At 40.8% G+C, this 144,179-nt stretch overlaps 7 protein-coding genes and 1 long non-coding RNA gene across 9 annotated transcripts in view; 4 read left to right on the forward strand and 4 right to left on the reverse strand.

Moving 5' to 3' along the window:
• The window catches only part of LOC124291373 (putative thiamine transporter SLC35F3), a 65,821-nt gene extending 29,736 nt beyond the window's left edge, over window positions 1-36,085 (reverse strand). Inside the window, exon 1 of the mRNA XM_046728361.1 lies at window positions 35,208-36,085. Within this exon, the coding sequence (XP_046584317.1) occupies window positions 35,208-35,253 (46 nt within the window). The 5' untranslated portion in view covers window positions 35,254-36,085. The remainder of the gene's footprint in view (window positions 1-35,207) is intronic.
• Window positions 36,086-50,070: 13,985 nt separating this feature from the next.
• Window positions 50,071-81,996, forward strand: LOC124291382 (protein unc-45 homolog B-like). The gene is made up of 21 exons (XM_046728367.1): window positions 50,071-50,312; window positions 52,352-52,553; window positions 53,082-53,257; window positions 54,197-54,286; window positions 54,608-54,775; window positions 55,384-55,591; window positions 63,090-63,257; window positions 64,044-64,212; window positions 64,872-64,941; window positions 65,709-65,801; window positions 72,081-72,215; window positions 73,353-73,447; window positions 73,771-73,912; window positions 74,427-74,567; window positions 75,918-76,033; window positions 76,416-76,482; window positions 77,069-77,182; window positions 77,917-78,032; window positions 79,561-79,678; window positions 80,196-80,342; window positions 80,454-81,996. Exons 2-21 carry the CDS (start codon window positions 52,352-52,354, stop codon window positions 80,739-80,741), a joined length of 2,823 nt encoding a protein of 940 aa, XP_046584323.1. The 5' UTR covers window positions 50,071-50,312; the 3' UTR covers window positions 80,742-81,996.
• A 1,702-nt stretch (window positions 81,997-83,698) lies between these two features.
• LOC124291383 (quinone reductase-like) lies at window positions 83,699-89,597 on the reverse strand. Its single transcript, XM_046728368.1, has 3 exons — window positions 89,313-89,597; window positions 87,617-87,853; window positions 83,699-85,517 (listed from the first exon to the last, which is right to left on the reverse strand). The coding sequence occupies exons 1-3, from the start codon at window positions 89,476-89,478 to the stop codon at window positions 85,285-85,287; spliced, it is 636 nt and encodes a 211-aa protein (XP_046584324.1). The 5' UTR covers window positions 89,479-89,597; the 3' UTR covers window positions 83,699-85,284.
• A 4,736-nt stretch (window positions 89,598-94,333) lies between these two features.
• LOC124291385 (transcription termination factor 3, mitochondrial-like) lies at window positions 94,334-100,579 on the forward strand. The gene is given in 6 exon segments (XM_046728370.1): window positions 94,334-94,516; window positions 95,716-96,395; window positions 96,398-96,622; window positions 97,432-97,499; window positions 98,394-98,489; window positions 99,167-100,579. Coding segments are annotated over 5 exon segments (1,332 nt in total). The 5' UTR covers window positions 94,334-94,516; window positions 95,716-95,725; the 3' UTR covers window positions 99,440-100,579.
• A 1,480-nt stretch (window positions 100,580-102,059) lies between these two features.
• LOC124291384 (protein archease-like) lies at window positions 102,060-109,262 on the reverse strand. The gene is made up of 9 exons (XM_046728369.1): window positions 109,176-109,262; window positions 107,826-107,850; window positions 107,321-107,331; window positions 106,929-106,960; window positions 105,248-105,329; window positions 104,852-104,934; window positions 104,271-104,323; window positions 104,004-104,040; window positions 102,060-102,616 (listed from the first exon to the last, which is right to left on the reverse strand). Exons 1-9 carry the CDS (start codon window positions 109,246-109,248, stop codon window positions 102,527-102,529), a joined length of 486 nt encoding a protein of 161 aa, XP_046584325.1. The 5' UTR covers window positions 109,249-109,262; the 3' UTR covers window positions 102,060-102,526.
• A 209-nt stretch (window positions 109,263-109,471) lies between these two features.
• Window positions 109,472-112,828, forward strand: LOC124291329. 2 transcript variants are annotated; one of them, XM_046728307.1, is made up of 4 exons: window positions 109,472-109,584; window positions 110,824-111,463; window positions 112,283-112,407; window positions 112,714-112,828. In XM_046728307.1, exons 1-3 carry the CDS (start codon window positions 109,513-109,515, stop codon window positions 112,396-112,398), a joined length of 828 nt encoding a protein of 275 aa, XP_046584263.1. In that variant the 5' UTR covers window positions 109,472-109,512; the 3' UTR covers window positions 112,399-112,407; window positions 112,714-112,828. The 2 variants fall into 2 exon arrangements, with proteins under 2 accessions (XP_046584263.1, XP_046584262.1); XM_046728306.1 differs by having other exon boundaries at window positions 112,283-112,389.
• A 12,089-nt stretch (window positions 112,829-124,917) lies between these two features.
• Window positions 124,918-128,247, forward strand: LOC124291346 (E3 SUMO-protein ligase NSE2-like). Its single transcript, XM_046728327.1, has 5 exons — window positions 124,918-125,051; window positions 125,179-125,284; window positions 125,838-125,985; window positions 126,687-126,888; window positions 127,783-128,247. The coding sequence occupies exons 2-5, from the start codon at window positions 125,213-125,215 to the stop codon at window positions 127,904-127,906; spliced, it is 546 nt and encodes a 181-aa protein (XP_046584283.1). The 5' UTR covers window positions 124,918-125,051; window positions 125,179-125,212; the 3' UTR covers window positions 127,907-128,247.
• An 11,248-nt stretch (window positions 128,248-139,495) lies between these two features.
• On the reverse strand, window positions 139,496-141,207 carry LOC124291347. The gene is made up of 3 exons (XR_006902193.1): window positions 140,827-141,207; window positions 139,862-140,012; window positions 139,496-139,569 (listed from the first exon to the last, which is right to left on the reverse strand). It is a non-coding gene; the product is annotated as an uncharacterized LOC124291347 (long non-coding RNA).
• Between the last annotated feature and the right edge of the window lie 2,972 nt (window positions 141,208-144,179).

Here is a 144,179-nt window from a genome sequence, read left to right on the forward strand (position 1 = left end):
CCATGCTGTCCCAATACCGGGCTATAGCTTGGCCAATCTAATAATGTCATATTTTGGGTCCGAAACCAGGCCTGTGAATGCTTTGAACGATGTTTTGGGTCGTTGCCCTGCTGGAAAATCCAAAGAATTTCCATAGAACACGTGAGCAGATTGAAGAAAATGTCCCTCGAGAATATCTGTGTACCGCTCACTGTTCATATTCCCTTCAAATACACAGAGGGGCGTTGCCCCTGACACATATATGCCACCCCACAAGTTAAATTTTAAACTGTACTTTGGGCGCTGATACAAAGGTTTTTCAGTTTGTTTGGTCCAGAATTTCAGTGTATTAGGAAACAGCCACAAAGAACTTTCATCTGAGAAAATCACATTGTCCCAGTTAAAATTTCTATGCTGTAAGCACCAGTTCAACCTTCGCTCCTTTTGTTCAGGTTTCATGATGGGTGATGGAATTCCTCAACTTTTCTGCCAACCAATTTGCATGCAGCTCAGTTCTAATTGTCTCCTTACAGACAGCCACAGTTCCTCTATCAATCAGTTTTCTAAACCCCTTCGTTTGTTTTTAGAAACAAGAATACCAAGCCGCCTCCTGTCACCGACAGTCAATTTTCTGGGCCTACCTGCGCCTCCCAGGTGCTCAATGTCATATTCATTTGCAATATTTTTCAAAACACGATAAACAGTGGACAAAGGGATGCCTGTTCTACTTGAAATCACTTTAGCTGATCTGATGTACTTCTTATAATACTCTAAAATCAACTTCCTCTTCTCTAAATCATCCATACTGAGGATCACTGAAAATGTCGTCTGCTAGCAAGTAAACAAAGGGGGATAACTCTTCACAAACTAATGAAAAAGGATTAACGGAGTTGTCTCTCTTGAATGAAACCAAGCACTTGATAGCTGGCCAAGGTTGTTTATACTAGAAATCCAATTAAACATATTCCTAAAATTCTCAATAATTTCTAGTCATACTATATCTATTTAGTGACCGCCTCCGTGGTGTAGTGGTTAGAGCGTCCGTCGGGAGAGCGGAAGATCGCGGGTTCGATCCCCGACCGCGTCATACAAAAAGACGTTAAAATATGGTACTTGTTGGTACCTGCCTGGCGCTCGGCATTAATGGCTACAACAAGGACTGGTCGGCTCGGAGTCAGTATAATGTGTCTGTGGAGTATTCATGCTTCACTGCGGCATGGTATCTCAGTGGGCTAGCACTATAAAACCAGCTTCAATCTGGGCTAGTACAAGCAGCCACACATACGCATACACACGAATGCACGTCGTCATATGAGCGAAATATTCTCAAGCACCTCGTTAAACCCAATTTCACCTCACCTCACCATATCTATTTAGTACATTCTTGTTATGAACGTGAGATCGATGTGATCATTGGTTTTACAACCTGGCATAGAACGGCTGACCAGCAACAAGCTGAAAATCCATTTGTTTATTAATAATACATAATAGATAGGAATATTACAGGCCTCGGGTGGAAGCTGTGTTCACAAATGTCACACACATCACGGATGGTATCATTTACAAATATATAGATTTTAATATACTCAGCATAATGTACGCAATCGGATTTAACTACATATGTGAAAATCAAATGTCAAACAACGTCACATAGTTATTGTCGTGTATGGCTAAAGTCCACGAGACCATTGGTGTTTTGGTGGTATGGATTCACTAGCTGAACACAGCTTTTGGGAGAAAACACCATTCGGAGGCCAACTCCTGAAGTGGCAGGTTGTGTAGCGACTTAACATCGGAACAACGTCATAACCATAGAGTTACAAAATGATTAATGGTCTATTAATGGTTAAATCGTTCGATCCTCACATAGAGCAGCTAAAAACCATACTCACTTACAAATGTTATAATATCTGACCCAACAGACGAAATAACATCAAAACATGTCCAACATGTGAATTTCAAACTTCAGTGGTCTTGATATATATGAATATACATAGAAATTGTAAATGTTTCCAAGAGGACAAGAAGTCATACACTGAACTGAACAGTCTGTTCATGTGAACACACACGTGCATTGTAATACCGTTAAGATAACACACGCGTGTACGTATTCTATTGATGACGAGCTTCGTTTTCTCGGGAAATGTCCTTATTTTCAGTCAAGTGAGGAAATGTTTTGCCGTCTTATTATTACACTAATCCTTCCATTGATAAGTTACACTAGCTTTTGTCATCACCTCTGCAGTTATTGAATGTGTATATGTCAAACCTACCCAGATAAGCACCATATTGTTGAACTAGTATATGTTCAGACACAGACGCTATGTCCATTTTTGTATATGTCTAAAAAAAAAAATGCAAATAAACTTGTTGCTTGTCACATGAAAGACCGAGTCGTATTATCATATACGCCTGTAAATTTATGTATCCTTAATGATTTAAGATAACGTATGGCTATTCAGCTCCATCTATCATGTCGATGAGTCAGGTCATCGGGTTCCCACTCCAAGTACATACGTTTAAATGCACAATGTCCCCAGTGTTTGCCCTTAACCCTGAAAAGCCGCAGGCCCTTAGGATTCAGAACCATAAAAAGTTGTGGGTCCTGATCAGAATGTGTAGGCCCTGTATTATAGCTACAATATAAGCAATTCCCAGCAAGCAAAAAATATGACAACTAACAAACTGACTTAAAGAGTTTAACTTTAGTGACTGACTAGTCTTCATTTACAACAAAATCAACATCCATGTCAAGATCCAAGTCTCCTGAAGAGTCTGAATCAGAATGTTCAGACAGGGATATGTCAGTCAGTCAGAGTCATTGGGGATGAAAAGCTGTCGGCCATAAGGACCTGCAGAAAACAAAATCTGTGGGTCCGAGTGGTTTTCAGTCGGCTTCGGGCCTAAGGACCGACGTTAATTTCGAACGCTGAATGTCACACATTTTCGACAATATTTTGGCTTATATTATATATATTGGGGCATAAGCACTCACCTTAGCTTCCTATTGATGCAATAAAAGTCTTATTATCCCTTAGGACTTGCCTGAAATCGATAATCGAAACTTCGAGGCGAACAGCTTCCAAACAGGGAACACGTGCCATATATGGAATGGAAACAATTGCTCCGTACATTGAAAACTGACGCACGCGGTGTTGTCGGTGTTTGCCGAACTGGTTGCAATCAAAAGTTGTGCTTAGGATATTCATAAAGAGCGCTCCAAGGGACATAACTCTAAGGGTTCGCTTGAGATAATGTTCGGTCGGTAGAGGGCGCGAGAGTCGATTTAATGCTACGTTGCATTAATTCATTCGAACTTATTAATTTAATATTGTAATCTAAATATTTGTTTAAAAAAAATTTGGGATAAATTATTTGGTAGCTTCCCTGAGGGCTGGTAGATAGTATTATTGAGGGAAATTCATTATTTATTTTTATAGAAGGGTGGTGTGAAATAGTGCCTTTAATTGATACAAGTTTTAGCCAGCATCTCTGCTTTCGTTTCCGGCCCTGTTACGTCGCACAATGACATCTTTGTATACTTCAATGTTTGTGTGCCTTTAAGACTGAGCACAGGAAACAACCAAAATAGTCGTATTAATTATTTCCACGTTCTTTCAAACATGTCGACAGGTGTGTTTGCAGATGAATAAAACAGATGCGGTATTCTCAACGTGCAAGACCATTTTATTACATGTGCTGTAGATTAACGAGATTCGGATGTTGACCAATCAGAGGCAGGTAATCGCGGATCAAGAACGTTGATTTATGTCTACTCTAGCAGCAACAATTACTGCAATCTCAATTTACACAGGGCTTCGGCAACTTTTGTCAGAAACATGACATTATGTAATACTGACACTGGTGAAATGAGATTCTTTGGTGGAAATGTTTTGTTTTGTTTGAATCGTGTGGTTTTTGTTTGTTTGTGTTTTGACAGATTATGCCGTTTTTCCCCCAGATTAAACATCTAGAATGTGCCAACAGTTTTATAGGAATTAACGAGATGCACCCGTAACACGCTTATGGCCATAATGCAAAGTTTATGAGTTTGAACCGAAAGAATTAGAGCAGGACCATAGCCTAGAGCCAAGTGTGGCTATCTACAACAAGCCAACATCCATAGAGAATACTACACGAGGTCTCATTACATACGAATTATACGAAACGAGTGTCCTTCCTATGGTATCTGATAACATAGGAAGGTCACGAGTTTCGTATAATTCGTATGTGATGAGACCGAGTGTGGTATTTTATTTATTACCCACGTCTTACATGCATTAAATTGACAAAATAGCGTATTTTTGTTATTTTTTTTTTGGTTTCAAACCGAAACCGGTTTCATAAAGAGGTTGCGGAAAAGTTTTGTACTGTAGTACAATATTTGCATGACGTCTCGCTGTAATGACGTCACTGTCTTAGTAACCGACGTCACGATGCATGTCAGTTGTCATCGCCTCGTACAGCCTCCTACACTAAACTACTCCGTAGCACCCCGTTTCTTGGTTTGCAGTTGCTTCATTCGGCTAACATCACTGGTGGAAACATTGCGTTTATTATATCGACGGATATAATGTCTCGGTTCGACTCACAATTAAACAGGGACACGGCAACGTTCGCAATGTTTACATTCCCACAATGCATTTAAGTTGTAGAATGAATGAATTCACGTGTTTGTTATGAATGAAATAATAGTTACGTCAGAATGTGACCTAATTGAGAGGTCATCGGTTATCCAATCAAATCGTTAGAATCTCAGGTCAAGTCGTTACGACACAGGTCAACGCGATACGACACTCGTGTGACGTACGAGAGTAGTATGCAACTACCCATACGTTGACCACGTGGGTAATAAAAATGGATACCCCTTGTTCGTGGTGTGGAGGATTAATGCCTTGTTGTATGTCCTTGTGGGTGTTAACAAAACTGTCTTGTCAGATAGAGTTCACTGCCAACTGTCACCACGGATGGTCTACTGGGTCCCGATCCACAAAACCTTCATAGCGCTACGACATTCTTAAGTCTATGATAAACTATAGAGTTACGACAGGTCGTAAAGTTACGAACGCTTTGTGGATCGGGACCCTGGTCTACGGCTCTGTGACGATTTCAGTAGGCTAGTCGTGATCTTGGGTTCGAATTTCGAATTCGTCGTGGGTATGACATTTTGTCAGAGCCTGCATAAAACAAAGCAACTGACCGTCACGTGGCAAGACATATGCCTTTACGAAACACCTGGCAGTTGTATAACAGAGCGTGTACAATCACGAAACACATTCTTGTCATTAGGGAGCAAGTCACACTTAGAGTCATTATCTATTCGAAATATGGTGACGTGTATTTGCGTGTTGCCGCTCATGTAATCTCAGACAAAGACGTGTTATACATTAAAAGTGCTAACCATTACATTTAAGGTGAATGCATTTCGAAATACATTACATCACGCAGGCCCGTCTATACTCATACAAAGCTCACTTCTCGTGTGTTATACAGCCTTATCTTACCTCACACATAAATGTCGTTTTCTGATTGGCTGAGCCAAGCAATGTACCCCACTTACAAGCGAGTAACAAACGCCTGTGTGACACTCCAGCAAACAGGATTTTATCAAAGACGTTTCTGTGGGCAAATACACAAGCTGAATTGGAACTGGAGGACTTATGAGAAACTCAGGAAAACAATTCTTCATCATTTTATACCTGTAGCTAATACCTTTAAATAGTACTTTCATGGCGTCCGAATCGTGTTCCAAAGCTATGAAGACTTTTATTCAAGATTGGAAAAAAGACATAGCAAGAGATAACAGCTATAAACAGATAATAAACTGCGATTGTACAGGAAGTTTAAGTCAACTATATCTCCGGAAAGTTATGCTCTCAGTAATATGCCAAGGTCTAACCGTAGCGCCCTAGCGAGGTTTAGATGTGGTGTCGCCCCCCTCCATATAGAGACGGGAAGATACAACAACACGCCAGTCAACCAGAGAGTTTGTTTTAATTGCCCCTACACTGCCCGATATACAACGAAATCAGATCAACGCTTTTAGAAACATGTATAGCCAACTGTGATAGTTTTAACGATCTTAATGATTTACAGAAAATGTGTTTTATTCTCTCCAGCCCATCTGTGATGTATGTGTGTGCCTAAACCTGCAATATTCTATTACAAAAACGAAAGAGAGTTTTATATGGTTCTTAGCTTTAGTATGTTAGGAAATATCTTTGTATTATTCTCTTACTGCATTATATCATGTATTTTATCTTGTTTTAATAGTCTCTCGTAACCTTGTATGGGTGGCTCACGCCTTTTATGTGTCTTGTATTCTATGTATATAATAATGTGAGGTGAGACTTAAATAAAATATCTATCAGTAACATTTTCTGTTACCCGCTGGAAATGCCGAACTGTGGGTATTCGTTTGTTACTTCGTGTTAGTAGTGTTATTCTTGTACTCCTTATTATGATGCAAAACCCGGGCTCATGGAACATAAACAAACATAGAGGGTACGTCAACCCATGTACCCCTCGTGACCAGTGGACAACTTATATCGTAATGTCAAATCCAGAATTGAGAGAAGAAATACTATTAAATACTAAATATTGGTTAAAAGGAAAATATCTACTGCATTTAGAGAATTTAATACATTATAAGTTGTTCACTGGTCACGAGGGGGGACATGCCTTGATGTACCCTCTATGTTTGTTTATGTTTTATAGTATGTATTTATCTTACCGAACACCTCAATGCTAACGTTGAACTGTTTGAAGCACTGGTACTGGATCATAATAAGGAGTACCGGAGTTAGGCAAGAGCCCAAACACTACTAACACGAAGTACCAAACGAATTCCACAGTTCGGCATTTCCAGCGGGTATCATAGAAAATGTTACTCGCTTGTAAGTGGGGTACATTGATTGGCTCAGCCAATCAGAAAATGACATTTATGTGTGAAGTCAGATAATTTGTAATTTTTATTTTACTCTTGCAATCTTAACTTGTTGTGTACTTTCAGAGATAGAGAGAGGTGTATTCTTTTTTTACTGTAAGTCTTTGCGTTAAAATGTTTATTGAAATAGTGATTATGAAAGGCCATAGCATGTTAGTTGTCTCTATGCATAGCATGAAAACCGTAACGAGTATGTTGATGCCGAGCAGAGAAACGTGAGCCGAGTTTGTTTTCTAACACACGGCAGCTACACTAAAATACCTATTCACATGAATATATGGTTACCCTTTACAATAAACATGTTGATTAGATGACATACTAGAATATAACAAGTTCCATTCCACAGCGATGGAGCACAAACACTGAAAGAACGCTTTCCATAAGAGGCCAGTCTATAAGAAGGAGTTTTCAAAAAGAATCTGCTTTCAGATCGCAGATGTCTGGATGGTTTGTAGGGGGTTAGCAGTTCACTTAGATATTCTGGTGACATGCCTTTTAGACTCTTGAATGTAATACAGAGTACTTTAAACACTATCCTCGCCTCAACCGGAAGCCAGTATTATGACTTCAGTATCGGCGTAATGTGAGAGTACTTTGGGGCACGTGTAACGATTCTTGCCGCTACATTTTGGACTTTTGTAAGTCTCCTCAGAGATTCTTTACTGATGCCTAGAAGCAAACTTCTACACATAAACATATTGGAACAAACGCGTTAAGGTTCTAGACGCGTAAGTAGGTAGTTGCTTTGAGCCGATCAAAAAGTTTCGAAACAGCCAGTAGTGAATAGCTTTGTGTGTCAGATGATGGCACAAGGACAATGAAGTAAGTTGAATGGTCAGTGACGGTGTTGTTGTAGGCGATGTCGTCTCTCAGACAGGCAGATCATAAGAGCGCCGCTGATTTCCGCCTAGTTTTAACATTCATGGAAACACCACTCTAGCCATTGACATGAAGCCATTGGAACACTGAAGGTCATCTGCAGACATGAATGAAGGTCCGAGCCATAGAGGGTAACTCCATTAAGACAAAGCCATGACGTCTTGTCTTAGATTTGTAGCTGGATTGATGAAACCAGGGCAAATTAATCTATATCTGTGGCTTGTCGCAAGAAACCAGGGCTCCTTTGTCTTAGATTTGTGTCTGGTCTGATGAAACCAGGGATGCTTGTCTTAGCTTTGTGTCTGGTCTGATGAAACCAGGGATGCCTGTCTTAGCTTTGTGTCTGGTCTGATGAATGCAGGACTGCCACTCCAAGATATGTATTTTGTCGGATGAAACCAGAAAGGCTGCATGTCTTAGAAATCACTAAGAATCAGTCTTGAATCAGTTCGCTCGCCACTCACACATTTGGCATAAAAAGATAAACCTCTGTTGCCTGACTTCTCAGAACAGCCCGACTACGTCAGCCGGCAAACAAACCATACAATCAAGTGATCAGCCAGAAAACAGTACTCGAATGCTGGCTTCGTTTAATTCCAATGGTAACTGAAAATATTATATGTTTATTTTGTTTTACAAACTGAAAATTATTCCCAATACTTTCACTTATTTTTAACCACACTTGAAGGGGGCTTGATTTCGCGAACAAGTAGAATAATACTGTTTGTTAGTGATTTTATCCGTTTTATCCCACGATTGACTGGCCGTCGCACTTCTGAAGACGTCGTTAGTGTCAAGAGCGGCAGCGTTGGACAAATCGGTATTTGACAAACGTTAAATCAAGGTTTACTTTGGACTTCCTTAACACGCGCAATGATGCGAGATGGGATCGCTATGGCTGACAGAAGAACATGTTATTCACTGACGTGTCACTGGGCAGCACTACCGTCACAACGCCGACATTGGCGTCCTTTTGGGGTTTCAGGACGAAAACGCAAAAGCACACAGGGATCGTACAGGGGCGTAGCTACCATGATTGTTGCTAAAAGGGTTGGGCAAGTCCTAAATACTATCTACATGAAAAGCTTTGCAGCCTATCGGGCTTAAACGAAAAGAATTGGCTTGCTACGCGCCTGTCGTACTGTTACTTAGTACGTCCAACAGGAGAACATATCTGAGATTTCCTTGGACGGTGGGTACTTCACTCAACGACCATTGACCTCTCTCAACAAACTTGGCACTGTCCTACAGGAAGAATAGGATGGATGGTTTGATTAGGATATTATTGTCTTCAGAATAGAGGCGGATTCACGCGATGTTAATGAGTTTGACTTTTCATGTTAAATGAGGTGTGGAAGTGGGGCGCTTTGGCCAATGATCTCCTCAAAGTCTATAGTCATCTGACGATCAACAACTAAAGCATATCTCAGTTAGATGTCCCCGTTACACTGTTAAATTATTTATCTCATTTTTGACATATAATATCAATAGTTTCACCGTTTCATTGAAATATATCCTCCATTATTTTCACATCTAAACGTTTTGAGAAATCATCCCTTACAAGCCCTGTTATGCGCAATATCAGTGTATAAAATATCGCCCGTCCCACCGTCCTTGACGGTCTATTTGTGTGAAGAAGGGTCTATTAAATACGTAAGTCCGTCCTTTGGTGGGGGGAAATATTTGAAAAAATAAACTTAACTTGGTTTGAATGAAGACTTTTAGTTTTAGGGACTGGTTGTGTTTGTTCAGGAAAGGTCACTTTTTTGGACAGCCAATCCTTGGACAGGCCACAGTTCAAAACTGTTTTCTACACTAATAATATCAGTACCACAGTATTGCAGTATCACAGTATCACAGAAACACATCAAGATTACGTCGTGGTCGTATAAAGGCAGTTTCCTGTGTCTCCAGAAATGTTATTTTTCAAACTTCTCACATCAAATGGGAACAGGGTTTCCAAGAGCCTATTTGAACAGATTCCATATCCGTACTGAATATTGCAAAAGCCTAATCGATTGCTCAAAAGGGAAACTAGGCCAGAATTAATTGTCAGCTAATCCGAAACATATTGGAAGACCTGTCTGTCTGGTTGATTGTTTATGATGAATGTCAATTTATTATTACCATAATTACTTAGAGATGATACATGTCGACCAGTAGACAGTGATAACAGATCAGTAGACAGCTGACAGTGATAACAGACCAGTAGACAGCTGACAGTGATAACAGATCAGTAGACAGCTGACAGTGATAACAGACCAGTAGACAGCTGACAGTGATAACAGATCAGTAGACAGCTGACAGTGATAACAGACCAGTAGACAGCTGACAGTGATAACAGACCAGTAGACAGCTGACAGTGATAACAGATCAGTAGACAGCTGACAGTGATAACAGACCAGTAGACAGCTGACAGTGATAACAGACCAGTAGACAGCTGACAGTGATAACAGATCAGTAGACCGCTTACAGTGATAACAGACCAGTAGACAGCTGACAGTGATAACAGACCAGTAGACAGCTGACAGTGATAACAGACCAGTAGACAGCTGACAGTGATAACAGACCAGTAGACAGCTGACAGTGATAACAGATCAGTAGACAGCTGACAGTGATAACAGACCAGTAGACAGCTGACAGTGATAACAGACCAGTAGACCGCTTACAGTGATAACAGACCAGTAGACCGCTTACAGTGATAACAGACCAGTAGACCGCTTACAGTGATAACAGACCAGTAGACAGCTGACAGTGATAACAGACCAGTAGACAGCTGACAGTGATAACAGACCAGTAGACAGCTGACAGTGATAACAGACCAGTAGACAGCTGACAGTGATAACAGACCAGTAGACAGCTGACGGTGATAACAGACCAGTAGACAGCTGACAGTGATAACAGACCAGTAGACAGCTGACAGTGATAACAGACCAGTAGACAGCTGACAGTGATAACAGACCAGTAGACAGCTGACAGTGATAACAGACCAGTAGACAGCTGACAGTGATAACAGACCAGTAGACAGCTGACAGTGATAACAGACCAGTAGACAGCTGACAGTGATAACAGACCAGTAGACAGCTGACAGTGATAACAGACCAGTAGACAGCTGACAGTGATAACAGATCAGTAGACAGCTGACAGTGATAACAGACCAGTAGACAGCTGACAGTGATAACAGATCAGTAGACAGCTGACAGTGATAACAGACCAGTAGACAGCTGACAGTGATAACAGATCAGTAGACAGCTGACAGTGATAACAGACCAGTAGACAGCTGATAGTGATAACAGACCAGTAGACAGCTGATAGTGATAACAGACCAGTAGACAGCTGACAGTGATAACAGACCAGTAGACAGCTGATAGTGATAACAGACCAGTAGACAGCTGACAGTGATAACAGACCAGTAGACAGCTGACAGTGATAACAGACCAGTAGACAGCTGACAGTGATAACAGATCAGTAGACAGCTGACAGTGATAGACCAGTAGAGCTGATAGTGATAACAGACCAGTAGACAGCTGACAGTGATAATAGACCAGTAGACAGCTGACAGTGATAACAGACCAGTAGACCGCTTACAGTGATAACAGACCAGTAGACAGCTGACAGTGATAACAGAGTAGACAGCTGACAGTGATAACAAATCAGTAGACAGCTTACAGTGATAACAGACCAGTAGACAGCTGACAGTGATAACAGACCAGTAGACAGCTGACAGTGATAACAGATCAGTAGACAGCAGACCAGTAGACAGCTGACAGTGATAACAGATCAGTAGACAGCTGACAGTGATAACAGATCAGTAGACAGTAGACAGTGATAACAGACCAGTAGACAGCTGACAGTGATAACAGACCAGTAGACAGCTGACAGTGATAACAGACCAGTAGACAGCTGACAGTGATAACAGATCAGTAGACAGCTGACAGTGATAACAGATCAGTAGACAGCTGACAGTGATAACAGACCAGTAGACAGCTGACAGTGATAACAGATCAGTAGAGATGGTTGACAACGTGTATATTGTCATATTCCAGGCCATCCGTCAGAGTTGGAGGTATCGCAACCAATATATATTATTGGAGATCAATGTGACATGACATCGTGACATACAGTCTCAAATTAATTTCTATATTAGGACTAAGCTGTTCTTACGATAATCGATTACTCCTCGATTACTTGAACATCAGGATTTTTTGTTGCATGTTATATCCAAAACAATGATCACTGTATGTCATGCCTGTTATTTTTGTATCTTTTACTTCGCTGATGACAATATTAAGTAACATAGACATGAGAAGAAAACATTTATTGATTTGTGTCATGTTTCAGGATCGGTCGATGATTGTGACTGATGGGATATGTCATAATAAGTCTGCGGGAGAATAATACCAAGAGAAAGTGCATCATTAGTGAAAGTAGAAGTTTGCCAACACAGCTGTGAGGCCCTGTAAGGGTTGCAATATACTGTCACGCGGGCGGGTTCTTCGCTAGATCTGTGTACTCAAGCACGGACCATGTAACGCTTCCAGAAAGTCTGATGCCTCAAATTTGATCAAATTGCCTGCGAGATGGCTCTCGTAGCTTGCGGCAACACTTCAGCTGAAATGAAGGCATTAATAAAGAGACGATTACCATACTTCACAAGAAAATATTTTAATAACCAATGATGAAAGAGGATATCTCTACAACCCGAAGGCAAAGTCAAAGGTCAGCAATGATGGTATAACATTGTGATAGGCAAGGAAGCATGTCCGAAATGTAGTTATGACTGGCTGAGTTTTTCTGGCAACCGACAAGCGCAACCTAATTGGGTTCCCAGTCTTGCAGGACAACCCTGGTCGACGTATTTTTCTTCTCTGTCATGTTTTCCTCTGTTATATCGAATATATTCTTAAGTTGATTGGTGATCGGTGGAGTAGGATAGTGGGTAAAGTGTTCTCTCCTAAAGCCGAACCCTTCTGTTGAGTTTTACCCATGGGTACACCTAAGTCGGTTCTCAAAAGAATGGATACCATTTCAAAAAGGAAAAATAGTTACACCGGATCTACGCATGAAACGCCTCCCTGAGGAATCGGGTAAACGTTCACCGACGGTCACTGTCCTGTTCAATATGATGACAGGATCACACAAAAATAAACAGAGACATGGTTTTTGCGAGCGTAAGCGAACTTAACAGATAGTGTGCATTCCTAAAGGAAGAAATTTACCATCCCTTATAACGTCCACTTGACATCCTCTTCAATATATGACGTAATTCTTAAATACTTTTACAATTCTTAAATACTTTTACAAACGAAACTTTAACATTGCAAGTTTTTTGGGACTTTGCCCTTTGATAATGACATCACAATGCTAATGATCAGACACTAACAACAGCCTGTGTCTGCTTCTCAGACACAGATTTTCGGCATTAATGGGTCATCACTTAGGCGACCATACAACGAGATGAGTCAAGCGATTCCTGGCTACTGTCAGAGTCTGGAAATGTCAGACACGTTGACCTTACCGTTATATCCGTTGTCTTACCGAGAGACCAACCTACCCATCATATCACACAAACACACGCATACACACTCACACGCATACATACATGGTTAAAACAAAGGTTTGTACTACAGCTGGCATTACGATTCAAGAGCATACAACAGTTCATTCGTTCTATGCTTTAAATGCTTTTAAATATTTGCACATAAAGTTACCTATGGTTTATAAGTTGAGTCATACTAGTTCATGCCTTAATAATAATAATAATAATAATAATGCTAATTTTTGCGCCTAGACTGACTGACTGACTGAGTTTGGTTTTACGCCGATTTTGCAATATTCCAGCAACATCACGGCGGGGACACCAGAAATAGGCTTCACACAATGTACCCATGTGGGGATTCGAACCCGGATCTTCGGCGTGACGAGTCAACGCTTTAACCGCTAGGCTACCCCGCCGCCCGTTTTGCGCCTAGAATCCAACACGATGGCGTTACATTATTGCCCTGACGGAATTGTACTTTCAAAGCTGCTACTAAGCGCTTCGCGCGACCGTATAGGTCCGGACATCCGCTTCTCAGGTACCCATTTTGAACAGCTGGGTGGACTGAGTGCAATGTGGACGAAGTGCCTTGCCCAGGGACACAACACAGTATGAGACCCAGGTCACAAATTGTGTTGTCTCCACTGGGATTCGAACCCGGGCCTTTGGTGTGAGAGGCCAGTATGCTAACCACTACACCACCGTGCAAATGTGTTTGTTTGCTGGTTAAGGCAACACAGACATATTCCAGGAATGTACCGGTCGTCTGTAAATAATCGGGTCTGGATCAGACAAACCTCATGGTTCTAATTTCTGTAACAAATAAAATTTCATAGAAAACAAAAGTCACCAGCATAGCACCTGTCTTTGGTGGCAAAGTTTCAAGGAGATATATCCAACGGAGTTCAACTCCGGAAGCAAGACGTGACGGACTGATGGACACCATTTTCTTATACCAGAAAAAACTCATTGGAAATAATAAAACATACATTCCTGAACAACAAGGGCCAATGTAAATCTAAACTAGTGAAACACAGAATCGTGTACTGTTACTTACCAGGCCCAGAACAGCTGAATATCTACCGATGGGGGAAAGTTTTAGTCCACCACTCAAAAGTAGAGAATAATGGTGTGTGGATGAGTGAGTGAGTGGGGTTTTACGCCGTTTTTAGCAACATAAATCCTAGGCTAACCCAAAGTCAGGGAGTAAGAAAGGGAGCAGGCAGCACAAGGATATAAGGAACGTCAAGGAAAGAAAGGTGAATGAAAAGGAAAACGAAAGATAAATGAAAAACGACAACGAAATAGGACATGGGCCACAGTGACCAGAAAAGCGAATAGAAGGTCAGCGAACAGAAAAGAGAATAGAACAAACGAACAGTGAATAGAACAGAAGAACAACTAATACAGCAGGCAAATAGTGAATAGAACATTGAATAAAACAGAACATTGAACGGGATAAAAGCGAATAGTGAATATGATAAAATAAAATACGAGAACAGAAGATCAACGAACAGAGTATAAGAAAGGTGAATAGAACGGCAAAGCTGAAGTACAATGAACACGTGGACCGTGAGACTGCTCGAGGGAGAACAGTTGGTCATATGAAAACATTGCCTTGGCACCGTGCCATGCTATTGTACCCCTACAATCACGGCGGCGTGACAGGCGCCAAAATACAACGCATTGGATTAATGTCGCCATGTTTGGTGATTAAATATTTAAAGGCAGAATATGTATTCCGGGTAATATTTCACAGAGTGGCGTTTGGCATTATGAAAAGCATATGAATACCTTATAATTGATGAACTAGCATGTATTGTACGAACAAAGCTGTTTTGTCGGCTATGGGGGGCGACCGTTTGATTTTCTTGGCGGGGTGATGCGAAGGTCATTCGTGCGCGTGTGCGTGAGCGTGAGCGTGTGTGTGTGTATGTATGTGATGGCTAGGTGGCAATGTGACAATGACACAGTAGTGGGGAGATGGTGAAAAAACACGTTGGCAGTGGCGATGTTGTGATGACATGGTGACAATAACGACGTAGTGATGACACGGTGACAATAACGACGTAGTGATGACACGGTGACAATGGGGATGATGACACGGTGACAATAACGACGTAGTGATGACGGTGACGTAGACACGATGACAATGGCGATGTGATGACACGGTGACAATGTAGTGATGACACGGTGACAATAATGACGTAGTGATGACACGGTGGCAATGGTGATGACACGGTGACAATAACGACGTAGTGATGACACGGTGACAATAACGACGTAGTGATGACACGGTGGCAATGGCGATGTGGTGACGCGGTGGCAATAACGACGTAGTTATGTCACGGTGGCAGTCGTGATGACAAATTGTCATTAACGATGTAGTGATGCCACGGTGACAATAACGACGTAGTGATGACACGGTGACAAATGACACGACAATAACGACGTAGTGATGACACTTAGTGATGACACGTGGTGGCAATGGCGATGTGATGACACGGTGACAATAACGACGTAGTGATGACACGGTGACAATAACGACGTAGTGATGACACGGTGGCAATGTGATGACACGGTGACAATAATGATGTAGTGATGACACGGTGACAATAACGACGTAGTGATGACACGGTGACAATAACGACGTAGTGATGACACGGTGGCACACGGTGACAATAACGACGTAGTGATGACACGGTGACAATAACGACGTAGTGATGACACGGTGGCAATGGTGATGACACGGTGACAATAACGACGTAGTGATGACACGGTGACAATGGCGACAGTGATGACACGGTGGCAATGGCGATGACATGGTGACAATAACGACGTAGTGATGACACGGTGACGATAACGATAGTGTTGACACGGTGGCAATGGCGATGTGATGACACGGTGACAATAACGATGTAGTGATGACACGGTGGCAATAACGACGTAGTGAGCACGGTGGCAGTGGCGATGTGGTGACGCGGTGGCAAATAACGACGTAGTTATGTCACGGTGGCAGTCGTGATGACAAATTGTCATTAACGATGTAGTGATGCCACGGTGACAATAACGACGTAGTGATGACACGGTGACAATGGTGATGACACGGTGACAATAACGACGTAGTGATGACACGGTGGCAATGGCGATGTAGTGATGGCACGTTGGCAGTGGCGATGTAGTGATGGCACGGTGACAATAACGACGTAGTGATGACACGGTGGCAATAACGACGTAGTTATGACACGGTGGCAATAACGACGTAGTTATGACATTGAATTTTTAGTGGTAATACACCAGTGATATTCTGTTTGTTCATTTTGTGTCATGTGTCACGATATCTTAAAGGTGGATTTGGACACGACCCTATCCTCAACCCGCACCCCTTGTACACACATATCTCCCTCTTTATGAGATGTACAAAAACGTGAAGCACATCTGCTTTTTACACATGACACAGACTTCATGCATGTATATATAAGTATCACAAACACAGCCCCAGTTGTGAACTGTCAAATGACATCTATATTTAATTGCAGTAGGTTCGTACAATCAATAAAAGTCAAGGTCATGCAGCAACAATCATTACTCTTCTGGAAAGAAATACTGTTCAGTTACAACACATCTACGTCTATTCCTATAGCTTCCTACTACTACTATGTTGTGCTGTGAGAGTGTAACAAGATATGTCTGCTATTGTGATACAGAACACATATTGTCAATATTTAGGAATACAGTGATTTATGTTATAATAGGTAGGTTTCTCAGCACGGAAAATCGACGATTAGAAACTGTACCCCTTGTGGTCATTAAACAATTATATATGCAAGAACAATGACAGGCCCCATCTGGCTGTTGAGTCTGAAATGACCATAGGTGATAATTACTGGGATGTTTGAATTCATTAGCAGAACATATGTCTGAGATAATTGTCCGATAATAACAGCCAGGGTCTAACAGACTTTTAAAGTTAGGCAACATTGGAGGCACAAACTGCGGGGCAATTCAGCGAAATTGGTAGGCCTATCAGTTACAATGGCTGTGCTTGTAAACCTCTTCGGCTTGGCATATGTTCCAAATTTTACTTTCACTTAAATTCTCGTTTTATCGCGGTGTGGGACATGGGATGTTGTGAAAGTCTAGGGGACGTTGTGACAGTTTGCTGTCACCACAGAGACTCAAACGTGACCTCTCATGGGATAACTTAGCCTTCTTGCCATCACAGAAGTTACGCCAGTGTCATGAACTCAGGTTTCTATTGGAACCCGTGTACTGCATGTTGTCATTGTATGACTTTGTGACGTAATACATTTAATGCACAAATTCCAGGAAAATGTGTCCAGTCAATTGTGAAAGATGAGACATTATGTGATAAATTTACTACTTGCCTGTTTAGAACATGGGTGTGTTATATGTCATCTGCCAGTGTGGAGATAGATGGGTGTGTGGAGACATTACAGTGTGGAGACATAGGTCATTGCCCATAGGTCATCTGCCAGTGTGGAGACAAGGTCATCTGCCAAATGAGACATAGGTCATCTGCCAGTGTGGTAGGTTATCTGCCATTGTGGAGACATAGGTCATCTGCCAGTGTGGAGATATAGGTTATCTGCCAGTGTGGCTGTATAGGTTATCTAGGGTCAAGACATAGGTCATCTGTCAGTGTCATCTGCCAGTGTGGAGACATAGTCATATAGGTCATCTGTCATATAGGGGTGTGTGGAGATATAGGTCATATGGGTGTGTGGAGTCATATGGGTGTGTGGAGACATAGGTCATCTGCCAGTGTGGAGACATAGGTTATCTGCCAGTGTGGGTTATCTGCCAGTGTGGAGGTATAGGTCAGTGTGGAGATATAGGTCATATGGGTGTGTGGAGATATAGGTCATATGGGTGTGGAGAGTTTATAGGTCATATGGGTGTGTGGAGATATAGGACATGTGGGGTGTGTGGAGATAACCGTAAATTTAGATTTGTCTTAAGTTTTAGTCATATTTTGAGGTGGAAAATTAGATGATAAGGAAAACTGGCATATGGGTGTGTGGAGATATTTTAATGGGAGTAAACATATGGGTGTGTGGAAACCGTAAACAGCTACAAATATCTAGGGTTTGCGTTCACTTGTAATTTTAATCTTACACAAGCGGTCTTAGAACTTTCAGTTCGAGGTAAGAAGACTTTAATTGAATTAGCTATTAACTTAAGGACATTGGCACCAATACCCATGAAAGGATATTTTAAAAATATTTGACAGCCAAATTCAGCCAATATATACTTTGCTCGTGAGGTTTTGGATTTGACACGGTTTCTGTAGGCCTTGCAATAAAGGCTAAGTTGAAGACGAATATCAGTTCCTACTTTATTCCCAGTTTATAATAATAGAAAAAAACTACTTAAAGGAATATTTCTCTTACGAAACAAATGGTAACAAATAGTGTGCAGTAACCTGTTATTCTAACAATACTTTTAGAAATTTCTCTGTGTACATATTCCATACAATGAATGTGAGAAATGCATCAATGTCATGAATTTGTAACACACAGAGAGAGAGAGAGAGAGAGAGAGAGAGACACAGAGAGAGAGACACACAGAGACACACAGAGAGAGAGAGTGACAGAGAGAGAGAGCAACCTATGCTTGTTGTAAGAGGCTTGCTGACTTGGATGATACAAATCCCTGAGCTGGTGTGTCAGTCACTTGATTATCTGGTCCAGGCTTGATTATTTAAAAGTGGAATATAGCTTACAAACGTTCACACACACACACACACACACACACACACACACACACACACACACACACACACACACACACACACACACACACACACACACACACACATTCACCAGATCATGTACAACAAGCCTATGGCCTCATCAGTATTATGGGTAAAGAATGTTGCTGCTAATTAAGGTTGCTGCATATCAGTTATTGCTGTCGAAGATGATGTAAGATAACACCGTTCCTAATGACAGCACCTGCCGGTGTATTTGTCACAATATCTGACAACAGGACAATGGCTGAGCTTGGACACTGACTTACATCGGATCAATCATACAGTACTATGATCTACAAAGAAAATACGTTGCTAACCTGCCATTGCTATCTTCGATCTGGCGCTTGTGGATAATAATAGCTGGAATGACGTCATGATCATTAGTGTCTTAATTTAGGAACATCCCTTTATAAATGATCTATAAATTTCCATGGTAACAAGGTATCTATCATAAACATGCATTTTACCAGTTTCGGCTTCAGTTGCCATGGGGAGAAATCATAGAAATTGCATCACTGACAACATTTACATGGATACTATGATCGCGATGTCCGACCTCATTACAAACACTGCCATAAATACATCCTTCTGATTCCATTATACCTGAATGTGTTATGTCCGACTTCAGTACAACCTCCTGTAATATATCTGACTTTCATATGTCAAACTTCAATATAACATGGTTTCATTATATCGTACTCAAGATCATCTGACATCATTTAATCGTGTTTCAATATATCTGACTTCATGATAATCGACTTCAGTATAATCTGACATCATTATATCTGGTTTCAATATATCTGACTTCATGATAATCAACTTCAGTATAATCTGACATCATTATGTCTAATTTCAATATATCTGACTTCATGATAATCGACTTCAGTATAATCTGACATCATTATGTCTAATTTCAAATATATCTGACTTCATGATAATCGACTTCAGTATAATCTGACATCATTATGTCTGGTTTCAATATATCTGACTTCATGATAATCAACTTCAGTATAATCTGACATCAATATGTCTAATTTCAATATATCTGACTTCATGATAATCGACTTCAGTATAATCTGAAATCATTTTTCTGACTTTATAATCCGACTTGGGACTTCCCCTACAATATGGCGGCATCTGATATTCATATCTCCGACTTCAGTACATCGATATTATCTAATATTAATACAGTTTTATTATGTTACCTCCCTATGTCTCTCTTCAGTATATTTGGTTTCATTATAAGTCCATTTTCATTACGTGTGACACCATTATGTCACCTGTCTCGCTGTTGGAGCCTATGGACTGTGAGCTCAAGGACGCTACCACCAATACAGAGCTTGTACGTTCGTCTATAGTTAATTCGATACTCCTCCTACACACTCCGGTGCCAAATATTACGATAATCAATATGAGGTCACAGATAAAGCTACAATCATATATAATTTAGAAATTTGATAAAATGATAAAGCAAACGAAACACCTTAAAGAGATTCTGAGGTATTCCCAAGGAAAGTGCACTTTTTCATGAAACTTCATTAAACAGTAAGAACACCGCCGAACATTACCGGAAACTGCCGAGGATGTATTCAGTATTAACAAGCAATAGTAGTACAAGATTAGACGGAAATTGAGTTCGTTCCACCGGAATAAGAAGTCGTGGTATTATCTCAATTTCCATATGATAAGAGGTCCGACGCACTTCCGATCGGCCGTAATACGTGTAAATGATTTGTCTGCTACTGCTAAGGACATTAGTGGTTGAAGCCTTGCCCAAAGATATCTGAAATTAGAAACATCACTACCAAGTGGCCTGTGTCACTTTGAAACTAAGATGATTGCTATGTTTTATTTAAAGACTGTTATTATTCTGAAAATAAAATTACTTGGCTGATAACGGTGTCTGTATCGACGTCAGCCACTGTACCCTGACAAGTCATTCAATGCTTCAGTGAAAGCGACTCGTCTCGACCCTAAAGCTTCTTGACAGATGAAACAAGTGACTGCATCTCAATGGATTTAATCGTTATGTCAGTCAGGTCCGAGTGTTGCTGTATAACGGGGCGCTTACTACTATGTTAAAGGAGAGTGTTTGGCAGCGTTAAAACTCTTCAGTTACAAAGAATACAATACATGTCAACTCATTTTAACAAAACAGATTCCGGGAAATATATATAACCTAAACCAGTAATACATTTGCACAAAAGATACGGCCAATGGCAGCGTTTTTAATGAATTATTTATTTAACGTTGAGTAGATTTCCGCTAAGCCAGTGCAGAAGCGTTATATGCAGTAACGCAGTCAAGTTGCATTGTGTATGGAATCATCGTGTGTAACACATCCCTTACACTGTAATATCTCGTCTTGACGAGCTACATGTGTACGCTTCTACGGACCAGTGACCTACAAGCTTGATTCTCCCGCAGTTTGATCAATCTGATTGTTTGATCGGCATTCCAGAAGTTGTTTTCAAGCTAAAGGTGAATCGGTAAAAACGGTGAATCGCTCGTCACGCCGAAGACCCGGGTTCGATTCCCAACATGGGTACAATATGTGAAGCCCATTTCTGGTATCTCCGCCTTCATATTGCTGGAGTATTGCTAAAAGCGACGTAAAAGCAAACCCACTTACTCACTCACTCACTATTGCATCTCTGACTGTATTATCATAAACTAGTATTTTGACCTATTTCAAGGGATTCATCTGGGTACTTCTGACACAACCCTGATTCTATAGTTATTGTAGAACTAAAGTTCTTTTTTACACACGTATGATACAAGTGGAATCAACAGCATCTGGGTTCTTAAAAACTCAATGGATTTACTTGAATATTTGCAATTGTTATTACCTATCAGTGTAAATTAAGTACTGACAAAGGGAGACAACTGCAAAGAGAAACACTTGTCTTGCCTGTAATACTTGGGAATGAGATTGTAGATAATTGGGCCAAATCCGGATTACAATTTCCTAAATTTGATTTATTTAAATTTCAACCAAGCCCTAAAGATTTTGAAAATGTTTTATTGAAATCTGTTACAAGGAGTTGGCAACTGTTGTGGGATACAGGTACTACCGGCCGACATATGTACAAACTTAGACCATCTTTAAAATTTGGTCATAAAATTCGTCGTCGTAAAAGGCGTGATGAGGTCATTCTGTCACGTCTCAGACTTGAACACTGTGGGCTAAATGCTTACAGGAGTATTATAGACGGTCTCTTCTAATTGCGGCCATTGCAGTTTGGAGACGCCTGAAAATATTGAACATTTTAGTTATCTAAACGATTCCTTCTAACGATGCAATTACTTATGATGTTTTATTAACTCAAGTCGTCAATGTGTTGGGAGCAAATAGGCCTCTTATTGGCCCACGTCCCCCTAAAACTATAAAACCGACTTCCAACTTCTAGTCTTGCTTTTGCTTGTGTTGTTTCCATTGTACCAGATAGGTGCCATTATGCGCAAGGAACGCTCGCCTTTTGGCGAACACTTTTTTTATCGTCACTGTTTGATAGTTTTTCCAAAACAAATGCTCGTGGTATAGTCGGAATTATACAGTGTACTCTATCGTTAGTATAGATGGTATTTGTTTATGGAAAGGGTTGTTTCGAACCTTTGATAACACGAAGTATTTACGTAGGTATTTCAACTTCGACATAACCTTGAAGCAGTTTTAAAGAACACTGAGTGTGTTTGCCAAGTAGCATGACGCATTACAAACTATGTGCTTATGTCTTCTTATAACGCCCATGCACGGACTAGTCACCGGTCTGGATCAAGGCTGAACACGGACACCAGACTCTTGAGCGGAGGTCCCCTTTAAGACAGATATTTCCCCAAGTATCTCAAGTATATGGCTAATTGAACTCTCTGATCCAGTGCAGCACTAACAATGTGTCCAACTTGAACACTCCACTAACTTGACTAAGTGGAATCATTTACTGTGCCAGAGTTTCCTGGGGGCATTTTCATGAATTATTTTCCTGGCCCAGACATTTCATCAGGCGATCTAGGTCGGTCACACTTCGCCAGCCCAGACCTTAACGAAGATTATTCATTCCTGCTGCACTTACTGCGAATGGCTCGTCTAGAATCATCTCGCAACGTACAGTGAGTGTATACCTAAATCTGTTACAGACATAATGCAAGACGGATAATGCAAGACATCAAACTTTGATCAATGTAAAATGTCACACAGTCTCAATTACCGGTAGGAACAGAATCCATCGACCGTAACAGTCCAAATAGTGGAGACAGTGTTATGAATGGATTACGGAAAGTCAGTGGAGACACCGGGTGTACTGCTCTACCGTTAGAACCCGCCACAACTGCATACAAATACACGAGTAAAGCCTGTAGGCAATAGAATCTTTACAAGACAATACAGCTGTAGTAGACCAGATATTAAAGTGACGGTTTTGGCACACAAGGAATTCGTGTTTAAAATAGTTATTTACGTGGAGCATTAAAACCATGATATCATTGTGCATGTCAGTTGTTTCCTCTTGGTATTTGTTGACTAAATGTTGTACTTATCAGTAAATATGAAATCCATTAGCACTAATGCTTTCAGGCCGTTGCAATGTCTGAGTGGTTTTCGAAACATGGCTATGTATGTCTGCCTACAAAACAGTCACATGACCCTAAAGGCAGCCTACAGAACAGTGACCTTAAAGGCAGCCAACAGAACAGTGACCCTAAAGGCAGCCTACAGAACAGCCACATTACAGAACAGTCACACCACCCTAAAGGCAGTCTATAGAACAGCCACATGACCCTAAAGGCAGCCTACAGAACAGTCACGCCACCCTAAAGGCAGTCTACAGAACAGATGCACAAACCTAACGGCAGTCTACAGAACAGTCACATGACCCTAAAGGCAGCCTATAGAACAGTCACATGACCCTAACGGCAGCCTACAGAACAGTCACATGACCCTGAAAGCAGCCTACAGAACAGTCACATGACCCTAAAGGCAGCCTATAGAACAGTCACATGACCCTAAAGGCAGCCTACAGAACAGTCACATGACCCTGAAAGCAGCCTACAGAACAGTCACATGACCCTAAAGGCAGCCTACAGAACAGTCACATGACCCTAAAGGCAGCCTACAGAACAGTCACATGACCCTAAAGGCAGCCTACAGAACAGTCACATGACCCTAAAGGCAGCCAACAGAACAGTCACATGACCCTAAAGGCAGCCTACAGAACAGTCACATGACCCTAAAGGCAGCCTACAGAACAGTCACATGACCCTAAAGGCAGCCTACGGAACAGTCACATGACCCTAAAGGCAGCCTACAGAACAGTCACGCCACCCTAAAGGCAGTGTACAGAACAGCGACCCTGAAAGCTACCTACGGAACAGTTATACAGTTATACAGTTTCCTACCTATCGTGGTCAATAACGCTAAAACCAACACCAGACATTAAAATCCCATTTTACGCGAGAAGTGAAGTTGGGGGCTCCCCATTACCTACCCCCCAACCTGGCAAAGTGCTTGTCGGTTCATATACATCATCAAGCCAGCAGGAGCTGCAGTATTCGTTCGGGGATACAGTACAACTATAGATTATTATAGATTATTGAGAATTTAAGGATTGTAATAAAAGATTTCATTCATTACTCACGTATTAAATGTGAATATTAGCAGAACATAACTCCAGATTCAAAGAAAGGTGAACAGTTAGTATTTTGTCAAGTCACCATTGACAGCAATGCAGGTTTCAATGCAGCGGGGCATACTACCGATCAAAGAAGTTAGAAAGTCGTGGTCCATGCTGTCCCAATATCGGACCACCTCTTTTTTCATTTCAGCAATATTTGTCAGATTTTTCTTTTTGACACTTTCCTTCATAACATTTTCTATTGGATTTAGGTCAGGGCTATAGCTTGGCCAATGTAATAATGTCATATTTTGGGTCCGAAACCAGGCCTTTGAATGCTTTGAACGATGTTTTGGGTCGTTGTCCTGCTGGAAAATCCAAAGATTTCCATAGAACACGTGAACAGATGGAAGTAAATGTCCCTCGAGAATATCTGTGTACCGCTCACTGTTCATATTCCTTTCAAGTATACAGAGGGGCGTTGCCCCTAACACAGATATGCCACCCCACACGTTAAATTTCGGACTGTACTTTGGGCGCTGATACAAAGGTTTTTCAGTTTGTTTGGTCCAGAATTTCAGTGTATTAGGAAACAGCCACACAGAACTTTCATCTGAGAAAATCACATTGTCCCAGTTAAACTTTCTATGCTGTAAGCACCAGTTCAACTTTCGCTCGTTTTGTTCAGGTTTCATGATCGGTGATGGAATTCCTCAATTTTTCTGCCAACCCATTTCATGCAGCTCAGTTCTAATTGTCTCCTTACAGACAGCCACAGTTCCTCTATCAATCATATCCAGAATTAAGTTTACTAAACTCCTTCGTTTGTTTTTAGAAACAAGAATACCAAGCCGCCTCCTGTCACCGACAGTCAATTTTCTGGGCCTACCTGCCCCTCCCTGGTGCTCAATGCCATATCCATTTGCAATATTTTTCAAAACACGATAAACAGTGGACAAAGAGATGCCTGTTCTACTTGAAATCACTTTAGCTGATCTGATGTCCTTGTTATAATACTCTAAAATCAACTTCCTCTTCTCTAAAGCATCCATACTGAGGATCACTGAAATGTCGTCTGCTAGCAAGTAAACAAAGGGGGATAACTCTTCACAAACTAATGAAAAAGGATGAACGGAGTTGTCTCTCTTGAATGAAACCAAGCACTTGATAGCTGTTTAAGGTTGTTTATACTAGAAATCCAATTAAACATATTCCTAAGAACCTCAATAATTTCTGGTCATACTATATCCTCAGATAATTATTCCACCGCGTTGTCACGTAGTCGTGACAAAATGGATATCATTGTGTCGTGACAGCTGCTGTCTAATAGGTATTGGTCATCACAGATTACCCAGTATTGAACCAGAAGTCGGACAACACGATTCAGGCTATTTTCGATTTACTCCTGATGAGAGGCAAGTAGAAAACCACACAGACTACTCATAACAAAAATAAGAAGAAATTTTTAAATTCAGTTTGACATTTCGTTCAGTCAAGTACAGTTAACCATACCCAGATCATATTTCACAGAATGAATTAACACACAGTTATCAAATAGATCTAGGCATAACACTGTCGATTTTCTCACGAAAAAAGAAAGCCTAATAAGAAATACATAAGTGTATGTGTATCGTACACGGGCGAGCAAACAAGCATATCGGATTTAAACACCATCCCTTGTAGATGTGTTCTGAGAAACATGTCTGTAACATTGGACGTTCAAATCTCCACGGATGATGACATCGTCTTCTTCTCAACACCAGTCCCGCTCTACAACCAGGTACCACCTCCTCTAAAAGGTTGAACCTCTTAAATACGCCCTACAACCAACCGTGTCCCTTTCTGTCAATATACGAGCATGGTGGGTGGCGGAAACAGTTGATCCTGCTCTCGTCTCTGAAAAGTACCCGTCACCAATCACGCCACAGTTGGAGATCAAAGATTGATTTTGAGTGGTCAAGGCCATCCCGCAGTGCCATCTCTCGGTCAGTCTTTTGGAATCTTTTGCTTTGCACACGCTCTGTGCATTTGTATCTCATACTATTATCAAAACCTAGGTTCTTTTTTTTCTTTGTAAAATTCACAAAACAAATCTGAAAATCCACTGACCACAGACCATACACCTGTATAAACCCGGCACCGCCTTCAAACAGTCTAAACAGTTATACCTGTTTAACGGCGTTTTGGATACTTATCCCGTTCCATTTCCGCAATATGTGAGGGGTAAATGTGCTCCAAAAACAAACTGACACAATTATCACCTGGTGTTATATAGAAGTTGCCATACTGACTAATGCCATTTAACTATAGACAATGTCCAGTGCAACAAAAGTTCTCGGAATCATTCTTTTGGGGGAGATTTCCAGCTTGGGTACAGTCACTGTCTGTGTTCTTGTTTTGTAGGCCGCCTTTAGGAGGGTGTGACACTCTTAAAGGCTTCTAGTAGAGTTCTGTGACTGCTCTCTTTGAAACCTTTAGGGTTTCTTATATGTACAACTTTGTGTTGTGTGCCAGTTCTGCTGGCTTCCTTTACCGTTGTTGGACATTAATGTGGGCTGTTTTCGGCATTGTGTGACATTCATGACGGTAGCCTTTAGGGTTGTGTTCACAGATTCCAACATAATCATAAGTTGTTTTTTGATGTTGTTGGTTTGTTGTTAAACGCCGCACTCAGCAATATGCCTATATGGCGGCCGGCTGTAAATAATCTATCAAACAACATGAGCATCGATCTACGTAATTGGAATACGATGACATGTGTCAACCAAGTCAGCGAGCCTGACCACCCGATCCCGTTAGTTGCCGCTTACGACAAGCAATGGTTACTGAAGATCAAGTCTAACCCGGACTTTCACGGGTTAATCATAAGTACTGCCCTAAAGACCTAAATACAAGCCTATAAACGTGTCCAAACCATCATGTACTGCTTTCTTACGATCAGCGACATCCCAGAACTCCAGGCCTCTCGGATGGCCTTGAATATCAATGTCAAGAACGCATTGTCTCACATATGAGGTACTCAATAATTAATAGCTTGAAACGAAATATGTCTTGTGAGGTATTCATTCAAATAGCGTTGTCTGAGGCAATATGTGTATACAGTACAAGAACCTTTAGATCGTATAACATTAGAAAGGTCTTTGGAAATCTGTGGATTTGTTACGAGGTAGAAGGTGTACATGGGCAGGGTTTTACATGACGTATTTTCCTGCGTATTTGACGCTACAATTTTGTAAAAGACTCTCAAAATATTATCATACGAGTCAAGCTTGACGCAAGTTTTATGGGTGATCCTCTGAATTCAGTTTATGAAAATCAGTTTGATAAGCAAACAATGATAGTTTTCGATGACAGTTTGACTTTGACAGAGCTGTCAGATTGTTCCAAAGAACGCAGAGGAGACAGTAATCCTTGCTACTGGCTCGGGTGACACTGCTACAAAAAGACGTACATCAGACCGTATTACCCTCGAGAGAAGCATACAACTTATATTACTAACTAGTTATATAAATGACCATACAACATAAAACAATAAATGTTTTCCAAACTTTTGCTTTTTGATTTATAAACACAAAGAAATATTAAATTTTCATGACTCCCTAATATTGAAAATGACTCTCAAAAATAAATATTGTGAGTCACCATGACTCCCATTTTTCAAAGTCTGTGTAAAACTCCGCATTGGTAGCACATATTAACAGTGTATATAGTATATAGATGGAAATTGTGTAAATCAAGTACTGTATATATGTCAGGGTAGAGATTGCGATCTGGCAGAATTGGAGATTCTACCAGTAGAGATTGCGATTGGGGTCTCTACCAGTAGAGATTGCGATTGGAGTCTCTACTGATAGAATCTCCGATCCTACTAGTAGAGATTGCAACTGGAGTCTCTACGGGTACAATCGGAGATTCTACCAATACAGTTTCCAATTCAAATGGTAGAAACTCCGATTCATCTGTGGGCAAACAACACAGACACTTTATTTGCTGAACAATAATATGCATTTTATTCAGATGTAACACTAGACTGTTTCCAGTGAAACTGTGTTTATTTCAGTAAAGGGGCCAACGACCTATTATACAGATAAACAGAACATGATGTATAAGAGATGAGATAAAATAAGGTAAAATACCACATTGCATCAATTCAGTTGAGAAATTGTGAATTTTTTGTGAAATTAATTTCTTAAAAGCTAGAAATAATCATAAATGAAAACAAAGTAACAATGTTTTATTTTCATTTTGTTTGTAAACATTAAGTTGGACAAACAGTGTGCACTTTTCAATGGAAGATGTCATTTTAAAATATATGAAAGCAAGTTTTATTTTTAAATATTCACTTAGATTGCAATCTCTACTAGTAGGATCAGATTTGAGCTTCTACTCATTCTATATTATCAGAGTCTCTACTGGATTGCAGTAGGATCGGAGATTCTAACAGTAGAGACTCCGATCGCAATCTCTACTGGTAGAGACTCCGAACGCAGTCTCAACCCTGACATATACATAGTCATGTATTTGTATGAGAGGTATATGAGGGGAACTATAGCTAGCTATTGCAACACATCTCACATTTTATCTCAAGCCACGAGAAGACTAGCATTTTGAGTGATCACTCTATACCCTGAGATACTCTGCTTAGCTCTTTCTATGTTGGATCAGTGTTGTTGAGAGATGTGACCATCACTGTCTTTACTGCTGTAACCACTGCTCCTGTATTATATTACCTTAAATTGTACTGTAACACAATTTTGTACTACATGTAATGATTTGTGAACTTTGTGATTAATGTTAGAATACAATTGTAAATTACAGCACATGTCTTGTTTGTTGGTGTCATACCTGGTTCTTACTGAATCCAAGATAGCCAACAACACATAACAACAGGTTCCTATATAAAACATAAAACTGATTTTTGCAGAATGAACGCAGGCAGATTATAAGCTTGGTAGTTGGGCAATGTAAGCACAACATAAAACCCCTAATGGTTATATCAAGTTACACCCTTTGAGACATGGCAAGTAAATACGTGGAACTATGGATCAAAGCTGCTGGGCGTCATGCTGCCAGAAGACGACTATGGTCTCTGCGTATAACGCTCATTACTATGTTAACACACTTTTAAAACGCGAATAACGAGATTAGAATTAAAGTAACCTCATTCTGAGGGGAATAATCAAGCAAGGCTAAGTAGTGTCGGTTCACGCTCTGTGCTCAGCTGGAGGCTATAGACGCTGGTATGGAAGATGGACGTCTGAATTAAACCCTGTTCGAATTGACAGTTGAGATGCAGCCACTTTGATTGTGACACGACGTGCTCGTCCAAGTGCCACAGCCAGCCATCTGGATGCCCAAACTCAACTCGGCCGACTGACCACCGAACCAGCATTTGGATCATTCGAATATCTTTCCCCGACTTCATTCAATATTTAAAACTAAATTTCACTCCTAGTTTGTGTAGGAACTACCGGTTGAAATATGTTCCCAGTTCGCCATTATCATGACACTGTTACTAAAATCTAAAATCCCTAACAATTTCCCCACATTTATGAGTATTCCGTAATGTTTTGAAGAGTACATACTGATGTAACGTGACGCAATGGAGCTTTTGTCCGAGGTCGTGTTGTCTTCATTTGTATAACCGGAAGAATGCATCCTGTTTTACAACACACTGTGATGCGTTATAGATCGTTCAGACCATATTGTAAGGATCGTGATAATACAGATTAAAGTCGTCGACTTCGATAAGCTGATCGAATAATCTCCGTTTTTTTTCATATCAATATATACACTATAAATCATGTGCCGAAGATCTCTAATGCATAACTATCTTGTACCACACCAAATTAAAATGACAGCTAATTCATTCCTCCCAAACGTAAAGGCAGTGATGGCGCCCGGTGTTCGAGCCAAGACTCTGTGTGCCAATCGGAGTAGTATACAAGTTGGCTCATATCGGATTTAAAGAACGATGGACTGTTTACAGTTACTTTTGCTAATGAGAGTTATGATGAGTACGCTTGCTGTTTCCAGGTACAAATGTGCAGATGTATGGTGACAAATACGTTCACGTGTGTCTAGTGGTAAATGTATGAGCAGGTGTCTCTGAGTAAATGTATGTGCAGGTGTCTCTGAGTAAAGATATGTGCAGGTGTCTCTGAGTAAATGTATGTGCAGGTGTCTCTGAGTAAATGTATGTGCAGGTGTCTCTGAGTAAATGTATGAGCAGGTGTCTCTGAGTAAATGTATGAGCAGGTGTCTCTGAGTAAATGTATGAGCAGGTGTCTCTGAGTAAATGTATGTGCAAGTGTCACTGAGTAAATGTATGTGCAGGTGTCTCTGAGTAAATGTATGTGCAGGTGTCTCTGAGTAAATGTATGTGCAGGTGTCTCTGAGTAAATGTATGTGCAGGTGCCTCTGAGTAAATGTATGTGCAGGTGTCACTGAGTAAATGTATGTGCAGGTGTCTGAGTAAATGTATGTGCAGGTGCCTCTGAGTAAATGTATGTGCAGGTGTCTGAGTAAATGTATGTGCAGGTGTGTCTGAGTAAATGTATGTGCAAGTGTCACTGAGTAAATGTATGTGCAGGTGTCTCTGAGTAAATGTATGTGCAGGTGTCTCTGAGTAAATGTATGTGCAGGTGTCTCTGAGTAAATGTATGTGCAGGTGTCTCTGAGTAAATGTATGTGCAGGTGTCTCTGAGTAAATGTATGTGCAGGTGTCTCTGAGTAAATGTATGTGCAGGTGTCTCTGAGTTAATGTATGTGCAGGTGTCTCTGAGTAAATGTATGTGCAGGTGTGTCTGAGTAAATTTGTGTGTAGGTGTCTCTGATTAACTGTATGCAGGTGTCTCTGAGTAAATGTATGTGCAAGTGTCTCTGAGTAAATGTATGTGCAGGTGTCTCTGAGTAAATGTAATGTGCAGGTGTCTCTGAGTAAATGTATGTGCAGGTGTCACTGAGTAAATGTATGTGCAGGTGTCTCTGAGTAAATGTAATGTGCAGGTGTCTCTGAGTAAATGTATGTGCAGGTGTCTCTGAGTAAATGTATGTGCAGGTGTCTCTGAGTAAATGTATGTGCAGGTGTCTCTGAGTAAATGTATGTGCAAGTGTCTCTGAGTAAATGTATGTGCAGGTGTCACTGAGTAAATGTATGTGCAGGTGTCTCTGAGTAAATGTATGTGCAGGTGTCACTGAGTAAATGTATGTGCAGGTGTCACTGAGTAAATTTATGAGCAGGTGCCTCTGAGTAAATGTATGTGCAGGTGTCTCTGAGTAAATGTATGTGCAGGTGCCTCTGAGTAAATTTGTGTGTAGGTGTCTCTGATTAACTGTATGCAGGTGTCTCTGAGTAAATGTATGTGCAGGTGTCTCTGAGTAAATGTATGTGCAGGTGTCACTGAGTAAATGTATGTGCAAGTGTCACTGAGTAAATGTATGTGCAGGTGTCTCTGAGTAAATGTATGTGCAGGTGTCTCTGAGTAAATGTATGAGCAGGTGTCTCTGAGTAAATGTATGTGCAGGTGTCTCTGAGTAAATGTATGTGCAGGTGTCTCTGAGTAAATGTATGTGCAGGTGTCTCTGAGTAAATGTATGTGCAGGTGTCACTGAGTAAATGTAATGTACAGGTGCCTCTGAGTAAATTTGTGTGTAGGTGTCTCTGATTAACTGTATGCAGGTGTCACTGAGTAAATGTATGTGCAGGTGTCACTGAGTAAATGTATGTGCAGGTGTCACTGAGTAAATGCATGTGCAGGTGTCACTGAGTAAATGTATGTGCAGGTGTCTCTGAGTAAATGTATGTGCAGGTGTGTGTGAGTAAATGTAATGTGTATGTGTGTGTGAGTAAATGTAATGTGTAGGTGTGTGTGAGTAAATGTAATGTGTAGGTGTGTGTGAGTAAATGTAATGTGTAGGTGTGTGTGAGTAAATGTAATGTGCAGGTGTGTGTGAGTAAATGTAATGTGCAGGTGTCTGTGAGTAAATGTATGTGCAGGTGTCTCTGAGTAAATGTAATGTGTAGGTGTGTGTGAGTAAATGTAATGTGTAGGTGTGTGTGAGTAAATGTAATGTGTAGGTGTGTGTGAGTAAATGTAATGTGCAGGTGTGTGTGAGTAAATGTAATGTGTAGGTGTGTGTGAGTAAATGTAATGTGCAGGTGTGTGTGAGTAAATATAATGTGCAGGTGTGTGTGAGTAAATATAATGTGCAGGTGTGTGTGAGTAAATATAATGTGCAGGTGTGTGTGAGTAAATGTAATGTGTAGGTGCCCCGAAGTAAATGTAATGTGTAGGTGCCCCGGAGTAAATGTGTACACAAATGTACTGAGGAAGATGTATGTATAGGTGTCTTCTGGTAATTGACCATATGTTTGTCTTGTTGCCTGCATTCCATGAGGGTCCGGGGGGGGAGTGGCTATCATGTGTCATAGATATATAATAACGTTGAAATGGTGTAAGAGAATAATTCAATACAACGATGCGCTAATACCTAATGCCTATCACAACAGGTCATCCCGACAGCCAGGACTGACAAATGTACACCAGCAAAACTCCCAATGCTTTTATTGAATGAATGACAATTCGTCTTTTATCGTACCTGTTGGCTGAATGTTCTCAACAAAACACATACAAGTTTAAGCAATGCAACAAAACTAGGTATCTCTCATATACCAACAGTCTGGCTATACCACGAGAAGCGCAACATGGTGTTGATCTTGGGTGAGATATTGAGTCGGGTTCAATGCCTGTTTTAACAGAATTCCATTTACACTAGTGGAGGGAAGTCGATAGTGGCGCAGGTCTCAGATGTGTACCGTTTTGGTGAAACCCACTGAGTGAGTGAGTTTAGTTTTTCGCCGCACTTAGCAATATTCCAGCTATATGACGGCGGTCTGTAAATAATCGAGTCTGGACCAGACAAGCCAGTGATCAACAGCATGAGCATCGATCTGCGCAAATGGGAACCGATGATATGTGTCAACCAAGTCAGCGAGCCTGACCACCCGATCCCGTTAGTCGTCTCTTAAAAAATTACGACAATCATGGATTACTGAAGATCAGTTCTAACCCGGACCTTCACAGGTTGAAACCCACTAATAATGGTGGTTCGATGGTTTCTTGTTAACTCCACACTCAGCAATATTCCAGCTATATGGCTGGGATCTACGTGGTTGGGATACGATGACATCTGTCAACCAAGTCAGCGAGCCGTTAGTCGCCTCTTAGGACAAGCATGGGGTGCTGAAAACCAATTCTAACCAGGACCTTCTCGGGTCCGCCAGTAGGAGTATGATGCAGAAACGCAAACGCAGCTGCACAATTAGCACAAACCGGGATTCGAACCGATACACATAGTGAGTGAGTATGGTTTTACGCCGCTTTTAGCAATATTCCAACAATATCACGGCATGGGACACCAGAAGTGGCTTCACACACTGTACCCATATCAAACCCGGGTCTTCGGTGTGACGAGCGGACGCTTTAACCACTAGGCTACCCCACCGTCCCCCAATACACACAGGTTTCTGGATTGCCTAAAGGACGCAGCTCTGCACTGTGAATTGTCGCGTCTCTGGACAACCGCCTCAAATATTATAACACATAAAATGAATCTAGGGACACTTTGCTTCACGTTTACCATTTGAATTTTATAATACTAGTTCATGAAACTCTGCCTCTATTTACACACAGTTTCTGACATTAAATGTATCTATTTTGAAGGAGAGATTGTGAGGACTTCCCTGATAACTGAAGCAACACATTCCGTAACGTAACTGTGGTATTTGTGGGTATGTAAGTTCACATTGAACATGTCATTCTAGTTACAAACTGGAAAGCATCAAGTGGTTTTGTTAAATAACCAAACCGTGTACATTGTGACAAAGTGGCACTCCGTCGACAACAAGTAAGGTACAAAACTGTAACTCTACATCAGTGAGCTTTGGCGGGAGTACAGTTCGGAAAACAGTTTGGAAATATCCCAGTGGAATGGAGAATGGAAGATTACGTGTTCTACGTCAAGATGTATTGCATAAGCAACCTACTTTCATGACAATGTCACATCGATTGTCGGTGTCATGGTCATAAACTGGTCAAACACTGGTCTGTTCTGGTGAATTATATGTGTTTCCTGTCTCTAATACCATGCTGTTGTCATTAGTCTATTCGCCCTGTTTGAAAAATAAAAATTCTCCAGTAGGTTACACCAAAACCATACAATCCAAAGGACAGCTAACACGCCTGTATTTTGTTCGGTAAGGGGCGCCACTAACAGACTCATCAAATGAATGCAGTTGTCAATATGATGCATGTACACAAACTATAACATACTACAATCCGACACCATCTCCTTCTACAGTTTCCATTCCATAGAGCACATGCATACATAAATGATGTGGATCTGTAGCAGAGCACGTATATAAGTAAGAAGTTATCTTTTAACCCTGAACTTTAACTTGGTGCGATATGAACTTACCTTCCCACGCTGATGAGGGTTCGGAAGCACTGGCAGTAGATGTCATAGCTTGTCTATCCACAGACTGGTACCAAACAGAAAAATGAGGAACCGTGTTCTCTGCGCGGGTTGTACGTTAAACAGACGCAGGTCTGTTCAAACTCTCACGTACCATAAAATCTACGCAATTAATGGTAAAGGCCAACATTGCCATTTCCAAGTAGACATAAGGCTTGTATTACGTATGTCAATCCATAGTTCAAAACGTCCGTTTTCTAAACCAAAGTTCTAAGACAAACGCCGACAGTGCCTTTATATAATGAGTCATTGTGCATCCAGTCAGAACGACTCCAGGTGTGTTGTTGTCCGTCTGTCTGTGTGCACGAACATAACGCCTCTTCCCAAAGCAACAAATCCCAACTAAGTCTCTCCCCGTGAAGGTAAGGACGCCGAGAACGTCACGGGATCACAGAGAGCATCAGACGAGATGCCCCATCGATCCTTCGTTGCCAATAAGCCACCTTAACACGAGTGGAGGAAATAATTTCTGACAAGACGTAGAACATTAGCACACGTGATGACAACACTGGTAGTAGCTCCGCCACCGTGTTCAATGGGCTTCATCCATATCTTGCTCCCAACCTGGCGACATGTAGGGAGTCCATCTCACCAACAGTCCAACTTCTCCACACTGCTGTGTTAATGCTCCTGTTACAGCTCCGGGCGGCGCTCCATCAACACACCTGTTCATCTGAGAGCGTAGACGAGACTATTTTTGACGATCGAAGACAAATTAGCGGCAATTTACCCCTATGGACTGTCCGATTTCAACAGTTCATCCAATTTGTCGGTAGAGGTGGGGTATTTTGCAGAAAGAACTTGCTCGGCATTTTACATCTTGGAGTCTCAGGCTTTTACCTATATATAGAAAGATCCGCTCAGAAAGCGGACAAAAGCGCGTTGCGTGCGGAGCTGCTTCGTCCTGCCGCACACGTATACACGGGTTGAGACGTAAACGCCGTTGTGGACGGGACCGTTTAGAGCTGACAGATCTTTGATACTGCATGTGCTTCAATAAAACACTATCAGTTGATTTTAATGTGCTGAAGAAAATCGATTAATTGCTTGATTGGAAAAGGGAACGGTTCCGAAGCGGTAGTAAAAGGTGTAGGGTAAACCTGTAATATAGAGCCATCTATATGCCTTCGCAACGCGGTTATTGGGCATGACAAGATACGACCATTTTCCTTGGGGATTTGTTTTGCCGCATCAGATATGCGGACACATATAAACACTCACAATAAAATAGATATATGGCTTCAGGTGGAACATCGATAACAGGCCTGTGTTGACTATCGATCTTGGGCCTCGGAGGGGGTGGGCCTGACTTGGAACATTGATCAAGGTCTTGGTGGGACACGGATAAATCGTCCTTGGGCCTGGGGTATAGCATCTATCAAGGCCGTGAATCTAGGGCCTTGTTAGGACGTTGGTCTGGGACTTAGGGTAGAACATTTATCAAGGTCTTGGTGGGGCACACATACATCGTCCTAGCATCTATCAAGGCCATGAATCTAGGGCCGTGTTAGGACGTTGGTCTGGGACCTAGGGTAGAACATTGATCAAGGTCTAAGGTGGGGCACACATACATCGTCCTAGTGCCTGGGGTATAGCATCTATGAAGGCCATGAATCTAGGGCCTTGTTAGGACGTTGGTCTGGGACCTAGGGTAGAACATTGATCAAGGTCTAAGGTGGGGCACACATACATCGTCCTAGTGCCTGGGGTATAGCATCTATGAAGGCCATGAATCTAGGGCCTTGTTAGGACGTTGGTCTGGGACCTAGGGTAGAACATTGATCAAGGTCTTGGTGGGACACACATACATCGTCCTAGGGCCTGGGGTATAGCATCTATCAAGGCCGTGAATCTAGGGCCTTGTTAGGACGTTGGTCTGGGACCTAGGGTAGAACATTGATCAAGGACTTGGTGGGGCACACATACATCGTCCTAGTGCTTGGGGTTTATCATCTATGAAGGCCATGAATCTAGGGCCTTGTTGGGGCGTTGGTCTGGGACCGGAAGTGGAACATTGATCAAGGTCTTGGTGGGACACACATACATCGTCCTAGAGCCTGGGGTATAGCATCTATCAAGGCCATGAATCTAGGGCCTTGTTAGGAAATTGGTCTGGGAGTGGGACCTAGGGTAGAACATTGATCAAAGTCCCGGTGGGGCACACATACATCGTCCTTGGGCCTTGGGTATAGCATGGAGGAAGTGGAACATTGATCAAGGTCTAAGGTGGGGCACCGATACACCGATCTTGGACCTAGGGTAGATCATCTACCAAGGGTCTGAGGTGAAACATGAATCTAGGGCCTTGTTGGTCTGGGGCCAGAACACCGATCACGGGATTGGGATGGAATGTGTATCTGGAGACCTGGGTGGAATATCAACTGACTGGTGGGGTGGGGACCATGGATTAGAGCCGGACAGTGACCGGATACCAACGCTCAAAAGTCCTCGCTGTTTACTAGTAATCGACTATGTGAAGTCACGTGTCCGGGCCGCTGGGCTCTATAATCACATTCCCCACCAGGAAAACTTTCTAATTTCCTTTGCGCAGCTTCCCACGTGCTTTTCGAGAAAAAACAACAACATTGGTTCTAAATCTGTAGGTATCCAACTAATTCTTCAAAAGAAATGTTTTATAAATGTTGTGTAGTACAATACCTATGTGTGTGCTGGATCAACAAAATAATCACGTTTCTGTCGTATTTCTAAACGTGCGTATGCCTCGCACTGCACAAAATCAATGATGTGCTCATCTCTTGCAAATTGTGTGTGTTGAAATGACGAGAAACAGATTCACAAGTGTTGTTTTAAATGTGGAGCAGCATGTCTTACCCAAAGGTGCTCCGTTTCAATTTGAATGGTTTATATAATTTCAGAGACTTTGCGTTCGTCTAATGGCCTGTGTGTGTGGCCGTGAATCATTAACTGAAATTGTGTATCCATCCTCCGAGTCGGCAGACAAAGAGAGTATGTGTTCAACTCCTCCAAATACATTTATTTTGAGCACCATTGCTGGTTTCCCTTCAGCGACTTGGACAACGCCGACAAACTATCTACTGGACCAGTAATTACATACATGTATGAAGCTGATTTACGGTCAGGGGATGGAGACAAGGTGAGGATAGGTTATCAGCCCTTTACAGCCCATAATTGAGAGACAAATACATCCGCCTAACATTGACTACAAGATATATCTCTCTTACGCGCTTCTTCACTCACTCACTCATATATACCCGACCCCCGACCTCCGTCCTTCTTCCCTTCTTCAAGTGAGTGAGTTTAGTTTGACGCCGCTTTTAGCAATATTCCAGCAACATCATGGCGGGGGAAACCAGAAATGAGTCTCACACATTGTACCCATGTGGGGAATCGAACCCGGGTCTTCGGCGTAACGAACAAACGCTATACCCACTAGGCTACCCCACCAACTCTTCAAGTAACCATTCATTGATCGTATTTGATATAAAACCACCCTTTGCTTTTATTGCACCTAAGATGTTTTTATAATGTTGTTTATGAAATTGCTTGTGTTTCTATATCGTGTTGAGTTTCGATGTATTACCATATTGGTACAAGGTATTTATAATTTTCATACAAAATTACATTTTTCGACCTCATTATTCCCCGTGTCATTAACTGGTCATTACAACCTGACCATTGACGGTCGAATATCGGAGTAATTACACATTGGTGAGACACGCGCGTGCTAATAGCTATTCGCGGATTGTCGGTACAAGATACAGCTGTCGCTCCCGACGCTGATGAAGTAGCGCCAGTCGATGATGGGCCATTCTCAATCTTGATGCGGCGTGCAACCAATACAGGATTTGTCTATAATGTGTAGTCGGTTTTAACACTCAATACCCATTCTTTCGTTCACCTTTAGAAGCCTTTTGTAGCCGAAATTCACGCTAGTCCGCTAGATCGAGACTAGTAAATTCTGCTGAGGACTGAAGTAAATATCAAATGGTAGTCCTCACTGACGCGCGACATTTGAGGGTTGTAACACAGTACCTGTTGTCAGTGCTTCTATCTGCTACATTATAAGAACTGAAGAAACCGTCGGAAAATGGAAACAGAGGAAGCGTGTTTGTCTTCAAGTGGGACTACTCTTAGCATCTGCGACCCGTGAAGATCTGGGTTAGAATTGGCCTTCAACAACCCATGCTTGTCGTAAGAGGCGACTAACGGGATCGGGTGGTCAGGCTCGCTGGCTTGGTTGACACATGTCATCGGTTCCCAATTGCGCAGATCGATGCTCATGCTGTTGATCACTGGATTGTCTGGTCCAGACTCGATTATTTACAGACCGCCGCCATGTGTCTGGAATATTGCTGAGTGCGGTGTAAACCTAAACTCACTCACTCTAAGGCTGGTTTCACGCTTCGTTGTCTATGTGTTTGTTGTCATTCAGGCAGCGTAAGCTTAGCGATGCTTCCTGTTTGTGAGAAGAGTCTATGGAACGCGCACAAGCACAAAATAAAAAAATAAGCACATAAACAAAATTATCAATAACCCGGGAAAGAATTTTAAGTATAAGTATTTTCCAAACGGAAGTTTGTGGTTATCAGCGGAAGAGGACCACATCAATGGCGCTGTGTAGTTTCGGGGAACCTAATTTGATGTGTTTCGATGTAGTTAGAACATGATGGAATCACTCTGGTCTATACTGAAAGGCAAAAGAAAGTAAACACCTATGTGGTGGCTCATAATTAAACAGACAAGACATGGCATTTGAGTATCGTAGTTGTCTTGGATCTTAAAGGTCACAAACTTTGCAGATTCGGATACCTTTCGGTACGGACTTACAGATGCAAATTCAGATTATAAAGTTGAAAAATAAGTTGCAGTGATTCGTTCACTAGTTCCAAGCTTGTAAATGCTCGATAACCTTTGTCGTTTTTTGGTGAAATCAAATTTTCAAGATTCTCTTTCTTTTGTGTTAATGTGTGAAGTGTCGGGGTTATATTTCTACACCCTGTTTAGCGGTAACAATAATTCTGAGTTTAGGGAACGAAATAAAATTTACCGTTTTCAAAGGTAAAATTTGTATTGGGTAACGTCTGGTTTATACACGATATGTATTTTTTAAGAAAACTGAATTGTCAATAAGCCAAGTGCCCATTTAAGACATGTATAATAGAAATATAATTACAAAGGCTGTGTCAATAGCACACTATGCGGATACAATAAAATACTAGTACATACTTGCATGGATAATCGTTATATAGTCTCCCTGATACTTGCAAGAATGTTCTTGTAAATTTATATTCATATCATAGTCTATAAATATTTTAAGGTTACTAAAACTTCTCGAAAGTCACGTTCAAATAGGTCACGTTCAGTGTAACTGAAATCAACATCAAACGACTCAACCCGGCAATCAACAGAGATCAAGGTTATTACATCCCCACGGCTTACGATCAACTAATCAAGCCTAAACAAGAATAACCCACCCTTTGTCTACTGGCTTCAATCATTTCTATCACAACAAGTCCCATGTCAACACACTGTACATCAACCTCTTCTATTGTATAAGGGGCGGTGGGGTAGCCTAGTGGTTAAAGCGCTGGCTCGTCACGCCGAAGACCCGGGTTCGAATCCCCACATGGGTACAATGTGTGAAGCCCATTTCTGGTGTCCTCCGCCGTGATGTTGCTGGAATATTGCTAAAAGCGGCGTAAAACTAAACTATTGTATAAACCAATACCCGCCATGTATATATTTCTCCTTGTGCAAATGTTGTGTATCATTTGCTTGATAACGGTGTTAGGATCTACACCGAAACGTCGCAACTTCTACTGCAACAAAGAAGTTGTCTATCCATAAAAAGCGTTCCACTTCACGTTCAGTGTATCCGATAAATCTTAGTTACCCAATAAAACAATATCTCCGCAATACCTTAGAGTGGAAACAACTGTTAATTTTATCTTAAGTAACTAAACTTTAAACATCGGAATACATAACGAAAACTGCTTTCGAAGTAACAGCCACAATTAAGCTGACCTACAAAATATTGCACACACCTGGTGCTTTGGAATTATTGTACTCAAAACGACGTCGCGTTCGTAAATATTTGGTTGACTTTCAAGTACAACATTGTATGCAGGTTGCCAAAGCACCACAGATATTGTACCCAAATACAACGGAAAATAATCCCAAAACACCAGGTGTGTTCTATATTTTGTTTACAATTTAAAACATTAAGAATAAAAACTGTGACCATAAAGGTAAGGTCTCATTAGCGTTATCTAACCTCGCAATGTACTATCTTGTTAAACCATCTTCCATGGCAACATCTCTTTATATGAGTGTCACGTATCCTAACTTTGAAGTATGGATTTCATAGTTCATGCATTGGAAAAATCATTTACTTTATTTTATAATATGATATATTTCATAATATGGAGATAATGTTTGACATTTTCGAATAAATTAAAAATTGCAATTCCCTTATGCAACCTGAATCATAAAAATAGTAAGATCTGAGCACAATGCTCGTAAAAACATAAAACCGATATTGTATGGACAGGCTATAACTAGCAAACTCGGGATCTTGTCAATTCTGATACAATAGTATTGACACCCGTGATAAGGATTCAAACTCGGGATCTTGTCAATACTGATACAATAGTATTGACACCCGTGATAAGGATTCAAACTCGGGATCTTGTCAATTCTGATACAATAGTATTGACACCCGTGATAAGGATTCAAACTCGGGATCTTGTCAATTCTGATACAATAGTATTGACACCCGTGATAAGGATTCAAACTCGGGATCTTGTCAATACTGATACAATAGTATTGACACCCGTGATAAGGATTCAAACTCGGGATCTTATCAATTCTGATACAAAAGTATTGACACCCGTGATAAGGATTCAAACTCGGGATCTTGTCAATACTGATACAATAGTATTGACACCCGTGATAAGGATTCAAACTCGGGATCTTGTCAATTCTGATACAATAGTATTGACACCCGTGATAAGGATTCAAACTCGGGATCTTGTCAATTCTGATACAATAGTATTGACACCCGTGATAAGGATTCAAACTCGGGATCTTGTCAATTCTGATACAATAGTATTGACACCCGTGATAAGGATTCAAACTCGGGATCTTGTCAATTCTGATACAAAAGTATTGACACCCGTGATAAGGATTCAAACTCGGGATCTTGTCAATACTGATACAATAGTATTGACACCCGTGATAAGGATTCAAACTCGGGATCTTGTCGGATCTTGTCAATTCTGATACAATAGTATTGACACCCGTGATAAGGATTCAAACTCGGGATCTTGTCAATTCTGATACAATAGTATTGACACCCGTGATAAGGATTCAAACTCGGGATCTTGTCAATTCTGATACAATAGTATTGACACCCGTGATAAGGATTCAAACTCGGGATCTTGTCAATACTGATACAATAGTATTGACACCCGTGATAAGGATTCAAACTCGGGATCTTGTCAATACTGATACAATAGTATTGACACCCGTGATAAGGATTCAAACTCGGGATCTTGTCAATACTGATACAATAGTATTGACACCCGTGATAAGGATTCAGATTCAGATTCAGGGAATGTTTTAACTTCCAGTTTGCCTAAATTTCGAAATATGCAGCATTTGGAAATTGCATAGACTAACAACTAGTCTCTGAAATAAATATATTTTGCTGAAAAAAGTTCATAGTAAAAAAATATAAAATATAATGAAAAGGAGCCCTGAGACTTTCTTCATCTAGACTTGCCACATTTTCTAGACTTGTGTGGTCTTTCTTGGATATATTTGCTTCAGGGTCTGTACGAGAGACTAGAAATTGCATTGAATGTAATCAGAGGTATTTCATGAGGTGTGGTCAGAATTACCTTTTTGAGGATTCTTGCATCTTTTGGACAAATGCAGATGCAGACTAAAACCCGTCAAAATTAATTAATTTTCAAGATGTTCAAGAAGCATTGTTTCCTCTGAAAGACCATGACAATACTTTGCTACATACAACAGTGTGGGAGGAAGTGTTCCAGGAGCTACGTATGATCGCTGGTTCGAATCCCACAATCGCAGTGCTAGTATTTCCAGGTTTGTTGGCACCATACCTGAGCTCAATGGTTTCACCAAACTGGTGAACGTATAAACCCTTCATCAAATCAGTCTCTGCAATAAACCTATTTTACTGGATAAAAAACAAATTCTTTTTAAATTAAAATGAAATACAATAAAAAGGAACCCAGAGACCTTCTTCGGAAATCTAGACTTGCCACATATTCTAGACTTTCCTGGGCAACACTGGGTATATTTGTTTCCGGGTCTGTACGACAGACTTATCAGGCCTTTCCCCCACCAAGCTGGCACGTCTTGAGTGAGTGAGGTTAGTTTTACGCCGCACTCAGCAATATTCCAGACACATGGCGGCGGTCTGTAAATAATCGAGTCTGGACCAGACAATCCAGTGATCAACAACATGATCATCGATCAGCACAATTGGGAACCGATGACATGTGTCAACTAAGTCAGCGAGCCTGACCAACCGATCCTGTTAGTCGCCTCATACGACAAGCATGGGTTACTGAAGGTTCATTCTAACCCGGATCTTCATAGGTTGGCACGTCGTGAACTGAAATACTGTTCAAAGCGGCGTAAAACATGGCTCACTCGCTCACCAGCGATGCCATGAAGTAAATAAAAAAAACTCCGGATGTTTCTATATGCTATGTTGTATGTCATTCTATACTTCCCTCGCTGTATGAAACACATCTACATCAGCTGAACACACAGTTAGCTCTGTTAATAGGTTCTGTTCCCTTTCATTAAAAACATCCTCGTCTCGATTTTCAAGTGATTAGCATTGTTTTCTTCCAATAAAAAACGTTACTCCAGTATTGACGTCATGAAACGACGTTAACCATTAATCTCGACTGCAGGTGTTTAATTATTCAATTTAGGATTAAATATTTGTTTCTTATGAAATGCATGATTGTTTTATCCCTGGAGTCTTTCCGGCAACAGATTTGTCACCAGGGCAGGTGGTAGTTTGAAGAGTGTGGTAGTGGCAAATTAATAACATATTTAGCCCTGATCTTATGGGAAGGCAACGCCACTCAATGCATGTGAAAACCCAGTCTCGTTTACATGTACCAGCTGTGTACGTCGACATTTCTCAAGAGATCTTAAATCGGAGGCCGAGACAAATTAAATGTCTGCATAATAATTAGAGAAGAGGTTGATTTTGTTTTGCATGTTTGTAGTTGTTTAACGCCGCAATCAGCAATATTCCAGCAATGTAATTGGGATACGATGACATGCGTCAACCATGTGAGTGACCACCCGATCCCGTTGGTCGCCTTTTACGATAAGCATGGGGTGCTGAAGACCAATTCTTACCCGGATCTTCACGGGTAAGAAATACTTGATGGTGGTAGTGTGTGTGTGTTAGGCCCTGTCGGTTTCTTTGATACGGTGTTAGGCCGGGGTGAACAGTATTAACATATAGATTTTTTTATTTAAGAGTGCTTATGTACTTGGTTATAACACTTAATTTATGACCGTCAGACATTCACCAACACGCACACAGGGATTCTAGAAGGACCGATATTTCTTATCCAAGTCCGTGCTTGTTTATCGGAATTTCATCGGGAGACGCGATATTGCCGATGTGACTTTAAATCTTAACTCACTCACTCACTCATCGGGAGACGGAGAAACGAACAGTTTTGCCATTACCACTACCAGCTGTGTAATCAAATTTACGGAAACGTAGGCCTTAAGCAATGTGGGAAATAGCCACTGGCCCACTAGCCCGTGGCTAGTAAAAATCCAGTCGGGCCAGTAAATCTCTGCAGTCACTGGCTAGTGAATATTCATGGTTTCATGTTGTAAATATATCACTCTCTCCGACTTGTTAAATTATAATACACATTAAATCATGCAAGATTATGGCCTGATAAAAATGTTCATCATATTAGCAGCTTAAAGATGAAATCCGTGTCGTGCCGCCAATATCTTATTCTCATCTACTTTTGCAATATTTTGCTTACGTTCTACATTAAAAATTTCGGGCTAGTGAATTATTTTGTGGGCTAGTAGCTTTTTGACTGGCTAGCAAAATTTGGAAACTATTTCGCACGCTGACCTTCAGCAAATTCTTGAAACATACACGAAGTTTCTTTTCTTATTCTCTAGAGACCAGCGACGCGCTGGAGACCCTGAAGCGTGTACTGACTCCTGCGAGCTCTGGGATCTGGTTTTAGTGACAGTGGAGTCTATGGTGAACATATTGTTAAAGTAGATCTAATGGGTATTTGAAAGGGGATAGATACATTGTCAATGTATTGCAAGTATGTTCACATTTTGTTTTAACTTGAAATGTGTTGTACAGATTACAGTCCACTTGTGTATATGAAATATGTGTACTTTGTGTCCAGCATTACAATAAGCCATTTCGCAACAGTTATGAGATGGAGACATTCACCTACTGTGAGCCGCAGGCTTCCTACAAGACAATTACTAAATATATCTTTTACCACCGCTTCAGTTACTAATATATGGGAAGTGACTCACAGGGGCGTGTTACGCTTAGAAACAGCGTTAGAAGTTTCTAACGCCGTTTCTAAGCGTGACACGCCCCTGTGAAGTGACTACCGTTGTTCCGACTTCACCAGTGGCGATAGTCCGATGATAGCACAACGGGTAGACTAACCACTAGTCTCTGAAATGAACATATTTTACTGGGGAAAAGGTTAATAGTAAAAAAAAAATATATATAATGAAAAGGAGCCATGAGACTTTCTTCATTTTCAGAAGCTGCGGAAATCTTGACTTTTCCACATTTTCTAGACTTGCGTGGGCTTTCATGGATTTATTTGCTTCGCGGTCTGTACGAGAGACTACACAACGGGAAACACGTCTGTTTGTTTCACGCCGTACTCAGCAATATTCCAGCTATATGGCGGATATCTGGATGATAACAATATTACGGTTTATAATATCTATAGCGTGTGAAAAGGTTACAATTCGCCCGCAAACGTATTAACTGTTATACGTTAGTACCGTAAACGTGTCTAATACAATGTGTGAAGCTCGAGTTAAGTATGCTGCACCTTCCCATTGATGAAGTATCTAATTGTTTCCATAGTGATGACTTTTCTGTACTCGATTCACTTAGATATACATGTACAGTGGCCTGTGGCACGTGACGGGAAAGGAAGCGTGTTCCAGTGGTGGTGGAAGGCCGTGAATCGGTAATCGTCTTACACAGCCTAGGGAAACACGTGTGGTCGAATTGTCAATAACCAATCTTTCACACAATGATTGTGCATGCGTAATTAACAACGTCAACAACAGGTTGGCTGCCTGAAAAATATATTGTCAGCATAAGTGTTATGTAAGGATGGGAAAGCCACACTAACTCGGTGTGCCGACTGGATGCAAGAGTTGTATATTCCCCAAGGAGCTGAGATTGATAATACGACCTGCCGTTGAGATTGACATCCAGTGATCAGGCCTACCAAAGAAAACTTTCCCACTGTGCAGAAAAACTCAGAAAAGCCCACATTAATCGTGGAAATAGCAACATAAACACATTGCCTCGCTACTGAAACAGTAAAAACTGCAACGAAAAACTATGAAACTGCAACATTTTCATAGTTTTCATAGTTATCAGCGAACTTTGACCTCTACTGCGCATGTGCATTACGATCCGGGCTTCTTTGGTGATCGAGGGGGAAAAATAAGCGCCTTGAGCAGCTGAGCTGGATATCAGCGCTATTCAAATGTTAGCATAATAATAATAATTATGACCGCTATCCGATCCCTGACTTCTGGGTTGTTAATCCGATGATTAATTATCTCTGTAGTTTGTGACAACCATTATTGGCATGAGTATATTACATTGTTAGGTTGCAATATCTTATTTTGTGAACGGATGTGGTGTTAAATCTATACTGTTTTGAAATATGGAAGAATCATTTTCAGAATAGATGTCATAAGATAGCAATGGAAGTTTGAGGGTTCACTGTTGAATCCTGTTGATTCAAAAAGTATAAGGTAGTTCTTGGAACTTGACATTATATGAGTGTCCACAAAATTAATTCTCAGATTTTGATAACCTTAAGGACATTTACCTCGTGATTGAAGTTTAAACCCTTGTCTACCAGTGCATATACTAGGTACTGCTCCGGCCCATCTCAGAGAAATTGTTCAATATATATTCCATGCAGATAGCTTCGCTCCAGTGACAAAAACTTACTTCACATTCAAAAATGGAAGTTGAAATCCTATGGTTTTCGTTCCCTTAAAGTGGCGGCCGCCATGAACTGGAATGAGTTACCAGCTCACCTTAGAAGAAGCCCAACAGTCACATGTTTCAAAGCAAACCTAAAGACATACCTTTTCTCTATGTTTTACAAGTGACTCCTAAGTTCTATCTTGCCTGCGCTGTGAGCATGCTGTCAGTGTGGATTTAGCGCAATACAAATGGACTTATTATTATTATATGTGTTTGTTGTTGTTTACATGGTATGAATTATATTTAATTGTGAAAGGTACCGTGCATGTATAAAAATACTGTTCTCGCTGTGTTTGACATCATAATTAAATAATTTGTTGGGCTTTAAAATAAACCAGGTCTTGTTTGCCAGTTTTGAAACATTTTCTTTTTAAAATTAAGTGTTTTCTCCGTACTTCAAAAAATATGTACACCCAACTCCTTCAAAAGAGTTGAAGCCTCTAATTTAAAAGTCTGTAACGTTCATAGCGCACACCTTTAACCTTAAATGAAATATATGAAAATCTGCATTAAACCTGACTAAGGGTTCATTCACTTGTCTCAACAAATCTTACTTTTGTTAGACACAAAAAATGATCTTGTTTTTCACCAGTTATACATACAATGTTAGATGAACATCAATATATCGATAATACCGTGATCGATAAAGCAGACTCAATCTATTAACTCCGATAGCATTGATTGATTAGGACACTTCTGTGACTGCAAAATCATGTTCCGCAAGAATGATGGCTATGTTGATGTCTTTTCGAACATGATATGCTAGCGGACAAAGTATACTCTTATGTTTGATGGTGGCTGCAAATGAAAAAAAAAATCAGACATAGTAATTTGACTGTGATGTACTTGGAATGAATATCTTAGTTCTGTATTTTTTTTACTCAATCTATATATTGATTGATTGTTAGTTTTCGGTCTAGCAGCATCACGTGACAACATGCTAATGACCCCCCACGTGCTTCGATGTGCACCTGGCATGAAATCACATCCGGGCCCCCAGCTGGCAACATACACGATCACGTTGACATGCTAATTACCCAATTCCCATTCCAGTAGATGTGGGAGATAATTGAGCCCATGTTTTTACTCCCTGTGAATTCAAACACGGCCTCATGAATAATGGTGATTTTTGTCTTACAAATTAGTATGAATTGTTAATATTTTACAGAACACGTAATAATGTAAATTATCTATTGTATTCGGAATTTTTTCATCATCATCACAATCATCATCATCATCACAACCATTCATCATCATCACAATCATTCATCATCACAATCATCATCATCATCACAATCATTCATCATCATCATCATCATAAACGAACACAACCATTTAGGTGAAAGTGGATGCATACATTCAACATCAGTCCACCTTAACGGCTCAGTGTCAATATACGTGTAATCAAGAACACTGTTTTCCATTTCGGTCACCCCTATTAAATGAGGTTTCATCAAGACGTATTATTTATTATTTATTTCTTGTGCATACATTCCTTAAGAATAGCTCTATTCTAATATGACCATAGAACCTTGAATCGAGAAACTATTGCAACTGGATGCGTTCAAGGAGAAGCTACATTTTCAGAATATTATAAATGGCACCAGATAGCATTATGAACCATCTTATAATTTACATTGGGTATTGATATTTTCTATATATATTTTTTTTCCGTTATGTATTGTTTAAGACACACTTATTGCGTCCAAGCCTGTAGGTATGTGAACACAAATACTGTTTCTAATTTGTATGTGATAGCGTGATGCTGCCCTTGGTTTGTAGTATGTCATATAAATCAACATCCTCGATAATCGCCAGGGTATATGTTCCGATAAATCTCCACAAGCATAGTGGAGATTTATCGGAACGTATTCCTTGGAGATTATCGAGGATGATAAATCAACAACGATATACATTCATACGGTTCATCTGTGTGGAATGTCCCCATTCGATCAGTGCATAAAGATATGTAAAAAAAGTCATTTACTTTCTATATTTTGACGAAATATGTAAAATTGTGTGGAGCACTGTAAATATAACTAGTTCATTGATAATACTAAATTATACATTACATAGACTGTCTTCAAACATTACATTTAGGAAACTTGTTTATCTTAGATGTGAAAAATGAGAATTGCGTTGGATGAGTTACACGGAGGTTTGTTTGTGATTACGATATAATGATGCAAATCTGGATATGATTTTTTTTTTAAGTTTCCGTTTCTGTAACAAAAATTCTTTTTCTGAAAGTTTAACACATCAAGTCAAAGAAGTGGTAAAAATTCGGTTAAGACAAAGCAAACTCCTCATTTATCATTCAACAAATAAAAGATCAAATTTAGTTGAAATTCAATACACAATAAAATGTTAATGTTGGAAAGTAATAAAAGTGTTAGGTTACGAACACCCTTCGATTGCAGACAGCTCACATCTCAAATTACCGTTACCATATTTGGAAAATGTCCCGTCAAGACGACACATTAGAGTTATGCCCCTTTATAGGTGACATTTATTTTAATGACTGAAAAGTTACTCATCATTCACAAAGTAGCAACATTGTAGTGAAAACACACCGTCAACAGCTCTCCACCCACATTTGTATTCTGCCGAAAATCAACGAGTGGCTGCGATTCTTCTGGAATATTCTAAGAATAGTTATAAGAACTCTCACAGCCGAAAGAACAGAAAACATTTATTTCCGCTTCAAGAATACAGGTGCTCGTGGGCTGTTCCGACTACAGTTATTTGAGGTGAGATTACTATTTGTCATCTTATGTGTGGTGGATATTCGTTGTATATGTCTATCATATGCAAGACACGAGTTTTTATCACGATACATGTGGGCTAGCCAAACCATTCAGTGGTACAGAGACAGCCGGTCATTTTACACTACAAACGTTTCGCTTTCGGTAGATGAGCGTTCATTTGCCGTTGTTGGTTTCTACGTATCCTCTAGTGTTAGAATGGGAAGAGCACGGGCACTTTTGTTGTTGCTCAAATATTCTAGATCTGTTAATTTTACGAGTGTCAGAAACGTACCATCCTTGCACCTTGTGGTATTAATTTTTTTCCATAACAGTTATGAATATAGCACAACTGTCAGAAACCATTATCCTTAAAATGTGTCCAGTCGTGAAACATTAAAAGGGCATGTGGCAATGATTATTACTGCCATAAATAATTTTCTAGGTGCTTACAATGACTTGACGTAAGCAAAAAACTTACATGTAATTCAATAAAGTAATCTATTTACCTATTAGCTGCTTAATTCCACATCTTTACCTTTACAGTCAAACTGTGTATTGACATGTCTCATATATCCCAACACAAGCTGAATTCGACGTTCTGGTGATTTTGACGATTGCATTGCACGCACTATATCGGGGGAGTACGTGTGCGTGCGGAGTGCACCAACAGTTTCATTGGTAGGGCGGGTGCCCAGTAGCTGTCGTGAGACGTTTTATTGACAATGGAAATCGGGAAGTAAAGTTATATAAAAAGCAAACAAACATCAATATTATTTACCCGAGATCGTTAATACCACTTCAGATGCAAAATCAGTTGCCTTTATAACAAAAAATAGAAAGCGAAAATTCAGTTAGATATCAGCCGTCTGCTGGTGACAGGCAATATATAAATAGGAAGCCACGTGATCTCAACACTCCCTCGGAGTGCGGAGCAAAAAGTATGGCTCATCGTCGAAAACCCATACAAAATACCCGCATGTTACGAGCGGCAACAGTTTCGCTGATACGATGCCATCAACACTATTTTTGTAGGGAACACTTGATATTTTTGTGTGACATAAATGAATATATCCTTTATCACTCAAGGTTAGTAAAATAAAAACTTTAAATGGTATTACAGATAAAAAATACGTGTTTGTCTTACATCGTCGAAAACCCCTGACACCGGGATATATGACATATTAGCAATGTGTCAGTAAATCCAGAATTTAATTCCTATGTTTCATGTGTATCATGCATGTCACCGTTATTCGTAATATTAGTATATAGACCTTTGCAGGAAGCATGGACAGTATATTATCATAGGTCATATTAAATTCATATGCAATTCTACACACTTGAAATTTTTTTTATGTTAACATTTTTTAAAAGGATGGTATTTTTAGTATCTATTTTCTAACACATGTGAAAGTGGCAACCACAGCTGAAACCATCACATGAAAGGCAGTTTTGTAAGTGTTGCCATGATTACTGTAATCACAAGTTGTCTGATGCACCAGAATTCACGGTGCAGAGTTGTGTCCCTTAGACATACAGAATCCTGTGATTGTGGGTTTGAATCCTGGTTTGCCCAGATTGTTTGTATCATCATTTGTATGTTTCTATCATACCTATGTTCATGGGTTTCACCCAAGAGGTAAGCATCTGACACTTGCTTCACTTCAGTATTTCCTTCCATGTTAAGCTGCCACACAGCGATATAAATGAGTACTGTTCCAAACAGCACTCAGCCCAACTCTACCCATGAAGGTCTGGGTTAGAATGAACCTTCAGTAACCCATGCTTGTCGTAAGAGGCGACTAACAGGATCGGGTGGTCAGGCTCACTGACTTAGTTGACACATGTCATCGATTCCCAATTGCGCACATCGATGATCCTGATGTTGATCACTGGATTGTCTGGTCCAGACTCGATTATTTACAGACCGCCTCCATATGGCTGGAATATTGCTGAGTGCGGCGTAAAACTTAACTCACTCACTCACTCAACCCAACTCACTCACCCATCCAGATCCATTACAATTGTAAATGTATGTTGCGTAGATGGCTGACTCCAAAACATTGAAGGAAGAAGGAAACCAGCTTTTCAAGGATGGCAATATCGACAAGGCTTTAGCCTGCTATACACAAGCTCTGGAACTCGGGCCCTTGAAGGAGGCAGAGAAGTCAGTCTTACACAAAAACAGAGCAGCTTGTTATCTGAAGAAGGAGGAGTATGAGAAGGTTATTGATGAAGCAACAAAGTGTAAGCTCTAACACATGTATACTACTCAAAAAAAGTTAAAGAACATTCAGTTTCTTCTTTAATCCGACTATAGTTGATCAGTCATGGCATGCAAGATTAGCTGTGGACATGTGACATGTGTTCTTCAGTGTCTTTCAAGTAGTATGCATCTTTATCAACATTAATTTTCAGTGTTTCTTAAGCACTTAGCATTTTGTTTTGATGACTTAAATATAAGGCCTATATATCAGGATTCCACACTATTTTTTCTTGGCAGGCAAACTGTGGTAAAAATATTTATACATCGTGAAAAATTGTGTTTTTTTCTGTACACTGCAAAACTCAGTGAAGGAACTGGATGCCAAGATACACAGAGTCCTCTATGACTAGTGATGAAGAAGTCTTGTCACACATACAAAACAAGGGTTACCGGTATATGTGTCATATGGATGTATCCAAGACGTATTCCCAGTCTCATTCATTTTTTCATTCATGTGTGAAATTATTCTCCGACACTTGTGAGAAATGTCTTCTGTTTTGATTTTGCAGCTCTTGATCTGACTCCCAGTGACCCTAAGGCTCTGTTCAGACGTTGTCAGGCATATGAAAAGCAGGACAAACTAGAAGAAGCTTTCCGAGATGCTGCAGTTGTCATGAAAATAGACCCCAAGAATACAGCTGTCATGCCCATATTTAAGCGGCTTAATCCAATAATCCAAGAGAGGGTAGGACAACTTGCTACTCTTGTTGTTGTTGTTGTTGTTGTTGTTGATGGACAAAAATCATATGCTACATTTGTGTCAGTATTGATTTGTCATTCATCTTTTGAAATAATACATGATACAAAAATTAACTCAGGTTAGAATTGGTCATCACAAACCTGTACTTGATGTAAGACCTGACTAACAGGATCAAGTGTCAAATGATGCATGTTATTGTGTCCCAATTGCATGGATTGATGCTCATGATCTCAATCAGAGGGTTGTGTGTGGTATTAAACAAACAAACAAAATTAACTGTGAAAATATGAATATATGATGTGTTTCCTCGCGATTCAGTGATGCGTTGTCAGTAATGTCACCGCTACAGAGTGCAAAAGAAGTTAGGATGTAGTTCCCAGTGTTCATGGTGTGTTCAGTGTTTGTTTGTTTGTTTGTTTGAAGTTGGTGCTGCACTCAGCAATGTTCCAGCTGTATGACAGCAGTCGGTAAATAATCGAGTCTGGACCAGATAATCCAGTGATTGACATCATGAGTGTCAATCTACACAGATATGTTTCAATGACATGCATCAACCAGATCAGTGAGTTGGACCACTCAATCTCACCCACCGACTCACCCACCGACAAGCACGGGTTGCTGAACACCAATTCTAGCCCATATATTCATGTTGCTATAGTGAGTCTGACCATGATCTCACCCCGAGTCATGGGTTGACCATTCTAGCCCTCACCCACCGACTATAGTAGCATGGGTTGCTGAACACCAATTCTAGCCCACATATTCATGGTTGCTATAGTAGTGAGCATGGGTTGCCCTGATTCATGTTCCAATTCTAGCTATATGTAGCTATGAGTAATAATGAAATGAATTACAAAGTCTTTGCAGAAATTAGCTACTATGGAACAATATGTAATGACTACCCAATGTTTCCTTATGTTTCAGTCTAAGACCCGTGACAGCACAGTCTCAAGAGTCACACAGATGTTCAACTTTGCTTTTGACAAAACAGTGGAACTTGAAAAGCGGAAACAGGTAGGTCTTTACATTTGTTAAGGCCTTCTTACACGTCACCTTGATTCAGTGTTTGATGGGTATGTCATCATTCTTGATTTATTGCAAGTACACTGTGAGTTTATTGCTATTTATCATGCAATATACTGCTGGCATTTATCAAACTATGTCTCAGACATTCATTTATTACTCATAAAGACATCACATGTTTAATAACTCAGTGCCATTATTGCCCTAACATTATTGATAGATTTGAGTGAAAACCTCTTGATTAAAGTATTGCTGCCAAACATGGAAATCAGCTGTACCATCCGTCATGTACTTCAATGTTCATGTTTCCAGGCCCTGAACAACCTGATCGTGTTAGCCAGAGAAGAGACAGGATCAGAACTGATCTGTCGCGAGAATGGCATCGTAAAGCTGATGGCAGTGTTGGAGGAAAGTCAGCTGGAGATTGTTCAGGCCGCAATCCGAGTCCTCTCACTCCTCAGCAAAGAAAGCATGAAAAGGGTAAAGAATATAAGATCATAATACTGCTAAACTGTAATAATACTGACAGCAAATGTGTCAACGTGATAAGGACTTGCTAGACACCCCTACTGATAGCAATTTAGTTACTACAGTGTTTTGTTTAAATAGTGAGTGAGCATACCTTTAAATCGGTGTATATCATTGCTATGACAACTTATTTGGTGATAACTTTTAAACATAGTCCAATGATTACTGAAAGTTAACTGCCAACTTAGAAAATACACCATTCCCTTTGGACATATCAGACTTATCACTTGCTGACAGTTGTCATCGATCATTTGAAAAAGTAAAACAAAGTGTCCTCATCTTGCTTAGGTAATAACAAATGTACTACTTAAAAATTAGCAACATTTCATGTACGTTAAAATGTGCTACCAGCATTCACCAGAATTTCAAATTCAGACTCTTTCATACTTTCATCATACTTACTTCATGTGTATATAATTGTTTAGTATGCTTCAGCCAGGTGAGAGGTGGGAAAGTTGTGAGCCTCTGCACCCCTGTCTATATGCATGTGGGTATCATATGTGTAGTGAACACTGATGATGCTTAATAGTTTCTGTTATGGGTTTGTTTATATCTTCCAGTCCAAGGCAATAGTAGATATTGTGTCAGTACCCAAGATTCTTCGTATGTTGGGATCTCCAAATGCAGAAATCTCGGACTCGTCGGCAGTGTTGTCTGGGAACATCATCACCTACTACACCGGGGTGGACAAGCACCGTGAAGCTGTCAAGAAGTATGAGGCTGAACGGAAGAAAGGCGAGCGTGTCAGATTCCCCCAGTTTCAGATTAGTAAGTGACCATCCAATACATAACCTTCCAAGGTTCTGGGGCATTGGGGTAGCCTAGTAGTTAAGCGTCCACTCATCACTCCAAAGACCTGGGTTCAATTCCCCACATGGGTACAATGCATGAAGCCCATTTCTGGTGTCCCCCGCAGTGATATTGCTGGAATGTTGCTAAGAGCGGCTTAAACTAAACTCACTCATAGTCATTGTTGTATATGACGTACTATGTCCGAATTATTCATTTAATTTTTAACTTACCTTACCATAGGTCTTATGCATATTACCTCAAGCTCCGCTTAAAGAGATAAGACAGTCGTTGATTCGCCATTCTATAGAACGGCCACCTCGTGTATCGACGAGTGTACAGGCAACGGAAGTGACGTGATCTCCCCTCCCGCGAAAGCGCGGTCCATCCAAAATCACTTTTACTTCAAGCGTCTTGCTTGTCAGACGTTTTTGTTTCGCTAAGTTTTCAGACACTTACTAATAGATTTCAGATATTAAAGTTATTGGTATGTATGTTTTTCTATCTTATGTCTCTTCTCTGTGGGTGAAGAACATAATTTACAAGTAACTTCACTTACCTGGCTACCTCGTGTTTATGTTTTTCACTTCGGCGGGGTGTGTCCCCACGTTCGAGAGTTTTTCCACGATCGGCATGTTTGGGTGTTTTGATACCTCTAGGGTTCTTCCACCTCTGTTTCATGCTTGTTTTTGTGTACCTCCTTTTTCTTGCCTAATTTGTGTGTTTTTCAGCGCCGGCTCAGTGTGGGGCAGCCATCTTGGTTGTTTACACGACTGTCCCACTTACTTGGCGTGCCCATTCTTGTGGGAGGGGTGCTTCCATTTTTCGTCTGCAGGGGGTTGTTTCTAGGTTTTTACGTTTCACATTTGTGTGTTACAGCTTTTGGTGTGCATGACCGGCAGTTTTGTTGCATCTGCAAGGTGCAGAAGTCTGCAAGGACCCACACCCTGGTGCCCAGACTGTGCGACTGTTGCCTGTTCCATTGAAGCGCTGTCACTTTTTGTACTCGCTGTCCGTCGCAGATTTCAAGGCCTACCTCAGCTAAGAAGAAACGCTTTGTCACAGCGGAAGAGGAAAATGTCTTCCCTGTTTCTTCTGTGGACTCGGTCTTCTCCCCTCGTACGCCCGGTCGGACGCTCTTCTCCTGTGATAGATCAGCCGTCCACCCTGCGCCCCTCGTTTGCTGACGCTTCTAAGCAAAGCGCCGTCTGGACGCTTTGTTGACCTATCCCACCCGGACGCTTTGTCGCATCCGGAGGTTCAGAAGTTGCCGGACGCTCCTTTTGCCGCAGCAGCTGCGAGCCTAAACTAGCACCGTTCCAGCGCCGTTGCCTAGCTTTGTCCCTCTGCCGACGCTTGTGGCACTTGATTCTCCAGTTGCTGACTTGTTGCTTCAACCAAGCGCGTCGATGCCTCGCCGAGCGCCCATGCGGACGCCCGGCGCCTGTTAATGGCCGACGCCGACGCCGGCAGCCCATGCTGGCGCCCGGCGCCTGTACCGGCGCCAGCGCCAGCGCATAACTCGACGCCTTTGGCGAGACTACCGTATCCCAGGAAGGCTACAGTGTTTAGAGAGGAGAACCACAAGCGTCAGTTAATGGAAGAGCGTTTCGACGTCAGGACGGCGGCGTTCCCATCGTTCTCGACGATCTCGTTCCAGGTCTCCTCGCAGCATCATCGGTCTAGAGTCCTCGTCTTAGTTGGATACTTCTCGCTTCTTACGCCGTCGTCGGTCTGACTCAAGGTCACCGCTCTCCCGCACGTTCCAAGGATAGGGAGGCTCCACGGTCACCGATGCGTGGTAGAAGCGTTACCGTCGGTCCCGTTCAAGGTCACCTCCTGTTACGCGCTTCGCCGCTGGCGTCCACGTTCCCGACAGTTACTTTGAGTGCTGCTTCTCAGTTGTCATCGGTAATCCACGAAGCCTGCTGCCGGGTCAGCGATTTACTGCCTCCTACCGTGTCCTGGGAGGACACTGAGGCGCTATTTTCCGATTATAATGAGGAAATGTTGCAAGAGGATGATGATGATGGGGCACCTACCTCCCTCTCTCTGCTGTGTTGACTGGATTGCCGACCAGACTGCGGATTGTCCTTTCTCCCTCTTCAGGTTCGGGCCGACCGAAGGCTATTCGGTCTTCTCCGAGTTACTCCTCCCGCCTCACCCGATGGTGGCGATGCTGTGGCTTCTTTGGGCGCTGATTTTTGCTACTTTGTCTCTCAATACCCGCGATAAAGGCTCTAAGTCACATAAAGGGGATTACAAGATTCATAGTTTGGATTTTGCCGATGGAGGCGGCTCATGAGCGGAATCCCTCAAAAGCTTTATCGGCTTCCCCACAGGCATCCTACCGAGTGCAGGACTCCAAGATGTTGGCCATTGATGCAGAACTCAGCCGGATGTTGAAGCCGGTATCAGCGTTGGCCTCAGCAACTTCGGCTGCTGCTTGGGATCTGACGGAAGACAACACGTCCAAGGTTAGAACATCTTACCACCCTGTTTCAATGGCAGGGCAAGGTGTTGCATGATTTGCTGGCGCACCTCGGGCGGCTCTGGCCATGACAGCGGTTGTTGGGCGGATGGGTTTCCTGGAGCCCTGTTCTTGGCAGGAAGAGTTTAAAAGGAAACTGTTAAGAGCCCTTTTGCGTCTCGTTTCCTCTTTAATGATGGCATTCGAGGTGTATAAGGAACACGCAGAGCTTACCAATACGGAGGTTTCTTTGTCTCGTCTGAAGCTTTGAGTTACCGGCTTTTCGTGGCAGATCATCTGCAAAGGGGTAGAGGGAAGCGCCGTTACGTCGAGAAGAGACTCCGTCGCGGCGCCTCTGGCAGAAGGGCGTGGCGTGGCAGATCCGAACCTGTTTTTCAGCGCCGTCAGCAGGATCGTCCCGGGACCCCAGCCGGCCCGCCGGCGGTAAGGGAGGCGCCCTTCGCTTCGTGGCTGAAGTTGCGACCCAACACGACTGGGACCTCCGCCCCAGTCGTGCCGGTTCGTCCCTACTCCAGTAGAAGGGAGACTGGGGATCTTCTGGCCCAATTGGACAATCCTGGAAGACCGTTTATCACCAACATTCTCAGGACCGGTTACAAGCTGCCAATCGCCGTGTAAAGCGCCATCTCTGACTTCAACGCCCCAGTCACGTGTGTATGCTCCAGACCAACAGTTACTGCTAGCAGACAGCATCCACACTCTGTTACGCAAAACAAGCTATAGAGACAGTGCTAGACCCCGACAGTCCCGGGGTTCTACTCACCAATCTTCCTGGTTCCCAAAGAAGGACTCAGGGAACTACGCATGATTCACAACATGGCAGTTTTCAACCACCTTTATCTTCCGGAACCGCCTCACTTCCGCATGGTGTCCCTGGAACAGCTTCTGAGCCAAGCTTTAGCCCAGGGTCTGGTTGGCCAGCCCTCGACCTTCAGGATGCCTACCTGCATGTGCCCATTTACCACCGTCACAGAAAGTACCTGAGGTTCTTTTCAACGGGTCCCACTACCAGTGGAAAGTGCTTCCATTTGGAATTTCCGGCGGCCCGTGGCTTTTTACCGGATTACCTGCGCCGATCACCCCGGTTCCTCCATCTCAGGGGCATCGACCGACCCTTATATAGGCGACTGTCTCATGAACCACCTCGACCCTCAGTTGCTTCGCAAAACAGATGCACTTTGCCATTCATCTCTTGCAGCAACTGGGATGGATTATCAACATAGACAAATCCCACCTGGAGCCGCCCCAGGAACTGGCGTTTATAGGAGGCCTCTTCCTGACACATTGGCACGACCTTGTCAGGATTCCGCTAGATCGCTGGAGAAAGATTGTCAGTTTCTAGCCAACCGAGGTCTATCAGCCGCTTCGTGCTCAGAGAGTGGCAGTCCCTCTTAAGGTCTCCTCACCTCAGCCCAGGACTTGGCAGCTCAGAGGTCGCTTTGATGCTTCGGCCGTTACAAACTTCCTGTTGCCTTACATCCAGGCCGGACGACCTTCAGTTGAGGTTCCTTTTGCCCCTGCATCTCCGCGCTTACCTCCGTTGGTGGACTGCAGCCAGTCGAGCGTCTCGCGCAGGAGTCTCCTTGACAGAGTTTGTTCCGCGATCCGCGAACTGTTAAGTAGATGCGTCTCTTCAAGGTTGGGGTGCTCACCTCAGCGACCAGACCACCTCGGGGGCTGTGGTCAGGCACCGAGCTAGGATGGCACATCAACAACTTGGAGCTGCAAGCAGTCATTTTAGCGGTTCGACACTGCGGTGCCTCTGTTAGCGGAACACCAGGCTCCTGATAGCGTCCGGACAATTCCACGGTGGTGTGGTTGATTCACAATCAGGGAGCGACCAGGTCAAACAGTTGTTGGAGCAGGCGTTCCAGCTGGCCAGTCTCCTGGGCGACAATGGCATCAGCGCCAGAGCCCGACACATCCCAGGGTGCAAGAAGCGTTTTGGCAGACGCTTCTCAAGGCGGGCAAACCGTCTCCAACAGAGTGGATGCTACATCCAGAAGCGTTCAAACTTCTTTGTCACAGTCAGGGCAGCCCTCTGATCGACCTGTTTGCGACTTGGCTTCAACACACAGCTGCCGTTATGCGTGTCTCGATTCCAGATCCAGCGGCATGGGCGATCGGCGCCATGTCCTTGTCGTGGGAGGGTCTGGGCGATGTCACGCCTTTCCACCACCAGTTCTGTTGCCAGCGGTAATAGCAAAGGTCAAGCGGACAGTCTGCTTTTGAGTGCGCCTTGGTGGCCAGCCAGAACCTGGTTCCCCAGATCTCGCGCCATCTGGCGAAAGAAGTCCATAACAGTTACCAGACTGGCCTCACCTGCTCAGGCATCCCCACAGTCGACAGTGGCATCCCGATCGACTCGGTTTCATCTGTCGCGGTTGGATCATCTGCAAAAGCTGAAGGCCAAAGGGCTTCTCCACGGGTATTCGCCAAGGTTATTGCTCGTGCTCATCATCGAGTCTCCACAAGATCACTCTATGATGATAAGTGGGTTTCTTTTGAGAAGTTTGTGCACAGAAGTCCAGGACCCGTTGAAGGCTTCTCCTCAGTTTATAGCAGAGTTCCTTCTTTCTTCGGAAGTCCGGCGTCTCAAGGGCAACACTATAGGAACTTATTTATCGGCTCTTAACTCCGTTCTGGCGGTCAAGTCGCGACAAAAGATTTCCAAGGTGCCAGAACTCATCGCCGTCCTCAAAGCGTTTAAGCTGGAGGACCAGAGAGCAAAGCTCCGTCCTCCGGCTTGGGACCTAAGCGTCGTTCTTAAGTCATCTGAGAGGTCCCCTTATGAGCCCTTAGACACGGCTTCTTTTGAGAACCTCTCCAGGAAGACAGCCTTTCGTGGCCCTGGCCACAGCAGCTAGGAGTTAGTGAGATCCGCATTGGATGTCACCAGGGTGCGCGTTTTGAGCAGTCACGGCATGGTCTTGTTCATCTCGGACTGCTTTTGGGATTTCGTGGCCAAGAACCAGCTGCCGGGACAAGCCGGATAGGATCTTCTCCATCCCTCCTTTGTCTTCCATTCTAGGACCTCTGGCGCTGAGGAACAGCTGCTTTGTCCCCGTGAGGGGCACTTAAGACATTTATATTGCCAAGTCATCTTCCAGGGCGCAGTCATCGTGAAGAGACTGTTCATCCGATTGTCTTCTGTGGCCAAAGGTGAAGTTAATAAGAATAAACACTGGCTCTGGCTCCGTACTACCATCCTGACGCCTCACGATCTAGCAAGATCTGCCTCATCCTACAGCCACTAACCGCATGAGATTAGGGGCTCTGGCATCCACCATGGCTCTCCACAGAAACTGCACCGTTCCAGCCATCATGGAGGGTTGTTTTGGAAGTCCTCTACTGTCTTCGCTAGTCATTACCTGGGGATTTGGCCGTCGAGGGGCGTGGAAGGTCTTCAATCGTTTGGTCCACTGGTGGTTGCTCAGCAACTCACCGTCCTACACGCCCATTGGTAACTACTTCTTACCTTCTGGTCTTCAGGTTAACTTACACTCTGGGTGTATTTGTTTTCCCTTAGGGTTGCCTTTAGTTACTATCTGTCTCCTGTTCCAGAAGCCTCCTGCGACAGTCTGGCGATTCAGTAGTTTCTTCTGGTTTTCCCTTGGCATGTGGGTTTTTCGTGGGGCCGGTCCTCTGAGCCCGACACCGCCTACTGTCGAATCCATATGCATAAGACCTATGGTAAGGTAAGTTAAAGAATTTATTAAAATCTAAATATTTTAGATATTTAAACTTACCTACCATAGGGCGGTAACTCCCTCCCAACGCTGGATGCTCCTCCTCTCTGGGCTCTTCGGACCTGGTCAGTAAAAGTGATTTTGGATGGACCGCGCTTGCGCGTGAGGGGAGATCACGTCACTTCCGTTGCCTCTACACTCGTCGATACACGAGGTGGCCGTTCTATAGAATGGCGAATCAACGACTGTCTGATCTCTTTAAGCGGAGCTTGAGGTAATATGCATAAGACCTATGGTAAGGTAAGTATTTAAATATCTAAAATATTTAGATTTTAATAAAAAATTTAAACTATGAATTCTCCTGATTTTGTATAATGTTTTTGTGTGTGTATTAGTTGAAAGCTAGCTGAACTAGTTATTTCATTTATTCTTCTATTTTGGTCAATGTTCTAATTAGGGAATCTACTATGAGCAGGTTCAAAATACCTGCCTGCCCGACCGCCAAGAACATGGACTGCCACATTCTCAAATTCTCCTGCCAGACGTTCAAGTTAAAATGTATGTATATGGTGATATTCATCATATTTCAGGATAAGAAATCATTAATCAATTAACTCGTAAAAATAAATGATGAATTCCAAATAGATGATAAGCTACATCGCTTGTCAAACCTAAATTATTTGCGGGCAGGTTAATTTTGGTCAGGTCTTGCAAGTTTTACATCTTACCAGCCCTGTGGTCTGGGTGAAATTTTTGGGAGTTTCATACCCTGCTTTGAGGTCAATATGAGACACATCACAAATATTGGGATGCAGTAACAAGTCAGTGGTTGATGTATTGTTCATGATATTCCTCGAAACAGTAATGAATAAATTCCTTGACTTGTTTTGACCACACTGATTGTGCTAATTTATCAGGACAATGACCAGTGACCACAATACTGTCAAATAAAATATACAGACATGCTGTTGAGTATTATCTGCCTGGCTTGGATATATTCCATTTTGCATATACCGTTTGGACACACCCAAATTCATTTGAAAAACTCCAATAAAAAAATTCATGAATATTCAATTTGAGTGATCGCGATTAACAAATTGAATTCATAAGGGATACCGTTCAATCCATTGAGTATGCAAATTAATCGTAACAAACAACCGTTAAAATATGGTACTTGTTGGTAACAAGCGTAGTTCTAATATAATCTGTTTCAAAGTTCGGTAATAGAGCTAGTTGATATTGGTGTCATGTGACTTGCAATGTCTATTGTATATCACATGATGTATCTGTTTTACAGAGGAAGACGATGAAAGCTTCGTTGACCAAGTGTTCCTGCTTTTGATTAACATGGTTGGCAATGGGAAGGTATCTGCAGTTGGGCGAGACAATGCCATTGAACTACTCATCAAACACGTCACCTGGAAAGAAGGCGTCAACTGGACCAACAAGTTTATCAAACACGAAGGTATGAGTGAGCATGAAGCTGCAGTTTCTGATATCAAGTCACTACTTATACAGGTACCATATATATCAGTCTTCAGTATATCCACCCGTGAAGGTCCAGGTTAGAATTGATCTTCAGTAACCCATGCTTGTCGTAAGAGGCAACTAACGGGATGGGATGGTCAGGCTCGTTGACTTGGTTGACAGATGTCATCAGTTCCCAGTTCCGCAGATAGATGCTCATGCTGTTGATCACTGGATTGTCTGGTCCAGACTCGATTATTTACAGACCGCCGCCATATAGCTGGAATATTGCTGAGTGCGGCGTAAAACTAAACTCACTCACTCATTCAGTATATCCCTTGATGCCACATTGTTTCCTGTTCAGAGTTGTATCCCTTTTCCTGCCAGAATCTGCTGATGTTTGTCTGGAATCCCTTACTTTAGCATTGTATGTTGTCTGAAACATTGTTGTGCAGAGTTGTGCCCCTTTCATTTGAGGATCCTATTGTTATTGCTTCAAATCCTGAACTTATCAGTGTTTCATATCTAAGGAGTTGTGTCCCTTTTCTGCCAGGATCAGCTGATCATGGGTTCATGTTCTCAATCTGTCAGCACCATGCTATTAGTGCTTGTGAGAATCAAAAATGCTGTTAGCATCAACAACCTGTGTCACTTTAGGTGTTTCACTTATGTAACCTTGTATCCTGGTATGTGTGTGAAACACTGTTTACAGTTGTATTCTACCCAGCTTGCTCTACTTCAGTGTATTGTGTATGATTGATCAATTCACTCTTTCTTATCCCAGGTGTTGACAAGCTCCTGACAGTGGCCGGCACTGTGAAGGAGTATCATACACTTCCTGTCACAGAGAATACACGCATGCATGCCTCCGTTGCCCTGTCTAAGATCTATGATGACCTTAGCAGTGACGGTTTGAGAGACAAGTTCAAGGACCAGTGTACAGCATTTTTCAAGTAAGTGTGGGTGATTGTTAATGTAAGTGTGACACATTGGTTTTAATCACATGCTTGTAAATATTGTATACCTTCCTTGCCTGTTACTTTCGTGAATGCTGTGTGTATACAGTGGCTGAACTACAGTCTATGTTCAGCTGGTGCATTGTTGGTAGGGTTTTCAATCACCTTCAATCTTTTTTAAAATAGTCCATTTTTCCAATCTCATTAAAGTGTCAGTGTGACAAGGGTATAAACAACATGTTCTACAGTTGTAGATCACATGTTCATCTTACTCAGACCTAGTGATGACTGTTGCCATATGTTCAAGTATGACACCGTTCATACCCTGGGGGTGGTGGGGTAGCTTTGTGGTTAAAGCGTTTGCCCGGGTTCGATTCCTCACATGGGTGCAAAGCCCATTTCTCTCTCTCTCTCTCTCTCTCTCTCTCTCTCTCTCTCTCTCTCTCTCTCTCTCTCTCTCTCTCTCTCGCTCTCTCTCTATCTCTCTCTCGCTCTCTCGCTCTCTCATGTTCATATAATCATTGCCAGGAGTTGACAAGTATCTTCATGATTTGAACAGAAAATACAGATGCTTGGTTTGAGAAATCAGCATCTGTGAAATATGCTATATTGAGTTTGATGATTTGAATATGTCAGAAGTATGTGCTTTCTTTCAGGGAACTGTTTAGTGAAGAAGACATGGAATCAAAGGTCGAGGCCATTGAGGGAATCTCCACCTTGCTACAGGTAAACCTGACACACATCAACTCATCTTTTTCAAGAGTTATTTCCCTTGCTACTTGTTATAATTTTGAGGTGAGGTGAGGGGAAATTGGGTTTATCGTCGTGCTTGAGAATATTTCTCTCATATTACGACGTGCATGCGTGTGTATGTGTATGTGCGGCTGCTTGTACTAGCCCAGACTGAAGCTGGTTTTATAGTGCTAGCCCACTGAGATACCATGCCGCAGTGAAGCATGAATACCCCACTCAGACACATTATACTGACTTCGAGCCGACCAGTCCTTGTTGTACCCATTAATGCCGAGCGCCAGGCAGGGACCAACAAGTACCATATTTTAACGTCATGACGCGGTCGGGGATCGAACACGGGACCTTCCGTTCTCCGGGCGGACGCTCTAACCACTACACCACGGAGGCAGTTGTTTTAATTTTGAGCATACAGTGATAGACATAGTGTCTGGATAAGCATACTCAGAAACTGCACAGGCTACATGAAGTTACTGAAGTCTACCAGAGAAGGGGCTTGTTGTGTGTATTTATATCCTATTGACAACTTATTTCTGATGACATGAAGCAACCCTTGTGTTTATGATCCTTTTCTTTAAGCTTTATGTGACATTTTTATTATTGGTAACATTTACTTCCATGCTATGTGAGCAAACATAATTCCAGTGTTCCCTGTGGCAGGGAACAGTGCTAAAGCTGTTGTTTTGTTTATTGTATAAGACTTTCCTGGTTACTCTTGGACTAACAGTTTTGTCTGGTTTCAGGGTCCATTTGAAGTGGGCAACTTGATCTTGGGTACGCAGGGAGTCACCCAGATCATGTTTGCCCTGGCCAACAGTGAGAGCAGGCTCCACCAGGTGAGATACGACAGTTGTAATTATCAGTCGAGTAACCCATGCTTGTCATAAGAGGCGACTATTGGGATCGGTTGGTCAGGCTCGCTGACTTGGTTGCAGATGTCATCGGTTCCTAATTGCGTAGATCGATGCTCATGCTGTTGACCACTGGATTGTCTGGTCAAGACTCATTCTTTTTCATAGAGATCGTCCTTGGGGTACATATATGCATTTTCTGCGGCTGAAAATGTCATGTGACAGTTGTATCAATGTTTTAATAAAAATATTGTACAATAAATAAAAATCTGTTCATCTATTATATGGCCTCCACCATGTGGAGTTACCTCCCTCCTTCATATGCGCAGCCAACCAGGTAAGCACCTAGGCCTGTATCATCATTCCTTCTGCTGTCATTCAAGCGTTCACACGTGTTCCGAGTTACTAGCTGATTTACTTCTGTTGAGAAGAATGTCTGAGACTTCAACTACTGTATGTATGGTCTTTATTCGTTCTTGAGAGAAACGTTTTATTGACTTTGCAGTCTGTTATTTCTCATTTATGTGACTTTGTATTAATTTTTTACGCTATCTTTCCCGTCGTTTACGCACGTGTTGCTAGTCCATGGCGGGAAGTTTAGCGTGCCACGTGGTTGAAATATTGCGTTATTAACCAAGTATTTCATGTCGCGTTGTCGCATTCACGTAATTTTCAATGTTTTGTAGGTGTATATTTATGCTGCTGTGTTCAGCCGTTAGCTACATGCTTGCGTGTTTGCTTTCAGGCGTTTACTGGGTGTACTGTCTGCGGGCAGAATATCCCTAGAGATGATAAGCATGACAAATGCTTATGCTGTTTAGAGAAAGCAGGGCATAACCCTGACATCTGTGAACTGTGTATAGCCTTTTCCCCCCAGGCCCAGAAGAACGGGCGGCTGATTTCCTTTTTTATAAGGAATTACGGGAGGCGGGAGGGGAACTGACCCAGGAGGTTCCCCCGTCCATGGCCAAAAAGGCTAAGCAAGCTAAACCTAGGTCTTTGCATAAGTCGCATTCTCATTCTCAATCTCGTATTGTGTCGTTTGTCGGAGCTGAGAGTTCCTTGGGCTCTTCCCTTACGCGGCTTCTGTGGTTCGGCCTCCCACCGGGTCGGAGTTCGGCTCCTCTACATGTGGAGACCCGAATTCTGACTCGGGCTCGGATGCCGAGTCTATGGAGGTTGGGGAGGTCGAGGAGTCGAGGGTACTTTCCGTTTCTCATCGGCTCTCCGGGAGGTTAGGCAACGTATTGCCAAGTATATACCCCAAGCCGCGGTGCCGACATGTCGCTCGGACTCGACTGAGTTCCGCCTGCCGGATGAGGCGGGTGAGGCAACCCTCGCAGACACAGTTTCTGTATCTTGCCTTCCCTAGTGCAAGACGTGATGGATCCCCTCCTGGTTGGTTCACGCCTCCGGTTCGATCTACCCGAACTCCTTAAGAGGTATCAGCTGGGGGATGATTCTCTGTTCTTTGTGCCGGTGGTTGACGAGTGTGTGTTCACTTCGGTTGCCCTCGGGGGAGGCTCAGCTTCCTCAGGTGCTTCCTCAGCAAGGGTGGTTAGTTCCACCGTTTGCCCTAGCAGGCGTCCTCCTGCACCAGGGACACCTGGACTTACTAGGAAGTCTACCGGAATGCCATGCAGCAGGTGCGGGTGGTCCACAAGGCGTACCTTTCCTCGATCCAAAGGTCGGCTCTGGAGGCGGAAGGGAGCACTGGGGACGTTTCCCCGAATGTTGTTCTGCTTCGCCAATTATCCAAAGTACAGGCCCACCTGACGCGAGACTCTTTTCCGTCTGCCGCGTCTACGGTGATGTGCGCAGTCATGGGGATGCGTAAGCTGTGGCCGTCTACGTCCTGTTATTCGGCAGCAACACAGCAGACCTTGCTGGCCCTTCCGTTTCTGTGGGAGCGACGTTGTTTCCAGGGGCACAGCAGGTCATTCGGGAGGCTGCTGCAGCAGCTACCTCCTTCAAGGCTTCTAAGGCCTTGTTGGAGCAACCGCGGGCTTCTCGCTCCCGCGCTCCCGTAGTAGGTTCTTCCTCCGGGGTGCAGCCTGTGCCCGAATCTGCCGGCTGGCTTCGGCTGCTGGGTAGAGGTAGGAGGAGGAGCCCAAGGAACTCTCAGTGTCCCGCCAAAGGTAAGGGCAAGGAGCAGGCCTCTTCGTCTGGCTCCCAGCAGCCTTTTAGCGGTTGCAAGGGTCTGCCCCGACCTGCAGGCTGTCGCCGCGGGTCCGTCCCAGCCAGTTCATCTGCAGGGGACCACTCACGCCCTCTTACCACACGTCCCAGTGGGGGGCCGCCTCTCTCTATTCCTGCCGGAGTGGGAGAAGGCTACCAGCAACACTTGGGTGCTATCCACCGTCAGAGTCAGCCATCTACCACTGTGGAAGCGAGGCCAGCCAGAGTTCACCGGCATACGTCGCACTCCGGTGCTGTCATGTCCGGTCAAGGCGGGTATACTGCGAGACGAAGTTCAGGCTTTGCTGGACAAGTCCGCAATAGAGCGCATACCACCGGGCGAGGAACAGGTGGGGTTTTATTCCACGTACTTCATTGTTCCGAAGAAGGACGGCGGGTTCCGTCCCATTCTCAACCTCAAGGGGTTGAATCACATGCTAGAGGTTCCGTCCTTCAAGATGGAGACACTTCGCTCGGTGATCTCCTCTGTTCAGCCCAGCGATTGGCTTACGTCGATCAACCTAAAGGATGCGTATCTACATGTGCCAATGCATCCATCTTTCAAGCAGTACCTCCAGTTCTCTTATGACGGGATGTATTACCAATTCACGGTGCTCCCCTTCGGCATATCCACTGCCCCCAGGGTGTTCACCAAGCTCATGTTAGTGCCGGCTACCCTCGCAAGGTCTCAAGGAAGGCGTTGTTACCCTTACCTAGATGACTGGTTGCTCAGCACTCTAACTCAGCTAGCGAGCCTAGATTCTACCCACACGATGATAGACATTGTAGTTCGACTGGGGTGGATCATAAACCTCACGAAATCTGACCTGGTACCCACCCAGGACTTGGTTTTTCTCGGGTCTTGCCTCTTTGTCGCCCGACCGGGTCACCAGAGTACGGGAGATGGAGTCGTCATTCCTCTCCCAGCCCCAGCACCAGCGCTGACTTGCCTCTGTCTACTATCTCTGTATGCGCCCTATACAGCAAGCTTTGGCGGTCTGTGGGCTCGCCGGGGATCTGGAGAAGTGTCTCACAGTTCCCGGCTGGTTGTCTCCTCCTTTGGAAATCCCGACGCCAGCTCTTACAGTTCAAACCGATGCGTCCCTCACGGGCTGGGGGGTTGTTCTGGGCAGTCTGTTGGTGTCCGGTCTCGTCTTCAGTTGGACAACCGTACGGCCGTGACGTACAACCTGAAGCAAGGCGACACGGTGTCCCTAGCGCTCCTTCGGGAGAAGTGGGAATTTCTCCTCTGGGGCGACCAGTGCGACTGTCAGGTGATTCCAGTTTATGTCCCGGGGCTGGAGAACGTGCGAGCAGACGCTCTCTCGCCGGATCCTGGCCCCGCAAGAGTGGATCCTCGACTGGCAGATGTTCGGAGTTATCTCCCAGTTGTACGGATCGTTCCAGGTGGATCTGTTTGCGTTCGGCGGGACGAATCAGATACCCGTGTTCTGCTCTCGAATACCGGACCCGAGGGCGTTGGCTTCCAACGCCTTCCTGCTGGATTGGACAGGCAAGGTGTTGTTGGCGTTTCCGCCTCTACCACTCATTCCCCGGGTCCTCTCCCAGCTGTTCACGGCGCGGCATACCCCAATCCAAGGATTCAGTGGGTGGCTTGGCCTCTGTCAGGTCTAGCCTCAAAGCACACGGAATTCCTGCAGCAGTTGCAGACACAATTCTGGCTTCGAGGCGGTATTCGACAAACGTTCAATATGAGGATAGGTGGTCCCGCTATGCACGCTGGTGTTCAGATAGGGGGATTGCAGATCCTTTTCCTGCTGATTTAGTCTGAGTATTGGAGTTTTTGCAAGCTCGTTTGGAAGAAGGCTTGGCGGCTTCGACCATTCGTGGCTACTCTACCACTATTTCCACTTTCCACACCCCTGTCGATGGTGCTCTTCTGGGGCAGCACCCTCTTATGCAGCGCTTTTTAGCTGGCGTGGATCGGGTTCGACCCTGCTGTCAGGCAAACCAGCCCACCTTGAGATTTGTCAATCGTGCTAGATTGGCTGTCCGGTCCTACGTTCTCACGTCTATCGGCTATTTCCATTCAGCTGTTAACATGGAAGGCCATATTTCTGGTGGCGGTAACATCTGGGCGAAGGGTCGGAGACTTATATGCTATGTCGGCAGACCCGGCGCTGACTGTGTTCCATCCAGATCGTGTCAGTATTCACCTCCCGGATACTTACCGTCCGAAGATTGATCACGCTTTCCATGTGAAGGCTCCTATCGAACTTCCTACCCTTACCAAGCCTTCCACATCGGGGACCTCTGCAACAAGCACTCACCCGCTGGATGTCCATAAGACCCTCAATGTCTATATCAAACGAACACAAGGGATCCCTACTGGTACCCATCTGTTCTGCTGTTACGGTGGCGGGAAGGCTGGCATGCCGGCTAGCAAACAGGCCCTATCACGCTGGCTTGTATCGGTCATTTGTGCTGCTTGTCAGGCTAAGGGCAAGCCTCCCCCTGAGGGGTTGAAGGCTCACTCGGTCAGGGCAGTGGCCACGTCAAAGGCTTTTGCATCGGCACTGCCCATTGAAGAGATATGCTCTGCCACTATTTGGAGCAGGCCTAGCACTTTTCTGTTCTCTCCAGTGGACAGTGTCCTGCCATCCTGACCAAGTGAGTCTTGGTTATCTGGACAGTTGACGCTGCTTTCAATTGTGTATAATTGATATATCCGCTGTTATCATATCTAACTACTTTCGATTTCTTTCAGGAGATTATGGTCAGTTGTGAGTTGGTTTTCCCCCTTACAGTGCTCTTTAATAGATTCACGATGTGGGCGGGTTTTTACTGTCGCACTGTGTGCGCTTTGTCTTGCTTAACCTGTGAGGTCAGGTCTCAGTACTTTCCTCCCTGTCGGTTACCCTCCCATTATGCCTCTCGCGGAAGCTTCGGGACATGTGACAGGGTGGCGTCTGTTACATTCTTCCTAACAATCGCTATTTATGTGTACTTTGACAGAATTCCCTCCTCACTAGCCTCCGGTCTTTGGAAGTCTTAAGTTACTGCATATATGTACCCCAAGGACGATCTCTATGAAAAAGAATTAGCTAAACCTGTAGAGGTTTCCAATTCTTTGAAGAGAATCGTCCTTGGGGTAGGGCCACCCACCTCCCCGCAATTCTGTTCACTGATTTATTCAGCAGAAGGAATGATGATATGGGCCTAGGTGCTTACCTGGTTGGCTGCGCATGCGTAGCAGGGAGGTAACTCCATGTGGTGGGGGCCGTATAATAGATAAGAAAGATTTATATTTATTGTAGGATATTTTTATTAAAACATTGATACAACTGTCACATGACATTTTCAGCCGCAGAAAATGCATATATGTACCCCAAGGATGATTCTCTTCAAAGAATTGGAAACCTCTACAGGTTTAGCTAAATTATTTACAGACCGCTGCCATATAGCTCGAATATTGATGAGTGCGGCATAAAATAAACTCACTCACTCACTGTAACTATTAGTCAGTCTTCAATATGCACTGAAGATACTACAGTATATAGGTGTTATTTCAGAGTAGTAGAATCTATGAAGTGTGTTTTTGTTATATATCATTGCATGCTAAACAAACAATGCCATTTGTTGCAAAATAGGTTGGATGTAATAGGGATTCATATTGAATGACACTGATGTTGAATGCAGTATCATAATATCATAGGAACATACCTCTGAATTTAAATAAATAAGTAATTTTTGTAAAAAGTGTTTGAATGAAATAATGATTTTTGTGTAATGTGCCAGCCAGGGCACTTAGTTTTAAATTCAGAATAAATCCCTGTATTTCACTATGTTCTCTGACTTGTTGGGGCGGTGGGGGAGCCTAGTGGTTAAAGTGTTGCCTCGTCACGACGAAGACCCGGGTTCGATTCCCCACATGGGTACAATGTGTGAAGCCCATTTCTGGTGTCCCCCACCGTGATGTTTCTGGAATATTGCTAAAAGCGGCGTAAAACCAAACTCAGTCAGTCAGTCTCTGCCTTGTTCATTGGGTAGAGTCCAGTGTTGTGGGCCGCAAACTATGTGGTGAACAGAAAAGGTCAGGTCACTTTATGTCTTGTTTGATCACAGAGAGTTGCAGTTGAAGCTATAGTCAATTCAGCCTCAAAGAAGGAGCGATGTTCTGGAATCCTGAAAGATGCTGTGCCCATTCTGAAGGGTCTGTACCAGTCTGCCGATGATCACATCAGGGTCCGAGCTCTTGTGGTAAGAACCTTTCAGTTGTCATATGCTCACCTATCATGGATATTGACCATTGGTTTGGATGTAACTTGTTTTTCATAATGATGATAGTAAACCCTTTTACATCTTCCTAGTATGACCTAATCAGGGATATTGCTCTCTTTCTTTGCTGTGACGGTAGGTCTTATATAACAATTCAATGTTTTGGCTGAAATGTAACATGGAGGAAGCAGTGGCCGTGCTAGTAACATTACTAACAATGACGGCATATTGCGATGATCAGCCGACCAGGTCCTGGCTGACCTTACATGACTGTTACCAGTACGTGACTAGACAGAAATAAGATTATTAATATCATTTTGATGAGCTTGGTTGATGATGGTTTATAGGTGAGCTCCTTCAATTAGGTATCTGGACATTAATCATTTAGTTAAGGCTGGACTGACCAATTCATTCCATCGCTGACTGACCAATTCATTGGATTAGGTTTCACCAAAGTGGCAGAGATATAAGATGTGCACTAGGGCTGGGATGGGCAACGCCAGATACCCGGGACGGGTGGGTAATGAGTTGGACCCAGGTACCAGTCTCAATACCCGGACCCGTTATGATCATGTGACTAATAGATTAAACAATGTAATATGTTATTCTTTCATGATTAATAGGTTGTATTGTCTTGAAGATTTAGACATAATTTACAGTCACCTGTTTTGAATATAATACATGGTTAAAATATTGAAAAACTCGGAATTTTAAGCTCCGACCTGAAGAATATATTGCCATTTCTTACAAATGTGATGTCAGGAATTAACATAACGGGTATCCGGGTAGGGTAGGGTAGGGTACTAGGGCGTGGGGTACCCGGGTAGAAAATTTGGACCCATCCCAGCCCTAATGTGCACCACTTCATGGCTAAGAGCTGTTAACTGAAATGCTGTTCCAAGCAACGTTGAAGCCAACTCGCTCACCCATTCACCCTCATACATTTTTACAGGACTTATCACAAGGTAGTCCAGGGAGCGGGATAAGAACACTTGCCTTTTGAAAGAATTAATCTTTTTGCCTAACACCTGTTGTTTATATTTCTGTTTGAAGATGTACATGCTGTTGATCCTCAGTATTCAGGATTCAAGCTATTTCATTGTGGGATTTCTTTTACAGGGTTTATGCAAACTGGGCAGTTTCCATGGCAGTGATGCCAGTGCCAGGCCAATGGCTGATGGATCCAGCTTGTCACTGGCCAAGTCTTGCAGAAAGTAAGCAATCGTTTCCATGGAAACTTCCATGATTGCTGGTTTCCAAGTGATGGGATAAATAACCTCAACAGTTAACCCTTGCCATTGCTATATTTTACTGCTGGAATTTCTGTAAGCTTGAAAGCTATTTTCTGATGACCCGATATTTTAACTCATCACTGAAATTTTGTTCATCAGTCATCGTAATTGTGAAAATATGTGTAATAAAATTACACAACTTGAGCAGATATCAAAAACAAAGCATGTCTGCTAATGACTAGTTCAAGATTACCAGACAACTCACTAAAGCAGTGTAGTATATCACCAACATCCTGATTTTCTAGATTTTTGACGAACCCCGCTAAAGATGTTGACCTGCGGAAGTGGGCGACGGAGGGGCTGGCGTACCTCACCCTGGACGCGGATGTCAAGGAGGAGCTGATAGATGACATAGATGCCATCAATTCCATCTTCGATATAGCTAAGGTAATACTGAATATACATGTCTCTAGACAGTGTCCATTGTATAGTCTCTAGACAGTGTCCATTGTATAGTCTCTAGACAGTGTCCATTGTATAGTCTCTAGACAGTGTCCATTGTATAGTCTCTAGACAGTGTCCATCATATTCTCTCTATAGACAGTGTCCATTGTTTAGTCTGTAGACAGTGTCCATTGTTTAGTCTGCAGACAGTGTCCATTGTTTAGTCTGTAGACAGTGTCCATAATAATGTCTGTAGACAGTGTCCATCTTTCTAGACAGTGTCCATCTTCTTCTCTCTAGACAGTGTCCACCATAATGTCTCTAGACAGACAGTGTCCATTGTTTAGTCTGTAGACAGTGTCCATTGTTTAGTCTGTAGACAGTGTCCATAATAATGACTCTAGACATTGCCCATCATACAGTCCCTAGACAGTGTCAGCCATATACACATGTAATCTCTCGCCGGTGAGATCATGTCACCATCGCCATGTTTCTGACATACTGACTATATCTCCAGGTTAAAGAAAAGAACGTGGCCTACGCGGCCATCACTATCATGGTGAACCTCACTAACAGCTACGACAAGCAGGAAGTTATGCCGGAACTCATCGAGCTGGCCAAGTTCTCCAAGCAACATGTTCCTGAAGAACATGAAAAGGTTCGTGGAGTTGTATTTTGAATGTTTGATTTGACATTTGGTGATTAACTTATAATTCTTCTACAAGCATCTTGCAGAATATTGACTGTTATTATCCCCCGCCGCACGTTTAGCGCGAAGCGGGGGATATAGTATTAGGCTCCGTCTGTACATACGTACGAATTGGAATATCTTAAGAACCATTGACTGGATTCTTTTCATATTTGGTACCTGGGTCCCAGTCAGAAAGGTCCTAGTCAGGTTTGGTGACCTTGACCTTCATTTCAAGGTCACAAGGGGACTTTAACGTTTTACCCTTGTCAGCGAGATATCTCAAGAACCATTCACTGGATTTTCTCCATATCCGACACAAAGCTTCAAAGAGGGAAGGCGCAGGGCCCAGTCGATTTTAGTGACCTTCACTTAATTTTCAAGGTCATGGTGACACTTTGAAGATTTCAGCATGTTAACCTGCATGTTAAGATTGTCAGCGAGATATCTCAAGAACCATTCACTGGACTTTCTTCATATTTAACACCAAGCTTCATCTGGGGAAGGTGCAAGGCCCAGTCGATTTTGTTGACCTTCACATAATTTTCAAGGTCATGGCAACACTTTGAAGATTTCAGCATGTTAAACTGCATGTTAAGATTGTCAGCGAGATATCTCAAGAACAGTTCACTGGATTTTCTTCATAGACTTTCAAGACTTCCCTTGAATGTTTATCAATAAGCAATTTCTTTATTACTATTTTTGCATATTTCATACACTAAGACAGTCATGTCAAGGTCAAAGTGAGTCTTGAAAATATTTGTGCATTTGAACAACTACAGAGCAAGATATCAAGAGAGGTTGACTGGTCATGTTTTTGTTGACATTTAACTTCATCTTAAATTACGACCTTCACTTTCATTACTTTTTAAGTTTGATTTGATAATTTGCGGCGGGGGATTATGTCACCTTAGTGACAATGCTTGTTTGTTATAGTAACTATCTGAGTTACTTTGATAGATTATGAAGGCATTGATGCTGAAATGTGCTATATGTAAGTCAACAAATGGATTATTATGAATGTCCTCCATGATCAATGTATTGTACCTACTCAGATGTATATCCCTCCATATTGCCATAGTCCTATTGGGCTTCAAATTGGAATTGGTCCCAGCTAAGTATGCTGGTCATAAGAAATGTCAAAATGGGTTGTGTTGTGGGATTGGTTACATGGTTGAATATATAATCGTACCCCAGTAATGTGAAGTGTTGCTCACAGTGTCAGTCACTAGCATGGCTGGTCCACTTCTTTTCAGATTGTTCTGGATTATTGCTAAATGAGGCATTGAAAGTTAAACAATTTATATGTCATTCTTTCAGGACAAGATGGAGTTTGTGCAGGCTCGCATCCATAAGCTGGCAAAGGCTGGAGCTGTAAATGCCTTGGTGGCGCTGTGTACCACAGACAGTAACAACAGCAAGGAGCTGATAGCCAGGTAGGCCAGTCAGAGATGTGTAGCTGTGTCTAAATCAAATGTGATGAATATGAAAAGTGAAATAGTGCCAAAGATCTTTTTTCTTCATGAATTAGTGAGTGTGTGAGTTTTACGACACCCTCAGCAATATTCCAGCTATATGTCGGTGGTCTGTAAATAATCGAGTCTGGACCACACAATGCAGTGATCAACAGCATGAGCATCAATCTATGCAACTGGGATACGATGACATGTGTCACTCAAATCAGCGAGCCTGACCACCCGATCCCGTTAGTCACCTGTTTATGACAAGCATAGGTTACTGAAGATCAATTCTAACCCGGATCTTCACGGGTTCTTTGTGAATTACTTACAAGCAGTACATGGCACATATCTTTTGCAGAGTTTTCATGAGCGTTGCCACTGAGGAAAACCTGCGTGGTCTCATTGTGCAGCAGGGAGGGGCGAAGGTAGGTGTGATTCAGAAATTTGTAGACTTATGGAGGGAATATAGGTCTCTGGGTCATCATGCTATCAACCGCTGGTTGTGATGGTCAACCTTTGCAAATTGGTGACAGGGGTGGAAATAACTTTAAAATTAAGTGTACTCCGGTACAGTGGCATATGTGAAATCACTTGCCCTGATAATTTTTCCACTATACCCACTGTTTTTCTTGTTGGATTTTTTAAATAAACAACATAATTAACATTGGAAAGTCAACTGGACGCCGGTACAGTATGATATACAAATTTGCTTGCCCGACCGAAAAAAACACTGGACTGGGACATCGGGCAATGGGTTATTTCCATCCCTGCTGGTGGATATTTCAATAGGTCATGAAATATTTCAATAATCACAGAAAGAACCTTAGTTTCCTAATTATACCCCAAGAGGCGTTTTAAATGGTCCAGATATTTACAAACAAATCCCATCCGCAGGGAGTGGTGCATTAGTAAATTTTTCATTCGTCAATTTTTCATTCATAAATGCACCAAGTCACCGCAAGATGGGTTACTGATTAAATGCAGTGTTGTAATTATATTGAATGTTGCCAGGTGCTGCTACCACTTTCCCTGAAGAGCACAGAGGCAGGAGAGATTCTGGCGGCCCATGCTCTCGCCAAGATTGCTGTAACCATGAACCCTGAAGTAGCCTTCCCTGGCCAGAGAGTAAGTGACATGCTCACAGAAATACCTAGGAATTACATGCTTTGTCTGCCAGTGAACATTGCCAGAGTGTGTCATGTGATCAGCGCTTTGAGCACCCACTTAGTGGTTGGATTTAGCACTATATAAATTTCCAGTATTATTATTATCATTATTATCAGACTCCGTATCCAATGGAGAAGCTGTATGTTGTGTCAACGTTCAGTTGGCCACAGTGGACAGGCAGTATATCTACCTTTAAGAGAGATGGTTTCCATGATCTGGTGGATAGAGCGTCTGCCCGGAGAGTGGAAGGTTGCTGGTTTGATCCCTGGCTGAGTCAAATCAGAAATTACAAGCGATGGTATTTGTTGTTACCCTGCCTGGTGGTCAGCTATAGACAGACAGAACAAGGACTCGTCACTTGGACATAAGTGCATTAATCTTGAACACTGTAACAGTGAGTGAGGGAGTTGGGTTTTATGCTGCTTTTAGCAATTTTCCAGCAATATCACGGAGGGGGGCACCAGAAATGGGCTTTACACATTGTACCCATGTGGGGAATCGAACCCGGGTCTTCGGCGTGACGAGCAAATGCTTTAACCACTGGGCTAGCCGCTAGCCCATGTCCCTGTGCTGAAACAGGCATGGTAAATTGACATTATGTACAAGATTCATTATGTGCATCCGTATATTAAGAAACTGTTTCACTACTTGCAAAGTCCATGATTGTGATATCCATTCTGCCTCTGTTACAGATGTATGAGATTGTCCGCCCATTGGTCAGCTTGCTCCATATAGACAGGAGTGGGCTGCAAAATTTTGAAGCCCTCATGGCACTCACTAATCTTGCTTCAGTCAGCGATTCTGTCAGGTGAGAGAGGTTTTGATGTAATTTGATTGGATTTCCAACATTTTTGTTCTTTAGTTTTATTTCAGGGAAAAGAAATCTTTCAGTAAAGTATTGAATATCCAACTCTGGATAGGCCGTAAGCATGTAGGATGCAAACCACTGAAGCTCACCAACCATAGACAAACAAATAGATCCATAATGACAAAGCTAAAACTGAAATGTTTCTCTACACATTTATATTGGTGACTTCCTGTGGAGAATCTGATGTCCGGATAATATTGGCCTCCGCCATGAATGATAGCTGTAAGAAGCAACTAAATGTTGCCTCAGTGTCTTGGTTAATGGCTTGTTTCGATATGTGGTTTTTCCTCATTGTCTCAGTCACTGGAGTATCAGGCTTGATTATATTTCCAGGCCACATCATTCAGCAGGATGAGTGTGGTTTTAGACAACAAACAAACATGAACGTAATGTCCATGCATGCACATTACAAGGGCTTCAGTGCTTTAAGTGAACTATTCCATAGTGATTGTGATGTTACCAGGAGCAGTCAGTGTGCTCTGAGAACAGAAATATCTGGAATTAGCATGCTTGAGTCAGTGAACTTGGCCATTACTTCAGTATGTGATAAAACCAGAACAGACTAAAAAGGATAACTGTGAATCTGATCTTGCACAGGAAATGTGGAGGAATAGCTGTAGAGTGTAAGTTGTTGTACAGTGTAATGTTGTACAAAGTTGTACAATGTAAGCTGTTACACAGTTGTTGTATAGGGTGAGTTGTTGTACATGGTGTGTTGTTGTACAGGGTGAGTTGTTGTACAGTGTAAAGCTGTACAAAGTTGTACAATGTAAGCTGTTACACAGTTGTTGTACAGGGTGAGTTGTTGTACAGGGTGTGTTGTTGTACAGGGTGAGTTGTTGCACAGTGTAAAGCTGTACAAAGTTGTACAATGTAAGCTGTTACACAGTTGTTGTACAGGATGAGTTGTTGTACAGGGTGTGTTGTACAGGGTTAGTTGTTGTACAGGGTGAGTTGTTGTACAGGGTGAGTTGTACAGTGTGTGTTGTACAGGGTGAGTTATGCAGGTTGAGTTGTCGTACAGGGTGAGTTATGCAGGGTGAGTTGTACAGTGTGTGTTGTACAGGGTGAGTTATGCAGGGTGAGTTGTCGTACAGGGTGAGTTATGCAGTGTGAGTTGTACAGGGTGAGTTGTTGTATAGTGTGTTGTACAGGGTGAGTTCTTGTACACGGTGAGTTCTTGTACACAGTGAGTTTACAGGGCGAGTTATATAGTACAGAGTGAGTTGTTATACAGTGTGAGTTGTTGTTCAGGGTGAGTTGTATAAGGTGAGTTGTACTGGGTGAGTTACCATACAGTGTAATCTATTGTACAGTGTATGTGTTTGTTCTGGACTTCTGTGCAGTATTTACGAAGGAAAAAACACAGTTGCACTGAATGTAGTATATCTGAAACATTTCTCAAGTCTTCAGAGGAAAACAGATATACCAAATGATGATGAATGTATCATTTGTCTTTGTGTTTCAGAAATCGCATTGTATCTGAGAAGGGAATTCCAGCTATAGATAATTACATGTACGAGGAACACGAAATGTTGAGGCGGGCAGCTACACAGTGCATGTGTAACCTGGTCATGAATGAAAAGGTTCGTAGCAGTAGTTGTAGTAGTTGTAGTAGTCGTAGTAGTAGTAGTAGTCGTTGTAGTAGTAGTAGTAGTAGTAGTAGTAGCAGTAGTAGTAGTAGCAGTAGTAGAAGTAGCAGTAGTAGTGTGGTTGTAGTAGTAGTAGCAGTAGCAGTAGTAGTAGTGTGGTTGTAGTAGTAGTAGTAGCAGTAGTAGTAGTGTGGTTGTAGTAGTAGTAGTAGTAGTAGTAGTAGTGATTGTAGTAGTAGTAGTAGTAGTAGTAGTAGTAGTAGTAGTAGTGTGGTTGTAGTAGTAGTAGTAGAAGTAGTAGTAGTGTGGTTGTAGTAGTAGTAGTAGTAGTAGTAGTGTGGTTGTAGTAGTAGTAGTAGCAGTAGTAGTAGTGTGGTTGTAGTAGTAGTAGTAGAAGTAGTAGCAGTGTAGTAGTAGTAGTAGTAGTAGTAGTAGTAGTAGTAGTAGTAATAGAAGTATAGTAGTAGTTGTTGTTGTTGCTGTTGTTGTTATCATCTACATGTTGTTTCAGGTGATTAAACTGTATGAAGGGGACAATGACCGTGTCAAGCTGATGGTGTTGTTCTGTGGTGAGGAAGACCCAGAGTTGAGACTGGCAGCCGCTGGTGCCATTGCTATGTTGTCATCACTGCCGACAATAGCCAAGAAGATGATAGAGGTAGGCAATTCAGAAAGATCTGTCTTCTAACTATCAAGTGCCATGTCATTAAATTGATTTCAACAGTACAACACTAAGCAAATGAATTATTGTGTGAAATGATTGTTGCAGGTTAAAGGGTGGTACGAGATCATCCAGGGACTGGCTGTGGAGGAAGATATCAAACTTCAGCACCGGGGCTGTCACATCCTCAGAAACATGATGGTGGACCGAGACACCGCCGAGAAGATTGTAGCATCCCAGGACTTTGAAGTGTTGATGGCTATTACTATATTGAAAGATCCCCAGCGTGAGGCTGCAACAACGTGTGCAAAAGAGGCTCTGGAATTGGCAGAGGAGCATGGTCTCATCAAATCCAAGGCCTCCATAGAAACACTGGAGGAAGAGGAGGAGGATTGAGGACAGGTGTCTGTACAACAGCTTCTCTTGTAAACGCATGAAGGATGTTTCAGTTGAAGTTCCCTGGCATGACCAGCGTAGGATCCTGCGAGAAAAGTGCAGTTCCTGTGATTTTGCATTGTTCCTGGAGGAAGAAATCTGAGTCATACTGTGACATATATTGATGTCTGCTTTCTCTCAGTATGTTTAGAAGACAATAGTTCTTTGGAAAACATCATCTCAGGGGCTTGTTGATGAGCAGAACTGAAAATATTTTCATCCTTGGTCCAACTGTACAGTTGTCCATTGCTTGTCTAGGAAACAAGACTGAAACAGTGTTGATCTTGTGACAAAACAGACATGAATGTTCCAAAAAAGCTGGAGTTATCCCAAGACAAATAGTATGTGCAATATATGTGATCATGTTTTAGTGTGCTACGGAGATCATTTAAAACAGTTTAACCTTAAAGGATGTGGATTAGGTCTTCCAGTGCCACACTGACAACCTCCTTCCCACCATGAACCTGGACCACAGGGAATCGAACATGGTTCCAACACTTTCAGGAAGATGTGTACAGTTCTGTTCACCAGAACACATGGAGAACCATTTCTTTCAGCAAGGTGTATTCAGTTGCCTTCAATAGCAGGTAATCAGCTGTTCAGTAGTTGCTGTTTTTATATGGAGGGAAAAGATTCTTTAATATGAAGCAAATATGTGCCATGAAATGACTTATTTGTCTCTTACTAAAGTATGGATGATACTATGTGAATAGTTGTAATGCAGTATTGTGATCAGTTGTCAAACGATTCTCTTGTATAATTTATGGTATTGTATGTTAACGCTGGAATCATGTTAAGATATACAAGTATTATGAGAAAACAAACCGAATTGAGAGATCTTGATATAGATAAGCAATTAATATCGTTGAAAATGTACCAGATACATTAAGTATATTTGTTATGTTAGATGTTATATATTCATTCACATTATCTTTTAATAAGATAATGAATTGGAACATATCATCACAATTTGTCTATATATTCATTGTGAACAACCTACCATGACTTCCAGATCAAAGACAAATGTTTTGTACTATTCAGTGCTATGTGCATGAGGTGGAAGCCATTTTACTTTCTGTCATTAATAAGATCACTTGATGTCAGTGTATTTTGCTCATCAGATTTTGTCATGTGAAATAATTTTACAGAAATTAATATGATGCCCTTGAGGTAATCCTGGATTCATTTAAATGGATTATATTGGTCTCTTGTTTCACCTTTGATGTTTGTGCTGATCAAATGTTAAGATGGTTCTTGATGTAGCATTTCTTATGGATCAGGTGATATGTTCACTATCACTTAGATCTGATACACAGTTTACCTTGCAGTGCCTCATGTGTATCCTTGTAATCATATGTTCATATATGGAAATATATACAACTGTAATCAAGCCAAGATACCTGCCCGACCCATATCACCTTATTCACATCTTGCTTTTACAAGTAGAGGGAATACTGAAGTATACTCTTTAAAAAAGTAGGGGAACTTAATTTTTAATTTATGATTGAAAAAAATGGGAGTTATGTTGAAGTTGATCAATGTTGATAGGATAATGAATGTTTTGGAATGCATCAGCACTTGCACTTCCTCATGACCATAGTTGTTTGTACAGTAATCGTTCTTGAAAGATGATTGGTGTATGACATGAAATTTGCATGTGTAAGATTTTCAATTTTATAAAAAACCCAGCTAGAAACAAACACTAACAACTGTGTGATGCAAGAAAACCGTCAAAATCAAGAATGACATCCCATACTGGGGCTACTGCGCTGTGCACGTGCATCACGTGTTGTGTTTAGGGATGGTGATAAAGAGAAATGGTGGTGCATTCATAAGATGTCTGTCTTTGAAAAGTTTGTTAACCCTTATACTTCCTATCCAAATTGAAAGTTCAGGTTCCCCTATTTCGGAAGAGTATATGTACAAGTGTATTGTTTTCTATTATCATAGCAAACCAGTGTTTTAATAAACTGGTGTATTCTGGTCCCACGGACTGGTCACTCCATTGAACTTGTTTGACAGCGAATCAGAATATTTTGTGTTTATCAACTGAAGTGAAGTCATGTACATAGACTGTTTAGTGGCAACATGTGTACGTGGATACATGTGTACTGTTCCAGTGCAGGATGTGGCAATGTTTTAAGTTAACAGATATATGAATTCATCTCTGTGATGGTTCTTTTCTCATTGGGAAAAGGTTCAGTAGCCGGGAAGATCAAAGCACTTGATCCGTATTGTGGGGAGATACAGCAACATTAATGCAGTGTATTGGAACTTGTTACATTTATGTTTCCTATGCAGCAACGGCTCAAGCCAAAGTATTTCAATGATGTGTTATTAAATATTTTTTGCAAATGCTGCATTTCGGCAGTTGAAACCACCAACCGAAACTCCTTTGAATGTTGTGTGTAGGTGGTGCCCCCTAGGCCTTCATTGGGACAGATAGTTGGGTTCACCTGTCCAACTTTTACAGTCTGAGCCTGTACAGGCACTGTATGATGGTGGTGCTCAATAAATGGTCGGCCAGAGAAGAGTGTATACCATTTCTCATAGCATGTGTATAAAGTCTATCCATCATTGGTAACTTATCAGCCGAGTGTGTGAATCTGAATGACTGAGCATATTTATTATGGATTGTCAATAAATTTTGTAGAAACTGTTTGATGATTTTGTTGTTACTTTTAACTGCAAATGGACATCTTTGGAGTTGCCTTTCAACAAGGTAGCTAGTGACGACTGGATGTAAGCATTATATGCAATTTGTCACTTTGATCACAGGTTATACTATGCCAGAGTATGCCTATAATTCCAAAACAGCTGATAAGGTATTGATATATTAATTATCTCCTCCACTACGACCAACCCCGGCTGTGGAATCGTGAACCACAATACACATTCAATCACAAGCAATATTTAACTCCAACAAACAACATGCTATTTATTCACACTACAGAAGACGTATACTTTTTTTTTTAAAGCTGTTTATATAATTCCAACCTGATTATAAACTATTTTCCATGCACGACACAACTATACAGACTCCTTATAAACAAGAACAAAAACAAGTCCATTAAGGCACAGTACCAGATATACAACAGTCATAGGTAATCATGTGATTTATATCTTTAAAGGCACACTGTCACACCACACTGCTCTAAAAATACATAATTTATTTCTCTCAATAAAACTATTTATCAGCCCTCAGGGAAGCTACCATATAATTTACCCATCATTTAAAAAACTACCTTTGACCTTTGTAGTTTCAAGGGGTGATAATATCTTTGCTTCACAGAATTGCTACCTCTTTTATGTCATCTAAAATCTCTGGGTGTGATGACAACACAGCTAATGTATCCAGAAATTATATTTAGCTACCACATTCTCAGTAAACGAACTACTAGACAAGACTTTAAATAGGAACAAAGATTCTTAAGTTGCACTGGCAGTCCTATGAAGTTTGATTAAAGTCATATAAAACAAACAGAGATACATTAACATAAAGCATTATGTGACAAGTGACCTTTGGTAATTTAATATTAAAACAGTATCAAGCATTAAGGGACAAGATGTCACATCTCATTGTGGGTAATGCACTGTTTGAAACAGTATTACACATCACGTAACAACAAATAACATCTTACCCTGATTTATGCACAGTTACACACTGTATAGAGTATAGTGGACAAGTCACATCTTATTATAGGTAAATATATTGTTAAATACAGTATCAAGCAATAAACAACAATCAATCCAAGCATACATGATGCATAACAAGTTTGAATATTTTTTTCAACAGAAACAGGTAAAATGTCTCTCACATTCAAGTTCTGTTCCTTCACATTCTCATTAAGGCAAAAACAAAATGTCCATTTCCGGTAACCCAACCGACCCTAAATCTTTTTTTAACCAAGTCAATATCATGACTGGAGTTCATTTCAACTCATCATTTTCATCCAAATCGAGTAAGATATTTTCATGTTTTTCAGTGTACGTAGGGCTAAAATGGATTGCATTGAATTGGAATAATGGGTCCTCACTGACCAAATCTGCAAATAAATAACATAAATAATGATTTGATATAGAAATCTTTCAATGTTTCATCATAAGGCATTGTCACTACATGATATGGTACTCTTGAAGACCTCAGGTGCCCACCTGGTGCCACTAAGAAATAATAAAAAAAAGTAAACAAAAGAGATAAAACCAACACCTACCAAATTTCTTTTAAAAATGTAATAGGAAACGGACATATATTTTTGGGTGGCCTAACCCACCATTTAAAACTTTTAAAAAGATTTATTTGAATATATTAAACTAGATAGTGAGATTCAAGTTTTTCTTAAGATCAACTGCTTAAAGTGTTTGTTTTTGTAAACAACCATCCTCTGAATGAGAATTGTGAGATTCTAGTGTCAAAATGAAATGTACTGTTTCATCATGAGTGGAAAAAAAACCAAACTTTCAGGTGACACTGTTCATAGTGGCTCTGTTTTGAACCCTGTAATCACTGGGGAATACCACACTTTTCCCGATGGTTTCTCATAGCGTGGGCATTCCAGTCCAGCTGTGCAATCAATCGGTTAGCTCCCTTCTCCATGTGATCGTTCAGAGGGTTGCCCTCTTCATCCAAGGCTTTGTGAACTTCAGGGATGCCAAATATATTGGAAACACTTAGACAGCCAAGCTCGCCCAGAAATGCACGGAGTTGCATGGCTGACCTCATGCCTCCATAAATACCTGAAAAGACATCAAGTCATGCAATCGATCAAGACAATAAGTAACCTTTGTGGAAAAGGAGGAGTGTGGTTTGGTGAGATCACAAGTTAACATAAAAGTGCTAGATGATTGACATTTCCTGGAGAAATTTGTAACTGGTTATTGTTAGTGGTGGTCCGATTAATTGAAATAATTGAAGATTGGTCGCAGTGACCAAACGACCAAGCAATCGATCACATTTTCTCATAATCACACAAACGATTTTGGAACTGCTGTTTAAGTGTTTGAAACACTTGACGATGGAACATATCTTAGAAGTTGTCAGGGCCTGAAAACATGTTTAATTCTTAAAAAAAATATTCACTTAATGACAAGTCATGACTGAACCTGGTTCTCTGGGGTTTTGTTTTGTTTGTTTTATTGTTGTTTTTGTTATTTTTTCTTTTTAGTTTGAAACATGCAAATTGCATTTGCAAATATCACATTCAATGTAAAAGGATACAACTTGCTACTTTCAAGTGATGGCTAATACAGTGTTTCCACTGACTTCATTATTTATCAGACACTGTGTCTGGTGACCTAAAACTTTACCGGTCATGAATGAAATTTGCCGGTCATATCTTATTACCATACTGTAAGTACTCATTTTAAAGTTATTTTTAGCCTGGGTATTTCCAAAGCATAACAGTTTTTGTGACCATGAAAGCACAGCCAAGACTGTCATTTCGCTTACCCATGATGATTTTATTTTAATACATGATTATTTTCCGGACACGGTGTCCTGCTGGCTTTCAATTTACCGGACCCCAACAAATTTTACCGGCGATTTTCAGGTATATACCGGAGAACGGAAACACTGTTAATATATCATGAACATAAACTTCCTTGAGTCTTCTTATCTGTGAAAACAACCTGAAGAGAAAATCTTAAAAATGACACTAACCAATTTTTTTCAATGATTGCTCATTGGAAGTGAACCAATCATCAATTGTGAGATTTCAACCAATTCCCAACACTAGTTAGTGTGCTATTATTGTTGAAAGTTCACACTCTCACATCATACTGAATTTTGAACTGTGGTACAGAAACTGGTAGGCATACTAGGAAACTGTCATCTATTTTCTGGCATTCTACACTTACAGAAGACAGGTAGATCACCATTACTGCCCGATTTTCAAAAAAGCTGACCAGTGAGGTGTTTGCAATGTCTAACCTGGCTGGTAGTATTTCAAAATACTGCCACAGCAGAGGTCCTTTTCATGGAGGCAACAACTGGTTTAAGTTTCACAGGTCTCAGTGATATCAGGCATAGTGCAGAGTGATGTAAATCACATACCATATATACCATATTCACTGTACAAGGTGCCCCATTTTAACAAGAGCCCTATGGCCATCTTCAGTTGTTAAACAATCTTTACCAGTGACCTTCACAAACCTCAGTCAAAAATGTACCTGACAATCCATACTTTCTGTATGAGATGTTTAATTGAGGAAACAACAGTTTAACTATGAGTACATAGTTGCCAAGTAGATATTGTACTAATAATGTTTGTGTTTCATCAACATGATTTTGTAATTTGAAGTTTCCATGATATACGTCTTTACCACTAGATGAGATGCAGGTCACATGACTGAGAAACTGATATGAAGTTCATAAGCATATGAATAACAGACTTTGAGGTTCATACACTTAGTCTGAGATGTTCAACCGTACTTGAAATATAAAAATAAAAAAACTAGATTTTCCCAGGTTCAGACTGAGGGCTCCTTTTCAATTTAAATGGGCTTGTTTGTTACTATCAAAATTACATATATTCAGGGACTAAGCATTAGTCTAGGTAAGTACTTATAGGACAGAAGGAATAGTACCGTATTTGCCATAAATGACCCCCTGGGTGATTAGAAAACTGACAAATGAGGGCCACTAGTAAAATGAACGAACTGTAATCATGATTTGATAGCTGTTCATTGTCCAGTTTGTAGTGTTGACATCTAGCAGACAATAAGAAAAGGAAACAAATATATGTTACTTCTTCATTTAGGGCTTTAGCATTGCATGGAGGGCTAGGCATAAGGGAAAATAATGTTGTTCAGGGACTGTAAGACAGATTAGTACTTACCAGGAGAATAACACACTATTCCACTGGGTTTATAGGCATAGCTGCTGCCCCCAAAGTGGTCCATCATATTGCTGAGAGCTGGGGGGATGCTGTGGTTGTACTCTGCCGAGACGACCACGTAGGCATCTGCCTCCTTCACCTTCGCCTCCGCATCGCACATCCACTTGGGGGCCTCACTCCTGTCCTTGTAGAAGAACACAGGCCGCTCCAACAGTGGGAACTTCATCTCCAAAGGATCTGTGAGTGAGTGGCTGAGTTTAGTTTTACGCTGTTTTTAGCAATATTCCAGCAATATCATGGTGGGGTCACCAGAAATGGTCTTCATACATTGTACCCATGGGGACTGACTGACTGAGTTTAGTTTTACGCCGCTTTTAGCAATATTCCAGCAACATCACGGCGGGGGACGCCAGAAATGGGCTTCACACATTGTGCCCATGTGGGGAATCGAACCACGGGCTACCCACCAACTCTTCAAGTAACCATTCATTGATAACGTATTTTTAAAACCACTAGCTTTTATTGCACCTAAGATGTTTTGTAATGTTGGGAATCGAATCGTGGTTGAGTTTTTCATGCAAGGACGAGCTTAACACTTTAACATTTTTGGGGGGACTGGTAAATTTGAGTGTATAAAGCAGACTTCCGAAATCCATTTCAGCTTCCGGCATTCTAAGTTTTCGAAAAACGTTGCATAGAAAATCAGGAAGATAACATCAAAAAATAAAAATAAAATCCGCCTACCTACCCATGAAATGCATTTTTATGTGGCCTTAGAATTAATGTGATAATCTATTTGACAGTGATATTAGCACTGAAATATGCATGCATGGTGAAACAGATTCTGTCATGAAAAACATCTCACTGTCAGAGATAGAGGGGGTCAAAACCTCAAAATCAATAACAACTGTATGAGAGCAGCCACTGAAAAATCCCATTTTTTCACAGGAATGAGTTGGGGGCTGGTCACTAATTTTATATGAGGAAGGTCATGGAAAAACGCTACATGCATTTTATATTATTTTAATCAGTAATAATTAATAATCCATTATCATTATTTTGGGTGGTGGGTGGGAGGGTCATACAAAGATGTTACCTCAAAATGTGATAGAACTCTTTAGATCAGTACTGACCGTAGAACCTCAACCTCGTTATAACCGTATAATGTATTCATATTAAAAGCCAATGACACATGCTATTTTATTCTACTACATACTGTCATGGGACAAATTTCTCATAGACTTGCATGTTATTTTAGTGTAGCTGCAATATTTTTCATTGATACAGTTTTCGTTATTAGGTTGTCAAATTTTGCAGGTTGTTAGGAAATCATCTTGGTCACAGATACATCATTTCCATGTAATGTTCCTTCAAATATTTGCAGCATTGTAGTAACAAACATGAGCAACATATATACACCATTGTATATTCTTTCCCCATAGACCGCCATGTTAAAACTTGTCATAACCATGACACGCATCAATCAAAGTGTTGTCCTTCTTGAAATATTGAATGGAAAATAAGACGGAAATTATGTCTGTGCAGCTGAACAAGATCAAACGAAAAATAAGACCCATGACAAGTTTTCTAGCTGTATTGCAGTAGCAAATTAACATGCAAGTCTATGCAAATTATGCACAGTGACGAATACTTATGTCCACTGACTGTACAGTCAGTTATAACAAGAAGGTATTACCGAATACTGTGACTTCGTGGTTGCTTTTTTCCAAGGCATTCTTCATAAAGCGGGAAACGCGAAGACCCACTCGACCCTCTCTGCAAGTCCCGAGAAAGAGCACAACTTTCAGTTTCTGTCCCGAAGTCGACATGTTTCTGGAAAGATTGCGGAAAGCAGTGTACATAATAGACCAAGGCGCGTTTATATCGTTCCTCTTTCTTGCGAGCTCACGTACATACGAATGTACGCCTCGGTCACAGTAAAGTAAACATATTCAGCTTAGTAAAATATGTTGAGTCATGGTTGCAGGTGCTCATAGATTGTCTCCCTTTTTTACAGCTCATCGTCCCAGAATCGCATTATCACTTACTTACTATTTATTTCATCGTATCGATAGCAATTCGGTACACGAAAATGCATCCCTGAAATATCTTAGAAATCACTGAAAAGGGAGACCAGTACCTTGTCTCTGCTAAGAAAACAGAATCGCTGATTTGCGGCGCAAGCCTGATCGGACACTGATCACTTCAATATTCTGAATAACTGCGGGATTCACTAACGAAAGGCCAACTTTAGAGCTAACCGAGAGGTATATTTGTCAGCTGGTCACATATCCTCTTCAAATGGAAATTGGGAAATGATAATAATATTACCATGGTTACTGAAACGTGCTTAAAATAACCTGGAATCGTATTGACATTCATATTCCATTTAAATGTTATATAATCACATAATTACTCGCCCGTGGAAGATACACTCTCGCACAGGGAAATAACAACATTTTGGCACTCGTGTCGTAAACATATATAGTAGGATATGGGCACGGATATAATATTCTGTTTATTACCGAAGTCGTCAAATTGAGCCTGCTTGACTTGCGGAAAGCTCAGAGTCATCACACTATGCAGGCAGTTTCTATCAATTTATGTTGGAGAGTAATACTAAACTCGCTTCTGTGAATACCATTTTATTAAACTCGTGAAAACACGCTATCGCTCGTTTGATACAAAATCATTATCTCGATTAATAAAACAGTGGTATTACACGGAAGTTACGTCGTTTAGGTATGAGAGCCTCTGCTGTATTTGTAACTTCGAAAAATTTACCTCACGGCATCGATAATTCTAACCATGCTTTGTTTAATTGTTATATGCCGCCGATGGAAAGATCAGAAATTTATGTTGACAAATTTCAATTTTAAATTGTGTTTGACAAATCGATGCCGAGAAGTGGGCGGCCCCGAAAATCGTCACCAAGAAGCGAACGACGGCTTTTTCGTCTTGTGAAAGAAATCGCCGGCAAACACTTGGGGATTTGACAGCAAAATATAACAATCAGGGACAGACTACACTGTCTTCTCGCACTGTCAGAAGAAGATTGTTCACTGAGGGGTACCGTAGACATGTGGTAAGCAAGAAAATCACCATTTCTCGTGTTAACAGAGAAGAGACGCCGATTTTGTCGGACAAAATTGCATTGGGGAAGAAATGAGTGGGATAATGTCATTTTCAGTGATGAGACACAAGTCCAGATTGGGATAGACAGAAAAGTTTATGTGTGGAGAAAGTCGCATGAGCGGTTACGACCCGATTGTTTGGGGTTCGTACCGATCTTGAACGAAATTCGAAGTTTTCAGTGATGTTTTGGGGTGTGTGTCTGCGTATGGAGTGGGGAACTTTAACTGTCGTTGATGGCAACATGAACACTGATAAGTACATTGCCATTCTTGATAACCACTTGTGGCCTGTAGTTGCCAGGCATTTTGTCAACCGGAATTGGATTTTCTAAGAAGACAATGCCCTTGTCATGTGTCTCCATTCGGGCTAACCGTTGAAACAGGAAAATCATATTCCGACTTTGCCGTGGCTCCCCACAAAAGTCCAGATCTCAATATCATTGAAAATGTATGGAAAACTGTTAAATATCAACTCAAAGCCAGATTAGGTGACATTAACTCCAGACAAGATCTCATCCGTGTGGTGAATGACATTTGGACTGGGCTTAGTCCCGTTTACATTCGTCGTCTATATGACAGTTTACCCAAGACGACTCCGAGATGTCCTAAGAGCACAGGGTCATATCTCTAAATTCTGAAAATTTGAGGTGAGTACCTTTATTATTTACATAGATACGCGAATTTTAAAAGGGGACCCGACTCCGCTAGAAATAGCCGTGACGTCACCGGTGCGAACAGACTTTTGGCCACTGACTGTACTTTCTTTTGCCGCTCAGTTTAGATATTTTTATAGCTCCTATATAAAGGTCTCTAAATTGTATTTGAAAAAAATGTATCGGAGCAGAGTGCAGCGGCCCAAAGACCCGGTTTCGAGTCCCCACATTCGTACAGTGTGTGACATCCATTTCTGGTGTCCACCGAAGCGATATTGCCCCAATGTTGCTATTTAAAGACATAGAGAATACCACACGAGGTCTCATTACATACGAATTATACGAAACGAGTGTCCTTCCTATGCGAGTAGTTTACTGTAGGAGGCTGTACGAGGCGATGACAACTTACCCTAACTGACATGAATCGTGACGTCGGTTACCAAGGCAGTGACGTCATTACAGTGTGACGTCATGCAAATATTGTACTACAGTACAAAACTCTTCCGCAACCTCTTTATGAAACCGGTTTCGGTTTGAAACCAAAATATGAAAAAAATACGCTATTTTGTCAATTTAATGCATGTATGACGTGGGTAATAAATAGAATACTACACGAGGTCTCATTACATACGAATTATACGAAACTCGTGACCTTCCTATGTTATCTGAACTCGCTTTCGCTCGGTCAGATACCATAGGAAGGACACTCGTTTCGTATAATTCGTATGTAATGAGACCTCGTGTGGTATTCTCTATATACCACATTGCTCGCTCAGTAGCTTATAAATATATCATAATCACAAGGCACTCCCTTAAAAAACACAAGCGTCACAACCTATTTAAATAGAGCATATAATTCATAACCATGTGTTCTGATTTATTTATCAAGAAAAAACAGCGTGAGAATATACCCGGTAACGTCCCTCTGTGCAATTAAAAAGAAGTGTTTTCTCCCTCAAGTCGTGTGCTTCATTAATCTTACCAGCATATAGACGTCTACATAATGCCTCATAAATCACACAAAACATTACTGCCCAACAAGATGGGAAATAGAGTCGACATATTTGGTGGCAGTCTCAGGACCAGTCATAAGATGTTCCTCCTCTCGGTTCAGACGGTCTACAAGAAGCCGACAAATTATGGAAAATAACTTCTTTTATTTTGTGCAACGTTTCGGTTCAGATTCTTGTACCGTTGTCTAGGAGGAATGTAAAATGAAGGGGAGGGGTGTGTATATATTCTGAGTGTAACAAAGAAAACAACATTTTAACATTACTGGCTGGGCAGTACGTTGATTAAGCAACATGAGAGTCGTAAGCCAGTTATGAACAAACCAAGGGGATGGTTAAGAAAGGAACATATGTAAAGACTTTTACATCTTTTATCATATACATAAGAGGAATAGCTAACCACGTTTAAATGAACAAGAAAAAGTCCTATGTTGAAAATATTTTCGTGTTTTAAACTGTTCGGTTAGATGAACAGTGAAGTGATGCCAAACAGATACGCGTGTAGTCCAACTAAGATACGCAGTAACAATTGTTTATCTATTCAACACTTTATTTACATGGTAAAACCAGTCGTTTTATGTTCTGTCAAAAGGGCGTCAAACGCCGATATACAGACGTATTACCTGGGTCTGTCATTAACGCTCCCAGTATTTTTGTATCGGGTTTTGTATAAGGTTTGAGATGGTCTGTCTGGACACGCTGAAGTGCCTTGCCACATCATGCTGCGATGTCCGTTATTGTAAACGGCCGATGGGGTTGTGTCGTTGAGTTTCTGTCTTTTCATTCTCTTGCCGTCTATAGTTGCTTAAAGCCATGCATGTGGAGTACCATTGATGTGGCTTTTTAAAGCCTACAGTCATAGGCTTCAGCTCTGGGTGATACACAATTTCATGATGCTCGTGTATTTCATGTAGGGTGCGTTTTAGCGATTCACAACAGACGTGAGTGTAACGTTACGTTTTTGTTAAACGTTTATTTTTTCAAACGTTTTGTCGTCGGCAACCATTTCCCCACATTCTGGGATTCAGCATGGATTGGTTTGTGTCAAATATTTTCCTAAACTTCAAATTTGTCCTATGTCAAGTTTCTTTCTTATATTTTAGTCGTTCAAATATCAGGCAGTATTTTGTTGGCTCACAGTAATTGTTTCGGATGCGATAAAAAGCCGAAAAATTTACTTACTCTTTTTTTAATTAGTGCAGTTCTCTATTTTAACGCATAACAAAACGTGTTGTCTTTTTTCCAAACCGGCTAAGTATTTGAACTTGAATTTGCACCATCGGATAGGGAATTTTTAATGCTCCACATTTCTGTCGATGGTAGATACAGTTCCTAGTCAACGAGGTTCTCGCACAACGTTCACTTTTCAGGTCTTAAAAAATGTAGACGAGTAGCATTATTCGGGTAGCGACGTTGGCCAATAGCAATTAAGCTTGGCCCGGCCTTGTGATGCCATTTAGCTAGGTCTTATTAACAGTATCATTCCATTTTGAAACTAGGGTAGCCCTTGAGAACCTCGACCAGACCAGACCCTCGGCCATTAAATCAACGGTTGATTCTTTGTTATTCCTCCAAAATTGCTGTAATATCATGCAATACATAAAACACATATATCAGTAGTATTGTATTATTGCATTATATATAAGCACTATAACTAGATGCATTCAGCTAAAGCGTTACTCTTTCATCTTGCATCCTTCGTCATTTGTCAGTCTCGAAGAAGAAATATACATGTATTCTGAAATATTATCTGTTCAGAAAACTAGGTAGATGTTAACTATCACTCATATAAATGTATGTCTTTAGATGTTATAAGACGTGCGTTTCTCGGCTTCATGTGTATGTGTTGAAAGACCTCACTTTCTTCTATTTTATCGTGGTGTGCATGGTGTTAAGTCTTTAGAGTGACCTCCCTTTGCATGTTCAGACATGTGTTCATGTTTTGGCTGATCCGATCAGATTGTTCAGTTACTTCACTGTTCAGAGGATTATTTTAACTTACAATGATACGAATTTGTCAAAATGTTCACTATGCATTTTCTTTGACGTGATCATCACAAGACATACCAATTCGTGACAAGTTTGATATCATTGACAGATTTGGTACGTATTACTTGTAGACCTAGTAAAAAAAAGGATAGTTTCTTTCAGCTTCAAGGCTAGTGCAATTTACACATTCTGTTTACGTGATATATTTATATTTACAGTTTTGTGGCATACAAAGACAGGCTGATGCAGAATTTTTAAATGGGTGTGCACACTATACCCAAGCTACAAAGTTAGAATATGGTAACCGCTCATCCCTTGCTACAAACCTCTGGATCTGCCAGTACTGCGATCGTTAAAGTTAGATGCAAGTCAAGATGGCTATGGACCCTGAGAGCTGCGAAACCATATCTATTTGTTGCTACCTTTAAACAATTATAAAACTGATTTGCAGCTGTACAGTTGTATGGACAGCCCCTTTTTATTTTCAAGTCAGAACTCTGATAAAAATCAGCAACACATTGTACATGCCTCAGTAAAGTGTGTTGTGTTCGAACCCAAGCAATATGCAAACTTTATATGGCACTAAATTGTCTTTGAATTGGAGTACTTATATTTTAGGTCATACAAAATATATTTACTAATTTACTAACTACCAACCATCCATTATAGATTTGTTATCGATACATGATGGCAACCAAAAATCTGTACCCTTGGAAATTTTTCAACCCAACAGATATAAGGAAAGTTGTTTGATTTAAAAAATATATATATATACACATATTCAAACACAATTGTTATATGAAACAGATTATGTTCTAGTTTTCAAGGGCATATGGTCCATGTTCTTAATGCAATCTATTAAGAAAACACTATGAAACGGCCAGTCACTCTGTATTGTGCAACAAGTGAAAATTAAGATCCTTTCTTGGAACAGCACCCGTGAAGGTCCAGGTTAGAATGAACCTTCAGTAACCCATGCTTGTTGTAAGAGGCGTAGTAACGGGATCGGGTGGTCAGGCTCGCTGGCTTGGTTGACACATGTCATCGGTTCCCAATTGCACAGATCGATGTTCACGCTGTTGATCACTGGATTGTTTGGTCCAGACTCGATTATTTACAGACCGCCGCCACCTAGCTGGAATATTGCTGAGTGTGGTGTAAAACTAAACTCACTCACTCACTCTTTGAACAGCACAGAGTTATGGTTACTGCTGCAATTTCAAATTAGCAGCAATAATTCAAGGTTCAGTATTTAGTTGTTAATTAGAAATATTATAATGTTAATTGCAGATATCTTGTATCAGTATTTCCAGATCAGCTGAGATGATGGCATTCATGGCAGCAGCAAGAGCTGTCCTCCACAATGTGCATCACCTTCACAGTGAAGTGACACTGCTCAGACAGGTCTGCAGAAGGGTCACATTACATAGATTGTGCATTTCTCATGTACGCTGCCATGTATCAGTGAAGAATGGTCCCAGTGACATCAACAGTCTACATGATGCCAGTAACTCAGATAGGACAACTAATCATGATCAATCTACCACTTCTTTGGAAACATCTGACATCCATGTGGAAGAAACTGAAGCTGATTCCTCAAAGTCTATGCCATATGCTAATGCAAGCCATGCTCTGAACAAAAGAATAGTTAAGGGATATCCAGATACCTTACATCTGGAGCAAGCATCAACTGTGGGTATGGACTGTGATTCGGATGATGAAATAGAGTCATCTTGGATGTTTGAAGAAGAGGATAAAAGTTTAGAACTATCTGGTGCAGACTCTGATGTAATCAATTCACATCAGATTTCAAAGCATGTGGTAGAACCACAATACCATTTATCTGCTTATGTGAATGAATCTGAAACACTATCCCAGCTTGTGAGACTGGGAGTTGATCTGACTCAGTTACAGAGAGTTAAGGGTGCAGCCGATATGATCATTCAGCTGGATTTTGAGACACAGGTTAAACCACATCTGTTGTTTTGCATGATATTGGTGTGCCAGATTCGGACCTAGGAAGTTACATTTCTAAGAACCCTAAGATCTTTAATGAAGATTTAGAGGACTTGAGAGTTAGGATAAACTATATGGAATCCAAGAAATTTTCCAAAGAGTCAATAGCCCGCATAGTATCCAAGGCTCATGTGTTCCTATTGATGCCAGTGAAGATGGTTGATGCCAAGCTGGGATACTTGCAGCAGGAGTACCGACTCACAGGTAATTAGATGTGGACCTGGCTAGCTATTCTTGAAACGTTCGTAGCCCTACGAATTTCTTAAGCCCATTCCTTACACACAGGCAACGATCAAAGTAAAGAATTCTTAGGGCTACGAACGTTTCGAGAATAAAAGCTCAGGTCAACATCAGCCTTGATTATCAAGTGTATTAGACCCCTATTCTGTAAGGGAAAATGTTTAGAACTATATTATATTCAAAAGAGACTTCACTAAGAAAAGGCTCCAGTCAGATTACATCCATATGAGAGAGAGAATCCCTGTGCCCAGAGAGATGGAAAAGATGAGCTAAAGTAGGTTTTGTTAGAAATGGGTCCAGAGTATTTAGCAGGAAAAAATAAACAGGATAATGTATTTTATGGTAAATTATGACTGTTGTTTTCAGGGGTTTTTTTAACATTCAGCTAAGTGTAACTAGTTTCACATTTAGTTATGTGATGCAGCTCTTTTATATTGATGTACACAATTTGGTTGACTGTCCCCATTTTGTTGTGATTACTGCACTACCGCAAACAATGATGCCTGTTGAGTATTAATTTTTTACAATATTGTAATTTTAAATGTTAAATCCCAAACTTTGTATGATGTATTTAACATAATATCAAAGTCGTATAACTAGATTATATGTAATCTCCAAAAATGATACATTTACTCAATCCATGCTTTTGCATTGCACATGACTGACAATATTTTCAGCCTGGTAAAATCCTGGAAGCTGCATGTAACAATGTGCATATAGAAGTAATATACAGTATGACAGTGTTAGATTTCTGGTCCTGCTGTATGTTCCAGGGAACGAGGTGAGGGCTGTGATAACAAGACTGCCTAAGCTGGCCACATGGAATCTACAGAAACTCAAGGCAAGTTGTTGCGAGGAACACCAGTTACCATGGTGACATACTCTGAAATATTTTGTTGTCCCAAGAGCCTCCCACAGCTGAGACTACAGGAGCTATGTTATCTGTCATCAATGTCTCTTGAAGCAGTTTATTGCAACAAAGAGAAAATTAAACATTATTACTGCCTTGAATGTGATGTATATATTCTATCAAATTGAGAAGTTCAGATCAAGGTTTTTTCAAACTGTCAACCAAAATAGTCTCATTGAAATACATTGTATTATGATGTTTTTAGAAAATATTTCATGTGCAAATCCCACATTGAATTTTAAAGACTAGGGTTCTGATTTCCGTGTTTTGGAGTGACAGTGACACATTTCAGTGGGCTGTTTTCGTTTCGCCTTGATGATGTATATCATATGAAGCCAGTGATAAGTGTTTTTGTAAAGGTTTTCTGGACAAAATGATAACATATCTACCTCATTAGACAAACTTAATGAATTACCACTACATATTTAGCTCATAATGAAACGTATGTCACCAAAGATGGATGAAAAGTAAAATTACTTCAGTGTATGTATTATGTGCACAGGGACAAGATTTCAATTTGTTTTAATTTCAAGTTTGCCACAGTGCACTCACAAAGATGTTTTAGGTGTGCATTTGGAAAAGTATGTTCAAAATTGTTGTTTCATTTTTGTTGTCGAGAATGAATGTGTTTGCAGAGATTACAGAGTGTCATGAGATATATTACTGTTTGTGTCTGCAACCACGCAATCTCATTGTAATCAGACATTAGTACTCACTACTGCTAAACAAAGTTTTGTGGGAATGAGAACCAAGATCTGATTTTGATGTGATTGGTAACCATGGTAACCATGATAACCCCAGTAACAACTGCCATATGTGTTGCAGGATAACAGATTCTACATCAAGGAATTCCTTGGGTTTTCTGATGCAGAATTAAAGCAGATGCTTGTGAAATATCCCAAACTATATTTTGACCAGTAAGTATTTCACAGATTGCTTGCATGTAATGTAATCCAATATTTAGTACAGAAGTGATTTTGTTTCCAATAGTAATGTACTCAAGTTGTGTGAAGTTATGGTTTAATGACTGAAGTTCATTAATGTGTCTCGTTTGCTTCTCTTGTAGTTCATTCTAACATGGCTCCTCAACCATGTCAACATGGCAGGTGATGAGGTTTCATTTATCAGTATTGGATGATTGGAAATAAATTATCTGCTGCCAAGGTTTCATCATCAAAATAGAAAAAGTGGTCCACCAGTCTGTCCTTCCTGAAGTTTAGTAATCTCAGATTGTTGGTTTTGTGTTCAAACTGAGGGTCAAGAAGTGTGTAGACGGGTTGCGATCTCTCAAGCCAGGTCTTTCCACATCTGCTACAGTATGAAGTCCATTTTGGATTATAGCATGTGTCACATGATGAGCAAGAGTTTACAATCACGAGACACCGCTCAACCAAACTACATACTATTACCAACAGGATGTTATGATATAGCTGTTGTCCTGACAACTGTGACGTAAAACAACATTCACGCATTTCTGGGTGGCATGTTGGTAAAAGCATTGGCTTGTTACACCAAAGAATAGGTTTGTGTCCAGTCTGGTCTTGGTGTCCCCTGCGATGAATAATGTCAAATGACTCACTTCTTGTATTTCAGACAAGTACGGCCTTGGTAGAAAGTTTGACTACCTTTACAACACAATGGAGATGTCCCACAACAAACTGGTGGAGTGGCCGCAGGTGTTCCGCTGTCGTCTCCACATCATCCAACAGAGGCATCGCTTCCTGCTGAGCGTGGACCGGGCTCAGTATGAACCCACCAAGGAGAACTATGTGTCACTGAATGCTCTAGTCACTGGCTCGGACCTGGCCTTCTGTGAAAATGTGGCCAAAGTCTCAGTCTTTAAGTTCAATAACTTCCTGAAATCAATTTAGTTGATTGAGGCATCCTTGAATACCGTGTCCATTCTGTTTTGATAAATCCACAGGACACTTTTGCCTCCACAACTCTGTCATGAGCCCAGTTGACAGACACCAAACTATAAACAGCCCTCCAGTGAATTACACAAGAGATACGAGTGGTGGAGGTGGTGATTTCACTTCTGAATTTAAGCTGTGGTGGTGTATCAGTCCAGTGTATTTTCATGATAGAATGGATGATCAATTACTGCATTGTGATAAAAAGACACAATATGTCAATATATGGAGTAAAAAAAATTGGAAGCTGAATTTAACCTCCTCCTGCATGAATGAAGCTGGGAGGGTCTGCTCAAATGGAGCAAGCCATTACTGGAACTTGGATTCCTTGTGGTGATGGAGATGATTTCAGTGCCAGCAGTAATATCTTGATGAAGATATGTGTGGTCAGTTGAAGTGGGTGGTTGTCTTCAGGCATGTTGTAATAAACCATTTTCTGGTGCAGACAATGATGATGTTTGAAATGTTTTGGTGTGATAAGTAGTGAAACTGTTTAGACATTTCCTCTCATTTCTGCAGTAAGCCTATCCATCTACTGCAGTGTGTGACCCTGGGTTTGGGACTGTGAATGATGAATTTACCACCCATCAGATACACGTCCATTTGTTAAAAAGGCACAACATTATCCAGACAAGATAAAATGGTTTGGATATCAATTGCCATCAGTTACAATATTGGTGCTGACAAAAACTTCAGCATGTTCAGGCTTGGACCAAAACAACAACCTCTTCCAGCCTTTATTGTCCTTTCATGAAGTCAGTTTTCTGCCTGCATGGATAAGTACATCCCAACTCAACCATGGATGGCAACCTTGACATCTGGAAGGAATATTAATATGTGTGTATGTGTACTTGTTACGATTGAACTGAATAAATAATCACCAACAAATACTTTCCCATATGTTTACTGTATAAAACAGGTGTCAAGGTCAATCATGATATACACAATAAGTCACAGATACACAAATGGAAAACTCTCTAAAACCAGCGTATGATGATTGCTACATAAGTCCCCAGTTCCTAGCCTGATGGTAATCAAAAGGGTAAAACAGATTGATGATGGATTGCAGGGATTTACAGGACACGAATTGATAATGGATGCAACAAAAGTTATTAGCGCATCCACAGGGACGCAGAAAAAGTCCAAATACTTTTTGTAAACATTCCAGTCAAGAGTTTGCTACTAGCTAAGTTATGGTATCATTTGCAATTCAATTACTGTAACAAATAATGTGATAATCATGATGCACAATACAATAACAGTATTAATAATAATATTTAAGTGTCTGGACCCCCATTTTGTTGTCCAGGACCCTTGAAATTTAAGAGTATGAGTCCCTGGGACCCTTAAAATAAGGACTGAAGGTAAATCCCTGGGATTGCTCCAGTAAGTGGAACGTCCAACTTCTCTACAAATCTCTTTTATTGCCATTGCTAGTACATGAGTCAATAGGTAATTTTGTATTGTAGAGATTTGTTCAGAAATCAGCAGCAGAAATGTTAACCAAATGTTAACTTAAAAGTTAAGCAAATTTACTAGTCATTTTCATTTTTAATATGAAAGCCACAGTTATCCATTTTTAGAGTGTCCAGGGCACTTACTACAGTATATACAGTATGTCAGAGTGAGTTTAGCATTATGCCGCCTTTAGCAATATTCCAGCAATATCACAGCTGGGAACACCAGAAATGGGCATCACACATTGTACCCATGTGGGGAATTGAACCCGGTTCTTTGGTGGATGAGCGAACACTTTAGCCACGTGACTACACCACCGCCCCTAGTATAACAGAAGTGACAAATATGGGTTGGTGTGGTAGCCTAGTGGTTAAACCCGTGTTCGATTCCCCACATGGGTACAATGTGTGAAGCCCATTTCTGGTGTCCCCCACCGTGATATTGCTGGAATATTGCTGAAAGCGGCATAAAACTAAACTCACTCACTCATGACAAATGTTTCCACTTTGAAGAAGAGCCATCCTCCATTAGAGTAAGGTTGGACACAGTAAGGATAACCCTGACTCAAGGCACAAGAGTGGTATGTCCAACATGCTCAAAACAGTAAGCTATACATCAAACCTGGGAAGGTTTCAGGAAACAGACTATAGCAGCCAGTCTAAAAGAAAACTGGGTTATTTTGGTGAAATCATAACAAGACTAGTGGTTGTATTCTGTTGTCATACCATACACTTAATATTAAACCTATTTGCACTTAAAGCTATTTGTGTTGGAATATCCAGAAGGCATCCCCAGGCAAACATCTGACGAAATACCAAGAAAAAAACATGTTTCCCATATGAGATGACAGTGAATCTTGTTTTACTGCAGAATAGAAATTCATTTCTGAATTCATAAAAATACGCCTAACAAAAGTAGGTTTCTGCAACCAGAGATATATTATTAAGCTGTTTCATAGTCACATGGAATATAAATGCACTGATGTCAGTATTTACTCAATTGTAATTGTAATCAGTTAATTTGAGTAATGTGAGAATTGGTCTCATCTGTTTATTTTCTAATTAAAACACATGAGTCTGACTGTACATTTGTCAGAACAAAAATTGAAATTATTCCAAGATTCATGCCTTAAAAATATTTTATTATCTTTGCTGTTAGGTTTTCTTATCATCTAAAAACTTCCTTGCTAGATTCATCACAGAAGATGAATAAATAAAATATATAAAATAAAGAAGAAATAAGTTTGCTCTTGACATGGTTAATAATTGTTTTCAGTTCCAGTTGTTGACATGGAAATATTGATTATCTTCGAACTGTCCCAAACTGGATGGGTTCTTATTTGATGAGGACGTGTGGGGTGAGAACTGACCTCAAACAATCTATGCTGTTTCAGCATTAGTCAGCATTGGTGACTAGGTTAATTGTGTGTCATCATACCCCAATGGAGTAGAGTCGATGCTCACAATATCGACCACTGGACTGTCTGGTCCAGATTCAATTGTTTGCAGGCCACCATCATACAGGTGGAATATTGGTATAGTGTTTGGTATCAAACAGTCTTATACATGCAGCCTGCTGCTCCTCCAACTAGATGTCGATGATGACAAACAGGTCATGTTTATCTTCCTTCTCGTGTATCTGCATGTTGGAGTATGTGATGGCCTTGACCTCTGTCCCCTGCAACAACAGTAGGTCTCAGTGTCCACACACAACATACCATTAACACATTCCCTTCAACACTTTCTTGTTTTAGCCTTAACCACTTTGGTATAATCAATAATAGTGGGGTGAAATTTTAACATTGCATCCAAGGCAGGACTTAAGTAATATAATTCATGCATGTTTGTTTGTGGCTGTTTGTGCTAGTCCAATCTAATTAAATTTGATCTTAGTGCCAGTTGATGCTACACTACAAACGGAAGCAAGAACTACGGTTTGATTATTATGATTGGTGCTCAGGGGCGGATACAGCTTTTGAGAAAGGGGGTGGGGTGCACTATTGAGAAAAGGGAGGGTGCACACTTCATTTCAATGGTAATTTAATAAACTTTCAGGACAAAAGGGGATGCACCCCTGCAAAACACACACACACACACACACACACACACAATCCGCCTATGGTGCTACTGCAGGCAGTTCAACACTGATAGTTTCCTCAGACTTTGTTTACGGACTTATACTGCCCAGTCCTGTTTCAGCCCTTCAAGGTTAATGGGGCAGACAGGGCAACAAAAATCTACCTTCTTTTCATGCTTTTGCCAGAGATTCAACCACCAACCTTCTGCTCTCAGGGCAGATGCTTTATCTTCTAGACCACCGAGGTGTCCCTTCAAGGATTCACTAATTGGCTAGTGCAACATACTATGCCAAGCATTGTATCATGGTCATGTCGGGACACACTGACCGGAGCCTATGCAAGTAGGTTTATCTATGAGATCGGCTTATCATGTTGGAAGCTGTAGTATCAACGAAGACCCAGTAAACAAGGATTTCAGCTTCTTTATGCTTTCTGTGTAATATTTCTGTACACAAGCCAGTACCTTCATCAACCATCAGTCTTTATCAACTATGATAACAAAATCTGCTGTAGTAAGTAACAGCAGGAATGTTGAATCTCGGCCTGTGGCACGCGCTGGCAGTAACCCAGGCATGAAGGGTAAGACTCTTTCATTACAGGGGTTGGGTGTGGCAGAGATTTTAGATGCACCAATGTACTGAAAATAGACTCTCCCCTAATACTTCTCATATTTTTTGGTTGGCCCTCTCAACATGCATGTACAATTTATAATACTAGCTGACAAGAAAAAAACAAGAAAATGTCAAGAAAGCCAAACATATGTATTTTCTTAATTTACCCACCCTTACATATTTTTGGGTGACCCTTCCCTGATTTTATCCCCTTACAGAAACACATAAAAAGCTGCTAACAGCGGAGAGTAAAGAAATCACCATACACATTAAGATGTATTTTGACAACTACTACACATACAATGATGTAAATCATACAGATATTAACATTATAACCTGTCACCATTGCCACACTGAGTGTAATGCACAAATTTACCTGGGGATGCTTAGATATATCGAAAGGTTCACCATAGCTGCAAATAGAATTAGATACAATTATGATACCTGCAATATGTGAAGGAAAAGTAATAATGATAACAATTACATAATCTGACAAAATTTATCATCTCAAAACAGATGCTACACAGCAAAGAGCATAGAAAACTCTTTATGAAGAATATTTCAGATTATCTTGATCCTCTGAATGTTATGCTAAGGGTGATGAGAGTAGACATCTTCTGTAAATAACTATAAGCTGACTTACCCTTCAGCTTTGATCCTAAAGTTTTCTTTATCAAACTCTGTAATTTTAACTACCTGAAAAATTAGACACAAAACAATAATTTTTAAACAAATGTGATTGTAAAGACTGGCCATGTTAAGGAGCAAACTCTGTGTAAAGCTCTCAGTACCCTATCCAGTACAAGCTGGGGAAAATGAGGATTAGCTATGTTTAGAACCATATTCAAAAGAGACTTCGCTAAGAACAGCCATCCAATCAGATTACATTCATGAGAACCCTTGTGCTAAGAGAGATGGAAATGGTGAGGTCACCCTGAAAGGAGGCTTTCATGGAGAATGGGTCCATATTATTTAGCATAAAGAAATAGAATGAATAAATGGGATAGGGTACCATCCCATTAAACTGGTCCAACAGAGCTATTAATGGTTAATCAAGCCAAACAGAGCTATTAATGCTGAAACAGGTCCAACAGAGCTATTAAAGCTGAAACAGGTCCAACAGAGCTATTAATGCTGAAACAGGTCCAACAGAGCTATTAATGCTTAAACAGGCCCAACAGAGCTATTAACACTTAAATGTCTAGTAATTTGAAAGCATCTTACCCTCGGTATAATGTATGGCTCTGCAGAAAATAGGAAGAGGAATTCATCTAGGAAGTGGAATAAGAGTGACATCATATCTTCACCTGCAATAACCATGGAAACATATATGACATACCATGGCACTTCATTGCTCTCCATGACACATAATGGCACCTACAATCAAGGAAATGCCACCCATCAGTGAAAACAGGAGAAACCAGGTCATAAACCAAAGAAATTGAGTCAAAACACTAAACAAAGACTCTTGAATAAACACGTCTTTGCATTGTTTACGTTACTTCATATAGCCTATCATGGCTCTGCAGTTAAGGTTGTATGTAGTAGTGGACTTGCTTGATAATGATATTCCTCTCCAGCAATAGTTTTATTAAAATGTAAACTCATATCTCCCCTCACCTTCAGCCTCAATCTCGTGAACTTCTAGCATCTCCACAGTGTCATAGTCTGTGGTCATGTAGTTGAACATCGCAGTGGCAATCTGATAAAAGAAGAGTTTGAAAACCTGTTCATATTGCAAATTGACAAAATCAAATGTAAATATAATTTTAAAATCCTGTAAATGCTTTTTATAGCATTTTTTTCCTCATCTACCGACCATTTATTTATTATCTAACTGATCAAGATCTTTTCCCCCACCCCACAAAATTAGCCTGTCCTAAGAGGTACAAAGATATTCATATGGGAATATCTAAAACAATCCTGTTGCTAACAATTACATGGACAAAAACATATATATCTTGACAAAACAACTGAGAAGAAAGAATTGAATGAGCAGGGGCATTTGTTAGAAATTAAGAGAAATAGGTACAGGAGTACAACTGTTTCCATAAACACATGATAAAAACATGAAAAATCACAGGTCAAGCCTATACAGCAGTGACTGAGTAAGTGAGGTTTTACACCACTTTTAGCAATATTCCAGCAATATCATGGTGGGGGACACAAGAAATGGGCTTCACACATTGTACCCATGTGGGGAATTGTCCCGAGTGACAAGCGAACGCTTTAACTACAAAGGCTACCCTACCGCCCTCCCTATAAACATTGATCATGATATACACAATAAGTCACAGATACACAAAGGGAAAACTCTCTAAAACCAGTGCACGATGATTGCTGCATAAGTCACCAGTTCCTAGCCTGATGGTAATCAAAAGGATAAAACAGACTGATGATGGACTGCTCCAGTAAGTGGAATGTCCAACTTCTCAACAAATCTTTTGTAATTTTTATCGCCATTGCTAGTACATGAGTCTATAGATAAGTTTGAATTGTAGGAATTTGTTCCGAAAACAGCAGCAGAAATGTTAACCAAATGTTAACTTAAAAGTTAAGTAAATTAACTGGTCATTTTTGGTTTTAATATGAAGGCCACAGTTATCCATTTTTAGAGTGCCCCAGGTCACTTACTACAGAAAATATGGTATGTCAGAGTGAGTTTAGTATTATGCCGCCTTTAGCAATATTCCAGCAATATCACAGCTGGGAACACCAGAAATGGGCATCAAACATTGTACCCATGTGGGGAATCGAACCCGAGTGACAAGCGAATGCTTTAACTACTAGGCTACCCTAACGCCCTCCTATATGAGATACCTGTTAACATATTTGATGTTTTCAAATACTAGCCAAGACCACACATGCCACATTCAATATCAGTTACACAATGGGAACAATTTTCACATGAAATCAGAGATTACATCAGATACAAACACCAGGGCTGAGAGGAGTTCCACGATGGTCAGGTGGGTAGCCATGCATCCACAAACCCACAAGTGCTTGCATAATATACAAAACATATGTCATATTATGGCATGCTGACACCATGTTGTGTCTATACACACAAGTGACTAACATGGTCCACAGACCCACAACAACCTGTTGTTTCAGTTGTTTTTACATTGTGAGATCATCTTACATCACAATAAGTTCAGTAGCAATGCCAGGTGGTACTGCTCTAGTGCCACTCAAAGAAAAGCTGAAGATTTTTAGTTGGGACTCAGAGAATAGATGCAGAGAAAAAAATACTCCTCCCAAATCATAGGCATTCTCATCACTGTGAAAGAAGTGGAATTACCTGTTCAAATGCTTCTTGTTGATTATCTCCCCCTGTCTGAGTTAAGGATAGTACATGTTGCAGTTACAAAAATACAATATATGATCCCTTATCAAATTGATTTCTTTAATGTGATTATAATGTCCAAAACTTGATACCAGGTCCAGTGAATAATAAGATATAAAACGTTATTCCACATTTGTAACAATTATTGTGTCTGTGGTTTTGTAAACTATGTAAACCAAAAATAAAAGCTCATGAAACATAATGTTGTTCAAATCTAAACTTCTAGCAGTTTTTTTAAAATCTTTTTTAATATATGGCATCAAAAACAAATTAACTGTAAAGTTTCTAAGATCTAAGATATGTTTTCGCCCTGGCATGCTTTCTACTAGATATGCTATGAAGGATACATGTATGCAATCTGAAACATAACAAAACAATCTCATTATCAGAACTGTATAAATATACATAACAAATCATTTTAATTCAGGAAATAACTTTTCCTAAGTTGGTTCCACAGAAAGTGTTTGGAAATAATCTGCCAGCACACTACCAGTATCATCATACTAGCACCATGAACTGAGTGATATTGAAACATGTTGTCATCAAGATTACTACTTTGACAAAACTCGACCCATGAAGATCCGGGTTAGAATTGTCTTCTGTAACCTTGCTTGTCATAAGAGGCGACTAGTGGTCAGGCTCACTGATGTGGTTGACACATGTCATCGCATCCCAACTGTGTAGATCGATGCTCATGTCGTTGATCACTGGATTGTCTGGTCCAGACTCTATTATTTACAGACAGCCACCTATAGCAGGAATATTGCTGAGTGTGGCATAAAACTAAACTCACTCACTAACTGACTTAACAACACCTATTAACAGTGTCTGCAGTTGATGTGTGGAACTCACTGGACATCAGCTGTATGGTCCAAATCTGAAATAATCCAAAACGGCTGTGTGAATGTTTGACATGACTCACATTGCTCATACTCATACAGTAGTAATAAAATAAAATGTTATTACACATGCATACAACAAGATTAAGTAAAATAAATAAATTGTCATGACATATTCTGAAGGAAAATGTCAAAAGGGTTCCAAAACATTTGATTGTTGGTTTGGTGTTTTAGTTTTCATTTCAAGACATGCACTTCACAGAAACATTGACAAAGGTTGTCAGGAGGACTTTTCACCTACAAAGACAGAGTTTATGTAACAGGGCTCCAGATAACTTTAGGGGGTGTGGGTGTACTTACACCTCAAATTGCAAATGGAGGTATACTGAGAATTTTGAAGGAGTACTGACATGTTTTTGTGTGAGCAAGTTGGTGATGTGGTTTGTTATTTATAATATTAAACAACTTTTCAGCTATTAAATTTTATATATGTTAGACGTACAAAGGTATTTATGTGCGTACATGATACGCTTGAAATCTTATATTATATCATACTTCACTGAATTTTAGGCGTATATTACGCCTGTACGCCCCTTATCTGTAGCCCTGTGTAACCTGGAAACTACATCATGTAGAATCTCCCAGAATAGAGGTATACCAGTAAAATCAAATGTCATGGCATTTGTGTTCATAAAACAATGAGGGGGAGTGAACACTAGCCATGATATATTCCCAAACCTTCTTGCAGAGCTGCCACTGTATAGCTGGAATATTGCTGAGGGCGGTATAAAACTAAACTCACTCACTCACTCTTGTACGGAAAGACTTCTGCACGTATCCTCCCCCTAAATTTCATTCTAGTCAAATCATATCACCTGAATATATATTCCTCCTCTGATAAGGACGACTTTAACATGTTTCTTTAATCATATTTGAACATACTAAAAGACATATACAACTTTTATAAGTGCCACTCAAATAAATGTTTCCTCATCGTTAAAATTTAGGGGGATACGAGCGGAAGTCTTACCCTAAGATTCAGGAAAGTTGTTGTCCGTATGTTAATGTTATTCTAAGTATGATATATTGTAAGATCACTGGAGTCAATCAATCATGTTTTCTGTAAGTACCATAGATATTCATTTTTATAATTGACTTTTCAAAGGCAGTAGATACCTCACGAAAGTACTGAACAATATAGACATTGCACCGTGATCGAAAATGGGACAATCTTGTCAAATTGCACAACCCCCTGTAAGATTATTAATGATCATTCGGCAAAACAGTAATATCACCCTCCATGAACAAAATCAACACTTAAGAAAATTATTAGGCCTACAATATAGCATAAAACAAAGCTTACATTCATATTTGACTTCTGGAATTTCGGGGGCCTCTCCCTCTTTCAGTAGCCTTCCCACACTTTCATCGTCCATCTTGAAACCGGAAACTGCAAGTGCTTGGGATATTCAAAAACTTGTCACAGAAGTATATTTGTTTTATGTGCTGTTTTCAACATGCACGTACGAGATCAAGTGTATTAAACTCTTTGAACTCTCGATGGCAACCGAGAGTATTGCTGGATGTAAAAATATTTAATTCAACTCTGTATTTTGCTAATTAATTGTTCGGATTGTGATACTCCCGGAAGTTTTAGTTTTATAAGTAACTTTGTTTCCCGGCTACACCAACGCTTGAAAATGGAGTGCAGTTTGAATGATTCTTGTATTGACTTGGAGAATTATGATACATCGTCGATAATAAAACTGCAGGTATCTTACTTAGCTCGTTCGATTAAGATCTATACGAACTTCATTAAGAGAAGTACAGAATCGCAGGAAATATTTTGTATAACATCTGTGATAAACGGAACATGTTGACACAAGTTACAACCAAAACAAGGAATCTAGTCTTTGGAAATTGTTGGAAGTACTGCAATTGGTGGCATCGCAACGACAAAAATAGACATCGCAGTAAATTTGCTTGTATTCCAATAGCATAATGCCCGGTTCCGAATTCACCCATTAAGGCCATTTGTCAAATGATTTGATTCAGGTTAGAATAGTGGGCCCAGAATAGTTTCAAAACAAATGCTTTTCCAAATTGACGAAGTGTGATTGGGTGGTCAGAATCCATGATTATAGATCTATAGACATTTTCCAGTCCAAACTTTATTAGTTATAGGCTTCAATTCAAGATTGAGTAATGCTGAGTATGGTGTTAAACAAAACACAATATACAATCTGTTCATGAATGCAGATAACTAGGGCAGTAATGATGCATCAAACTATCGATGGATTGCTATTGTTGAGTCTCCATTTACTATTAATCGATGGTAGAAACGAAAAACTATTGATGCATCGATAGTATGTGTGATTATCGATAGTTTAGTAATTGACTTCCGTTGATAAATGTGCAGCACAATATACAAAAGTACCAGATTCATTCAGTTTGATTTAGAGTTATCTGCCCCTGTTACCTGTTAACTCTTTACTTGATCTGGGTTTCAAGTTTCTTGTCAGTCATTAAAAGAGACTGAAACAGCTTCAGCTTGTTTCTATTTCATATAAACTATACATTCATTTGGGAAATAACTTCAAATGAGACAATTCAAGGAGAAAAAACTATTCCAATAGTACTGAAATAGTTGGTTGCAACAGACTATCGGTATCGCAATAGTATGTTGCAATAGACTATCACTATCGCAATAGTTGTTTCCCTCTCAATATTCACCCCTACATATAACCTTTATCCCATTAGCTCCTGTTCTTGACAAAATTGGTATTCAGTGATTACAATGTGAGATCTGTCACCACATTCTGGTATCATGGATTGTTGACATGTAGTTTTCAAAGTTGTCAAAATCCTATGATTAGATATATAGCTGCAGTATAAATTGTTGCCAACCCAATCCTTCATAACAAAACAGTATTAATTAACTGTGTGACTTGATTCTTGACATCCACTTTCTCTTGTTATCAATTATACATCTCAACATACATTTGTTCCAGGCTCAGTTTAGAGGTTATCTTGTTCGGAAACAAATGAAGACTTTGAGAGACACCTACTTGGGCCTTGTGAAGCATATTGAATCAAACAAGACTCCATCTGTCATCTGGGAAAGAACCAGCCCTTCTTTTCCCAAATTTATTAAGCACAAGAAATTGGTCAATTTTGACCACACACAAAATGCTTCATCTCCAGAGATCAACAGTAATAAAGTTTTAAATAGAGAGAGCCAGGGTGAAGTGACTGACAGAGTCAGCGATATTGATACAAGAGTGAAGACAGTTGAAATACAAACCAACGCTGAAGGTGATTTGCTTCACCAACTACCTCATGGCACTGACATTTGTTGTTTACATAATGAAATGTACAACCATAGTACAGATGGGACATGTTCAAAAGTGAATAACCAAAACATATCCCCCATGGCTTGTCAGTCAGTAGATCTACCAGTACATGGAACATCATCTGAACAACCAGTGAAACTACACGCCAAGAAAACAGCACAAGTGGTGATGGATGGAGAGACTCCAAATGCTGCAAGTGTTCCTCGCCATCAAGACCACGACGGTGACAGTGACACCTCCTCCTTCACTGAGGTCACATCGATCTGGGAAAGTCAGCTGGACTCCAGAATGAAACCAGGTCAGTCATGTGTTACCTTGGAATTATTATCTTAACTGAAACTAATGTACTTAGTTAGCTAACATGTTTGGTTTTAAATTAAATTTAGAGCTTTCATAATTGGATTTTACTGCCTCTAATTTCAAAACAAAGTAGCTTTTTCATTCTCCTTATTATGTATTCATAATCAAAACTGCATTGTTTTGTTTATCATAACAAAACAGGGTTTTACTTTGGCGTACAGAACTAAGGGTCTTGAGTACCCCTTGTAACTAATTTCAAGAAATATGGAAATTCTGTTTACTGTATGATTTAAGAATCCTTACTCACAGTATACTTCTCAAGAATTACTAAAGTGTATAATTTTTTTCTGCATCCGATTTATACATTTGTGCTTGCTGGATGCCTATCCCTGAGCTGTGTAAACACCAAAACAAGCAAAGCAAATCCTATCTGTAATTAGCAGTACTATGACTAGTGCTGTTTCCTCATAAGAGTCTAATAACCAGAACCTCATCTGCAGGAACACAATCAAAATTCCCAAATTAGAATTCAATGCTCAGTAGTTATGCATCAGAAACATGGATTTTTTCGAGACTCAAACTAAACCCCCGACAACAATTTTAGTGGACCTCAACTGAAGTATTGAAGCCAAAGAAACAGGCTAACTATTCTCGAAACGTTCGTAGCCCTACAAACTTGTTATGCCCATTCTCAACACATTGGCTACGATCAAAGTTAAGAATTCTTAGGGCTACAAACGTTTCGAGAATAAGGGCCCTGGTGTGCAATTATACTGGTGTCAGATTATGTGCTAATTTTCCATGTTGACTGTTTCAGAAAGGGAGGAAGTCAAAGACATCAACTCTGCATCCATACTGGAGGTCAGGAAGAACATTGCCATGGAACTGCTCTGGGTACAGCAAGCCATCAACAGCAGGAAAAATGTGAGATGACTATAGATTGTGGGTTTCAGATTCACATATATTAAGGAGCAATAACCATCATTATGTATGTTGTTTCTTTTGTGTCTGTGAAATATATAATTTATACTGCACATAATCAGACTCATTATATTGCATATTACATAGGTGAACTTAAATTGACATGGGTTTAATTATACATACATCATTGTAATCTTGGAATGATTTTACTGGAGATTTATGTTAATGTCCCTCATATAGTAACTTTTTGAGCAGCAATATGCATTATCATTGACGACAAAATTTAGGATTAGGAAACTGTTATCTTAATATGTTTTTGTATTTCAGTATCTGCGGTTGAAATCACAAATGGAATAACTGAACATGGGCAACATGGAAGACAAAAGATAGAATATGAAATATGTATTATATAAAACCTTAATAAACTAATATTACAAACAAACTCTTTTTGTGTGTGTTGTTTTATGCTCTTGGACCTTCCTTTGACCAGAGGGGCGGTGCGGTAGCCTAGCGTTCGCTTGTCATGCTGAAGACCCGGGTTTGATTCCCCACATGGGTATAATGTGTGAAACCCATTTCTGGTGTCCCCTGGCGTGATATTGCTGGAATATTATTTTTATTTATTACTGGATATTTATATAGCATACATATCCACGCACTAGTGCATGCTCAAGGCGCTGGTATTTTTTCCCTCGATCATTGGATGTCAATCTCAACGGCACATCTTATTATCAGTCTCAGCTCCCTGGGGAGTATACAACTCTTGCTGCCACATGGTGCCCCGAGTTATTGTGGATTTCCCATCCTCACAAGGATCCTTAAGAAGATATTGCTAAAAGCGGTGTAAAACTAAACTCACTCACTCACTCCTATGAACAGATTTGAAAAGTCTGCCATCATAATGCAATACATAATGGAATAACGAAGAAAGCTTCCCATTTCTCAGTGCTTCTTCTCCAGACAATGGAAGAATAGCTGCAATGATGATCAACCATTTTCATACCTTTAGAGTACAGAAAAAAAACCATTCTTAAACATGTCAAGTATTGTGGCCAAATCATTAATATCCTCATTAATGTTTCGTTAATGGGAGAGATTATACTTAAAATAATAATAATAATAAATAGACTGAACAGTAATCTCAAGCAAATGGCTTTGATTTGTTTTGTTTGTTTTACACCACACTCAGCAATATTCTAGTTATATGGTGGCTGTCTGTAAATAATCGAGTCTTGACCAGGCAATCCAGTTATCAACATCGATCTACGCAATTGGGATACGATGACATGTGTCAACCAAGTCAGTGAGCTTGACCACCCGATCCCATTAGTCACCTCTTACGGCAAGCATGTGTTGCTAAAGATCGTATTCTAACCCAGATCTTTACGGGTACATAGCTTTGAAAATGAAGATGACCTACATGATTTGTTCAATGAATCTTGACAGGGTGGAGATAGGTACTTCTTCTTGATTGTTTTTCTAATTTACCAAAGAATATGTTCAGGTCTCTATTGGAGTAAATGTATGTAACCATTCTTGGAACCACCTGTCATGATATTGTCAGAAGACTGTTTACAGCTCCATTAGAATATACCCACTCAAGAAGATGTCATTTACATCTCAGAAGAAATTCCTGCTTGTAATCCTTAACATCTTATGCTAGTTGGGAAAGGAAACTTAATGGGTCAGACTTGTTAACTTGGTTTTAATGACCTTAAAAATCTGAGTCATGGTCACAAGATCAGGATAAGACTAGATTATTTACAAGCTGTACAGGGCTCTGGAATATTGCCAAGCATGGTGCTAATCAGCAAAGACACATAGAAGAAATCAATAAACTGAATGGAAATAATGTCTTTTGTGAGGGAAGATCAGATCAAGATTTGGATAAAAATTTAATTCCTTTTCTTTGTGGATTTTTATTCATCTGAAAATAATTTTAGGTCAGGCCCTCAAACAACAGTTACATGTCATCATATATATACTGAGGAAAAAGACAGGGGAGATTGTGCATTTCAAATACCTTCAGTGTGTTGTGTGGTGATGTCAAAAAACTTTCTCCTTGCATTGTGTCATGATGTCCCTACACCTCCTTCTTGTATTGTGTCATGAAGTCCCTAAACCCCTGCTTGCATTGTATGGTGAAGTCCCTAAACCTCCTCCTTGCATTGTGTGGTGATGTCCCTAAACGTCCTCCTTGTATTGTGTGGTGATGTTGTCCCTAAACGTCCTCCTTGTATTGTGTGATGTCCCTAAACATCCTCCTTGTATTGTGTGATGTCCCTAAACATCCTCCTTGCATTGTGTGATGTTGTCCCTAAACTTCCTCCTTGTATTGTGTGATGTCCCTAAACATCCTCCTTGCATTGTGTGATGTTGTCCCTAAACGTCCTCCTTGTATTGTGTGATGTTGTCCCTAAACGTCCTCCTTGCATTGTGTGATGTTGTCCCTAAACCTCCTTCTTGTTTTGTTGGGTGATGTCCCTAAACGTCCTCCTTGTATTGTGTGATGTTGTCCCTAAACTTCCTCCTTGTATTGTGTGATGTCCCTAAACATCCTCCTCCTTGCATTGTGTGATGTTGTCCCTAAACTTCCTCCTTGTATTGTGTGATGTCCCTAAACATCCTCCTTGCATTGTGTGATGTTGTCCCTAAACGTCCTCCTTGTATTGTGTGATGTTGTCCCTAAACGTCCTCCTTGCATTGTGTGATGTTGTCCCTAAACCTCCTTCTTGTTTTGTTCTTGTATTGGTGATGTCCCTAAACGTCCTCCTTGCATTGTGTGATGTTCTCCCTAAACATCCTTCTTGCATTGTGTGATGTTGTCCCTAAACGTCCTCCTTGTATTGTGTGATGTTGTCCCTAAACTTCCTCCTTGTATTGTGTGATGTTGTCCCTAAACGTCCTCCTTGCATTGTGTGATGTTGTCCCTAAACGTCCTCCTTGTATTGTGTGATGTTGTCCCTAAACGTCCTCCTTGCATTGTGTGATGTTGTCCCTAAACCTCCTTCTTGTATTGTGTGGTGATGTTGTCCCTAAACGTCCTCCTTGCATTGTGTGGTGATGTTGTCCCTAAACGTCCTCCTTGCATTGTGTGGTGATGTTGTCCCTAAACGTCCTCCTTGCATTGTGTGGTGATGTTGTCCCTAAACGTCCTCCTTGTGCATTGTGTGGTGATGTTGTCCCTAAACCTCCCTTGTATTGTGTGGTGATGTTGTTCTAAACTTCCTCCTTGCATTGTGTGGTGATGTTGTCCCTAAACGTCCTCCTTGCATTGTGTGGTGATGTTGTCCCTAAACGTCCTCCTTGTATTGTGTGGTGATGTTGTCCCTAAACTTCCTTCTTGTATTGTGTGGTGATGTTGTCCCTAAACGTCCTCCTTGCATTGTGTGGTGATGTTGTCCCTAAACCTCCTCCTTGCATTGTGTGGTGATGTTGTCCCTAAACCTCCTCCTTGCATTGTGTGTGTGATGTTGTCCCTAAACCTCCTCCTTGTATTGTGTGATGTTGTCCCTAAACGTCCTCCTTGCATTGTGTGGTGATGTTGTCCCTAAACCTCCTCCTTGTATTGTGTGATGTTGTCCCTAAACCTCCTCCTTGCATTGTGTGATGTTGTCCCTAAACCTCCTCCTTGTATTGTGTGATGTTGTCCCTAAACCTAAACATCCTCCTTGTATTGTGTGGTGATGTTGTCCCTAAACCTCCTCCTTGTATTGTGTGATGTTGTCCCTAACCTCCCTCCTCCTTGTATGTGTGTGATGTTGTCCCTAAACCTCCTCCTTGCATTGTGTGATGTTGTCCCTAAACCTCCCTCCTTGCATTGTGTGGTGATGTTGTCCCTAAACCTCCTCCTCCTTGTATTGTGTGGTGATGTTGTCCCTAAACCTCCTTCTTGTATTGTGTGGTGTGTGTCCCTAGACGTCCTCCTCCTTCTTGCATTGTGTGGTGATGTTGTCCCTAAACCTCCTCCCTTGCATTGTGTGGTGATCCCTGGTGTGTCCCTATTGTGTGGTGATCCTCCTGCCTTGTATTGTGTGGTGATGTTGTCCCTAAACCTCCTCCCTTGTATTGTGTGGTGATGTTGTCCCTAAACCTCCTCCTTGTATTGTGTGGTGATGTTGTCCCTAAACCTCCTCCTTGTATGTGTGGTGATGTTGTCCCTAAACCTCCTTCTTGTATTGTGTGGTGATGTTGTCCCTAAACCTCCTTCTTGCATTGTGTGGTGATGTTGTCCCTAAACCTCCTTCCTTGTATTGTGTGATGTTGTCCCTAAACCTCCTTCTTGTATTGTGTGATGTTGTCCCTAAACGTCCTCCTTGCATTGTGTGATGTTGTCCCTAAACCTCCTTCTTGTATTGTGTGGTGATGTCTCTAAACATCCTCCTTGCATTGTGTGGTGATGTCCCTAAACGGCCTCCTTGCATTGTGTGGTGATGTTGTCCCTAAACGTCCTCCTTGAATTGTGTGGTGATGTTGTTCTAACCTTCCTTCTTGCATTGTGTGGTGATGTTGTCCCTAAACGTCCTCCTTGCATTGTGTGGTGATGTTGTCCCTAAACCTCCTCCTTGCATTGTGTGGTGATGTTGTCCCTAAACCTCCTCCTTGCATTGTGTGGTGATGTTGTCCCTAAACGTCCTTCTTGTATTGTGTGATGTTGTCCCTAAACCTCCTCCTTGTATTGTGTGATGTTGTCCCTAAACCTCCTCCTTGTATTGTGTGATGTTGTCCCTAAACCTCCTCCTTGCATTGTGTGGTGATGTTGTCCCTAAACCTCCTTCTTGTATTGTGTGGTGATGTTGTCCCTAAACCTCCTCCTTGCATTGTGTGGTGATGTTGCATTGTGTGGTGATGTTGTCCCTAAACCTCCTCCTTGTATTGTGTGTGATGTTGTCCCTAAACCTCCTCCTTGCATTGTGTGGTGATGTTGTCCCTAAACCTCCTCCTTGCATTGTGTGGTGATGTCCCTAAACGTCCTCCCTTGCATTGTGTGGTGATGTTGTCCCTAAACGTCCTCCTTGCATTGTGTGGTGATGTTGTCCCTAAACCTCCTCCTTGTATTGTGTGATGTTGTCCCTAAACCTCCTCCTTGCATTGTGTGATGATTGTCCCTAAACCTCCTCCTTGTATTGTGTGATGTTGTCCCTAAACCTCCTTCTTGCATTGTGTGGTGATGTTGTCCCTAAACCTCCTTCTTGTATTGTGTGTGATGTTGTCCCTTAACCTCCTAAACTAAACCTCCTCCTTGTATTGTGTGATGTTGTCCCTAAACCTCCTCCTTGCATTGTGTGATGTTGTCCCTAAACCTCCTCCTTGCATTGTGTGATGTTGTCCCTAAACCTCCTTCTTGTATTGTGTGATGTTGTCCCTAAACCTCCTTGTATTGTAGGGGCGGTGGGGTAGCCTAGTGGTTAAAGCGTTGGCTCGTCACGCCGAAGACCCGGGTTCGAATCCCCACATGGGTACAATGTGTGAAGCCCATTTCTGGTGTTCCCCACCGTGATGTTGCTGGAATATTGCTAAAAGCGGTGTAAAACGAAAACTCAGTCAGTCAGTCCTTGTATTGTGTGATGTTCTCCCTAAACCTCCTTCTTGTATTGTGTGATGTTGTCCCTAAACCTCCTTCTTGCATTGTGTGATGTTGTCCCTAAACCTCCTTCTTGCATTGTGTGGTGATGCTGTGCCTAAACCTCCTTCTTGTATTGTGTGATGTTGTCCCTAAACCTCCTTCTTGCATTGTGTGATGTTGTCCCTAAATCTCCTTCTTGCATTGTGTGGTGATGCTGTGCCTAAACCTCCTTCTTGTATTGTGTGATGTTGTCCCTAAACCTCCTTCTTGTATTGTGTGATGTTGTCCCTAAACCTCCTTCTTGCATTGTGTGATGTTGTCCCTAAACCTCCTTCTTGCATTGTGTGGTGATGCTGTGCCTAAACCTCCTCCTTCCATTGTGTGTTGATGTTGTCCCTAAATCTCCTTGCATTGTGTTGCGATGCTGTCAGAGTTTTGAAGCATTTTGTTGCGTCACAATGAACGGTAAAGCATTGATAATAGGATCATCATTTTGTGAAAAATGAACGTACAAGAAGGTATGATAAGGATCACTATGTAGTAGTTAAAGACATACAAGTATAGTTATAACAGTACAGGCATTTGGACTACAGCCTAGATATGTTTCTGTGTTTTGAAGAGTTTTTCACTTAACTCATGCAATTCATAATTTGAGAAAAAACAGTTACAAAAGTGAATTTGAAGGGACACTGGTCCAGAGCAATTCCCCGGGATTGGTTGTTGCTTTTGTTATTGTTTTTCCCCCGCGACTACCCGGATGATATCACAGAATTCTTGACTGTTTTTCGATCTCTGCTACGCAACCCGCAAGCGCAATTGGTAATATAAGGGCGTATCCTAAGGCTTTTATTGATCAACAAGAATAGAATACAGTTTCGGCTTGAAATTAATTGGAAAATGTTGTCATCTTTTAACCCATTTATATTTCCATCTTCATTACCGAGATAAAAAATGAAAACGTTTTGAAGTTTAACTTCATCTGCCAGTGGTAAAGAATGTTAGGATTGAAAGAAAACTAAGTCATTGTACGTCTTTATATTTTTTAAACTTAATCCTAGCATAATTAATTTGTCATTATATTTTTATGCACTTTGGAAACTCATAAAGAAGTACACAGTCTGTTTTTAGTGAATTTATAAAATGAATTTCATTTCTAGATATTTTATAGATTGCCTAAGTGAATCATATTTCACACACACGTGAGCATCGAAGAACTTCACGGCGTAAAAAATGAAGTGGACTGATTTTGTTGAATGCTACAACAAATCAATAAAGCAAAATGCATGTATCAAACTTAAAACCAAGTTATAGCAAAGATACCAAGCTATTAACTTGTTCGAGGAATGTATCCATCAATATCCACATAAACGAACGATATGTCATTGATATGCAGCTGTTCCGTGTCCCGTGATTTTGTTTCAGGTTTGTTCACATTGCTCATTTGGTCACAAAAGATAACACCCCTTTCAATTTCTTGCATAATGTCCACCATTCTTATACAACAAACAATGAGCAATCAACGTATTGTCGGTTAATCCTTTCAAGTAAGGACGTTGTGTTCACACCGGCACTTACGACAGAACGTGAGTGTATTCAGGATACGTTAGTAACTCTACAAACATAAACACTACCGTTTGACAAATCCTTCAAAAAAAAATCTTCATATCTCAAAAAAGTTTAATAAGTCAGTAAGTCCGAAAATGCTTACACAGCTGGGTGACTTTATCACAGGAACCTTATTGCAATCAGACTAGAAATACAGGGAGTATGAAATACGGCATCTGATGGGCATCCACCGTTGAAGAAATTCTTCCAAGGTAGACAGTTGCCCAGTCCCTGTGTCTGTCACGGTCGAGGGAGCATGTGCTGCCCAGTCAGCAGCAAGACGACGTAACAAACTTGTTGGCTCGAAACATGAGTCGCTCAGGTTGGTTATATCCCAAAACTTCCACATCCCAAAACTTCTACATCCCAATACTACCACACATTGTTAAAACAACAACTCCTCATCACCCCTTTTAGGTAATAGGATAGCCCAGGAACTGCACTCGACTGAAACAACAGGTAATGATACAGCAGAGTACAGATTTTAGTAGAGAAGAAAGCAGTTATTTAATAAATCTGAAATATATACTTAGTATATTTTAAATTCCTGCATATTTCATGTTGGCAAAAATTGTAACTTTGTTTTCTTGTTTTACCTTGAAATGTTGTTGATTACGTTCATAGTATTCTGAATATACAAAACATAAATTATGCAAGCTTAACATACATTTAATGTGCATGTATATTAAGACATGTAGCTTTACAATATAACATGGCTAATGGGTTTTGAAATTTTATATTTAAAAACAATGTAATTATTTATCGTCGACAGAATTTTCTAACTGTGATATAGATATGTCGTTGTCATAGACAAAACTCAATGTCTGTTTTATTGGCACCTATGTGTCTGCCTGCCCGTCTGCTAATGACAATATTCAATACAGTTTCAATCACTGACCACATGCAATTTGAACTTAACACCTATCAGGCTATACACCATAAACAAAACGCATTGATTTATGGCCCGAGTTCGGTGTCTGTCACATAATGTGGCTGGATGTTGTGAGATGATGATTAATGTTTTTGTTGAAAATAATAGAGATAAGCTGTAATGGGATGTTCTGATGAGATGTTCTGTGATATTGCGATATGATGTTAAAGGTCACATGCAACGTAAGACCATATTCAATACACAACTGCGATCACTTTTAAAAGGGGCCAACGAGTCAAACAATTCCTTTCAATTCTGATTTGCAAATATAAAGTAATATGTAGCAAAAACTTCAAAATGAGAATATGAATTGTATTATGCTTACTTGAAGCTCTACTACCAAAAATAGTTGCACTACAAAATCCAGACATAAACACATAAGTCAATTTTAATTAAATAAGGAAATTGATAATGTACGTTGTGGTATGGACATTGGCATTAATTGTTATGGTAGTGACAATAGCGGTAGTGACACTTTTAATAATAGCCAGTTTTATATGTTTACTTTAAAAGATAATTTAATGACTTTTGTCAGTCAGACATTTCTGAATGTTTGAAGAATATGTAATAGGCAAACGATTTACTTATGGATCTCCCTGTCATGTAAGAAACAGGTAAAGACTGTATGTTACAGCAGTGACGCTGTGACGGTATCAAATGTTACCACCATAACGGTCCTATCACAGCCGTGTTCTTCTATGCCAGACTCTTCAGGGGCATCAAGACAGAAGTACGGCAGAGACGGAACCGTTCACTTTGTCCAACAACAGTACAGAGTGACAGGGTTATGACTGCCAAATGTGAGGGTGAAATCTTTGACACTATAGGACATATAAGTTCTATATAAATGTTCTGCTTAGACTGTTATAGTTTGGCATGAAATGCATGTGGACCCGGTTTTTTGTAAATATCACTTCATCCAATGATCCAATCGATCTTAAACTGTGCAAGTGGATGTTTTGTAAGACAACCTAATCACATTGTAAATCACCGATTTTATGCATTTGTATTAAGGAATCTGTCTGTGTAACTGTCAACAAAATAAACAGCAGAACGCAGACCGCTTGCAGAGGGAGGGAGCCAATGACCTGTACCTGTAACAGCGGCAGTGTTGGGTCATAAAGGTAAATGCACGTGCAGTTCATGATAGTTACCTGTGCACTGCACAGTGATAGACCGTTTGGATCATTCACATTGACGACTTCTACCTGTCATCATGAAAGCTTATTCAGATGATGCTAAACGTTTAATTAGAAATGTGTTGAAGTTTTTTTAAAAGAGAGCAAACGTAGCAAACCGATTTATAAGGTGTCGGATTACATGAAACGTACAACTTTTGCTCTTGGCATGAAAAAGAACATCGTGCTAAAAATTGTGAAAAAGAAACCAACAACCAAGAAACAAAACCTTGTACAAAAAGGTAGGCATCCAAAGTTAGATTCTTTTGACATCAGGGTCATCAGAGATGTCATTCGCCGGCTATTTGCTAGAAATGAACACCTGTCCACAAGAAAGTTAAAACACATCCTTGCAGAGGATCACGACATTAATGTATCTAGGTTTATGCTAAGCAAACTACTGCTCAAATTGGATAAGAAGGTAGCAAACCAGAAACTTGTAATGTGTGAGAGATCTGATATTGTGAAAATAAGGTGTAACTATCTGAGAGAAATTAAGCAAGCAAGAGAGGATGGGTTAGAACCTATATATCTGGATGAGACCTGGGTCAATGCAAACCATACTGCTGCCAGACAGTGGCTACCCACTGATCCCAGTGATGGTAGGAAAATACCAACAGGCAAAGGTGAACGTTTAATCGGTCTTCATGCTGGTTCCCACCGTGGATTCCTACCTGGGTGTGATCTGGTATTTCGGTCAAAGAGCACAGATGGTAGGGACTATCATACAGAAATGAACTCAACGGTTTTCACACAGTATGTTGAGGAACAACTGTTGCCAGCTCTGCCTTACAAAAGTCTTGTTGTCATGGACAATGCTCCCTATCACAGTGTTCGAGATCCAAACAATAGGTGCCCAACTTCCAATACAAAGAAGTCAGATATGCAGCAATGGCTAACAAATAACAATATACAATTTTCAATTAAGGCCACTTAACCACAGTTGTACTCTTTGATTAAACCTAACAAACCTCCACCCACATATAACATTGACAACATGCTACGCCAACACGGCCATAAGGTCTTGAGATTACCACCGTAACACTGTGATCTCAACCCAATCGAACTTATCTGGGAGACCTTAAAAGTACAGTGGCCCGGAAAAATCAATCATTCGAGTTTAATGATGTCAAGCACATTGTCAACACTGCTAGATGTGACATTGCACGCTGGCATGCATGTGTTGAACATGTCAAGAAGGTGGAGAAAGAGTACTGGCTCAAAGATGGCTTGAAGGAGCAAACAGTTAATCCAGTTGTCATTCGTCTGGACACTGATGACTCCTCTGTGGAAGAATGGAGTGAACTTGATGAAGTTTAATTCTGTTATTATCTTTACAGATAATAATAGTATCCAGCCAGATATGCTCAAAGAAATATAACTGACTAATTCCAACGACTTATAGCGTAACATGAAACACTCATTTCACATAAAATTATCATGAAAATATAAATATTAACTATCTATATGCTTAAAGCTATTAGAAATGCATTGCTTAATTTGGAATGTGAACGACATCAAAACATAACACTTTTGTCTTCATTCTATCTTTTCTTCAATGAGTGTGCATGATTGTGTGTGCTTGTGTCCGAGGGAACGGGGCTTTAACAGTTGTTGAGTTCTAACCATAGGTGGTCCGATTAATGATTTAGTGTAAATATACTTTCTGTGTTCTTTAAATGCATTTCCACTTAGGTACTGCATAAACAAAATATGACATTAACATTACAAATTTAAAGATTTTAACCTACAGAATAATTCTCACTAATGGGTTTTGTGGACAATGTTGAACAACTTAGAGTAACAAACTCCGTATGATGGTTAACAGTTGGCACCCACCTTACCCTATTCACGACCTGTGACACCTCTTCATACCTGTCACGTGCATAGCTGACCTACTTTGATGAAAGTTGACCTTTATTACCAACACTGCCGCTGTTACAGGTCATTGGCTCCCTCCCTCTGCAAGCGGTCTGCGTTCTGCTGTTTATTTTGTTGACAGTTACATAGACAGATTCTTTAATACAAATGCATAAAATCGGTGATTTACAATGTGATTAGGTTGTCTTACAAAACATCCACTTGCACAGTTTAAGATCGATTGGATCATTGGATGAAGAGATATTTACAAAAAACCGGGTCCACATGCATTTCATGCCAAACTATATATGTAACTAGAAAACATATGTTAATTTTTGTTAATAAACCTGCCTTGATAAAATATGTAATTTATTACTAAGTGATTGTTTGTGTTCATTAGTGATTAATGGGTTAAACCATTACAGACTGAGGTAATCAGTATGTTAAAGTGTGTGCAGTCAACCAGAAATGCTGTTGTTATAAGCTGTGGAAGTTTTGGGAGGATACCGCACAGGTTTATTTATATTGTTTTAGTAAACAAATGTGAAACTTGTCTTGTTTTGTTAGTTACATTCCACACCGGTCTGGCTATTACTATAGTCTTTTTACATTTTCAATGTGGCCTGGAAAGGTAATATAATAAAACTACCATTTAACAAATTTGCCAATATCATTAATTTATTATGATATTGTTCTGTCTGTGGAAATTCTGTTATAGAAATATTGTTGTTGTATTTTTTCCTAACATTATAAAAATATTTCGGTGAATATTCATATTTTTTAACGGATGAGCACTAAGAGTTACCTCCCTTTACAAGTTGGCGGAAGAAACAAGTGAGTATAGGTCTCTAATTTTAGAATTGGAAATATATCTGTGATTTGACTCGTTGTATTATCGCAATTAACGGTGCAGTTTTCTGAGCACAGCTTCTATGGTGCTTATTGGCCCAGGCTGTCGGCTGCGGATCTCGCTTCACAGACCTCCGATCTGTATTTGGGTTAGTTGTCCTGTTTTCGGTCATGACACAACTGTAATCACTGTGCGAGTGTGCCATACTTTGCGCGCCCAATACATTTGTCTGTCCATCCAATGTGTTTGGGTTTTTCCTGTCCACAGGGGCGTACATAGCTCAAAAACTAGCTCCATGCACACATTCTAGCATGCCTATTTTAGATTCGCTTCTTTCTTCTTATAATTGATAATTCTATCAGTCCATAAATGTGATATTTAGGCAGACTTGTTACACTTATTTATTTTTTGACAAGTGTCAGTCCAGCAAGTACATGAGTAGTAATCAATTAGCTGTGAACATGATCAATTTTCATTTTGTAAACATAGCAATTTGTGTTAGCAAGTGAACTTGTGACTTTCTTTTGTTTTACAGAATCACCATGTCTCAAAATCAGCCACACTTTGCTGTGGTGGAGCAGGCAATTAACACAGTAAAACAGATTCAGCAGTATATCAATGTTGGCATGGAAACTACAATTGATGTTGCCATGGATGTTGTGGAGAATGATAAAGGTAGCCTTGATCATGTTTCCCAATGTATAATAATGAGATAGGTGAACATTGTTTTAGAAATGTGTATGTTTTTATTTTACTGTGAACCCAAAGTGTGACTGCAGCCTGTTATCTTTGCCATCCTCAGAGAACAAGAAACAAGTAGACGAGCTAAGTCGGTGATGCTGGACTATGTGTGCATGGAGCGAGACCTGGAGCAATTCCTGGCAGCTGTTGACCACACCAAGAACAAGGTCATTACACCAGCTATCACATAACACTGTGACCTAAACCATAGGCACTTGGTAAATGATGTCTGTTTGGTGATCCAACTTCTAAAGTTAGATGGGGGCATTGGGGTAGCCTAGTGGTTAAAGTGTTTGCTCGTCACTCCGAAGACCCCGGGTTCCATTCCCCAAATGGATACAATGTGTGAAGCCCATTTCTGGTGTCCCACTGTGATATTGTTGGAATATTGCTAAAAGTGTCGTAAAACTAAACTCACTCACACTCTAAATATAGATAACATAGTTAAAGGTCTCGTTGTTGACTTTCAAAGTAATCCTTGATCATCAAGTGTATTTTTCAATGATACCCTGGATCCAGCCATTGAAGTTAGCTACTAGTTTAAAGCTTGTGTTCAGATAAATCCTATTTAGTTAAGTACATTAAGCTAATGAACAAATCATATTATAACAAAATATTCCACTGAATCTTATGGTGAGAGCCTGTTTGAGTTAAGAGGCTCAAGAGCTTTTGAGACAAATTGTGAACCTATCTGTAACATGAGATCTACTTTGTGTGTAGGCACTGGAGAGTGGTGAGGTAGGCAGTCTGGAGCGGGACTTGGACTTGAAGCTGAATGAGCTTCAGGTTGGGAACAGAAAGTCCAACCTGAAGCAGCATGAGAAGTACACTGACCTCGAGCAGAAGATACAGGAGCTCCAAAACCCAGGTCACAGAACATCTCATCAGAACATCCCACAACATCTCATTACAACATTAGTTAACATCATATGGCAATATCACAGAACATCTCATCAAAACATCCCAGAACATCTCATTACAACATTAGTTATCATCATATCGCAATATCACAGAACATCTCATCAAAACATCCCAGAACATCTCATTACAACATTAGTTAACATCATATCGCAATATCACAGAACATCTCATCAAAACATCCCAGAACATCTCATTACAACATTAGTTAACATCATATCGCAATATCACAGAACATCTCATCAGAACATCCCATTACAGCTTATCTATATAGTTTCAACAAAAACATTAATCATCATCTCACAACATCCAGCCACATTGCATCATACATTTCAGAACACGTCACCACATTTCACGAAGCATCAAGGTGTATTGGTAGCCCATTTGTCTCACATGCTGTATGTTGCTGTACAGAGTTGTACACTAATTTTATGGAAGGATTTTTATTAAAGCTGTATTTAAATTTGCCAACGTTTTCTTACTGGTCACCAGAAAAAACAGTTTGACGAAAGTATTACCCATAGATAAGCCGACCCCTTCTACAGGCTGCTTTTTTGGGGCTTCAAAATTCGGCTTATCTATGGTAATATACTGCAGTCAAGACAGTTGCTGTCAATTTTAGTTCAAGTGGTTTGCTACTGCCTGTTGCAGATGTTGCTGGTGGGCCAGGGATACCGATCCCATCAACATCTGCTGAGGATGATGACATCTGTATGACGGAGGAGACAGTCAACACTATGTGTCCCTACACACAGCAGGAGATGAAGAACCCTGTGCAGAACAAGCTGTGTAAACATAACTATGAGAAGGAGGCCATCATGGAATACATCAGTCGCCGTGGCAAAAAGGCCAAGTAAGTTCTTGGGGCAATCCATCAGTCCCCAACAAAGAGGACATGTAGGTCATATGGGCAATACTTCAGTCCCCAACAAAGAGGACATGTAGGTCATATGGGCAACACTTCAGTCCCAACAAAGAGGACATGTAGGTCATATGGGCAATACTTCAGTCCCCAACAAAGAGGACATGTAGGTCATATGGGCAACACTTCAGTCCCAACAAAGAGGACATGTAGGTCATATGGGCAATACTTCAGTCCCCGACAAAGAGGACATGTAGGTCATATGGGCAGTACTTCAGTCCCCAACAAAGAGGACATGTAGCTCATATGGGCAATCCTTCAGTCCCCAACAATGAGGACATGTAGGTCATATGGGCAGTACTTCAGTCCCCAACAAAGAGGACATGTAGGTCATATTGGAAATACATCAGTCCCCAACAAAGAGGACATGTAGGTCATATTGGCAATACATCAGTCACCATGGCAACCAGGAAGAAGTTAACAGAATGCTCCAGTTGCCATGACAAGGACAAGTAAGCTGTTGAGGAATACATTGGTTATCTTGTTAAGAAGAACATGCAAATTGCTAGGGCAGTTTATCAGCGTCTGTGGCAAGTTGGTTGTTTGTCATTGGATTACATCAGTTTCTGGGGCATTGAGAAGTAAGTTCTTTGGGGAATACACTGGTATGGAGGCCAGATCGGTGAAGACGTTCAATAAGATCAACTAGTTCATAACACAGCAAGATGTCTATGGTCCAGGCAAGTTGGTTAAGGGAACTATCTTAGATCCTGAGGTTTGCTGCAGTAACAATAATAACAGGAAGTGTCAGTGCCCCACAAGCCAACTTGATGCTGATACTTCCCAAAGCATCAGTGTATTTAATTTGTATTCTGGATGTTCCAGGTGCCCTGTGTCAGGATGTGCCAACACCAAGGCTATAGAGCAGTCCGACCTTGAGGACCACAAGTCGTTGAGGCGATACATAGAGCGGGTCAACAGACAGGCAGGGAAGAGGGCAAAACACTAACTTGTGAACTGGTTTCCTGACAGAAGACTGTTTGTGAACCTTGTACAATGTGCATGTGTCCACAACCAACAAGGCTTTTGACCATACAATTTGGAACTATGCTCTGTATTGGTTGTCAGCCTTGTACACTGTGAATGACATTGTGTCCACAACAAACAAGACATTGACCGTACAAATCATAACTATACTGGATCTCAGATCATACTGTTGAATGTAACTTGGGGCATGAAGCACACACATGGTACGTTTCTCATGGAAGCTGACTCATGTTTCTTGTTATCATGGTTGTGTGTTGTACACAGAGATTGAACATATTCAGTTGTCCGTGTGTAAATACAGTGAGATGAATGAAGATATCACACTTTCAGGGTCCCCTTCAACATGAGATATGTTTGCCTGTGTACAAGTATGGACATCGAAGTCGTGCTTGTCTCTGTGGCCTTATGGCCATGTGTGTTTTAGTAGGTCCATCAACTGTGAGTGAAGAGCTGTCTGAAGAGAATTATATGGTGAACACCATGTTTCATGCTCAAACCTGTACAGTTCTCAAGGTTTAACAAATGCTTTGAAACTGTGATGTTCTACACAATAAAAGACAATCATTATTTTTATTTAAATATACTTTATATCTGCAAATTCCAAGAGACGAAGCAATGTAGATGTGACTAACCTTGTATTTTATAGTGTCTTCAAGGGTCTATGAGACACAGTATCTCATACATTCGTCCCTATTTTAAAAGACAAGAACGTAAGGGGCATTTCTTCACTTTCTAAGGGGTAGGTCGGTTTGGCTAGGTTAATTTTTAAATGAACAGTATTTTTCCAGAATGATTGAAACAGAACGCCCCATAGAATTCTGTTAATGAATGATGGTGCTCAGTATATGATTAGTTTGACACAGGTGGTGGAACCTAAACTGTTGTCTGCCTCTAGTGACTTTGATAATATAGTTTTTCATGTGCCATGTTTGCTTTAATTGTTCTGACATGTTTGTCATTAAATCATTCCAACAAGCCAGCGTGTATATGTTCAATAGGTTCTAAAGCTGGTCACCAAGCTATCCCTACGTTGTCATAGAAGGATGTGTGTGAATTTGTTAAATACGCTGATAATTGTATTTTTTTCTGTACCGTTTGATGCAGCCCAAGTGAACATGATCCACAGTTGGTGATTGCCTCACAGCTAATCCCTCCTTTCCTTGACCTTCTGAAGGTCTGGGTTAGAATAGTGATCTCCAGTAACCCTTGCTTGTCCTAAGAGGCGACTAACGGGTGGTCAGGCTCACTGACTTGGTTGACACATGTCATCGGTTCCCAATTATGCGCAGATCGACGCTCATGCTGTTGATCACTGGATTGTCTGGCCCAGACACGACCGCCGCCATATAGCTGGAACATTACTGAGTGCTGCTTAAAACTAAACTCACTCACTCCTTGACCTTCTTTACATCTAGCTGCATCCCTGATATATACCACTGCAACCTTTCGGTGCATTTACAACAGACACAACACAACCTTACCTATCCGCCAACAAAACAGTCGGAGCACCTCAGAATTTCACCTTGACATGTTTTTCAAATGTGGCCACGACTATGAAGCCGGATCTGATGCTGAAGTTTGCACACCAGTTGATTTTGCTTTCTCCGTATTTCTCCTCATACGCTTTCATCCTAGCCATATTTTTCACCAGCTCCCGACCTGCTTAAGGCTAGCCTTTATTTCTTTTGTACGTGTGAATCCAGCAGGATGAATGTTATGGTATCCAGACATTATGGGGAGAAAATATTCGTTGTAGTTCCCGAGTTTCAAACCTACACTCGTTTAAAGCGAACCCAGGATGGAAATAAACCCAGGGGGTAAGAACGTCGGTCCCTAACAGTCTATGCTTTAAATGGGCAACTATAACAGATCTGGTGGTGTTTGTTGATATTATGTCGCAGTAACCTAGTTGTTTGGGGCGGTTAAGTAGCCTAGTGGTTAAAGCGTTCGCTGGTCACGCGGAAGGGTTCGATTCCCGACATGGGTGAATGTGTGAAGCCAATTCTTGGTGTCCCCCTCCATAATATTGCTAGAATATTGCTAAAAGCAGCGTAAAACCATACTCACACACTTACAAAACGAAATCGTCCCATTTTGTATTCTACCATTAACTTCTGTCTGTTCCTAATTCGGGACGGGTGGGATAGCCTATTGGTCAAAGCGTTTGCTCGTCACCCCGAAGACTCAGGTTCAATTCACCACGTGGGTACAAAGTGTCAAGCCCATTTCCGGTGTCCCCCGCCGTGATATTGCAGGAATATTGCTAAAAGCGGCGTAAAACTTCACTCACTTACTGATTATTCTACAGGTAAGCTATGTCTTTAAACTGAAGCACAGTATGTGTCGTTCACGAACACTGTTCAGATATTCACAAAATATCATAAGGATCGTGAATCAATTGAGACTTGAAGTAGTATGTCAAAGCTGGTTGTTTGAATTAATACAATAAACTTCCACGTACCTTGTAATTAAAAGACCGCCTCCGTGGTGTAGTGGTCAGAGCGTCCGCCCGGAGAACGGAAGTTCGCTGGTTCGATCCCCGACCACGTCATACCAACAGACGTTAAAACATGGTACTTGTTGGTCCCTGTCTGGCGCTCGGCATTAATGGGTACAACAAGGACTGGTCGGCTCGGAGTCAGTATAATGTGTCTGAGTGGGGTATTCATGCTTCACTGCTGCATGGTATCTCAGTGGGCTAGCACTATAAAACCAGCTTCAGTCTGGGCTAGTACAAGCAGCCACGTATACACATACACGTACACACGCATGCACGTCGTCATATGAGCGGAATATTCTCCAGCGCGACGTTAAACCCGATTTCACCTCACCTTGTCATTAAAAGGAGCAAGAAGAAGAAGAGCTTTATTCAGTATTTATGGCCACATGACCAAAAGTACAATTCAATAAGCAAAATATAGCACATGGTCAGGAAGAACAATTTACAATTTATACAGGTAAATATAGTTTAAGATAAATTGCAATATTTTTTTAGGAGTTTTACATTCTTTGTTGCAAGCAGCTGGGTAAACTTTGATCTGGTTGGAGATATAATATAAAAATCAGGAATGTACAAAGAGCGTTGTTGTGAATAAAATGGACATACGAGTAAGAAATGATACTCATCTTGTATCAAATTACAATTACATTTATCACATTTAATGGAATCAGCATTTACCTTATTAAAACGGTTGTGTTGAATTTTAAGTTTATGACTCATGCATCTGAATTTAAATAAAACTCGTAAGAGATCTTTATCATAGCAAAACTCTGATATATATTTTTCCGGTTCAAGTACAGATTTATATGACGAGTAATGATTTAAGAATGATGAAGAAGTGATTTTTGCATACCAATTCTGTATATCTATATCTTTACATCTCTGTTTAAAACACTTATAAAACTTGTTACATCGCCACAATCTTGCGATAACCACACAAAGAAAACCCAGAGTGAAATAAAAGTAAACGTACATGGGATACCCAATTGCGACCACCATTGTCGTCGTATGTTTTTTAACATTTCATAGCATGCCTTTGGAATACGATAACTTTCCATATTCAGGAGTCTACACCAGTACTTTATACAACGGGTGAAATACTGTACACAAAGATGGCTTCTACCTGTTTCACCGAGTACAATATTTGAAGATACAGTTTTGCTAACACGAAGATATCTTTTGAAATAATAACTTTGTATTTTTTCAATGTTTGCACGATAGGTAAACCCCCATATTTCTGCACCATAAAGCAGAATCGGTGCAATTTTGCTATCAAATATAGTAGATGCCACATTCAAAGAGATATTTTGATAAGTTCTGAAAAGAGAAAATATCGGAAATGAAGCCTTCCTAGCTTGTAAAGCTAATGTTTCACATGCTTTAGACCAGTACAATTTTGATGTGAAAACAATGCCAAGATATTTATAATGAGATAAAACCTTCATGTTTGTACCATCATAAAGCCATTTTTCGTTATTTCGAAGATAGCCACCATTCCTGAAAACAATAATGCAGGATTTATCTAAGTTAACTTCTAGACCCCATTTGATACAAAATGATTTTAATGTATCCAGCTTTTTTTTGTAAACCTATTACTGTGTCATCAATGAGAGTGACGTCATCTGCGAATAACAATAAAAGTATATCATTCATACCATTTTTCACAAATATTCCACGTAGGCCACATGCATTCATTTCATCTACTAATTCGTTGATAAAGAAAATGAACAGAACAGGACTGAGAATACATCCTTGTCGTAGTCCAGATGTTGTCGAGAATACTTCTGTTCGTACACTAGATATTTTCACACAAGCAGATACCTTATCATACATGTTTTTGAGGATTCGTATTATTTTCCCATGCATACCTTTGGAGATAAGAGCATATAAAAGCTTGTTTCTGTCTATATAATCAAAGGCCTTCCGAAAGTCAATGAAAGCTGCGTAAAACCGATGTTTACGTTTTCTTAAATACTTTTGGCATAGAGCTTGCAGAACGAACATATTATCAGCTGATGAGTAATCGGGCCTAAACCCTGCTTGACATTCATGTAATATATCGTTTAAATCTAACCAGATACGGATTCTGACTTCGAGGATAGAAGTGAATATTTTCCCCATTACATTCAACAAAGAGATTCCACGATAGTTATTTGGTTCGTGAGTGCTTCCTTTTTTATAGAGTGGAATGATCAAGCCAACATTCCAGATATCAGGAAAAATGCCGCTGTCCAGTATAGCATTAAACAATATTTCTAGGTAGGGAAGTATGCATTGAGCATGTTTGAAGAATTCGGGTGGTGTTCCATCAATACCTGGGGATTTACCAGATTTTAACACTTTGATTGCATTTTCTATTTCTGTTCTGGTAATTGGTGCAGATAAAAGTCAGTATTGTTACAGTCCGCACAGTAATCATGCTGTGTCAAAAATGCGTCAACATTCTCATTGAACTCAACATTTGTTTCCCGACACGTCGGGTTTAACAAGTTCTTAAAATATGTCACCCACTTATCTGCCGTAATTGTGTTATTTTCATTACAATTGCTCAGTAGAGATTTTATCTTATGCCAGAACTTCTTACAGTCACCACTTTTAGCTGCACTCTGAATCTCATCAGCAATACCACCGTTAAACATTCTACTTTTATTTCTGCACAAGAGGCGAAAGTGTCTCTTTGCTTCAATGTATCTGTTTAGATTTTCATTTGATCTGCATTTGCGGAACATATTAAGCCAGTAGAACTTATATTTTTTGAACTTTCGCATTCTTCATCAAACCAATTAGGTTGAATATTCTTTGATTTCGGGATCTGAACATCACGACATTGAAAGTGACTTCCCACAAAGTGGAGAAACTCAACAAGTTTCTCGGTGGCACCATTGATATCAGAATAGACTAGATCAAGAAACTCATCTAATATACAACTCGCTGTACTAGACGCTACAGACTCATTGAACTTGTCTAAACCACCATTATTCCACCTGAACTTTACGAGTTTTCACACTCTACATGACGAACACTGGTTACTAGCGAGTTATCACCACAATCCTCGACGGATACCTCTACAATGCACGATAGAGGCAGGTGGTCAGAGTCTGACCGCGAGTGGACAAACATATCCTTAATCAAGTAAAAACAACTGGTCGACGCCAATATAAAATCAACAAGACTTGAACCATTGTGTGTAATACATGTAATAGACCCAGTTTCATCGCCTTTTGTCCTACCATTAACTATATGTATACCCCATACCTTGCACACTTCTAGCAGAGCCAGGCCATACATATTCACTGTAGTGTCTTGTGTTACTCTAGTTTCACTGAAACTGTCGGGAAGATACAAATCTGATAATGGTAAGAAGTTCAAATCACTATCATCTTCCAACAAATAATCATCGTTTGAGCCCACCCTCGAATTGAAATCACCTAGCAGTATTATAGGAATAGCATCACCGTAATCTGCTCTAATAGTAGCTATTTTAGAATCAAGCTCATCAATGCCATTAGAATCTGGGTCAACATAAAGTGGGGATCCTTCTGGTAGTATATAAAGGAATCCAACAATGAAATTTCTCTTAAAGTGAAAAAAGACGCTATTCTCCCAGTTGGGATATATTCTTTGGAAAACCTTCTCAAACGATTTTCGGATATAAACAGCCACGCCCCCAGAATAACGACCATATTTCCGTAACCGTTTTGCCGGTGATGCATGACATATAAATTCTGTAAATAGACCATAAAGCGTAGTGGAATCGCTTTGCATCGTTTCTAAAAGACCAAAAATGTCAAACTGTGCACAGAAATCCATAAATGAATTATCTTTTAGGTGCGAGTGCAGACCATGAATGTTCCACGCACACATGTTCAAGTTCTTGAAGACATGAGTCCCCGAGTCTTGAGGAGTAGATCTTGTGTCCAGCTCAGGGTGTAGGTCACGGCCGAGTTCCTAGGCTGAAACAGACGCCCCCTGGGTGTCCCTGACGCCGCTCCCCCGGGACCCAGGAGGCGTCCCTCCATGGGCCCCGTGAGAACTGCGCAGCGTTGACTCCCGTCGGGCGTTAGTAAATCGTGTACTGATCTTTCTGATATTGTCATTATCATACACATGAACATCGCCATCAATGATTAGCTTATCATACGAGAGAAAAGAATTCTTGTCGTGATTGCGAGCATCAACCATGAATGGAATTAAAGCTGCTCTTGTCTTCCTAACTCTCTCTGTATAATCATTTGCTACTCGGAATTGTTCATTGCCTTTAAGTTTCTGTTTGGCAAGATCAGTTATTCTTACCTTATCCTTGTAGGATAGGAACTTCACAATGATAGGTTTACGGTTTCCTCTGCTTTTAAGTCGGTGAGCTCTCTCGATGTCGATGTTGTCGGCGTTGTCCATACCGAGGTTGTCGTGTAGGAAGTCTCTCACAAGACGTTCAGTCTCTGCCCATTTCTCTCCTACAATGCCTTCCACTCCGTGAATGATGAGATTATTTCTCCTACTGTGTGCTTCACCTTTATCCACTGCATCCTCGAGTCTGGATAGTCTCTCTTTTAATTCTGAGTTTTCTGTCTTTATTTTCGTAAACTCGTCTGTGATTTCCTTTCTCATCGTGTCGAACTTATTGTTCAGTTTGCTTATGTCAGATCTGATCAGATGAAGGACACTGGTGTTATCTTCATCACAGATGTCGGACTCACCATGATCAGAGTTGCCATCACCATTAAACGCTAATGTAGACTGTCTTGTCTTAGCCCGGGCACCCCCGCTCGCTCCACCCCGACCCCGTGGGCCAGGGTTCGACTCCACATCCGAACACAGTTCCAAAAGGCGGCGGACAAAAGGAACAGATATTACATTCAAAACATCCTTCATATTATTTTCGTCATTGAAAATGTTCATTGTACATACACACCGATCAGATTTCGAACTGTAACGATCGCAGAGGTATTTCCCACTCACGTGAATAATCAAATTCAGAACAAGTAATAACTTCAATTGTCTGATTAAAAATGTTCCTCGAATGTAAATTTTTTCAATACTTGCCGTGAGTTGCTTCGACTGGGACAAAAACATCCAATGCGTCCACGCCAACAATCTAGTGAGTCTCCCATGCTGCACGTGAAATTGACAGCTTCACGCTTGACTTGTGAGTGACAGCTATCGACAATGCATTGTCTTCAGATCATGTACACTAATTTTCAATATATAGCTATAAATTCTGCTTCGATCTGACAGATATTGCTTCCGAATACTCACACTGGTATGGGAAAACTATTTATCTCTCAGGGTACAAGTAATGCTGTGTTATTTATCCGTTTTGTCACCTTTTTTGTCAGCACGACGTGAACACGTCCGATCACACCTGACGCATGCGCAATCTAAAGGCCGGGATAATGCTACAAACAGGTCAAGGTCACTCTTACTCGTTTGGAAATAATTTACCCAACATTGGACTGTGCATAATTCATTAGCCCCTGCCTCTCACGACTGCATATATGGCGTCAAGAAATCACTCCATTAGTGCAAGTGCACTACTGGAAATAGCCATCCCCAAAATAAACATACACTGAGATATAGCGCCGCCCTGTTGTGACTCAGTCAACTTGGAAAGTATTGAAATTAAAATGTTGGAAGTGTGAATGAACCTGCTGTACTGAAGCCTTTGCAGAACGGTATCTCTCCACATAGTTGGTCAAGTGGCCGCATGTAGATTCACATTACTAAAGGTTATTTACCAGAAATTAGGTCTGATGATATTGATGAAAGTGCATGCGTGCGTGTGCGTGCGTGCACGCTAGTCCGGACAAACGCTAGTGCTATCCTAGACTAAGGCTTAGTCTCTGAATATATATAATTTTGATAGTAACAAACAAGCCCATTTATATTGAAAAGGAGCCCTAGGGAGACCAGAGATCCTGAACCTGAGGAAATCTAGACTTGCTTTATTTAGGGCTTTAGCACTGCAGAGAGGGCTTGGCAGTAGGGAAATTAATGTGGTTCAGGGACTGTGAGACAGACTAGTGCTATCCCCGTGATACGATGCTGTAGTTTAAGATGGATACCATTCTCAGACAACATATACTGACTCCGACACGACCAGCCCTTGTTCTTTCACCTCAATGTCAAGGCGAGAACAGCGTAACATTAAATACACTCTTTAGGCGTAAGATTCGACCGTGTATCGGACCACCCATCATCTGCTCTATTGGCAGATGCTCTATCCACTTAACCAAGGAGTCCGTCACACGGGGGCTCCGTTCAGCCACGACTCAAGATTCCACATTATACTACCGACAGATTCCCGTGAAGATCCGAGTTAGAACTGGTCTTCAGTAACCCATTTCTCGTAACAGGCAACTAACGAGATCGGGTTGACATATCATCACGGACTTTTAATGATCCATTCATATAAGTTTCACAGCTATTATTCCATTTACGCCCGATGAATCTGTTTCAACAGATAATCGGAACATGGTAATCTCTTCTTCTTCTTCTCCATGCGGTATCTTCGGGCTGTTGTGACACAAAAAAGCTTTCAAGACCACCAGATGGCCACAGCCCCAACGACCTGTTCTAGCACTGTAAATAAAACGTTGTCAATTTGACAACTAAAAAGTTGTCAAATGGGGGTGCCTTAGATAACAACTTGAGTTGTCAATTTGACAATGGGCAACTTTTTGACAATGCATTTGGGTTGTCATTCACATGGTTGTATATTCAAATTGTTGTCAAGAGATATTCAATTTGAATATATTATATATTCAAAATTGGCAATGGAAAAGATGTCAATTTAATGCATGTCGATTGTCACAATGACAATGGCATAATATAAACACACAACCAATGGCAAACAATATAAGTATCATACCGTAAGTATGACTACAATTTCAAAATACAATTCATGCATTTAGGAATAAGCATTATCTTGTGAAAACAAACATGAACACTTGTGTGGAGAACAATATCTTTTATTTCTAAACAATCAATCATGTGTACTGTATTTCATTAGTATATGAACAATGTGTGTATATGGTTGTAACCCACATATATAGATGTGTGTGTGTGCATGCGTGCGTAAATGTATCTGTGTATGCATGTGTGTGTATGTATGTGTATGCACACGTGCGTGCATGTGTGTATGTATGCATGCATGTGTACAATTCATGTATAAGACATGAGACCACCTGAGAAATCAGAAAATAAATATAGGAAACTTTTACTTTTGTTTCTCTTTGATGTATTTCTTATGTATTTCCGTAACAACCATATAATGCTATCAATCTGCCAATCAAGGTCAACCAAATACTGTGTTAATGACCTAACACCTTATCAGTCATGGCTTACTGCACAGAAGTGCCACTCAGGGTCACACAAAAGGACCATAGGCCACAGGGAAATTTCATCCAGATCAATTAAATGTTATAGGCCACAGAGGGAAGTGCTACAGAGATACTTAACAACCGTGACACAGAATCGAAACAAACATCATTTCTAAAGAAATATTATTTGGAAATCTCAAGGACATCCTCAGTAATTTCTATCATAAGCAAAAATATCCGATCATGAAAATTGTACTCCTCCTATGTCATGGAAAATCATCAATACCATCAAACATTGCATCAACTTCAAACCTTACCTCTCTATAGACATCTCACAGTACTTTAAATAAAAACATGTTAGAGTTTTGTTGAAATAATTTTCTACTAAACTCTGAATTAGAAAGGCATAGTAATAAACACACAAATGTCATTGCATGTGGTTACTGTCTTCTGTCTAGTGTGAGTATGGAACAAATTTCAAGATATCACAGCATTTCTCAACTTCTACACAAAGAATGTCTAAAATTACTTTAAAATTAATTATCTAAAAAACTCATATCTGAAACTCTCGTAATTACTGTCAGATGACCATATGCAAGCAACATATGGTAGCTCTACAACAATACAAATACATTCACGAACAATGATTCCATTTAAACCCCTATAATTATAAGTAATAATAACCTCTCCTATCATGCATGCATACCTGCTTTGTGATGTTCGTATTGTTTAAAGTTGGATTATTCAAGCAAAACATATCTGAATTGTAGGGGATACCAGGGTCAATTGTAACATTTTCATTGAACACAATGTTTTAGGATACTGCTAAAGCCCTAAATAAAAAACTGTAAATGCAGCATGTCTAGATTCCCCAGGTTCTAGTCTCCTTGGGCCTCCTTTTCAATATAAATGGGCTTGTTTGTTACTATCAAAATTATATATATTCAGATTCTAAGTGTTAGTCTAATCAAACACTACGATATGTATATGCAATACTTTACTATATTCAGAGGGGAGTATTTCTAAAATATAACGCATGAGATAGAATATTTAGTCTCACAGTTATGGTCCTTGTGACTATTTCCCAATGTTACAATTGACTCCGGTCTGTTCTAGTCAGCACATTTAATTTCCTGCAATTAGTTTCGAGATCACGGAATTGACTGATTTTTCAACATTCTTGGTTTTCAAGGTTTTTTTAACCCATCAATTTATTGTTGATTTTCAGCAAAATTTTGTCCAAGAAAAAATGGGATTTGCTGAGACCTTGTGCACATTGCAAATTATCGATGTAAAAAACTGACAGGTAAACCTTGAGGGCATCAATAATATTGTCAGTAGCGTACACTTTCTGTCCCTCAGAAAACACATGGAAAACGCAAACGTCCATGAAGGCTTCTTCTGCAACTCCATCGTAGAGAATGAAGGATGTAATTGCAACCCAAAATGGAAATGAAATACTTGTTCTAGGCCGTGCAAACGGTGTGCCCTTGCGCCACTTAAGTTAAAGGAATAAACATATGTAAAACCTACTTATATAAATATTTATCTACTTATAAATATTCATACCATGAATACTTATTTTCGTTTTGCATGAAAAGTACTTGAACACATAATACTTTCTTTACAAACTTATATGATGTAGAACAACGAATTATGGATTAACATCAACTCACAATTGCTCCTATTTTTTAACAAAGTAACACTATCCAGTGTAACTCACTTGACAGTCCTTTACAATGAAGGTCTTCGCCTCATCTCTTAGGAGTCCGGGAAGACCCAGGATCACTGTGGCCAGTACTGCATCTTTACAAAGGATAGAGTATAACATAATTGACACTATTACCATAATTAATTGTAGGCATAACTGAACACATGGTTACACAACGAGACTGTTGTATCACCTAATGAAAAATATATCAGGTTTTCAGAAAGCTACAATCCTTCCATTCACTGTCCAAATTACCTGGAGCATAAAATTATCCGTTAAACAAATAAAAAAGTTGTTTATAGATTATATTTTCAGGGACCAACCATTCATTGGGTGTATAGCTATATTTACGCAATAGCGTCTGAAACAGGAAAAAAACATGCTTACACTTTTTTCTGTTTCATCAGTTCTTGTATCCACGTCTTTCATCAAAGCTTTGACATAATCCTGGACTTTCGATGAATTTCTGATTAGGTAATAGATTCTTTCAGACACCTTTCCCAGTCGAGAGTATTCTGCACAGATCTGAAATCATAAACTATTTTGTGACAACATAACAAAAAAAACCCACACTTTTATTTATTTATTTTAAATTTTGAGTGACTGTTACAAATTATACAATATGAGAGAAAACATTACAAAACATTGGATTAAAAGTTATCGACATCATGGAATACATGTATATTCAAACAAAATCTGAGAAACTTACTATCGTGCTGCTACCTTCTAAATAAACTTCAGTCGCCAAATGAGTCCATCTTTGAAACCAGACGTCAATGATATCATTATTCTGATAATACAGAGGATATATGGAAACAAAAAAGGACAGTTCTTATTGATGGTATTATTGGCTTTACAGATACATTACAATTTGAGATATATCATTGAATAGGAAGTTCTTACTTTAAATTGTACATTTTAAACATATATAACCAATTTAATGCTGATATCGTACACATAAGGGACGTAACTCTAATGGTATGACTGAGCTAGGGGAGGTAACTCTAGTGTGTTGTCAATCTGTTGTTAATGTGACAAAGAAGGTTGTCAAATTTAAACCGTGTTCCTGAAAATAATGGAATAGAAAATATATGCGCTTAAACTGAACATCTTGACATTCTAAAGCACACGTAAGTACTTAATGTTATTACTCGACAGATATTTGTGTTATATCTAAGGCTATATGGCCAGTTATTCTTCGGAATGTGTGCACAAATTTGTATGCTGACCAGTTGAGACATTTCTTCATGATTTTCCGTTAATATGGACAATGCGAGAAACAGAAACACGGTATTTGTACTCTTTAGTTATCTAATGAAAGGAAATTGTAAAAGTGTTTTGCATATACTTACTATAACCACTCTTCCCGCTCACTTTGACGCTGCCGACGCGTTACAACTCATTTACTGTGACCTTCGCTGTGAAGGACATTGGAACTGCGCATGCGCTCAATCCGTCAAGTTTGACAACCTTGTATTGTCAAAGTTTGAGAAAACTCAAAATATGACAATGCTTTGACAATAAACTATTGTCAAGACATATCCTGTGTAAAACGCGTGGTTAAACTATAAACATGATCGTTAACACTATCTAAATATCATATCTAATGAATGTTTGTTTTAAAGCAATCAGTATAAGACTCGCAATGTTGTCACAATAACAACATGGGTTGTCATACTGACAACTCTCAATGTTCAAACTGACAACTTATAATTGTCAAAGCAATAATGACAACGCTAAAATTGTCAAATTGACAACGTTTTATTCTCAGACCATGCACTCTCGAAAGTTTCCCGAATTCAAAGCATCCTGTGTACGTGACCTCGTGGTCGGTCGTAATGATGACCAGTGGTGACCAAGCAGGTACCTGGTATAGGCAGGTACCAGGTATATGCAGCGATATCCATTAGTCTGGGGATCCTGAAGATGGCATCCCTAAATCGAGGCTGAAGCATTTCATGGCGGAGTATAAGCCGTGTTCGGCATGCCTATTGGTCCAGGTTCGTTAGAAGCTGTATCATCGAGCCTTTTACACGTCGTGATATATTTCAAATACTGTTCGAAGCGGCACAAACCATATTCGCTTACTCACTACTTCCTTGTTGGCTGCCCTGGGTGAACGCTTGAAGATTTACACACAACATCTTTGACAGCGTGGACAAGGATACCTCAACATTTACATATAAACCTGAATGTTCTGCACGTTTCAGTCCATCCAACTGTGTCATATGTGTAGACTAGACATTGCAGGAGATAGGGCGTGCCCCTGAGAAACACCAGCTGACATAACATTACCGGATTGGTCGCTCAGAGGGTTTGCCAGGGGTTTTTGACTCATGATATTGCATATTTCATCTGAAGTTTGTGCATGTTGAGTTTTAGGAACCCATTCAACTTCCAGGTAAGAACTATGCTCGCTGTATGGGGGAAAATATATATACGGATGAAGTGGTCAAGCATGTTGCATGGTTATTAAAATATCATTTATATTTATAAAATCAATATCGACACAAAACACATGCAGTGAAAGGTTAAAATTCAACTTTCGCTTATAGATGTAAACAGTGGAAATGAGCTGTTTCTGGTCATTTCTGAAACTCTGCCACAACCAAGAATGAGTGAATATGGTTTTACGCCGCTTTTAGCAATACCACGCACGGCGGACACCAGAAATGGAATGGGCTTCACACTATGTACCCATGTGGGGAATCTAACCCCCATCCCACACACCCTTCTCAAAGGTGTGCACTCCCCCCTTTCTCAAAAAGCTGCATCCGCCCTTGACCCGGTTTTTCGGGGTGACTAGCGAATGGTTAAACCACCAGGCTACCCCGCCGCCCAGCTGTAACCATGAGGCTAAAGAGCGGACTTGTGTCGCAACAAACCACCTGCCTTGAAAGTTGGTGTGAAACGTCCAGACGCGAGAAATATCATGATCTCAATTTACAAAATAGAACTTATAACAAACTGTGATCATCATCACTAGAAACACGTATTGAAACACAGCTATTCGCGGCGAGCGATGCTTCAGCCCAGTCAATCCCTTGACGTACGTATTACTAAATACTGCCCGGAGTTGTCAGTTTGTAGACATAAACATGTTTAGGAGGCAGGAAGTGGTATTTTGAATACGTACATCACACTTGCTGCGACCGGAAGTCTAGAAACTTCAGGTTAGAATCGAATCAGGTGATCAGGACTGCATGGTGCTTTGATTGATGACGTGTCAACGTTGTAGGTATTTCTCACAATATCAACCACCTGGTTGTCAGGTCCATATTCCATCATTTACATGCAGCCGGCGTGTGGCCGAATATTTCTGAGTGCATGGAGCGTGTGACAACTCATCAACGTGACCAGCATGACACAACACAAGGAAGCCCAGGACTACTGTCGTGTACCTACGCATACACATTACATAATGGGCGACAATGGCTTCCAGTGGACTTATCAAATTGCATGTATTGATTTGTTCGCGAATCCACTGTCGAATGCCAGTTGTGATGCAGCTTAGGACCAGGCAATGTTGTAATGAACGCGAAACACGTCAGGATGTCATTTATTACTTTTAACCATTTGTCAATTTCCTTCGACGTCAAGACAGTCTCTTTCTTGGGTCGATATAAAAATATTTAATTTGACATTGTAATCGTATTTTGTTGAGCTATCATAATATTCCTAGAATTAAACCACGAGAGGCAATTGTGACATGACGTAACATGAAATACGAGTACCAGATAGGATAAAGGACAGTGTTTGTTAAGTCTCTTCAAGTTCCTAATTAATACTTCTTCAAGATGGCACAGAACAGCCAAGCAAAAGAAAGTATATACCCATGTTGGATTAATGCTGAAACTGATACAAACAAGAACCTGATATACGACGGTGGAGTATTTGGTACGGCTGTCACGACTGTGTTTTGTGACATAATGTAACGTTAGCACTGGTTCGACGACTGTCTATGCACCAAGTAACAATTAACGTTTGTGATTCTTGCCAATCCAAATTTCAACCGTTTTCTATCTTTTGCCCGACATCTTCACATTCAAACTGTACATCTTAATTGTTAGTTTAGTTGTCACGATAGGGGGTCACAACTCTGCCCACTGCATCCATCCGTCAACACCCGCATTATTCCATAAACCGTTTGACCTTGAATCACAGGAGATGGTAGGGTTTTGTTTTGTTTGGTTTGGTTGTTTAACGCCACATTCAGCAATAGTCCAGCCATATGGCGACGGTCTGGAAATATTCGAGTCTGGACCAGACAATCCAGTGATCAACATCATGAGCATCGATCTACGCAATCGGGATACGATGACTCAACCAAGTCAGCGAGCCGTATCTTCACGGGTGGAGCTGGTAAGGAATTACGCCCGCCATCGGACATCCGGGTTAGCATCAGTCTCTAGCAACCTTTGCTGCTCGTCATGGCGGATAGGCTGGTCAGTCTTGGTAACTCGTTTCACTGCTTATAAATGTATTCATGGTCTATGATCATAACATCAATCACTGGATTGTCTACTTCAGACTCCATTGCAGGATAGCTGGATACTGCAGAGTGAGATAAACAGGAAGAACACAGCACCCTGACTCACATCGTCATGTCGCATTTATCAAAAGTAACCCTGACAATCTGCATTTATTGTATGCACGTACTTCTTTGAATAAAACAGTAATACTAATAACTCCCTAGAACCACTGT

The sequence above is a fragment of the Haliotis rubra genome, unplaced genomic scaffold, assembly GCF_003918875.1.
Source record: "Haliotis rubra isolate DU_JTF1 unplaced genomic scaffold, ASM391887v1 Scf49, whole genome shotgun sequence".
Lineage (NCBI taxonomy): Eukaryota > Metazoa > Mollusca > Gastropoda > Lepetellida > Haliotidae > Haliotis > Haliotis rubra.

Coding starts and splice junctions, on each gene's coding strand:
- LOC124291383 (XM_046728368.1), bottom strand. CDS start 89,478: ATGTACACTGCTTTCCGCAATCTTTCCAGAAACATGTCGACTTCGGGA. Junction 87,854..89,312: donor CCACGAAGTCACAGTATTCG/GTAATACCTTCT, acceptor ACTCACTCACAG/ATCCTTTGGAGATGAAGTTC. Junction 85,518..87,616: donor AATAGTGTGTTATTCTCCTG/GTAAGTACTAAT, acceptor ATGTCTTTTCAG/GTATTTATGGAGGCATGAGG.
- LOC124291346 (XM_046728327.1), top strand. CDS start 125,213: ATGCTGGACTATGTGTGCATGGAGCGAGACCTGGAGCAATTCCTGGCA. Junction 125,986..126,686: donor ACAGGAGCTCCAAAACCCAG/GTCACAGAACAT, acceptor TGCCTGTTGCAG/ATGTTGCTGGTGGGCCAGGG. Junction 126,889..127,782: donor CGCCGTGGCAAAAAGGCCAA/GTAAGTTCTTGG, acceptor TGGATGTTCCAG/GTGCCCTGTGTCAGGATGTG.
- LOC124291384 (XM_046728369.1), bottom strand. CDS start 109,248: ATGGACGATGAAAGTGTGGGAAGGCTACTGAAAGAGGGAGAGGCCCCC. Junction 107,851..109,175: donor TCCAGAAGTCAAATATGAAT/GTAAGCTTTGTT, acceptor GGATTATTTCAG/ATTTGGACCATACAGCTGAT. Junction 105,330..106,928: donor AACAAGAAGCATTTGAACAG/GTAATTCCACTT, acceptor TTCTTTTATCAG/ATTGCCACTGCGATGTTCAA.
- LOC124291329 (XM_046728306.1), top strand. CDS start 109,513: ATGGAGTGCAGTTTGAATGATTCTTGTATTGACTTGGAGAATTATGAT. Junction 109,585..110,823: donor CGTCGATAATAAAACTGCAG/GTATCTTACTTA, acceptor CATTTGTTCCAG/GCTCAGTTTAGAGGTTATCT. Junction 111,464..112,282: donor GGACTCCAGAATGAAACCAG/GTCAGTCATGTG, acceptor TGACTGTTTCAG/AAAGGGAGGAAGTCAAAGAC.
- LOC124291382 (XM_046728367.1), top strand. CDS start 52,352: ATGGCTGACTCCAAAACATTGAAGGAAGAAGGAAACCAGCTTTTCAAG. Junction 53,258..54,196: donor ATCCAATAATCCAAGAGAGG/GTAGGACAACTT, acceptor CTTATGTTTCAG/TCTAAGACCCGTGACAGCAC. Junction 76,483..77,068: donor TGCAGCAGGGAGGGGCGAAG/GTAGGTGTGATT, acceptor GAATGTTGCCAG/GTGCTGCTACCACTTTCCCT.